This window comes from Colius striatus, chromosome 2, assembly GCF_028858725.1.
Source record: "Colius striatus isolate bColStr4 chromosome 2, bColStr4.1.hap1, whole genome shotgun sequence".
NCBI lineage: Eukaryota > Metazoa > Chordata > Aves > Coliiformes > Coliidae > Colius > Colius striatus.
Genome location: NC_084760.1, coordinates 41,226,310 through 41,328,954, shown reverse-complemented (window position 1 = coordinate 41,328,954; position 102,645 = coordinate 41,226,310). Strand labels below are relative to the sequence as shown.

General features: G+C 43.2%; 2 protein-coding genes across 3 annotated transcripts; one reads left to right on the top strand and one right to left on the bottom strand.

Annotated features, from left to right (window-relative positions):
* Nucleotides 1-254: 254 nt before the first annotated feature.
* On the top strand, nucleotides 255-14,561 carry MEP1A (meprin A subunit alpha). Its single transcript, XM_061989592.1, has 14 exons — nucleotides 255-323; nucleotides 409-433; nucleotides 534-584; nucleotides 1,406-1,446; nucleotides 1,556-1,634; nucleotides 1,928-2,045; nucleotides 3,429-3,604; nucleotides 6,968-7,189; nucleotides 8,162-8,311; nucleotides 9,664-9,879; nucleotides 11,338-11,796; nucleotides 12,932-13,105; nucleotides 13,683-13,890; nucleotides 14,252-14,561. Exons 1-14 carry the CDS (start codon nucleotides 255-257, stop codon nucleotides 14,397-14,399), a joined length of 2,136 nt encoding a protein of 711 aa, XP_061845576.1. The 3' UTR covers nucleotides 14,400-14,561.
* A 3,540-nt stretch (nucleotides 14,562-18,101) lies between these two features.
* Nucleotides 18,102-65,873, bottom strand: ADGRF5 (adhesion G protein-coupled receptor F5). 2 transcript variants are annotated; one of them, XM_061990083.1, is made up of 23 exons: nucleotides 65,509-65,873; nucleotides 52,491-52,571; nucleotides 51,116-51,252; nucleotides 49,843-49,973; nucleotides 47,632-47,692; nucleotides 45,320-45,490; nucleotides 43,828-44,007; nucleotides 41,490-41,617; nucleotides 40,999-41,057; nucleotides 39,708-39,850; nucleotides 38,724-38,936; nucleotides 37,242-37,475; nucleotides 35,709-35,873; nucleotides 35,363-35,581; nucleotides 34,409-34,627; nucleotides 33,073-33,225; nucleotides 31,671-31,867; nucleotides 31,051-31,230; nucleotides 29,211-30,581; nucleotides 28,349-28,390; nucleotides 28,205-28,264; nucleotides 21,740-21,824; nucleotides 18,102-20,634 (listed from the first exon to the last, which is right to left on the bottom strand). In XM_061990083.1, the coding sequence occupies exons 4-23, from the start codon at nucleotides 49,945-49,947 to the stop codon at nucleotides 20,558-20,560; spliced, it is 4,062 nt and encodes a 1,353-aa protein (XP_061846067.1). In that variant the 5' UTR covers nucleotides 49,948-49,973; nucleotides 51,116-51,252; nucleotides 52,491-52,571; nucleotides 65,509-65,873; the 3' UTR covers nucleotides 18,102-20,557. The 2 variants fall into 2 exon arrangements, with proteins under 2 accessions (XP_061846067.1, XP_061846068.1); XM_061990084.1 differs by lacking the exon at nucleotides 65,509-65,873 and adding an exon at nucleotides 63,299-63,360.
* Between the last annotated feature and the right edge of the window lie 36,772 nt (nucleotides 65,874-102,645).

The following is a 102,645-nucleotide window of genomic DNA, read 5'->3' as shown; positions in this document are numbered from 1 at the left end:
CCTGTGCAGTCAAGATCATAATGCTGATAACAAGCACAGTGGACGTTCCTCTCTGTAACATTCCTCCAGAGTGGACTTAGGTACTTGATAACAAGAATGCCATCACATGCCGTTTAGGAAGAAATCTTGATGTCATAATAATGTCATAAAGATGGAACTTCAAAGCTGGTTGGCTGATGTTCTGTGGGAAGCTCAGCAGCATGCCTTATATATTACAAGAGATGAAAGGAGCCAGCTTTTTTTTCATTGCAAAAATGGGCTCCAACATCTTCCCACTCTGCCTAGTCCTTCTGTTGCATTATGCGTATGGTACTCCAGTCTCTGTAAGTAGAAACCTGATTTCTATAGGCTCTCCTCAGTCCAGAGACATCTCATACCTTATATTGGTTTTATTTTGTTCTCTTTCAGGTCAGACAGCTCTCCAGTAAAGCTGGTAAGTGCTTTGGGAACTGTCCTGAGTTTTGAAGCGTTTTCTTCTGCTTGCTGTGTGCTGCTATATCTGAACACGTGATGTTTTGTCTGTCTTGCAGCAGCAAATGCCAATGCTGATGAGATAATCAAAGACATTCCAGACATAAACTTGGGTGAGTTCATGTCTAAATTCTTATAAGGCCTGAAAAATGTGAGCAAAACACTGAATTTTCAGTCTTGCGAAAAAGATGTGGATGACTGATGGTCTGGTAGTTCGTGGTAACCAGAGAAATATGAGTTACCTTTCTGAATTACCTTTCTCTGGCTATGACACATGAATCTGTGCTAGGACTGAAATACTATGCAAACAAGTGATGCATGTGTCTTTCCCATGGTGTTAAGGCAGTAACTCACTGTATCAATTGGAAAGGTTCTGGAGTCCCATTTTCCCTCCATCTGTATAATTTCTATAAAGTTTTACAAAGTGGAAACCAGCTTAGAGGTTTCTTGTGTTTCTACACTAGTAGTCAAGGATTCAAATGGAAAAGACAGAACACACTGTACTGCCTTCCTCTATTTTTTTCTTTTAATTTCCTTTTAATTTCCATAGATCCTTTGATGGTGCTCTTACAACATTCATTCTGATACATTACTCAATATTAGTGTATTTTCCAGAGCACAATCTCGCTGTGTGACTGTTGTCACTGCTTGATAGCAAGCAAGAAGTTATTAAACTAGGGATAGATAATGGTGGCCACCAGGTTTCTGCTACCAAAACCACAAATAATGCTGAGTAGCAAATACTGAGTAGAAACTACTGTTACTTTTAGGCTTGTCCCTATACTTCACTGTAAAGAGGCTGATCCTTCTTTATTTTCTGTAAATGCCTCAGGACATTAACCTTGCATAAGTAGGCTCAATATGCTTTATCAGGTGAAATACATTTGATATGTGATATTTCATTTACATTATCTTTCATTAAAATACTTTTCAGCTGCTGGATTGGACCTCTTTCAGGGTGATATCATGCTCCCTGTAAGTAATTAAAACTTTATATCTATTACTTGTCCTAACTGCATTTTTGGTACAAATCAGCCCATCTCCCTACAGCATCTTTATCACCAGTTGTTAATTCCCTTTTCAGAAAAATCAGCGAAATGCCCTAAGAAATGAGTTCTATAGATGGAAGTTCCCCGTTCCCTATATTCTGGGTGACGACCTAGGTAAGGCAGATATTTTATTTAGATTTTATCTTCGATCCTTAGTTGCACTGGATTCACTGTGATTAAAAAACTTGCTTTTTTCAGAACTGGTTCTCTCACATTGAAATTCATTTGTGACTAGATGGCTCCTTTGTATTTCTTTTTTTTTTTTTCCCTACAGCTATTGCAACAAAACACAATTTAATCAAATTAAAACTTTTTTCTCCTGGATCCATGTGTATATCTGTGTGCATACCTCACCTCTGAATGGTCTATAGTGTGTTAAAGATGTTTCCCTGGTGCGTGTTTTCCAGATCTGAATGCCAAAGCAGTAATTCTCCAGGCATTTGAAATGTTCCGTCTCAAGTCTTGCATTGATTTCAAGCCATATGAAGGAGAGAGTTCCTACATATTCTTTATAAAAGGAAGCGGGTAAGGGTTATCAATTTCTGTTTAGTTTTGCCATGTAGAATCAGCTGGGAATTTATCCCAGAAATCTAAAAGTTTATTCTGCATGTGTTGCTAGCAAAGAAAAAGAGGCCGCTGAGAAAGCAACCCATCTTACTGTCTTAGACACAAAGTTTGGAATCAGGTCCCTCCCTGTGTTCCCTGCAGAGGATATTTAAATCAACTTTGAATGGCCATCTGATGGTTACCCTTCGATGAGGTGAATTCCAGTTTGGAATCCCTGAGTTTTCACCAACTGCTTCTGCTTTCCTGCCTAAGGCTGTTTTCCGTGTCAGTGGTGGGGTTTTATACTCAGAGAGTCAGGTTCTGGGGAACTAGAAAGATTTATTTTATTTCCTACATCTAAATATATTTTGAAGCAACATCTAGAAAAGCACAAAAATCTTATCATCTGTGAATGTTTCTGGTTCTTTCAGAAATTCATAAAGGCCTATAGGCGCTGATATTTCTGACTTCTTGAGTGGTATGTCTTACAACATTCCTCTTACAAAACTGCAAGCACCATGATTTTTGACAAGAAGGTGCTGAAGAGCCTGGTACTGGAAACCCCCCGAGTAGCAGCTATCCAAGAGACCATAGGCTCAAGCTCTTTATCAGTATGCACATTAATCTGTTCAGAGCTCCTTCAAGCAAACTTGACCAAATGGTGCTTTGTCATGTACAAATGAAGCTATAGTCCAAGCAGATCCTATTTAGCAGTTGCCTCACATCGCTTTTGGACCACCCTGAAAATTTCCTAGTGAATTGTCCAAGGAGCTCCTTTTCTCCTCAGTCATGATTAGATTCTGCTGAGTCACAGATGAGAATCTGGCCCTTAGCAGAAAAGTGTAATTTCACACCTCTGTCCAATGCATTGCCTAGTTGCTGTTAAAGAGGACCAAATCATAGAATCATAGGATGGCAGGGGTTGGAAGGGACCTTTAGAGATCTAGTCCAACCCACCAAATGCTGCTAATCTAAATCCTCCTGGATCTTTTCTTTTGCCCAAGTGACTGAAAAAATGCTCAGTCTATCTTGGCAAGTTTACTGTTTCTTTGCTAGTGTTATGGTTCTGGTCAGCAAAATGACAGCTGATATAGGACTAAACTTCTGTCTGTCTCAAAAATCATGGGTGAGCTTGCCTAACAGAGAGGGTAAGTAAAATGTTGGCCTCATGCAGGTGATGGTGAGTATGGTTTTGGGGCTTAGTCTGCTTTCAGAGTAGTGTATCTGTAGAGTATAAAGGCATTCAGTCAGCTCTTAAATAATGATTTCTGTTACTTTTTAAATGTAAACTTTTTTTTTTTAATGGTACTTTAATTCAGTGTGCAGACTGGGAACTTAAATACAGACCTCTGTCTTTCACAGATGTTGGTCCATGGTGGGAGACCTGCAGACTGGACAGAACCTCTCTATTGGGACAGGGTGTGACTACAGAGCAATTGTGGAACATGAGGTCCTGCATGCTTTAGGATTTTACCATGAGCAGTCAAGGACAGACCGAGATGACTATGTGACAATATGGTGGGATGAAATCATTGCAGGTGGGTTTTGACCTTCAAGTCAGATTTTGTACAGTGTAGATTCATCAGTACCTTATTTTCCTTCATAGATTTTATGACCTTCATAAATATATGATTTTTGGAACACTGGGCCACACACAAAACCACTGTAGCAGGATTTTGATATAACTTCTCTGGTAAAAGACCAGAGACTGTCTAAGGGGAGGAAAGAGAGGCCCTGTCTGGAAGTCAGAGGACTTTATTCCCCCTTGGCTTCAGGACTGGCTTGCTCACTGATTTTGAACAATTCACTTCCTCTCTGAGTCTGTTTTCTCTTGATATATGATGCAAATTGTAAACTTACTTGTATGGTGAGCTTCTTAAATCAAAAGTCCTCTCAAAATCTGGAAGGTTTTTATATGCAGAGATTCAGGCTTTTCTGAAACTGGAAATATTTACTTTGTACATGAAGAAGCCTCAAAGATATTAGATCAGATAGGGCACATAAAATAGAACTCTATCCTGCTCTCTCCTGTCCAGTATGTCTCTGGAGGTTGTTGCCTTCAGGTTTAGTATCATCAAATTCGATGGCTTTACAAGGTTCCGCAAATTCTTTGTATTCCCTGTGGTCCCTAAGAATTTCTCATGTTGTCTGCTGAGAGGTCTGATTACTTTGAAAGAGAGTGAATGTGAGTCTGTAACAAGTTCTAAAAGGCATGCTGACAGAGACACTGTGGGCAAACTCTTGCTCCCAGTGGCAGTGCTCTGTCATTCCAGTGATGGTGCCAGTGCAGCAAAGTTCTGCTGCCATTGCTCAGGCTCTGTGTGGACAAACCGATCACTTCAGTCTCCAGGGTTATGCACTCACCGTCTTTGCAAATAAATGAAAAATGCATGAAAAATAGTAATCATAAAGGAACAAGATTCAGGGAATGCTGTGTTCTCTTTTGGATAGATAAGAACTGCTGGTACAAGCAATTTCTTCTGACTTCCAAGAGCATTATCTGATATTTTGAATTTCTCCAAGTTGAATGGCCTTATGCATTACCAGTTGCCTCTACTGTGTAATTTGCAGTATCTTTTGAGGTGGCTGAGCAGTAGATGGGTTGTGGATATTCATTTTGCAGACCATATTTTTTATTGTTAGGAACAGCACTAAAACCAATTAACCTTATTATTAACTTGGTCTTATCTTGAATGACGGTGATGATAATGATGATGTTAAGAATGTTTTGGGACTGTTTTTACCTATAACTGTTTGGGACTGTTTGTACTATAACTAACTACCTCCAAAGCAAGAGCTCTCACAATGTACTAAGAATGCACTATTGAGAGCTCCATGATGTACAGAGATATGGAAAAGCCTTCCAAAACAGTGGCAGATCTTTTTTTTTTTTCCCTTTCAAAAAATATGTCACTGAATCCTTTTGTCTGTGATGTGTATTCTGGAACATCAGAAAAGTGATACAGGTGATGGACTTTAGCATGACGCTGTTCTGAACGGAGTCCTGGGGTTGGCCTGATTTCATTGCAGTCAATTCCTATATTCTGTAGTTTTTTATCCATACTATAAAATCTCATTTGCCAGTTAAGCAAATTTTTTGAGTAGAAAACTTCTGCTTGAAGTAATTTGAAAAATGGCTGCACTGTACAGCAAAATAAGACCAATATGATTGTGCTCTGTGCATGTGTTTGTGTCTTCCCACAGTAGTGATCTGAAACCTCAAATTTAATATAATGGTAGTGGGTTTTCCCATAATGCATTTTCATAAACTGCAATGGAGATACCTGGCTGGTAAGAGAAGAGTTCCCCTATTCATATTGCTGTTAACAGAAAAGCTAAAAGGTCTAGTAGACTGCTGAGAAAATACACAAACAGCCTGATAAAATTGCGACCTTGCCATATGGTTTATTTCTTTTTAAAACATGTAGAAGTTACCCTTCACCTGATAACAGTCTTCAAAGAATGTGTCCTGTCCATATTTTCTTCCTAGCTATAAAAAGCAATAGCTCTTAATTAGCAAGATTGTCAACTTCTTTGATAACAGGTACAATTTGATTATCTGTAAGAAAGCAATCCCAAGCTCTTATACAATCTAAAGCCTTGTTCTGAAGACCTTTGTGCCCAGAATGATCGTGCAGAAGGGAAGGGCAGTCTTTACACAGAGAAGCTGTAATTATCCACCAGCACAGCCATGTGAGGTTTCTTCTTGGAGAAAGTGTCAAATATGCTGAAAATACTATTTGTGGTTGGAAATTCTGGCAATCTCTATTACCATATGAAAGCATGTGAAATGGCTCCCTCTCTCTGCTCTTGCAGAGAGACACCTTCATAATGAAAATCTTTCTCTAAGGACAAATTATTTCATCAGGAAACCATGAGAAACTTGTATCTGAAAGACATTTCAATAGACATATCATGGCAATATTGTCAATTTAGGGTAAAACCTTTTTTTTTGTTTTTAAGAGTTCTGATGTAATCTTCACTTCAAAGAAGAACATAACCTGGAGACATTCCAGGGGCTCTCATATCTGTCCTTCCAACACTGGAGGGCTCCAGGACCTCATCCACATATGATCTAATATCCTGTGAAACATTTGCATCGATATTCACAGGCTCTGGAATGCAATACATTAATCCTTAAGTTCAGTCCTTCACAGTGCTTGCTATTATATCACCTAATCTGACCTCCTATATATCCTGTTCTTTACAGCTCATTGCTATTTGACCTTGAACTTACCAAAGCCAGATATGAGTGCACAGAGAACTGCAGTCTAGAGACTCCGCTTTGTTGTCTGACTGACTTTATAAATAAATCTTTCTAAATTTCCAGCACAGGGCCACCAAGATGATCTAGGGTATAGAACATCTTTCATACGAGGAAAAACTGCGGGAACTGGGGCTGTTTAGTCTGGAGGAGAGGAGATTGAGGGGTGATCTTATTCACATTTATAGATATCTAAAGGGTGAGCATCAGGAGGTTGGAACATCCCTCTTTTCTATAGTAGATAGTAACAGGACAAGGGGTAATGGGATGAAGCTGGAACACAAAAAGTTCCACTTAAATGTAAGAAAAAACTATTTCACCGTGAGAGTGACAGAGCATTGGAACAGGCTGCCCAGAGGGGTTGTGGAGTCTCCTTCCTTGGAGGTCTTCAAGACCCTCCTGGACATGTTCCTATGCAACCTGATCTAGGTGACCCTGCTTCTGCAGGGGGGTTGGACTAGATGATCTCTAAAGGTCCCTTCCAACCCCTACAATTCTATGATTCTATGATTCAATGTAAAGTAATTGCTTTCAGGTATATCAATTCTGCCTCGAAAAATTCTATCCAGGGGGCCATGCTAAAGGCATTTCCTTTCCAATTTCTCTGAAAATGAAGAACTTTTCTTTCTTTTACCAGGTAGAGAGCATAATTTTGAGAAGTACGATGACACCTACATCACTGATCTGAACACCCCCTATGACTACGAATCAGTGATGCACTATCAGCCATTTTCATTTAACAAAAATGAAAGCATCCCCACAATCACAACGAAGATACCAGAATTTGATGACATAATTGGACAACGTCTAGATCTCAGCGCCATTGACCTGGAAAGACTGAATCGCATGTATAACTGCAGTAAGTCATAATTCAGCCACAGGAAACTGTTTCCTTGTTTATACTTGGGCCTAGATGGTTCACCTCCCTTACGGCTCTAAAACCACAAAAACTCTTCTTTATTGTTCTTGAGATGTGGAAGTGGACCTGTGATGCAAAGGCCCAAACTGTTAATTCCTTCCTGATCCCTCTCTTTGGCTTGACTAACTATAATTACCTTTGTAAAAGTTCAATTAGTCAATGAAAGTCAATCCATTCACAGCTTTTCTTGAATATTGCTGCTCAGGGTTTAGACAGGGAGTTGTGTTCTGCTGATGTGTGCGCAGCTTTGCTGTGCATTTGTGAGGTGAATACAGCTGTACTTTGTCCTCTTTTACTGTTGTTTGGTCTTAATTATGTTATTTTGCCCCTGAGATTGGCTAAGTCTGACATTTTCTAGTTCATTGCTAAGCTAGTTGAAGATATCACCACATGTGATGGTTATCAACAAGTTATAATCCCCATGGATCTGTCAGCAGAAGCATCAACTTGCAGGCAAACTCAGATGAACCAGCCCAAGGTAACTGGTTGGACTTTGCTTGAAGTCGACGAATAGTGCCCATGCTGATCAAGCAGGCATGTGAGCCATGAAGAACAACAATCTCCAGCCAAGGAATGATTAAATACACCACCACCACAAAGTGACTTGTCTCTCCAAGGCTTACAAGCAGGCACAAAGACAGCCACCATCAGTCACTGTGCTTCATCTGCTGCATGGGAGTTTGTTGAACTTCCGGAAAGCAATTAAATGTTACTTTTATGCAGGGAATCCTTCCTGAAACCAAATATTTCTTCTTTTGGGACATCAGTCTCACATCTACTCTGAGTTGTCTTTTCTACATGATATTTAGACTAGTGCAAATACCGTCCCACTCCCCATGCCCCCCTTCAAATTAGAGCAGGAATGTTAATGGGGTATTACTTTAGAAGTAATCATGTGTGCATTTTTTTCAGCTTCATCTCACACTCTTTTGGACCAGTGTTCTTTTGAGCTTGACAATATCTGTGGCATGATTCAGGGTGCTACAGATGATCTAGACTGGGTCCATCAACAGAGCAGTGCTGCAGGAGAGGAAGACCACACGCTTTCTGGGCGCTGTAGAGGTAAAACGAAGTAGCAGAACACTGTTCTGTAGAAAAGAGTAATGGTCCCTTGTGCATGTCTGTGTGCTTTAGCAGCTTCTCTGAACCTGTCATTGTAGTCAATCCTTGAGAAAACCCAGTATTGGCTACTCCAAAAACATAGAATTAAATGACTGTATTTGAGACGCTACCCAGCAAACAACTGAGTTGTAGTGTTTCTAGTTAAGCAAAAAGCTCTTTTTCTTTTCACATGTCTTGGTCCTGTGAATGTCAGATTAAGGTTGCACTTGTGCTCTCATTAAGCTTTTTCAACAGAGTGGAAAGTTCTCCACACCACTAAGATAAAAGGGGACAAAGAGCAATCTTAACTAGAGGCCTTTTAAGTATAATCTGGAAATAGATTTACTGCAAATTCCACAGTAAGAGTTGTGTTACCTCGACTGAAACAGCAATCATAGCCACTCATAAATGTTCTGTTTGCAAAGTGAATGATAAGTGAAACTTTCAAGAGTGTTGGTTCTGGAGGTAGAAGAAAGTTTCAAAGTATTTCACATTATACTTAGGCATAATGCTTTTTTTTTTTCCCCACATGGTAATTTGGCCATTTTTCAAAGGAAGAAATCTAAAACAGGGCAAAGTCACCCCCAGTCATAGTTTCAGGGTGACAGCTTGCAAGCAAGAATAAAGATTAAATCCCAATAGATATGTATGGAAATAATGAATCTCTTGTAAATATAAAGGTAAAAGTAGACACTTCAGATCTAAATTAAAGAGCACTTAAGGAAATGTTGGTGGGAAAATAAACTAGAGTGGCAGGAATTCTGAAACAGTTTCCCCAAAATGAGAAGCAGAGTTTTTAAATGCCTTTGGGCAAGCTTGTAAAAAAAAGAGCTGCTTCATGTTCAAGGTCAGGACAGTGCTAGTTTTCTGTCCAACCCTTTTTTATTATCTTTATCACTGATAATAAATTATTGTTAAGGAATTTATAAGAAATGACAAGGTAATACAGCACATGATCTCTAAGATCTCATCTTTAGGTTATGTTCACTATAAATCAAGTTTACAAGTATGCCTACATACTTGCAGTCAGCACTGAATCCTCTGTCTCATATCTCTGATGTTCCTGAGGCATCCAACTTCCAACTAGACCAAGTGGTGCAAAATTGACAGCAATGAGTTGCATGTACATGCTAAACTAATAGTCCTGTTCTTATCCTGATCTGTCTTGGATGGTTCCTCTAGTATTAATGTTAAGTATGAATTATGCCTACAGTTATGCCCACTGAAACTGTGTAGTTGAAATAATAAATTTACACCATGCAGCTGGCAGAAAATCTGTAAAGAGACAAAGACACTCTACACTTTCTTCACAGATGCTGGATATTTCATGTACTTCAGCACCAGTTCTGGTGAGGCAGATGAGGTGGCAGTCCTAGAGTCTCGCATCCTTTATCCAAAGAGAACTCAGCAGTGCCTCCAGTTCTTCTATAAGATCACAGGAAGTCCTTCAGACAAGCTGATCATCTGGCTTAAAGAGGATGATGGCACGGGAAACGTTCGCAAGATGAGGAAAATTCAAACTTTTGAAGGTAACTCTGGAAATAACAGGAATATATAGAACATTAGGGAAGGAAATATTTTCTTACTGAGTCTATGACTGCAGTGGATTGGCTGAGAAATCAAAACATTTTCCTGAAGCTACGAGAATATATTGCAATTTGGCTAATATCATGTGAGGGCATTTAGCAGTAAAACTGTGTGTTGTAATAATGTAATTTAGATGCTCCACAGCGGAAGTCATAATGTTCCTAATAATGCTATTGATGGTTTAGTCCAGTCATTGAGAGGGATCCCAAACTCTGCTGGAGATTGACTTCAGCAAGGCTATTGATACTGTCTCCCATAACATCCTCATCAGAAAGCTCAGGCAGTGTGGCTTGGATGAGTGGACAGTGAGGTGGATCGAGAGCTGGCTGAATGACAGAGCCCAGAGGGTGGTGATCAATGGCACAGAGTCGAGTTGGAGGCCTGTGGCCAGTGGAGTTCCTCAGGGATCGGTTCTGGGGCCAGTCTTGTTCAACATCTTCATCGGTGACCTGGATGAGGGGACAGAGTGTACCCTCAGCAAGTTCCCTGATGACACCAAACTGGGAGGACTGGCTGATTCCCCAGAAGGCTGTGCTGCCATTCAGTGGGATCTCGATCGGCTTGAGAGTTGGGCAGAGAGGAACCTCATGAGATTCAACAAGTGCAGAGTCCTGCATCTGGGAAGGAATAACTCCATGTACCAGAATAGGCTGGGGGTCGAACTGCTGGAGAGCAGCTCTGCCGAGAGAGACCTGGGAGTTCTTATTGATAATAAGCTAACCATGAGCCAGCAATGTGCCCTCGTGGCCAAGAAGGCCAGTGGCATCCTGAGATGCATCAAGAATAGTGTGGCCAGCAGGTCAAAGGAGGTTCTGCTTCTCCTCTACTCTGCCCTGGTGAGGCCTCATCTGGAGTCCTGTGTCCAGTTCTGAGCTCCTCAGCTCAAGAGGGACAGAGAACTTCTTGAGAGAGGCCAGTGCAGGGCCACCAAGATGATCAGGGGACTGAAACATCTTTCATATGAGAAAATGCTGCGGGAACTGGGGCTGTTTAGTCTAGAGAGGAGGAGACTGAGGGGAGATCTTATTAACATTTATAAATATCTAAAGGGTGGGTGTCAGGAGGTTGGGACATCGCTTTTTTCTGTAGTAGATAGTAACAGGACAAGGGGTAATGGGATGAAGCTGGAACACAAAAAGTTCCACTTAAATCTAAGAAAAAACTATTTCACTGTTCAGGTGAGGGAGCCCTGGCACAGGCTGCCCAGAGGGGTTGTGGAGTCTCCTTCCTTGGAGGACTTCAAGACCCGCCTGGACATGTTCCTATACAACCTGATCTAGGTGAACCTGCTTCTGCAGGGGAGTTAGACTAGATGATCTCTAAAGGTGCCTTCCAACCCCTACCATTCTATGATTCTATGATCACGTTGACAGCAATGTTTTCCTTCCCTTTTACTAAAGCGGATAATGACCATGACTGGAAAATTGCCCACGTAACCCTCAACGCTCAGAAGAAGTTCCGTTACTTCTTCCAAGGATTAAAGGGTGACCCCAGCTCTTCGTCTGGTGGGATTGCTATTGATGACATCGCACTGACAGAGACCCCCTGTCCCACAGCTGTGTGGGTTGTTCGGAATTTCAGTAAAATCCTGGAAAACTCATCGAGTAACGTTATTCAAAGTCCCCGATTTTATAGCCCTGAGGGTTATGGTTTTGGTATAAGTTTGTACCCCCATGCCAGCATCAGTGGCTACTCTCGCATTGCATTTCACTTGTGCAGTGGAGAGAATGATGGTGTTCTGGAGTGGCCAGCTTTGAATCGTCAAGCTACAATCACCGTGCTGGACCAGGACCCTGATGTCTTGCAAAGGATGTCCTCAAGCAAAAGCTTCACCACAAGTGAAGACCATATTTCCTCAGGTAAGTGGTGTCCGCTCAGAGAAAAAGGAAAGCGAAGGAATCTGAGTCAGAGAACTGAGTGTAGGACTCAGAGTTGGGCAACTTCGGCTGCATTTCACAATTTTGGACACTTTCGTGTATATGACTCAGTATCCCTGTCTGCAAAAGATCACTAGAGTGACAAGTGACACATAGAATGTTGGTGTCATTGTGCACAATCTCTGGGCTGAGTTACACTCTAAATGCAGAGCTCTCCTGAGAGTTGGCACTTCCAGTTCTTCCTGTGGTTTGCCCATTATGATAGGTAATATGTCACTACAGGATGTGGAATGCCATCAGGGTGCTGTATTCCATTAGTAAATCAGGAATTATTTAAAACTGAGTTTTGGAGGCTCGGTTAACTTGAATGTACATGGTTTGAATGGACAGGGTTCACATCGTAGCTGTATTAAGGAAAAAATACCTGAAAACGCCTACGAGATTAGTCTGCAGCATTTGAAGCCTATATTGCTTGGCTGGGTCTAGACTGCAGATCATGAACTCTTTGACACAGGGAGTACTTTTAACTCCAGATTTATATAGCATGTAGCATCATAGTTCCACATCCAGCCCTAGGATTTTCCATGGATGTGTTCATTAAAAGAAGTAAGAACAGGACAACATTGAGTTTGGTACAAAATAAAACACTAAAGATGAATCTCCATCCCTCTTCACTTTTTCCAGTGGAAGTTTAGTACACACTTTTTCAGTAGGAGGTTTTAAACCTTAGATATGAATATGTTTAACAGAACCATAGCAGTGAACAAAATCTGCTGGACTCTAAACCATGTGTACTTGAAAACTGATGAGGGAGCATCCTTTTATGCAGCACAGAGATTTTAGCTGGTGACAATGAGGAAGTAACTTGTGTTTGGCTAGTACACAAGAGTTGTGGAATTTCAATGCCCACACATGGACTACGAGTCTTCATGCAAACCATGTCTAAGGATCTGCTGGGACCTATAATTTGACAGTCCTGTATGGTTTGGGCACTTGAGCTCTGAGCTTGATTTACAGCATAAATGCTGTTTAACACCATAATACAGAAAGAAGTCATGTCATACTTCCCACTGTAGAATCTTGGGGTTCTTACTTGCCACTCATATTCTCTTTGCAGCTGCTAATGGAAGCTTAATATGGAATAAACCATCAATTGTTGGAGAATTTGATGCCTCATGCAATTGCTATAGAACTGTAGCACTTGGATGGACTAACTTCATATCCCACAGCCAAATGAGACGGAGAAGTTTCCTGAAAAATGATGACCTGATTATTTTTGCAGAATTTAATGGTAAAGACCATCTTCCTGATTCTTATTACAAAAACAAATGGGTTATCCTTTCTACCTCTTTTCATACATTCAAGTACCTATTGCCACCTGTCTCAGAGTCATCTTCTCTAATGAGGATCAGCTTTATAAAGCATTTCTGTGTCTTAGTTTCAGGTGGGTGATGTTGACCAAAGTGTTTGTGACTTCAGAGGAATCTAAATGGCAAAGATTTACTGAAAGTTAACTTCTTTGACACCTTTAAGCACCCTAACCAATAGCTATATCTATTTCTAAGCATTGAAGGATTTCCTCATAGTGTTTATTTTCAAACAGAACTGCCACACTTGGCATAATTTTTCACAGTACAGAATATTACTGATTTGCTTAATCAGTTACCATCATTTCACTATTATTCTGTATCTTGTGCTTTAAATATGCAGAACTTGCTGTGGTGCAGTAAGAGTTCTGTAAAGGGCAAATGGATAAAGAGTACTCTCTGGTCTCCAAAACACCCTGTGAGCCGCTGGTATGAAGAATGCTACATATAACATCACTCAGTGTTACCTGATGTCTTTCTTCTCTCTTTCATTTTTAAAAGATATAACTTACCTCACTAACACTGAAGTCCCTATTGAACCTGTGCAGTCTGCCTTCACGGAAAGCCTCATTCTTGAAAGGCAGAAGAGAGCAGCCCAGGATATGGAGCCCTTTCAAGATGATCTGCCATATCTGCAAGACCCGTGTGACCCAAACCCTTGCAAGAATGATGGAATCTGCATAAATGTGAAAGGAAGAGCAAGCTGCAGGTACCATGGACCTCTTCCCCGCTTGCCTTGACTTTCTCCTCAATCAAATGATGCAGCTAAGAATTATTCAGGGCTACAGACCTCAGAGGTCTAAGGCCCTAGCTTTTTAAGGGACAGTAGGAAAAAGCCACTTCACACAGTGACTGGTTTCTACTGGCAGCCATAAGGGAAGGTAAAGAAGCCCCCTTTTTTGATGCTTACTGTGAATATAAATAGCCTCCAAAGAAGGTGAAGGTGCTGTGACGTAAACCCCTCTAATAGGAGATGCTTATCCAGGATAATGAGTGTGAAGACCTTGAAGTGGGTCTATAGGGCAGGACGAACCTCTTTGTCTATATGAATCTGTACTTTGTTTTCCTAGGTGCCCGTCAGGACAAGCCTTCATCTTTACAGGTGAGAGGTGTCAGACAATGCAGATCCACGGGAACATTCTGGGAATGACAGTTGGTGGAATTGCCGGAACCATTGTCTTGACCATTGTCATAATTTCCATGATGGCTAGAAGATAAAGAGCTGCAGCGGGATAAATATCAGTTCAATGTTTTTCTATAGTTCATAAGACATGAGTTTTCAGTGAAAAATAATGAATACAACTTGCAGATGGGTCAGCATATGGATGAAATGCTCTATCAACAGCTTGGCAGCAATCTGTTTACTCTGTAGGACTCGGCAGTTCAAGAAAATTGTGTAGAACTGCTGTCTAATTAAAGTTTAAACAAAACACTGCCTTTCTTGTGTATTCTTCAAATGTTTCATTTCTTGATCCAGTAGCAAGTGGGAGTGCTGAGAGTCCATACATTTAGAATCATAGAATCATTTTGTTTGGAAAAAACCTTTAAGATCATCAAGTCCAACCACTCACACTGCCAAGCCCACCACTAACCCATGTCCCTCAGCACCTCAGCTACACAGCTTTTAATATCTCTAGGGACGGTGACTGTGTCACCTCCCTGGGAAGCCTGTGCCAGTGTCTCTCAGTGAAGAAGATCTTCTCAATGTCCAATCTAAACCTCCCATTGATGCCATTTCCCCTTGTCCTATCACTTGGGAAAAGAGACTGATTCTCACCTCACTATGACCTCTTGTCTATAGCTGTAGAGTGATCATATCTCCCCTCAGTCTCCTGCAGGCTGAATAACCCCAGTTCACTCAGCTGCTCCTCATCAAACTTGTGCTCCAGACCCTTCACCAGCTTTGTTGCCTGTCTCTGGATACAGTCCAGCACCTCAATGTCCTTCTTGCAGTGAGGGACTCAGATCTCAACACAGCACTCAAAGTGCAGCCTCACCAGTGCCGAGTGCCCGGGAAAATCTCTTCCATGGTTTTGGTGACCATACTATTTCTGATCCAGGCCAGGATGCCATTGGCCTTCTTGGCCACCTGGACACACTGCTGGCTCATGTTCAGATGCTGTTGATTAACACAGCCACTCTGCCCCAAGCCTTTAAATTTTGCATGGGGTTGTTGTGGCCCAAGTGCAGGGCCAGCACTTGGCCTTGTTAAGCCTCATATAATTGTCCTCATCCCATTGCTCCAGCCTCTCCAGGTCCCTCTGAAGAGCCTTCCTGCCCTCAAGCAGGTCTACACTCCCACCCAGCTTGGCGTCATCTGCAAATTTACTGGGGGTGCACTCAATCCCATTGTCAAGATCATTGATAAAGATGTTAAACAAAACAGGCCCCAGCACTGAGCCCTGGAGAACACCACCGATGACCAGCCACCAACTGGATTTAACCCCATTGACAGCATTCTCTGGGCCCCCTCTCAACCAGTTTTCCACCTATCAGAGAGTTGGTCCATCCAAGCCACGTGCAGCGAGTTTCTCCTGGAGGATTCTTTGGGAACTGGTGTTGAAGGATTTACTAAAGTCCAGGTAGATCACACTCGCAGTCTTCCTCTTATCCACAAAGCAGTCACCTTGTTGTAGAAGGAGATCAGATTGGTCAAGCAGGACCAGGCTTTCATGAAGCCATGCTGACTGGATCTGAACCCTTGGTTGCCCTGTATGTGCCTTAGGATGGTGCTCAGGATGATCTGCTCCACAATCTTCCCCAGCACTGAGATCAATCTAGTTCCCTGGATCCTCATTCAGGCCCTTCTTGTAGAAGGGTGTCACATTTGCCATTCTCCAGTCCATTGGGACCTCCCTGGTGAGCCAGGACTGCTGGTAGACGATGGAGAGTGACTCTGTGAGCACTTCCACCACTTCCCTCAGCACCCTCAGGTGGATCCAATCCAGCTCTATGGACTTGTGTGTGTCAGCAGTTTGCACGTCATTTCCCCTTGGAGATTTAATTCTGCTCTCTGTCCCTGTCTTCCAGATCAAGGGGCTGGGTACCCAGAGAACAACTGGTTTTAACATCGAAGACTAAAGTGAAGAAGCCACTACGTACCTCAGCCTTTTCCTCATCTTTAGTCACTATGCTTCTCCCTGCATCCGTTAAAGGGTGAAGATTCCCTTTAGCCCTCTTTTGATGCTAATAGTTTTACTTTTTAAAAAATATTTTTGCTGCAGTTTTGTTTCTTTTGTTTACTTTCAACTACAGGTCAAGCTAAGTAACAGTTAAATAACTGGTACAACCTGTTAAAACACTGGAAGAAGTCACACAGAACCCATATATTAGATTTTAGGAACATTTCTATAGAAGTTACTCAAGAAATCTAATGGGTATAAAACCATAGTTCTGTAAATCAGTATATTAATACTCATTTTCCATGGAGCTGTGCTGTTTTGCAAAAGTTGATCAGCTAGAATATAGAATATGTAGTAAACTACTAATACAGATTTTTGGCCAATTGTCTATCAAGGAGATAATTTCACATTAAAGCTAGTTATCTTTCTAGAAGGCCTCATCACATAACGTTTTTAAAGATTCAAGTGTAAATCTGATCTCTGGGTGTAATCCAAATGTTTTTAAACATCTATAAAACCCTCATGACTTCATCAGGCTCTGGATGAAATTGGAGCAGAGAATCAGTCATTATAAGATAGGGTTTGTAGTGGTTACCATTAAATTAATAAATCTTTGGAAATAATTGTTTCACAAGTCAAGGACAGGGATGGGAGTGTATGAAAACTGAGCTTGTGGCACTAGAGTGTGCTGGATAAGATGTTAACAACACAAAACTTGTTGTAGATGGCAGTAATCAACCTATCTAGTATGTCCCAAGATCTCTGTTTTCAATTGCTAGAACAGTTTCTGCACTTGAAACTTTGATACCCAAGTTTCCTCCAAGAGCAGTTGCTTCTTGTCTGCATATCAGAGCAGAGAATGCATTTTGCATTTCAGAATGCAAATCATAAATAATTGCAGAGGGTGAAGCTACCCTTGTATTTATCAGATACCTGTCACAAAGGATGACAGCCAAGGGAAAAAGCACTCCCATAGCTATGGGTTGTACACAGGGAGCTAATTTCCATGTTTTTAGACTTGGATTCCCCCTGGTGCTCACCCCAGTCCTGTAAGGAGGGACAAACCAACCGTTTAATTAAGGAATTATCAACACGCTAATAATTGTATTTGAAATAAAATCAGAACAAACACATCACCTTTTCCTGCAACATGCCTGACTATCTGCGTCCCTCAGTTCAAGAAGGTCAGGGAGCTGCTGGATAGAGTTCAGCACAGGGCCACAAAGATGATGAAAGGAGTGGAGCATCTCCCTTATGAAGAAAGGCTGAGGGAACTGAGGCTCTTCAGCTTGGAGGAGACTGAGGGGTGACCTCATTAATGTTTACAAATATGTAAAGGGTGAGTGTCAGGATTCTGGAGCCAGGCACTTCTCAGTGATGTCCAATTGATAGGACAAGGGGCAATGGGCACAAGCTAGAACATAAGAGATTCCAAAGAAACACAAGGGAAAACTTCTTCAGTGTGAGGTTGACAGAGTACTGGAACAGGCTGCCTAGATGGGCTGTGGAGTCTCCTTCTCTGGAGACATTAAAAACTGGATGAGTTCCTACTCTAGTACCTACTCTAGGAGGTTCTGCTCTGGCAGGGATGTTGGACTAGATGATCTTTCAAGGTCCTTTCTAACCCTGAAGATTCTGTGATCTGGCTGGATCTCACCACAGGCAAGAGACAGTTACAGATCCAATTACCTTCTGCCAGCTGGCTTAGAGTGCTTTCCCTTGGGTCAAGGGAGTCCTCCACCCAAGCTGAGAAGCTCATAAATCACACAGGGTTATGCAATGAAAGACAAGAGAGCCGTAAAGATGAATAAAATTACAGGATTTATCTTGTGAGTTGGTGTGTGAGAGACAGAATCCAGAGACAGAGAGGATACAGGCAAGTTCTAGCTAAGTCCTATCCTCCATATAATTTTGATGTCCCTAGAGTGAAGGGACACCAAGAATAGGACTGAAAATTGTCACCACTCACTCAAGAAACATGTTGGCTCTGACACTTTGGTTTACTCTTGTATGCAGAGGCCATGTCTTCACTTCCTGCCAAACCACACGTTGACTCCTCTCTACTAGGGGAACTCGTAATGGTGTGCAGTCACTGAAGATGTCAGCAGGTGATACTGGGTGCACTTAGGCCTTGCTTGATGCTCTGTCTCCCTACTGAAAGCTGGGAATAAAAGTCTGACCCAAGAGAAGGGGAAAGGAAAGAGGAACCCCCTGTCTAGTCCATGACCAGGACACATCCCACATTCTTGCAGGGCCTTCTTAGGCTCTGCTGGTTGCTGTTGCATGTCCTACTAGGCCTGGGGCCTTCTGGAATGAGGCTGTAGGTCTTGCCAGACGTGCTGCTGTTTCCCTAACTGTGACTGTCCAGGGGAAGGACTACAGTAAGTCTGACCTGCCATCTGGCCTTCCTCTAGAGAAATCTTTTTTTTAATCTTTAGATCATTTTTTTTTGTACTTCTGCTGTATGAAGGAAAAATTTGCTTTGTGTGTGAATATAAACAGTAGTTCAAGTGTTGGTGATTTTTGCTAGTGGCCAAAGCATGTGCAGGTCTTTGTTTCCTCTTCAAGCCAGAACTCCGTCCTCTTTCTTGTGAGTTTTCTAATCAGATGGAATGTCTGCAGAGATAAGGTATGGTAAGGTGTGGTGGGACTCTGCTGTCTGCACGAACTCCAACCTTACAGTTTACATAAGACCTGTTCTAACTAGTGGGAGTGGATGGTTCTGCAGCAGGTCAATATTGCACAAGCTACTTCCAGAGTGAGTTAGACCAAATGGCTGTCCAAAGGCAAATTTTAGTTGGAATGATGCATGAAGTCCTGGCTTTCAAGTTTGCACTGGCTGTGCAGTCAAAAGAGGTTATGGATTTTCAAATATTTCTTAATATGTGTGTTCTAGTATTATATCCACATCTTCAAGCCAGAAGAAATTGCTTTCAATACAAATAGTACAGTTGATTGATGCTTTTTTACGGTCTTCAGTCATTACTACCTGCCCATACCAAACTGTCACACATGCCTGTAACTATAGGCAACAGTTTCCCACTCTGGTTCCTCCCAAAGTCCTGGGAACAGGTTCACCACTGGCAAACATCGACCTGATTCCCCAGCAACCAAACAGGCCGGTACCACCTGACAGCACTACTTGATATTGGCTTGAAATCTAAATCTTCATGATTCCATCTATCATATCTTATGTTAAGTTACATAACATTTGTGTGTGCTATAAATACTGGGCAGGCTTTCTCATAGCCCTCTGCTTAGCACAGGAGTCTGGTCTTTAAAGGTATATAGGATTGGAAATAACTGGTTCCACAAATGTAGCATTAGAGCAATAGTTTATATAAAGCCCTTCATCCTGCCTGGCACATGGTGGTTTATATTCACTGCAGAGATGACTCTCTGAGCACTCCAAGTGTGATTCTCCTCTGAGAGGAGACCAAAACACATGGATTCAACACAAGACTCTCCTTGCATACTTAACACTGCTACGAATTAAATAAATGCAGTCCCTTCTGTGGTAGAGGGCAGCAACCATTTCTGTCTTACCACATTACATATCAAGGAAAGGACAACTCTAGTTAAGGATATAAAGCTTCCTTTTCTTCAAAAAAAGTGCCACTTGGAACTTTCAGTACATTCCATCTGAAAGAAGACTATGCAGGAATCATCATGGTCTTCATTTTATCTAAGTTGAAAGAGAAGATCTTAAATGGACCTTCTCAGTTGTGAATATTTTGTTCCAGAAAGTCTTAAATAAAAATTGGAGAGCATTATACTCTATGGTCTTTCCAGATTCTAATACAAGGGCAGGAGAGAAGCTATGAGGTACTTGTGTATCTACACAGGCCTTTGGAATCATTCAGAGAGTTGATAAGGGAAATACTAAAAACCACTGGACAACAGCTGTGTATAGTACTGCAATTCATGGCTCAGTACTGCATAGTGCTAAGCACCCTCTTAAAGGCTGAGAATTCTTCATCCCCAATGTCTTTCCAGCACTCGAAGGCCTTCAAATCCCTCCAAGAAACATCTTGTCATCTCTTCTGGGATTAGCAGCCTCTGTAAAATTCCACCTCTCAAAGCTTCCTTGCCTTACATGTTAACCAGAGATGATTATTCCAGAAGAATGCACCAAGGTACAGCATAGTCAAAATGAAGCAATCCACTTCTTGATGACTCACAGGTACTTCTTGTGTGTGTCTTGGAAAGGGCAGAGGTCCTTCCAGAGTTCTGTGGTTTAATATTTGCAGTGCCTCAGTTAAGTAAAGAATATGACTTGGAGGTGTTTTCAGAAGAAGTGGATGGCTCTGAAGTAGATACTCTGTATTTTCCTGCAAAACAAAGCATAGTGGTTAGACATAAGGACATGCAGTGTCTGGGACATGTTGGCACTGCAAAGTAAGGACAGTTAGACCTGCCCTGATGACCCAGGTGGTTTTGATGCAGCCTTGATCCTGGCTGGATTACAGCAATACCAGCAAACACAAAACCTGTCAGTGTGATGACACAGCCAGGATATGTCAGCTTGCATTGGTAGTCATGCCACAGGTTAGTAATTTACTCATACAAATGGAGAGACTCATGGTCCTTCCTGAGCATGAGAATGCATCTAGAACACATGCTTTTGAGACAAATCCCAGCTCCTTTCTCTTGTGATTGCTAGGCTCCAAACTAAGACACAGGCAGACAGATCACGAGAGGAGAGTGTGGAGGAGAGTGTTAATAACATGGGAGTTTCAGGTGTCAGCAGCATGGCAGGCAGTTATGGGCAAGTCTTCTTCTGTTGGGAGGCTTCTGTATCTGGCTAGTGTACTCATATACCTTACTGTAGCAGTCTTGGGCATCAACTTCTTATTCCATTATTTGACTAATAAACAGATTTGCACAAAGCAGTTGCTTGCCTACGTTGAACTCCTTCGTATCTTACTTTGACCAGATGTTACCATACTCTCCGAGTGACGATTGGATGTAAAGATGACATATTTAGGAATGAAATTATGCCTTTTTTTCAACAATGCTTCTTGCAAAATAAAGACTGGAATGGTGATATCCATAAAATGTCAGCCAGAGACCCTTTGAAGAGACACAGCTCCCAGGTGGTGAAAACTAGTAAACAAATAGTAAATTAATTGAGGAGCACTGTGTCCTGATATCATTAAGCTCCAGACGAGTTAGTGGGTTTTAGAAAGGCAAAACATGGCACCATCCAATACTTATTTTAGTGTTAGACAATTATGCTGTCAGCATTATGCTACAATCACAGCCATCATGCTAGTGGTACCAATGACTTACTACAGTTCTCGTGTATCAGAATTTTAAATACCATCGATGGATAGACAAATCGATTGATAGATATCAAGGTAGGTGTACCCAAAGAGTGAGAAAGCAGGCAAAACCTTGTTTGTTCTTCAGTAGGACATATCTATTGGCACATACCTGTTTTCCCACATAAGTTGTTAAAGGTTCTTGAAAATGGGTAGCTCATGGCAAGCATTGGTGTCACCAAGATCAGGGAGGTTGACTGTAAGAGAGAAAATTGCTTTTTGTCAAAGATCTTCTTGGTAACCACATTGAAGGGATAAAAAGTTACAGCAAAATGTTGTTGAGTAATACCAGCAGGCAATCCACAGAGGAGCAAGTCACATGTTTGCGAACCAAGTTCATCCATTTGCTTTTTTATGATGGTGATGAAGAAGATCAACTTTAAAAGAAACTGCAGGACACAAACAGCAAGTCTCTAACTCTTGGCAGGGGAAGATGGCTTAGGCTCCAGAGTCTGTCATATCAGAAGGTATAGAGTTGTGGTCCCTTATCTGAGGGGGTATATCCATTAAGGTAACCAGAAAAGCTACGATTTACATGCTTGGGGGTGGCCGCGAAAGGCCAGTAGTGATTGGAGATAATCAGAGGCAAATCTAACTTGGCACACTAGAGGGCAATAGAACACAACTCTCTACAGTCCAGATGGGAAGGAAGGCACACTTTGCTGCTAAAATAAGGTTTCTTTTCCGGTTCTGGACTGGTTTGAAAGTTTAACAGTATTAGTACAAAATATATGTTAAAAATAAGTACAGAAAACACATCTTTTTCTCTTCAGTCCCTCTCTGTTCATTAGCTTGTACCATGGTGAGGGAAATTATGCAGTTTGGAGCATTGACACCTTATATTATAAGGTAGTAGAGGAAGAAGGTAAATAAATCACATCTAAAAAGTTTGATCAAAGATTTTGTTCTCACTTATTCATTATCAGCAGAACTGCCAAGGAAATATGTCAATTCTCTTTGCCTGCAGCAGCTTCCAGCTTCCACTGTTGGAAGTGTCTGGTGCAGGAGATTTTGTTGGAAAAGGACATCGGAACTAGACTCCAAGACTGAACAACTTGCCTTCTCAGCTTTATTCTGATGGATGTTAGTGACTGTTATGAATGTTCAGAACTTAAGTATAGTGGTGATGTGGTTGAGAGTGTTTGGATTAGTTTAAAGGGCAAGGCCAATAAAGCCGATATTGCTGTGGGAGTCTGGTATAGACCTCCCAATCAGAGTAGTGAAGTAGATTAAACATTCTGTAAGCATTTGGAAGAAATCTCACAATCACTTACCATTGTTCTTATTGGATATTTCAACTCAGTACTGGGGCCACTCCTATTTAACATCTTTATTAATGATCTGGATGAGGAGATAGAGTGCTCCCTTAGTAAATTTGCAGATGATACCAAGCTGGGTGGAAGCGCCAATCTGCTCGAGGGTACAGAAACTTTACAGAGAGATCTAGATAGGCTGGATGACTGGACCAAGGTCAGTTCCATGAGTTTCAATAAGGTCAAGTGCCGGGTCCTGCCACAACAACTCCCAGCAGTAGTATAGGTTTGGGGAGGAGTGGCTGGAAAGCTGCCAGGCAGAGGGACCTGGGAGTGTTGGTTGACAGCAGCTGAACATGAGCCAGCAGTGTGCCCAGATGGCCAAGGCGGCCAACGGCATCCTGGCCTGTATCAGGAGCAGTGTTGTCAGCAGGAACAGGCAGGTGATCATTCCCTGTACTCGGCTTTGGTGAGGCTGCACCTTGAATCCTGTGTCCAGTTTTGGGCCTCTCTCTACAAGAAGGACAAAGAGGTGCTGGAGAGGATACAGCGGCAAGCTACCACACTAGTAAAGGGTTTGGAGCACGTCTCCTGTGAGGAATGCCTGAGGGATCTGGGGCTGTTTAGCCTGGAGAAAAGAAGGCTCAGGGGAGACCTCATCACTCTCTATAACTACCTGAAAGGAAGTTGTAGCGAAGTGGGGGTCAGTCTGTTCACCCTAGTAACAAGAAATAGAACAAGAGGAAACAGCCTCAAGTTGTGCCAGGGGAGGTTCAGGCTGGATGGGAGGAGGAATTTCTTTACTGAAAGGGTTGTCAGGCATTGGAACAGGCTGCCCAGGGAGGTGGTGGTATGAACATCCCTGGAGGTGTTTGAGACAGGTGGATGTTGCACTTAGGGAAATGGTCTACTGGTTGATAAGGCTGGGACAAAGGCTGGACTCGATGATCTTAAAGGTTTCTTCCAGCTGAAATGATTCTATGAGTCTAGATGTCTATACAGGAAGGAATGAAGACACTGACATGCTTAACGATGGTTGTTTCAGTTATTGCTGCCTTCTTTCCAGTTTCCTGGGAAAAAGGAATTTTTCCCACAGTCAGATTAACACCACATCCAGTAAACATCTTTTTCAAGCCAGAAACAGGGAACAGTGCATTAGGAGATGTTCTCAGACTTGAGTTCCCAAGAGTAATCCTCCTGTAAAAAACACTGGAATTCTTGGAGTACCAGTTAAAAAAACAAAATCCAGGTGGAAGATTCTGAGGATCCTAAATGAAGAAATGTGAGACAGAAACTGCATCTTTTCTATCTGATCCCGAGATCCCAGATGGGTTGTTGAGTGTCCATTTCTGGGGACATTCAAAACCCACCTGGATGAGTTCCTGTGTAACCTACTTTAGGGGTCCTGCTCGTGCAGGGGTGTTGGACTAAATGGTCTTTTGAGGTCCCTTCCAGCCCTTAAGATTCTGTGATTCTGTGAGATCTGAATGTGGCAGATCATTGGAGCGTTCAAAACTTACAGTGCTGCTCTGCCTGGATAATCACAGGCTGGCTCCTCCTGGGCTTTCAGCACACTCCTGAAGAGATCTATACTGGGCCCAATACTGTTTTAACATCTTCATTAATTGTATAGATGATGGGAAAAGTGCACCCTGATTAAGTCTGCAGATGACACAAAACTGGAAGAAGTATATGACAGATGAAACTTGTCATTGCTGTCATTCAGAGGGACCTTGAGAGGCTGGAGAAATGGAACAACAGGAATCTATGAAGCTCGGCAAAGAGGAAGGCAAAGTCCTGCTTTCCCTGTAGAGGAATAACCTCAGGCACCGGGACATGTTTGATGCTGTCAGGATGACTGGAAAGGAGTAAAGACAGACCCAGACTTTTCTCCTTAGTATCTAGTGAAAGGAAAGAGGCATTGAGAAATACAAGAAATCCAACTTAAGAACCTTTTTTACTGTGAGAGTGGTCAACACAGGAAAAGGCTGCATAGAGAGATTGTGAAGTCATTCCTGGAGCTACTCAAAATCCAACTGGACGTGGCTCTGAGAGATATCTGATCATGCTCTGAGTGGGAGAGTGATACTGGATGAGCTCTGGAGATACTTCCCAACTTCAGAAATTCTGTGATTCTTGTGAAAGCTGGAGTGATTCAAGCCAATGCTGTTCCTCTGAGCTGACAGTTTAGCCCTAATGGACTCCTTAATTCCTTTGAGGCTATGTACAGATGTATAGTATCTCTCTTAACTATACTGTTTTCTAAATTTGCTTCCTAGTTCTTTAGAAATACATCTACAGGCTCATCTGAATAAACCCTTTCAAATATCAATATGAACTTAAGCTATATTGTCATATAAGGGTGAAGCTACCTTTTATCACCATTTTATTTTTTCCACCCCAAGTGACAGTGCTTAGATTCTGATACTTTCAATCCCTTACCCATCCTGGAGTGGCCTCTTTCATAAGGGGTTATAAATGCAAAAATGTAAGTTGAAATAAGCATTTCTGTGTTAGAATACACAAAGTTATCCATCCTCATGCAGCCATGCCACACAGAAGTTGTTTTTTTTCCTATTTCCTATATTCAGTGTCTGGGAATGTGACTCCTCTTGGGCAGAAGTAAACACACCTTTGGCATCAGTGGGAAGAGAATAACAAACAACTTTGTAGCAATGGCATGTTTTCAGCCACCAGAGTTCTTTGTGAGGTGAATATTAGTCCATGGCCTCATCTCTTGGCCCTCTCCTAGGTCTCTAAGACACTCCTGGATCACTGAATCAATGACCCCCTGTGTGGTTATGTATTATGTTGCAAAGATTTGTCAAGACTGTTGTAAAAGTAGTTAATCCTGTGATTTTCCTCCTTTGTTCACACTGAGAGACCATCTCCCCAGTGTCTCTAACGTGTACTGGTTGCTTAATGATGTAAGCAGATTTGCACTTGGATGGATCCAAGGATGTTGTTTCTTACCCAGAGAGAATCATAGCACAGAATCATAGAATCAAAGAATGATAGAACTATAGGGGCTGGAAAGGATCTCTAAAGATCATTCAGTCCAACCTCCCTGCTCAAACAGGTCCATCTAGATCAGGTCACACAGCAATGTGTCCATGTGGGTTTTGAAAACCTCCAGAGAAGGATACTCCACAACCCTCCATGGGCAGCCTGTGCCAGGGCTCCCTCACCTGAACAGTAAAGGTTTTGCTTATGTTTAAATGGAACTTTTTTGCGTTCCAGCTTTTGTCCATTACCCCTTGTCCTGTCACTGGACACTACAGAAAAAAGTGCTGCCTCATCCTTAATATATACCTTTCAATAACTTGTAAGTATTAATGAGGCACCCCCCATTCAGTCTCTACAGGCTGAACAGTCCCAGATCCCACAGCCTTTCTTCATAAGAAAGGTGCTCCAGTCCCCATGTCATCTTGGTAAAGGTGAGGCCTCAGGGAAGAGTTTTACAAAAGCCAAGTAAGCCTTCAGCATGTTCTTTCCACTTCTGGCTATCAGAGGTACAGGGACTTGTGGAGGCAAAGGCAAGACCTTGGTGTGTAACAGCCTTTAATAGTCTATCAAGCTTTATACAAAATGAACTAGAAAAAAAGCTGAGGAGAGTGTCAAGCATCCACATTATCCAGGAGAAAGGAGGTTTAAATCTCCTTTGTTTGTTTTGAACTTTCGTTAGGGTCAAGTCAGGCCCTTAATTATCAGAGTGGCAGCATAAATTGCTTTTCCATTCCCTACCAGTTGTCTAGGCTCAAGAGTCCCGTGTCATTTTAGCCCACCTCTTCAGTGTTTGTCCTGCTCTGCATCCTTTCAGTTGGGCTATATCTCTTTTGAATTTGGCTATGTTCATTTGTCCCCATGCCAGAATTACAGTTATTTATAATATTTTTGTTCATTGAAATCTGAGTCTTTCCAACACATAGACATGATTTGACAAAAGATTAATACTTTCTTCCATTTTCTATTCCTAGCATAAAGTGGAGGCTAACTTGTCTCCCTGTCTCAGAAGTTAAAGTTACAATGTCTTTGTCCTTTCCTGCTCATAGCTGAAGGGCATCTTCCCCAAGAAATTCCCTTTGAATTTCTTCTTCTTCAAGACATATCCTTTGAATTTCTGAAATTTTATCTTTCTTAGAGTTTCAGTTGTATTTTGTAGTTCATTACTTGTGGAATTTAGAGCAAATATCCACCAACTTCCTTCTCATTTTTTACAAATTGTAGGTAAAATAATGAACTTTGAAAAAGTGGGTATAGTCATAGAATCATAGAATGGCTTATGTTGGAAAGGACCTCAAAGATTCCAAGCTCCTTGTTGTGACCAGAGACACCTTCCACTAGACTAGGTTGCTCAAAGCCCCATCCAACCTGTCCATGAACACTTCCAAGGATGGGACATCCGTAATTTCCCTGGGCAACCTGTTCCAATGTCTCACCACCCTCACAGGGAAGAACTGTTTACTAATAGCTAATCTAAATCTACCCTCTTTCAGTTTATATCCTTTACCACTTGTACTCTCACTACATGTCCTTGGGAAAAGTCCCTCTTCAGCTTTCTTGTAGGCCTCTTTAGGTACTGGAAGGTTACTCTAAGGTCTCCCTGGAGCCTTCTCCAGGCTGAACAACCCCAACTCTCTCAGACTGTCTTCATAGGACGGGTGCTCTAGTCCCTTGATCATCTTTGTGGCCTCCTCTGGACCTGCACCAACAGGGCCATCTTCTTATGTTGAACACAGTACTGCAGATTAGAGGGGCAGAATCTCCTCCCTCAACCTGCTGCCTACTCTGCTTTTGATGCAGCCCAGAATACGATTTGCTTTCTGGGCTACAAGTGTACATTGCTGACCCATATTCAGTTTTTCATCCACCAATACCAAGTCCTTTTCCTCAGGGCTGTTCTCAGTCACCTAGTCTGTATTTGTGTGGGGGATTGGCCCAACCAAAGTGTAGGACTTTGCACTTGGCCTTGTTGGACTTCACAAAATTCACACAGGCCCTCCTCTCAAGCCTGTCAAGGTCCTTTTGGATTGCATCTCTTCCCTCTACTGTGTTGAGTACACTGCTCAGCTTGGAGTTGTTGGCACAGTTGCTGGGGGTGCACTCAATCCCATTGTCCACGTTGCTGACAAAGATGTTAAGTTGCTCTGCTCCCAATACCAACCCCTGAGTAATGCCACTCATCATCGGTCAGTTATATTTATGTTGTGAGTGTCTTCTCTTTCTCTGAGTGGTTCTAACAAATAATTCAGAATACAGAATGCATTTGACTTAAAAGACACTTGCAGAATGCTAACCTATTCAGCAGTAACTGAAATACAAACCTTTGTTTGCTGTGAACTCCATTTGGACACTGAATTCCTCTTCAGCAAGGCTTCTTGTATCTATTAAAAAAAATAGTCAGTCGGTATTACGTTCAAATTCCAACAGTATTTTCCCACAATATAAGAAGTAGTTTTAATTCTTACCTTCTTGTCCCAGAGAGTCCCAAAAACCAAAATGAATAATCCCTAGAAGACAATTAAATGCAGTTTGATGACACCAACCTCTTAATTGCAGTAGCTAGAATTATCTCAAACATTGTCTATATTGACTATTTAAACTCTGAACTCTTTGACAGAGGGCACTTTTCTAAATGCATCTCACATTATGGACTGTTGATGTGGTAGGAGATTTCTAGGCCTTACCTACTTAAACTGTGGGTATACCTGACCTACAAAAGTGACACAGATCATATGCTACCACTAAACATATCTGGAAGAAGAGAACTTTGTGCCCTGCTTATGCTCCCCAGATAAGCTAACAAGCTCACGTAAATGACAAGTGAATTTGGTCTGAAGCATAAAATGTTGAAGCCATTCATAAAAGACAGAGTGTACATAACTACTGTGTCCTTAAGAAATCCCATTGTATTGGGATCCTACTGGTCCCATGTTTTAAAAATCATACTAACTGAAAACTCTCAATCACATGTATTTTGGTCAATCCCTCTCTTTATTATTAGTAATTTATTATTACTAATCAGTATTATCCCAAACATGCTGAAGCTTGCCCACTCAAATATAGTGTTTTTATTATGAATGTTTTTATTCCCCTCCAAGCACAGCACTGCAAGAGTATCACTACATGTTAGATGGTCATAGAGGGAACAAAACCAGGGAGGGTGTGGAGTGTCCTTCTCTGCAGGTTTTCAAAACCTTCCTGGACACGTTCCTGTGCGACCTGGTCTAGATGGACTGGGTTCTGCAATGGGGTTGGACTAGATGATCTCTAAAGGTCCCTTCCAACCTCTACCATTCTACGATTCTATGATACATAAGTGTAACTCACCTGCAAAGCATTGAGCAGAACAAAGAGGATGTGGAAAGCCCGGTGGCTGTTTTTAATGACTGTGGCAAAGCCAAATCCCCAGGTCAGGCCTAACAGTGGTGTCAAGATGGCCACGCTTTTGCCAATTTGAAACAAAGACTTCCTCTCCTGCCTATTTGACCTATCCCCAATAGTTGGCCTCAGAATTTTTATTATAACAACTGCGGTGATGAACAAATTCATGGCCACGATGATCAGAGCAGGTACAATGAAGGCCAAGAGAGCTTTGCTGTCCTTCCAGTTGAGCCAGCAGACATCTTTTCTGGTGTAACTGTTCTTTGGCAGTGTCACAGCGATGGTAGTGACTGCAATGACAAAGGGGCACCCATATCCCAGACAGAATGCCACTGCTTTCTGAGCAGTCTTGCTTGTGTTATGCAAGATGAAGACCAGTCTGTAGAAAAGAATGAGTCCAAGGCTGAGCATCCAGAAAAAGACGCACAGGTAGAATAAATGGATGAAGAAGGTGGCCACAAAACAGATATTTCTGCTCATTTGTTGGTTTCGGTCATTGATGGAGGCGGTGACAATGAACCAAACATCAGCAATCAGGAGTGACATAGCTATGTTGAGTATACAGACATGGCGCATATAGGAGGTCGTGTTGTTTGTCACATATTTCCAGACCAAGGATTCAATTATAATGCAGGTCACCAAACTCAGGATTGAAATGGTCAGGCTGACATAGGTAATATAATCTTCAAAGATGAGCTGGGAGGATCTATCAGGTGACATCAGAATGGAAAACGATGTCAAGTGATTGCAGGAGCAAATGACATGATCTTCTACTTCTGTGGGTGTGCAACCATGAGTATCCCATCCCCCTCCATGTTGGTTGAGGGTGAAGTTCCAAAAGACGCACTGGGGCATCTTTAGAGAGGAGTTTTCCTTTGCAAAAGTCATATTAATGTCAAACTTCTGGCTTCTGTTGCTGCTCACAGTTGTTGTTATCAGTAAGCCATTCACATACTCAGACTCGTTCTGGGGCAAAATATGTCCAAGTGTTGAGTACATTACACTGATAATGGTTGAGTTTTGAGTTAGAGACTGAATTTCAGTTTCACCAATGAGCACGTTAACTGTGAGATTTTCTGTACTGTGAAAGTTCTTGTTATAATTTGTGCTTCTATTCTCTGTGACAACGATACCTTGTAGCTGAAGGGTGTTTGCAGACACAGGAGGAATGGTATTATTAACTGGTTGGAGGCGCAGGGAGAAATTTTCTACTGAATGCAGTAACAAAGAACTTTTGAGTATTTCCTCTTTATTCAGATCTTCCCAGGCTTCAGTTGTGGAATCAGCAACAATAAAGTCTACTGTGGAGAGGAAATTCTGGAACAACAACAGAATACTGCTGTTACTGAAATCCCATACAAATCATTGCTGTTTCTGATGGTAACTTCTGCATGATCCAAAAATTCCCATTTGAAAAGAGCCAAGATTTTTTTGTTTTGTTTTGCTCAATCCATGTGAAAGCTTTAGTTGTTAACCCTCTGCATGCTGTTTCCTCTATCTTAGATTGCTAGAGACATTTATAGGTCCCTAGAACATTTCTAGCTGCTAAGCACACAGTAGTCTCTCTTTCATGCATAGGCTCCTTGTCTTCATCATTTTGACTTTTCATAAACTCTATATCTTTGCTGTAATTTCATTTTCACTGCCATTTCATCTTTTTCCCTTAATACTTTCCTGTTCCTGACCCTAACTAACTGGGAAACTTCTTCAGAGAGAATATCATCCCTTGTGACAAAGGGGCGAAAGAGCTTGATAAGTATAAGTAAACCTTAAAATTAAAACTTACTTGAATAGTGAGCTCCTCTGCATCTGCTGGGATAGAGGAGATCATATCCAGGATGGTAACAATTGCACCTAAGTTTGCAGGAGAACTGTTTATTGTGTTTTGCTCCTTTCCTGTCTTTTCCTTAAGCTCTGCAAGGTAGTTAGGTAGGTTTGCTTTTGCCTCAGGACTGTTGACCAAGGACTGGAACAGAAGATAACAGTACGTCACAAGCGTGCAGTTTGCCTGGAGCTTGATCCTCCTTCATGCTTTGAGCTTATGTCAACTGCCACTAGCCAAGGCAACACCTGACCATGGCTGAGGGAACACTCCAGATCACCTGGATGCTATGAATATAGTCACCTTGTCTGGGGGAGTGTTCATGTGTATGGATGTTAGCCATGCAGTTCCACATGCCGTCAGGGACAGAGACGGAGACCTGGTCTCTTTCACTGACTTGTGTAGATGTAACCAATTATTCTTTATGTCTTTTAAAACATAGTTTTAATTAAATATTTTCTCTTTTTTTAGTGTTCCATATACATTATAGATTATGCTAAGCACAAAAAAGCCTAACAAACTTTTTTGCTGTCTCCTACATGACCCACATCCACTGTCCACCCCCTCAACCTCTAGAACATTACCTCGGCACTAGTCAGTAGGTTGTTTATTGGTACAGACAGGCAGTCATTCCTTTTAACCTTCCATGATTTGTTGTAGCACTTGTAAATTGTATTGCCTCGGGTAAAATCATCTGTATTATTTAACTGACGGCATGGCTTTATTAACGTGCCCCCTTCTCTTCCAACGCCAAAGCTGTCTGAGCAGGAAACTTCTGTAGCTACAGGTTGAGAAAAAGACATAGAGGTTGAAAAATAAGAAGCAAAGAGATTAATAATTTACCCCCACCAAATCTGTGACCTCCTGAAGTGCAGAGGTCTTTAAATTAGTTAGGATTTCTTTTTTTTTTTTCTTTTAATCACAATATTGAAAAGGAAATGGAACAAACCAACTTGGTTTTGAGTAGTGAATCAAATCAACAAACTACTAACCAAAGTTTTAGTATTTAGTTTGTTAGACAGAGTTAGATGGGAGTGGAGTGAGCTTATATTGACCAATATGTGAACAGTAATCCACATAAAGTTTACTCTGCTAAGGGACTCAGTGTTGCTGTAGCACTTATAGTAAATGCATTGTGACCTTGATAGTGAGGCCTCAAGGTCTTTTTGATGAATAGTGAGTCTTGCTAACTAGCTTTGATTGGGTTAGTCATATCAGTATGTATCTACCGATTAAAGTAAATAAACAGTCTGCACATTTATCGCCTAAGAGAGTGAAATCTGGCCAGATATTGTGATTCAACAGTAGTCATCACTTCCATGGAAAAAACAAAATTTCTGCATTATGGGGATAGCCAACATTTCTTTGTTTTCAATTTAGAGTAAGAAGCTGAAATATCCCAACTGATCAGAACTAAATGTCAGAACTGGGTCTAGCAATGTTGAATTTGAATTACTCATGATTCCCTGCAGAGCTGACTGACACCTGGATCTGCCCGGGTCTCTGCAGCACCTCATAGCAGTTGCCGTTCTTATGTTTCAAGTGGATTTTCTCTCCCATAGGCTGACCTCCTGAGCTAGGTGACAATCTTTTATGCTAAATTGTTGGTACAATGCTAAACTGTTGGTGCAAACTGGGAGCTGCACGACCTTATTTCAACACAGGAGACAAAGCTTGGTGATGCAGGCTGCACCAGAGGGAGGCAGGAACAAAAGATGACTGAACCATAACTGCTTGGGAACATACTGGGGCCACTGTCAAATACAGTAAAGATAAAACATCCCATCTGTTTATTTTTTATATTACAGCAACATATATATTTTCCTCCGTGTTTCAAGTTTTGCCATCAAAAAAGGAGAAAAAATTCTTGGCTAAAAAAACCCCAGTTCCCATTAGGTGTCACCAGTGATAAATTTGTGTCTTCTGATCTAACAAAGATAATGAGATTTACAATTTAACAGCTTTAACTAGTAACTTCTTTCTTACCAGGTATTAGGTGCAGTCTTATACTGTCACTGTTGACTTTCTGTCCAATGTGGTTAATAAACTTGCAATATGCAGTCAGCTTTTTCTCTTTGCTACATTCTGTTTCTGTGTAATTGTACATGTAGCAAAACAAGTTTCCTTTTTTCCTTTTCCCTGTAAGGAAGGATTAAGACAGGTAAAGATGGATTTGTGGTTAATCAGGTAGCAGACATCACAGAGCTTCTGCAAAACTTTCTTTTCTCTGGGTTCTAGAGAAAAAAAACTTCCATTGTGGAAAAAATTCCTCTCTGTATGCTGATCTCTGCCTCTTGCCACTTAATAAATCTTCTGGCAGGTGTTGCATGGTCATTACTTTTTCAATTACTGGTGTATGAGCAAATTCTACTCAAACCCTCTTCTACTGTACAGGAATCAAAATTTGCTTTAGAAACCATTTTGGAAAATATTCTTCCTGCTTCTGCTTCTAGTACAGGCATTCATTTCAGCTAGGACACTTTTTTACTGTCCTTACATGGTTCTTTTTTTTAAACCCAGGATCTGTACCACACTCCCATTGCTTTTTACTGTGCCTGTGCCTGTGAGTGCCTGACTGCAATCCCTTCCAACAAGATCTTGGCATTTTTTTTAGCAGCTGAAGGTTTCCTCAGTCTCTGCCTGCTTTATACTTCAGCCAGTTGTTTTTGCTCTCCTGCATGTTTTCTGAGTTAGTTTAAATGGCTCTTCTTTACTTTCTTTGCAATTAATTGGTTTGTAAAACTTGAAAACCTTTAGTGTATAAAAACACACCAGGGAAGCCACTAAATTACACTAAACTTGAAGACATAGAAGCTTATGCTTCTGTGCTGTTAAAGATATGTTATCTGTGTACTTGAACAAAATAATAGTTACTTGAATTGCATTCTTAATGTGTTATTATACATCTGTCATTAGCTAGCAGATCATCTTCTTAAGTAACTTTTCCTTGATACTTAATGCAAAAAACTGGCAGAGTGGAAGATAAAAACAAATAAATGGAATTATGCAATTTCTAATCTGAAAAATGTTGAGGATGATCACCTCTAACTGCCTGGCAGGGTAAATCAAACATTGAGTTTAGCTCTTACATATTTACCACTAGAGCAGGGACTTCGATTGCTCTTCTGTTAGTCTCAGCCATGCTCCCCAAGCACAGCAGTCACCAAAAAAAAGTCCATTACCCTTTTTTTTCCCACTCTCAGGAGTACTTGTGGGTTGTACAAATTGGCTACAGAGACCTAATTAAAAATTAAACAAAAAGGAGGGACTGGGTTGTGAAACACAGTGCAATGAGTGATTCCGACAGTTTATTGTTTCTTACCAACTTGAAATTCATTCTGTTTAACCACAAATGTAACAGTGTAATCTTCAATGGCGTTAGCTCTTATGCAGCACTCAAGGGGTTGTTGCACTTTGCACTGTATAGATGTCTCAATGGGGTCTAACAGGATGTTCTGCTTCAGAGGCAAGGGAATAACCTTGATTGTCATGTTGGCAGAACTCTCTGAGTACTTCTGGGAGAATGTGCAGATGTAGGTGCCTGAAAGGAATGACACAAAAACCATGTCTCAGTCAACAGAAGTGCTTCTCAACTTCTGCTGGACACAAGCTCTATTTCTGATCAAGTACAGTGTTGTTGGCAGCATCATGTCTTGCTGCTCTCCAGCAGTCATGCTTTTAACTATTTTTAAAAAATTATTTATTTACTGTGGCAAGGCTTCACAGTGATTGGCACAGCTACGGATACTGTAAATGATCTGGCATGGAGATTTCATTATCTTTGTAACTAACAGAGACCTTCTGGAGAGAGTCCAAGGCAGGGCCACCAAAATGATCAGGGGATTGGAACATCTTTGATATGAGGAAAGACTGCGGGAACTGGGGCTGTTTAGTCTGGAGAAGAGGAGACTGAGGGGGGATCTCATTAATATTTACAAATATCTAAAGGGTGTGTGTCAGGAGGTTTGGGCATCCCTTTTTTGTATGGTATCTAGCAACAGGACAAGGGGTAATGGGATGAAGCTGGAACACAAAAAGTTCCATTGAAACATAAGAAAAAACTAATTCCTGTTCAGGTGAGTGAGCCCTGGCACAGGCTGCCCAGGGAGGGTATGGAGTCTCCTTCCTTGGAGATCTTCAAGACCCACTTGGACACATTCCTATGCAACCTGATCTAGGTGGACCTGCTTCTGCAAGGGGGTTGGACTAGATGACTTCTAAAGATCCCTTCAAACCTTATCATTCTATGATTCTAACACAAACCAGATTCACTCACCACTCCAATCCTCTGTGGCAGCCTTCACTGTGAGCACGGATTTGGCTGGAAATTTGCTGTTCCTGATGCACATATCACAGTTTACAGTTTTTGCATTATTTCCAGATTGGATTTTCCAAGTTATACTCTCGTAATTGTTCACATCACTTTCACATGTTAGATTGAATGCATATCCCATGGAAATTGATGAGTTTATGCTTGAAGATATTGTTACATGAGCTAAGGCAACACAAGATAAATGTCATATTATTGAGAGTTGCTTGTAATTATTTGCTTGCAAATGACATGTGCCACAAAGGCTACCTACACGTTAAAGAGCTGATGATCTGTTACATCTGATTCTTACCTGCCCGGAAGTAAGTCACTCTGATGTTTTGGCTCTGCCTAGCACCATGTCCAGTCTGCAGCTCACATGTGTACGTCGTCACTGTACCTGACTTCTCAGGTGGGCACAATGACTCATTGATGTTGAGCTTGTATTCAGTGCAGTTTTCACTGAAACTGGAGACTCCTAGAAAGAAATAAGCATACCTTGAAGGGCTATGGATGTCTAAAGATACCTGAGTTCTGGCAATCGCAAACCATCACTCTAGCTGAGGACAACTTTCTGTGTATGTATGTAACATTTGACAGCAAGACACTTTTAACTTGTTGCTGAATCTCAGTCACATCTGTTCTTATGGCAACACTCACAGTAGCTTTCCGAAAGCCTGATGACCAATCTCAACACAGTGCCAGGCACCTAAAAACTAGTCTGAGAGCAGCAACTTGGATAACTCAGGGTAAGACAAGTATTCTGGTTTGACCCAATTTCACCTGTGATTAAATAAAACAGGAATAAATGCTGCATATTTTAATGTAATCTCATTTTGAAATAAGCATCTGGAGGTAACTGTCAGCCATTCAACTCTAAATCTGAAAAGCGTTGCTTTATCTATAAGGGAAAAACCTCACTAAAGCTGTCCCATCTATGGGTGAGAGTGCAAGAGAGCAGAGCTCTGGTGGAAAGCCTGGCCACAATGAAACAATGGCAAATCATCTCAATACAGGATCACTTCTCTCCCTACAAGCACTGCTGCACACCAGCACCTGTTCTTTGCAGAAATGACTGTGCACATGAGCTTTGAAGGTTTTCACTCATTTTGCTGTCTTACTTCCTGATAAATTTATAACAAATGGTTAACAATAAACAGTTAATCCACACCCATAAAATACTAACAGGGCCACAGTCTGCTTATGACTATGGCGCATAGACATTTATGAGCTAGAGTGTAACTTTTTTGTAACACATTTGGTGCTTTATTAACTTTTTATATTCATAAGTAAAGCCTTATGGGATGCCACTGGCTCCACTGGCACATGATGTATTATAGTTACAGGTGGAGAGGGAAACTGTGCACTCAGTATTTAGCTATGCCGCTGCTCTTTCAAAATGCAGCACCTGCCTCTCCCGATGGCCAAATCTCACTATGTGAAACACAGAAGCTTTTCGTCCCCCAGGGGTCACTCTGGAGACAGCAGTTGGAGACCGATTCTTGCTCTCAAAACTAGACAATGCAGAAATAAGCTTTTTGGTAAAAGACAGTCAGTATGATGCTGGTCCAGGAAGTTTTTTCCATCAAGGATGACACAGTTTTAAACATCAGTGTCTGCACACTGCATGGAGATACCCAGAATCCCACTGGGACCTGAACAATACATACGTATCGGAGTTTGCATCATGCAGTCCATCCATCATTCTTCTCCATGCCACACATAGGCCTTTGGAGCATGCCCTGTATTTATTCTAGAACTTGGCCTTTTGGATAGTCAATAAGGAGGAGATCTTTGAAGAATGAACAAAACTAGCAGGTGAAAGACAATCTTTTCTTCAACTTACCTGTAATACTGATTGCTCCATTTACTTTCCAGTCACCAGTAAGTGATGGTAGATGTCTGTCAATACAACAGGACAGCAGAGGACCATTTGTCTGCATTTCAGGACTGTTGCATGCAACATCAATGTAATTTAAGTTTGGAGTGACATGTAGCAGAGAGACTGTTATTGTTTTTGAGGCCTTGTATATCAGTGTGTGAAACTGATTGCTGCTTTTGAAAGTGCACCCATAGGAACCTGTAAAGCACAGGAAACAGCATTACAAACACGTTTTGCTGGTTTTCCTCTACATTTGGAGTTGGGAGTTTGTTCCCCACCTACTTTTTACAACTCCTTGCTCTGCAGTGGCTTTGCTATTTGATAATCAAAACATACCCTCAGGTCACCTGCAGTACACTCTCTGCAGACTCCTGGTGCCCATGTGTCCAGGTTAGGCAGCTTCAATGATGATGGGTATTTAAAAAGAGACTAGCTCTCTGGGACTGAAATACTTAAAATCTGTCTGGGTTGGTGGGTTTGGGATCTGTATGTTGTCCATAGTCCATGTTGTAGCAGTATGTCATGGCAAGGATGTAGATAGACTGTGCAGAAGGTTCCTGCACAGAACGGGTGAGAGGTGAGTGCCAAGCGTGGATTCCACAAGAGCTGACACCCTGAGTATAGGCACATACACTGCTCAGAAGGTATTGCCAAAGAAAGTAGAGTATTTACCAGCCACTTTCTTGGGCACTTGTCCCCTGTATGCAGCCAGACTTCCTTTTGAAACTGGCAATCAGAGCTCCAAACTTTAGGTATGTAGGTTAACCTTCCCCACTGGGATAGCCAAGTATAGGCCACTTCCACAGCTGTGGAGACACTAAGGCTTAGTTTGAACTCATGACTCCTACCTCTCATATGTGTGCCCAAACTCCTTGTCACAGCTACTCTTTCTGAAGTTGAATGTAAAATTAACAATCCAAAGAGAAAGACCAAGTTGGAGCTTGAGTCAAAACTCTGATAATACATGATAATTTCCCTGATAACTTCTCCCAGAAAATGCCACACATTTACCTCTTTCTGGTTTTTAAAAAGCCCTAAACATGAATACCTGAAAAACTATAACTGAGCTCTGATTAGTTAGGTTATTTTTCCAAACAGTGCAAGGGCCATCAAGAAGAAATTCCACCACAGCCTCAAGTTACCACACCATAAGGGTGCGAAGGCCTCACAGCTGTGTAGTCACCTTTGTCTCCTGTGATATGGCAGTGAAGCCTGACACTGAGAATACCAAGGCCTGTATAACCACTCCAGTCAGTCCACATCTTTCTGGCAATGCCAGACAGTATGCAATTCAATAAAGAAAAAGAAATAAAAAACCCCAGAAAATTTTGAGGGACATTTCACATTTACTATGAGAAATTGCAGTTGCTCCGTTCCTTTTTGGTTTTTATAGAAGCAGACACACTAGAAATTGACAACTGCTGTTTTAACGATAGAAAATCATACCAGAATCCTTCGTTGTGATGTTGAAAATTCTAAGAATTGACCTTGAGGTTCTCTTTGAAATATGTGTTTCCATCATATATTGAATGTTGTTTGAGATAATCTGATCAAAGTGATACCAGGTCACATTCTCAGATGTTGAATTTATCTCACAAATCAGTCTTACTGTATCCCCTTCAAAAATGTCTGCAGGACTCACAATGAAGTTTGTCTGATCTGGGAAGACAAAGAGCAACATTTTGCATTATTGTTATTTCAATTCACATCTATATGGTGCCTTTAATTCCCTGGGAATCCTAGCTGCTTCACACCTAAGATGTACTCAGCATCAGTTGCAGAGCACTACCTCTGATACAAACTATGCAATTTGCCCACAACATACTTCTCTGTTGTCTTCATCAGCCAAGATTCCAGAAGGTTTTATGCAGACACACAGAAATTTTATCACCACCACTACTTTCTCAGTAGATAAACTTGGAGGAAAAGTAAAATTCTGAGACAGACAGTCCAGCACTCAGTGTCCTGAGAGTACAGCACTTCTGAGGCACTTGATGAGGCAACTGAACTGTTACACATTGTCTAGCAGCAGCATAGTAAAGGAAGTCAGGGGGGTCCCTATTCTCGTGCAAACTGCAAGAAGTTTTTATTTTGTTTGAAGAAATGGGAAATGTTGGCAGCCTTATATGCTAAAAAGTGTCTCAGTTCTGGAGGTGAACTCAAGAGTTTTTAACTCTCCTCCATGGAGTGACTGCATCATGGTTTCATGGAGTACCTGGAAAGATTTGGTTTTCCGTGGGAGGTACTGCATGCATGGTCATCTCGTGTAAGTCCTAAGCTTTGGTGGCACAGGACAAAATGAAACAGAGAAATAAATGTTTTCTGAAAGTCCACTAACAAGTAATAAACAGTATAAGGCAACTGCATGATTCAGGCTGGAAATACTAAAGTAAAGGTTGAAGGAAAATATTGAGACACATTTAAACTTACTGGTTATTTCTGTCGAGAAGGTAGCTTGGTTTAGGTGGTATGATGCATCTAGAAATTGTGGTGCAATTTTGTTAGCACTTGCTATCTGATCAAAGCTTGCTGCTCCTGCTTTCACTTCATACTTCACAAAAACACTTCCCGGCCTAAAAAGATACAAGAATAAGAGAAGCACCAGAATTAAAGATTTTTCCACAGTAGTGGCTCTCTGTGTTGTGGTGACCCATCTTTCATGGCTGGGAAGGCTTCACAGGCTTACCTGTCAAGGCTCATTTTACGATTTGATATTTGCTCTGGTGTACAAGAAGGTTGTGCTATAGCTCTTCCCAAAGTAAAAACACCTTTATGCGACATCTCCTTTATTAACTGTCTAATTCTAGTAAATTTCTCTTAGAAAACCTAAAACACATCTACACTTAAATATATGTGAACTTAAGTAATATCTCTTTTATCCAGATCCAATGTTATACCCATGGTAGGGGTTGGAAGGGACCTTTAGACATCATCTAGTCCAACTCCTCTGCAGAAGCAGGGTCACCTAGATCAGGTCACATAGGAACATCTTCAGGCAGTTCTTGAAGATCTCCAAGGAAGGAGACTCCACAACCCCTCTGGGCAGCCTGTGCCAGGGCTCCCTCACCCTCACAGTGAAATAGTTTTTCTTATGTTTCCATGGAACTTTTTGTGTTCCAGCTTCATCCCATTACCCCTTGTCCTGTTGCTAGATACCATAGAAAAAAGGGATGTCCCAGCCTCCTGACACCCACCATTTAGATATTTGTAAATGTTAATTAAGATTCCCCCTCAGTCTTCTCTTTTCTAGACTAAACATAGTTCCCACAGCCCTTCCTCGTATGAAAGATGTTCCAGTCCTCTGATCATTTTGGTGGCCCTTTGCTGGACTCTCTCCAGAAGTTGAGCCGAGGAGCCCAGATGTGGACACAGGACTTCAGATGAGGCCTCACCAGGGCAGTCTAATTAATCTTCTTGATAACTTTTGAGGTGATGTTAGGTTTATTTCCATTCTTTTGGATGGAATTCAGTCATTCCTACAAAAGGCTTTGATCCAGATGGAGAATGATTATGTTTCTAGGAGTTTTGCACAATGGTGAATTTTACCCACAATCCTATTTCCATGTTAATAGGTGGGCTTTCCTTTTGCAACTATTATTCACATGCATATACTGGGCATGGGTTCTAGCCAGAGTGAATGTAGTCTTTGCTGACTGGCGCTTCCTTGAAATTGGACAGAAATATTGGTGTCTTCCAGGAAAAAATGAAATTGTTTACTTACCTGAAACCAGTTACTGTTGCTGATACAAAGCCTGGTAAACATCTGTAGCTAGCATTAAACTGTAAAAGAAGACATACTATGTCAGTCCTCTGTATATTACTCTAGCATGCTTAAAATAAGAAACCCAATTCAGCACCAAAGTGAGTAAGGGCACATAGCATATCTGATAGCTTAGGCCTGGTGATCTCCCCATTGTCCTCAGGATAAATTTGTGTCGATGATTTCATTCTATGTACACTCATCTGGATTTCAGCTGGGACCAACAATGTGATTTTTTTCATGCTTTTGTTGCAAAAGATTCCTAAATGCTTCCCTGCTGCCCAGCATGTCAAGATGAATGGAAATACTGTCATTGTCTTTCAACGGAACTCAGCTTTGTCCCACTTTGTAGCAACCACTGCTCCCCACTTCACAGCTTCCCATAGACATGCACCCTGTTTCCCAGACACTTAGGGTAAACACCTTCAGAGATAGAAAACAAAACTCATTACCGCTTTTTCGAGGTCAGCTTTGTATTTTTTGTATAAGTCCGAGGAAGGATCCCTTAGATCGTCAGAAAAGTCTGTGTCAAGTCTGACTGACATATTCATTAGAATTGGCTCTCCCATATCACAGGAGTCTGTGAGGAAAAACAAAAATATATATTAAAAAAATCAAGAGCAATGCTTATAAAGTGTTTTTCTTCTAAATTTATATTTTTCTAAAAAAAGAAAAGTTTTTTCTTCTAAATTAATCTTAGAATTGTATAGTGATTTGAGTTGGAAGGGAGCTTTAAATATCATTGATTCCAACCTCCTTGCCACTGGCATCCAACCTGACCTTCAACATTTTCCAATGGTAAGGCATCCACAACTTCTCTGGGCAACTCATTAAGAAAAAGTTCTTCCCTATACCTAGATGATCTCTTAAGGTCCCTTCCAACCCTACCATTCTATGATTCTATACCTAGTCTGAATCCACCCTCTTTTAATTCAAAACCTTGTCCTTACCCCTTGCCCTATCCCTACAGGACCTACTAAATAGTCTGTCTCCATCTTTCTTGTCAGCACCCTTCAGGTACTGGAGGGCTGCTGTGGGGTCTCCCCAGAGCCTTCTCTTGTCCTGGCTAAACGACTTCAACTCTCTCAGCCTTTCCTCAGAGTGGGTGATCCAGCCCATTGATCATTTTTGTGGCCATCCTCTGGACCTGCTCCAACAAGCCCATGTCTGTCTTGTGCCAGGGACCCTACAGTTGGATGCAATACTTAGGTGGAGTATCATGAAAACTGAAAAGAGCAGGAGAATCCCCTTCCTTGACCTGCTGGCTATGTTGCTTTGGATGCAGCCCAGTATATAATTGACCTTTTGGCTGTGAGCAAACATTGTGGGCTTATGTCCAATTTTTCATCTATCAGTATCCCCCAACTTCTTTTCAGCAAAAATGCTCTCCATTCCCTCATCCTCCAGCCTGTGTTAATACTGGGAATTGATCAAATCCAGGTGCAGGACCTTGTGTTTGGCATTGAACTTCATGAGGTTCACACAGACTCTCTCCTCAAGCAGTCAAGATACCTCTGATGGCATCTCTTCACTCTAGCAAATCAATTGCAACACTCAGCTGCTTGTCTTACTCAAATTTGTTGTGGATACACTCAATCTGACAGCCAATGTAATTGAGAAAGATATTAAATTGTACTGTTCTTTGAGGGTATTACTCATTACTCAATTCCACTTGGATGTTGATCCATTCACTTCACTCTTCAGATGTGGCCATCCAACCAATTCTTTATCCATCCATCTGTCAAACCCACATCTCTCCAGTTTAGCAGCAAAAATGCTGTGGGCAACTGTTTCAAAGACTTTACAGAAGTCTAGGTAGATAACAAGTGACTGACTAGATACTTAATTTTCACATAGTGAAAGCTGTACAGGATGAATCTCCACATGTGTTTCCCTGAAACTAACAGAAAAAATCCTCAGTGACTTTGAGAGAGTAGTATCTGCTTTAAGATCCATCAATGGTCACGAAAGACTGTAAAATCCTTGGAGAGGTACTGGAATTTTCTACATCGAGTCCATTTAAAGACATACCCATACTATGCGATGGAGAAACATTGTACCCAGTGGACTTCCAAGAGATGTGGATTTCTACATAGAAGAGATACTAGCTGTAGTCCTGTAAATAATATATAACACTATTGTTGTGGGGCTGCTCTGTGATAAAAGCATTGCCTCTAATTAAAGTTGATTAGAACAGGCATGCTTTCAGCTCTAGGGCTGCCTCTGGGTATCTCTGCATGCTTCTCCATCACAAATCAGAAGCAGATCCTTGTGGGGGTTTGTTTTAGATTGCAGGGAAAACAGGTAGTGCTCCACCCCAGTGCTGCCAAGCCTCAGTGTCCAGACATCAGGCAGTTTCATTAACAAGCCATGGGCATCTTGTCACAAGAGTCATGAAACAAAACCAAGGACACATGGCTGGGAGTTTTTGTATCTTCTCTCAAGCACTATGACACACTTTGGTCACATTTGTAAATTGCTCTTTGAAAATCTGATCAGATGAATTGTTCTTTGCTTAGTGGAAACTGAAGGTCTCAAAGAAGCATGTGAGTGATTCCAGGAGCTGGTTCTCCAGCATGGCACTAAATATCTCCAAATATTTAGGTTAAGATGGATCCACATCACAAAGAGAAGAGCTTTAGAGCATCTCTACAGACTTTCCACATTCATACACAATGTGGTAGGCAGTTCAATCTTGATATGTTGCTTTATTACACTTTTAACACAGTTCAGTTTTCTAACCAGTATATGAGTTGTACAACAAAGAACTTGAGCACTCTTTCTCCTTACCTTCTGTCTGAGGCTCACAATAAGGCCCATGGAATGGCATTTTCTTCATGTAGCCACAGGGCAGGTTGGGTTCTAGGCTGACAGAAGGGCAGGTTATCAAGTCACTGCATGCTGCACTTGGCCAGGCATATCCATTTTCACAAGAACAACAGCTCTCGTTTTCACCACTGGGCAGACAGACTAGTGTCAGACAGAGAAATACTATGAGAATGGTAAACAGGTCATAACATATTGCATATTTAACCTGCTGTGTCTGTACCAATGTTCTCAACTAAATGTGGCCTTTCTTGTGAGTTCACTTTGATGATGCAAGCATGATGATCTGATACCTTGCAAATCTTACTGTACTAATAATAAATGACTCAGAAGAAATGGGAACCAGATTGGTGCAGGGGTAAGTCAGACCAATTACTTTTAAGTAATTGAATGGAGATGTAAAGTTTGATCCTAAAAATTTACTTGGCATATTGGTCAGCATTCTATGATAGTTTCCAGATTGGATATTTCTATGTTGCCTGGACTGGAAGAAAACATACAGGCTTTTAAAGACATTAAGAATAGATAGCAGTCATTCTAAGTCCTGATGGCTAGTGAGCTGCTGTGTAATTCTGACTGATCCTGACAGATGCTGCATGAGAGAAGGTGACATCATCACAAAGTGCTTTAAAGACATATAGGCTCTGTAATTAAAAAAAAATAAATAAAACCAAACACTTCACCGTAAGGTTTTCTGCTCATAATGTGCCATTGGCAAAGTAAGATATTAACAAAGTGATTTTCACACATTGCATGTGACCCTGAAAGCCTCTGGAAGATCCATTTGCATGTTATTTTGAGGACTGATGAACGCTTCCTTTCACTGCTTTATGGACCTGCAATTAGAAGGTATCAAATCTTCCCCTCTGCTGTTGTAAATGCTTGGTGTGTTTGCATATCCTCCACTATATTAGCTACTTGGATGGTGTTGCACAACCACAACTCATGTGATAAAGCCTGTCTGATATCTTGCCCTGAAAGAGTATGTTTAGTCAGTTACATCAGGAAAAGCATCTCACGCAGCCTGCCTCTGGCAGGGTCAGAGTACGGCCTCTTACAGCCATTTACGTTCCAAATGCAAGTGGAGGGAAGTAAACAGTCTGATAACTACTGTCGGCAGCTTCCTGAAACTTGAAAGTAACTCAGACTGCTTGTTAGTTGAACCTGAGCAAATTCCTTTGGCTCTGGCTTCCTCTGGCTTTGTCCCTTCCTTAGGAAAAGAAAAGCAGTCAGGGCTGTTCCTAATGCCAACGTTATATAAAGAGGAGTGGTGGGATGCAGATAACAAAACATGTCATATTGTGTCAGAGTTTCGGTCTTGTTGGGTCATTCAGTAGGCAGCAGAGACAGTTCAGTTTTGCTCATCTCTAAGCATGATGGATGGTAAAACTGGGACATATCAAATACTAGCAAAAAACCACATCACTCAGAATGTAAAAATAAATAACCAACCTACCTGTTGTAACATTGATGTCTGAAACCGTCATTTCAACATTTGAAATATTCATTGAAACTGGAAGATTAAGGTTTTTGAAGTACTCTTTGATTGGCTCCAGAAAAGATGAATCCATAAGGCTTACTTCAATGTCAACAGTGTATTCCAGAGGGGGAAGGTCAAAAAAAAGTACTGAAAGAGAAATAGCGTGAGATTGCAAAGCTGTGCGTGAGGGCAAATCACATGTTGATAACTTCCAGTTTGTCATTTGGGCTCTTTGTTGCTATTTAATGGTAGCTTAGCGTGGCATCTGCTTAGGAAATCTTGCTTTCTACTCAGCAGATATTCTGTATATGTTTTACCTGCTGCTTGTCTGACACAAGCCAGATTTCTTTGGTCTCGGGACAACAAGACACTGATATAAATGTCCTAATACATACAGAGAAAAGCTGTCTCATCCCTTCTTTCTTTTAACTCCCCAAATGGATGCGTTGTCAACCATAAACTGGAGTCATACAGGATTATCTTGTGACTCTTATCCTGCTAAGATGCTTGGTTTTTTTTTTTTCTACACTATATATTTCAGCTCACGTAGAAGTTATATATATCATAATACGGATGTCATCCAGAGATATCTGAACAAGCTCCAGAAGTGAGTCCATATGGACCTCACAAGGTTTACCAAGGCCAAGCACAAGGTCCTGCACTTGGGTCAGGGCAAGCCTCAGTACCAATACAGGCAGGAGGATGAAGGAATGGAGAGCAGCCCTGCTGAGAAGGACTTAGGGGTGCTGTTGGATGAAAAGCTGGTCATGAGACAGCAATGTATGCTTGCAGTCTAGAAAGCCAGCTGTATCCCAGGCTGCATCCAAACCAGTATGACAGCAGGTCAAGGGAAGGTATTCTGTCCCTCTGCTCCTCTCTGGTGAGCCTCCACCTCTGCAGTGCTGCCTGCAGCTCTGGGGCCCTCAGAAGAGGAAAGACATGGACCTGTTAGAGCAGATCCAAAAGAGGGCCACAGAAATGATCAATGGGCTGGGGTAGCTCTGCCATGAGGACAGGCTGAGAGAGTTGAGGTTGTTCAGCCAGGAAAAGAGAAGGGTCTGGGGAGATCCTATAGCAGCCCTGCAGTATCTAAATGGGACTAATAGGAAAGGTAAGGACAGACTATTCAGCAGGGCCTGCAGTGACAGGACAAGGGGAAATGGTTTTAAAGTAAAAGAGGGTGGATTTAGACTAGATATAAGGAAGAATTTTCATGGTGAGGGTGGTGAAACACTGGCACAGGTTGCCCAGAGACACCACCTTAGGAATTTTCAAGGTCAGTTTGAATGAGGCTGTGAGCAAACAGGTGTAGTTGAAGATGTCCCTCCTTATTGCAGGGAGGGATGGATTAGATATCCTTTAAAGATCTCTTCCAACCTAAAATATTCTATGATTCTATGCCAATCTCTGACCAGACTGAAGCTTACACCTCTTTTGTCTGTGCTTTTACTACTGTACTGGATTTGGCTTGAAGCAAAGTTAAAATTCCTCACTGTGGCTTGAATAGGGCTATGTTTTGGATTTGTAATGAAAAGAGTGTTGATAGCACAACATTTTAGTTATTGATGAACAGTGCTTACATAGCATCCAGCATTTCTCTTTTCCTGCTCTGTCTTCCCAGCAACTGGGCTGGGGGTGCGCAAGAAGCTGGAAGGGGACACAGCCAGGACCCAACTAACCAATATGATGTCATACACCATGACCTGGAGCATGATGTCTACACTATATAGAAACATAGAATTCTTTAGCTTGGAAAAGGCCTTTAAGACCATTGAGTCCAATATTAACCCAGCACTGCCACATCCACCACTAAACTCTGTCCCTGTGTGCCACACCTACACTTTTTTTAAATACCTCCAAGGATGGTGACTACATCACTTCCCTGGGCAGCCTGTTCCAGGGCTTCACAACCCTAGCAATAAAAGCTGGGGGAAGCAGGAAGGGGAGGACATTTGGAGTTATGGCATTTACCTTCTCAAGTAACTGTTACATCTGACAAAGCCCTGCTTTTCTGGAGATGGTTCAACATCTGTCTGCTGATGGAAAGTGGTGAATCAATTCCTTGGTTTGCTTTACCAATTAGACTGTCCTTATGTCAATCCTTAAGTTTTCTCACTTTTACCCTTCTGATTCTGTCCCCTATCCCACTGGGGAACAGTGAGTGAGCAGTTGTGTGTCATCCCCCTTGATCATGGCAGTTCAGTACCTCAAGAGATGTTGTCCCCAGTAGTGATTTCACTCTTGGCTTACCAGAAACCTGTTCTATTACCATACATTTGTGTACTTACTGTTTCGCTTCTGCCTTTGCATCTCAGACTGGAAGCTTTCCTCTCCTAGTCCATTGTCCATCTATGGGGAAAAAAAAAAAAGAGTGAAATTCTATGAAAAATCAAAGTGAAGCTTTAGCTGCTGTTGTTGAAAGAATTAGTGAAGAAAATACCAGCATAGATAATGTTTTTCCCTCTATCAATCTTTACCTCTATCCAACCTTCTTTTCCTATTTAAACAGAATATTTATACCTTCCAAGCAGGGAAATGTGAAACACTGAGGGTTTGTATTGAATTTGCAGATGTCTCTCTGAATATTTCTGCAAGGCAATTATCTCAGCTTGGCTGAGCTGCAAACCAGCTTTTGGACTGATGCAGTGCTCTCAGTCCCGGGATAGACTTGCAAACTCATATTACCTTTTGCTTTCCCCTTGTCTCTGAGCTTCCAGCTTTGCAGCAGCAAAGCCAATCTGAGTAGGAGTAGAAAGGGCACTGAATTGTTTTGGCATCAACTCAGGCGTCCTGTCAGCTATTTTATGGGCCATCAGTAGCATACAGTTGACCAGGGCAATTGTGGCACAATTTCAGTATGACTAGGTTCACACAGGGTGCAGCCAAGTGGGTTGCAGACCATCTTATGTTTTTAATCATGCCCTAAAAATACACTGGCACCACAGTTAGCAAGGTTAAAGAATAAGCAAAGACACAAGCAGGAAATTTGCAGCTTTGCCAGTTTCTTGAGCCCTACTGAAATCTTTATTTACAGAAAGGGTGAATAGCTTGGCAACTCTTAAGTCATCTCTTTACATAAAGGAACCATCTGGTGGATGATTAGAGCTGGGCCTTCTGTCGCAGCTGTGCTGGCAGTAAAAAGGTGTATTGGCATTTTTGCACTGTTAGAAGTACTACCCTTCACCTTAGAGGTTAGCTGCAAATGTTACAGAAAGCTCACTGATCCACTTCTTCCCCCAGGCTTGATCTCAGTGGTTTCCTTTCTTAATCGTTCTCCAAAACTACTACAGGGTATTGCTATGTCATTAAATACTTCACACCGTTAAGTGATGACTCATTTGCACGCACAGATCAACAATGCTAAAAAATAAAGTGTTACTGTTTTCGAAAATGCTTAAGTGCTGAGCTGGAGACAGTTTGAATGAAAACAGAGGAAACAAGATACTCGTAACAAGGAGACATTTGCTGAAGGGCAGACGAGGCTGCTGAAACCAGCTATATCTTGGTTTGCAGAGACAGAGGGTGGTGGCAGCAACAGCTTAAAGACTTCTCACCTTCCTCTTCACTTGTCCTTGTCTTTTCTCAATCTGCTCAAAAAGCACATTACATTCTTGTCAGCCCATCAGAACTAAGATCTCTGCAGTTCTAGGGGCTGAATATAGATGTTAGAATCTGTTTTGGCTTGATAGGGCTCATAATGTAGAATGTAAAAGAAGTATTTTCTGGTCTAATAATAATTGTGGTAGAAGGAGAGCTGGTAGATTTGTAGACTAGTCTTCTTTACCAGACTATTAACTTCCATTTGGTTAGTCGTTTTGTTTCCCAGTTCCTTTTTTGTCATTTCTAGCTAGGGATTATTTGTGCAGAAACTGACAATTATCCAACCAATAATTCAGGACAAATCACAGGACAGGTTTCCATAATTCACACTATTGATGAAGCAAAAGAGGTTTATTGAGAATTATTGAAAAAGTAGGAAACTAGAGTAAAGTCCGAGTTTAGACAACATCTAACACAACATCTAACACAAGTCACCCAGGAGCAGCATTTTGGTCATGTATACTGATGTCTTCCTGTAGAGAAAGTGGTGAGACTCCTGTCACCTACCTGTAAGCACCTCCATGACTGAGCTAGTTTTGTTGACTTATTTGGTTTCTTTCTCTCATAGGACAGGTGAATCCCATACAGGAACAATGTCCATGTAATTGTTACCCAGACTTTGGTCCAGGGACAGCAATTTGAGTCCCTTGCAGACTAATACAAGTGAGATTGTGCTCAGTTACTCCTGGAGAGGCTTTAAGAACAGCAAAACAAGAAGAGTCCAGTTCCTGGCTTCCTCCATCTGTTTCATACACTGGGGAGACTCTGGGTTCAGTTTCCCCACCTGATCTTATACTGACTTCCTCTAAGGTTTTGTGGACGTAAAGGAGAGCTGTAGCAGCTGGGTGCTACAAGCAGAGATCAAATAAAAGCCAATGGTCTGGGAAAAGGATACTCACTACATATTGGACGAATGGATCAAAGTTTGAGTCCTGTGATGTCTGGCAACATGCTGTGACCAGTAGAAACAGGCACTGGAGACTTGCAGTAATTGGGGATGGCATTTTGTACAGTCACTTTTCTGTACAGCCTGAGAGGAAAATGAAGCAAAAGGATCAGGGAATTTTCATCTGACTCACGCAGTAGGAAATACCAGCACACTCTACAAAAACATATGTTCAGACTTTTTCAGCACACACTGCCTTTTCACTCCACCCAAGACAGAGCATGGAAGCAGGTCTGTGATTATTCCTCTGCCACTGTCACCAGACAATTTTCCTCACATCTCTTTTTTTCACATCATCTGTACCTACTCAAAACATAGGGAGAAAGAAATTGCTCGGAGAAGGCAGAGCTCTTAACAAGGTTACCAATAGGCTCACATCAGGTGCTAGAAATTCATCTGCCATGAGAAAAGTTGACTTTGGATCTTCAACTATTCCTCACAGTGGTGCTTGGCAAACACACAGCCAGAACATGAGGGAATAGTTATAAATGCTGCTGCAAGTGAGGGCCTGTCCCCTGTCCTGCCATAGGAGATAGAACACTGCTTCCAGCCGTGTCCTGCTCTGGAGAGGGCTGTGATAACATCATGGGCTCAGCTAGAGATTTCTATATGTTTGTTACTCCTTGGTTAACAAGGGAAACAATGAAGAGTGATATCTCCTGGGAAAAAAATGCTTGTGACTTTGAGGTTTTGGTATACATCTCCATTATTTGCACTGATGTTAACAAGTAATAACCTAGAACACAACAATATGGACATCCTGGAATGCAATGAGGACCCTGGAGTGAAAACCCACAAACCTCAAGCTAATTTATTCATGCAGGGGATTGGATGATGAAATATACAGGGAAAGGCAAAACATGCATGGACTCTTATTGCAGGTGCTGACACATTATACGCAACCAGAGAGAATAGAGAAAGGCAGTTGAGAAAGTGTAAAAATATGTATTTGCTGTGAATATGTATTTCTTGATTATTCCTAACAAAGAACATTACTATCTCCAGAATGAATAACTAATAGAGACCTACAGGAAAAGGCAGAACCCAAGCAAACTGTGAAAATCATTTTAAGAAAAGAAAGCACTGATAACAGACTCAAGAATAATACTGAACAGTATCTGTCTGGGTAACATTAGTTTGATTAAAATCACAATCCTTTGTAAAATGACAATTGTTTTGTACTTAAAAAGCTGTAATTACAACATGAACATGACCTATGGTCTCACCTTATGAATGGCTAGAGAACAGCAATGAGCTTATAGCCAAGTAATATACTTGATGTCACCAATGAGGGTATCCAGTGGTGATTTGTCAGGGTTCTTGGAGAGATTCATCTGCAGTGAGACTTCACCTGGGTACTGACCTGGTGAAAAGATAGGAGGCAAAAGTAGGAAGAATTTATTTGCTTTTCCAATAGAGAAATGTCTTCACCAGAGCTCCCCAAGAACATGCATGTAAGCCTGTGTTCAATATAGCCTTTGCTGTTTCGGAGACTTCATCCAGTTGTTACAACCTCAAAACTTCCATGGATCTGGCTGATTCCAAGACCAAGATGGATCAAAATGCATCAAGACGGAAACATCTTCAAGTTATAAGCTGTGACACAAGTCCTTGAGATAGTGACATGATTTAATAATAGAGACACTAACAGAGCAAAGATTTCTGATAGGTTTGTATATGCAACATATGCTCATAGCTTGTGGTACAATAGCTTAACCTATACATAGAACTTACATTTAATTGCCAATAGGTTGATGAAAAGATAACAGAAACGAAAAAAGGTCATTAAACAGAATTTAGAATGGAGTTAAATAACATCTGCTACAGTTTTTCATGTATATTTTGCTCTGTTCATAAACTTTCAATCATAATCAAATGTCGTGAGTCAGTCTCTGTTTTCAAATACACCCTTGTGGCTGATACCAAAACCCCTGTTTAATTGTATATGTAAGAAATCATATAGAGGACAACTCATGTAAATGAGAACCATGCTGCTACTCAGGCTTCGGTAGCTCTTTAAAAGTCCCCAAAAGAAGCATGAAGAAAGCCAGAAAACTAGCACAGAAAGGCAAAATTGCAATTGGGGAAAAATATTAATGTTCTTCTCAAGTAATGCAGTGGTTCCTTTGTTCATTTAATTTCTCATTGAAAAAAATATTGCTGTCAATTTTTCAGCTAACAATTTCTCAAGTATCTATCTACTTTCAGTTGGTAAAACAGATGATAGCTGGATGCATTCATCATTTCCTATGCAAACTGCTTCCTGGGAAGCAATAAACATCTTTGATTTATAAAGCCCTAGAGATCCAAAGAAGCCCAGGTTTGCTACCAAATTTCTTCTCTATAGCGTTAAGCCTGAAATAAATGTTATTTAAAGTTATCTCTAAAGTGCAGAAGATTCTTACAGGTAAATAGCAAGGTCTTGCTTTAACCCAGGACATAGGTGATGTACATTACCTTTTTACTTTCTTCTGTAAGTTTCACTTTTCATAAATGTTGCAAAATAATCATACCTTCTTTTAAAAATCCACTCAGTAGAATAGTTACCATCACCATGGTTTTAGAAAATAACAAGACACCAAGAAATAGAAAATTATTTACCTTCTCAGGTGATTCAAAGAGGAGATCTAACTGGATCCTTCTTGAACATCCTTTGCTTTCCACTACTGCCCAGGTTACTCTCTGAAACAGGACACAGGTACTTGTATAATTATCCGAATGTGTTACTACTGCCAGGAAACAAGTCTCCTGTAGAGCCTGCACTTTTCAAGTGTGAGACCGACAAGAGATGTCACTGCAGAAAATCCACAAGGCATTTTAAGAAGTGATATTTCCTGATACCATTTACCAGGTAGTAGTCATTTCCCCCAGCACTGATCTTCTGTGTGTGTGATTCTTTGTACATCCTTCAATGTCCTATCTGCAAATTAGTTTATCAAGTGGACTAACTTGTTCCACTGCTGTTACTCATCTGCTCTGTTCTAACGAAAGAGGGTGTTGAGAATCGAAAGCCGTAAAATTATGCTTTGTAGCCATGGCAAAACGTTTGTGTGGGTTTTGATTTAAACAACAATCTCTTTCTGCCTGAGCTGTCAGCATGCTAACTGTGGGGTGGACCTGAAAGGCACTAGGGACATGTTCTGATGCCCTTGAAGAAGTTGCACCTAGTTGCAGACCTACAGCTCTGACAGCTACTGTGGAAGGTGGGGAAGAGCGGGAAATTGTCAGAAACCAGGGGAAATTCTGAGGTGTTATATGTGCTTGGATCTTGAATAAAATCTGGAGCCAGGAACCCACTGCACAAACAGAGGTCCAAATAACAATGAGGCCCTTGTTCCTGTAGTATTCAATAGCAGCTGGTGTATCAACAGAATTTGTTTGCACAACAGTGTGTGTGAGGCAGTGACTCCCTGAGCTTGTGAAATGTCTGTGGAAAAGCCTGGGATTAAACTCGTGTTCTGGGGGATTATATTTTAAACAGTGAATTATTCAGGAGATATGGTCTATGTTCCACACAGATTGGAATGGTCCCTGGGGAGATCTCGACGTCTCATAAGAAGTCCATGGGGAAGCGATAGACTCATGGGGTAGACAGATGAGCCCCAGAATCTTCAGATCCACAGGAGTCAAATGCTACATGGGATACACCAGAGCATCCCAAAAAGGGATGTCTCCAAGACAGACAACTGAGCCAAGCTGTTAATGCTACTCATTGTCACACTGCATAAGGAAAACGAGCAAAAAAACCTCATTAAGGTGCTTGATAAGGTGTCATGCCTTTCTCCCTTCTACAATAGGGTCATGTTGCCAGCTAACATTGACTGTTTCAGGGGAACAGGAGGGGTGGCTGCTCTTGGTTTTATCTGTCTACAGTAACAGTGGTCATTTTTGTGTCACAGTGAGCTTGGACCAGGCCTTCAATCCTCTTATCAACTGTCAGCAGTGAGTATTCTTGTTGCTGCCTTTGTAACATCCCTAAGACATGTCAACACATTCTGCATCTTTTGACAGCCTGTTTTTGTTCCTTTTTCTGCAAACCTGATCACCTGCTGCTCCCTACAATCTAGTGAGTCAGCCCTCAGCCTGCTGTTCTGCAATGGTTTTAAGGCGATTAAATTGACATGACTGATGTCCTCATACCCTTACAAATTGTCCTCCCTTGTTGCAGTGGCATCAGTCTGGTTTATTGCTCACTCAAGCTAGTTCAGGAATCTGAACAAGCAGAAAACTGAGACTATGTCTACAGCACTAAATGCAATCACCTCTCTCCCTCTCTGCAGATGGGTTTTACCCCTGGCCTTGTGCTGGAGCTCCCTCTGAGCCAATTTAACTCACTGTCTCTTCAGAAAATAAACCAGCAACAAGGCCTCTAGCTTGCCTTCAATTGAGTGAGTTTAATCAGTTCAGAGAAGCACTCTGTGAGTGCTAGGGCCAGAGCAAGCTGAGGAGAAGAAAGGTGGTCCCAAGTAGGGAAAAAAGTAAGGAACAGAGGTTAGCAGGAAGGGCAGGAGAGTAAAGAGAAGGAGGACCTCTTCCTTTCTGCCCTGGCAAGCAATTCAGCATGAATGCATGGTCTATCCCTGCATCATTTTCACCCAGTGTTTCTCCCTTGGCCATCTCCTTGCAAGTTTGGATAAGCAGCAATGCCAACGCAGAGGATGAGCTGAAGAGGAAGGCAGGCTTGGCTTAGTACCAGTTTCTTGTGGTGGATCCACACCTTTCACATTGCCAGCTCTTGGCTGGAAAATAAATCTGATTTATAATCTCTCCTTTCCCACCTCTTTTGTTGTTGTTGCTGCTGTGGCTTTCAACAATTTTAACCAACAGCATGTTAAGATGTTAGGGTAAGAAAGAATATCAGCAAGGGAAAAGGATTCCTTAAAAGGGGTTTTCTGCTCAAGACACTATCATTAAACTGCAGCAAACAGATCTGAGAAATCTTGGCTTGCTTTGCAGGAGAACATGAAAATTGCTTTATATCAGAGCATTAGGTATGTAATCAACTTGGTATGTGAGCACAGTGGGGTGTCCTGATCATCCTTCTGTTTTTTCCTGTATGTATTCATCATGTACTGTCACATCACCAGAAACTGTGAACTTCCTAGATTTTAAAGTTTTAAAGTTTCAACCTCAGAGCACTTTGAGTTTACACAGCTAAAGTCTGCACTTAGAGAGTCATCACAGGGTCAGGAAAATGAGCAAAAGGTGTGTTAGAGGATATCTGCTCTGAACAAGAAGCACTTATCTAAAACAAGGCAGAGCCACTCTGATTCTGTAATTCACTGGAAATGTGCCATTACAAAGCATGTGAACACATTTCATCAGTCATGAACAAAATAGACCAGGGTAATGTTCTCAGTTGTAGTTGCAACCTGAGAGATTTTGTTCAAAGCAGAAGCAAATGTGGAAATAACCTAGAAAGGAAATTAACAAGACACAGCTCTCTTGATTTAACCATTTGTTCCAGTCCTAGCTGTTAACACTTCAGTCTCAAATCTAACCTCAGCAACTTGTGCAATCAAATCCCATCCCTGCTTGTATCCCAAACTCAGAAACAAATGCCAAAACCTCTCTCTCAGAAGCTGGATGCAACACTGCAGGTTCTCACATAATTTGCTGTCCTTCAAGTCTGTTTTTGAGTCTTAATTTTGCATGGTGAGTCTCTCAGAGGGAAAGGTTATAAAAATGGAAAAACAGAGAATACCAAGAGTGTTGGAATTAACAGGCAGATTACTCTGAGATAAAAGGTTTGGGGGTGAATCTGTCAATGCCTGCAGCCTCATGTATTGTATCTCTCACATGACTCTATTATACAGTTTTGCTTACCTCAGTCTTGCAGAATATAATCTGCAGGTTTAGTCCTAGAAAATTGCTACCTAAATTCCCTCTGCATGATGTGGTTGAAAATAAGACTAATCCTATTCTGAAGTTTATCAACAAGTACTTTTAATTTAAGACCTGGAAGGTAACAAAAGTACTCTTTACTTGATGCTGTTGATGCCTTGGCTGCAGTGCTGTGTCCAGATTTTGCTGTATTGGAGAGCATCCAAAGGAGAGCCATGTGAATGCTAAGACATGAACAGAGTATGACCTACTGAACAGGTTGAAGTTTGTTTGGTTTAGATAGGAGAAGATTCAGGTAAGGACACAATAATAGTCTGTCACTTGGTAGAGGACTGACATAAAAAGTTCACAGCTATGTTCAATGAGATTCAGGGGAGACGTTCAAGTCCATCAGTCTGTGTACTCAGAGCTGTGTCTGGCCTTTGCTATATCCATCTTAGAAAAGTTCAGGAATTCCTTTCTGGACATTTCCAGCCTAGTCAAACTGGTTTAAGCAAAGAGTAGGTGAACTTTATCTACTGCCTTATCAAAGCTTTAACCAAACTGATATTTCTAGAGAAGGGTTCTATCTCCCACCCTCTTCTACATCAAGTCACCATTTCCACCCTTGTTTACAAAGTATACACTTTTCCTTCTTGACCTATGACTTTAAATTCCTCTGTTCCTCTGTAAACTTCCCTGTGCATTGGTGATGACTTTTTTTTTTTACACACTCCAATAGTCTACATAGAAAATTAAAATAATTTAGTCCCAGGTATCTGCAGATCAAGCTCAAATCATACCATGACCAAGCAGAACTTCCTGCAAGAAAATAACTCTCCAAGACACATGTTTGCAAGGCACAGTAGCTGGAATGGGAACCACTCAGATAACCGAGAGCATTGAAAACACTGCCCAGCTGAATGGCCAAATTATCATATCCTTTGAGTATTCCTAATGCTCTGAGAGCAGTTGACAGAACTTCCATGAGCATTTCAAGATAGTCTGGACAGTACTAACCAACCCTGGAACATCATCCTAACCCTCCTAGAACAGTTCACAGTTGTACTTACTGATTCAATGTTGGACTGACTTACTTGCTTATTGGTTGTGGGAAATCCCACTGAAGAACTTTTTGGGCAGAGACACCTGATTTGTACCAGAGTCAGAAGTAATATTTTGTTGGCATGCTGTGTAATTCCATGCAGGTTTGGTAGCTCAGGTCTCATAGCCAGACTGCTTCTCTTAACTCACACAGCCCTGTAGCTCATTATTTGGCCTCTCTAACTCAGGCTACCTCTGCTCACTCAGTGAGACCTGGATTATTCCGCTTTATCCTTCTGTTTGTCTCCAAGATATCCCTCCTGTCTCTTACAGGCAGACACATTTGTTAGCCCCTTGTAGACTGCCCAGCCATATCTTCTTTCTGGAGTCTTTGGGATCTTTCCCGTCTGATAACTAATTTAATAATGACAAGGTTTCCTGCTTCTGGATGCACCTGAAGCACAATGTCCAGCTCTCAGGCTCCCCAATATGGGAGAGACATAGACACACTGGAGCGAGTCCAGCAAAGGGACATGAAGATGTTCAAGGTGTTGGCATACAAGGTTGCTGTCATACAAGAGAAGGCTGAGAGTGCTGGGACTGTTTACCATGGAAAAGGAAAGGCACAGGGTGACCTAGACCAATGTCTATACACAACTGAGGAGGGGAATTAAACAAGTACCCACCCTGGTGTGGCTTCTTTGGTATGAATGCAGAAATGTAAGTTGAAATAAGCATTTCTCTGTCAGAATACACAAAGTTATCCATCCTCATGTAGCCATCCCACACAGAGGTATTTTTTTTCCTGTTTCTTATATTCTGTGTCTGGGAATGTGACTCCTCTTGTGCAGAAGAAGAGTTGAACACACCTTTGGCATCAGTGGGAGGAGGATAACAAACAACTTTGTAGCCACAGCATGTCTTCAGCCATCAGAGTTCTTTGTGAAGTGAATATTAGTCCATGGCCCCAGCTCTTGGCCCTCTCCTAGGGTTGTAAGACACTCTGGGATCAAAAAGCTATGACCCTCTATGTGGTCGGCCTGCTCTAAAGGTTTGTCAAGCCTGATTATAAAAACAGTTAATCCTGTGATTTTCCTCCTCTGTTCACACTGAGAGACCATTTCCTCAGTGTCTCTAATGGGTACTGGTTGCTTAGTGACATAAGCAGATTTTCACTTGGATGAATCCAAGGATCTTCTGTCCCAGTTGCTTCTCATCCAGAAAGGGCTACAGCAGAGGCCCTAGGGAAGAGTTTTACAAAAGCCAAGTAAGCCTGTATCAGCACTTCTTTAGCATTTTTTTCCATTTCTGGCTATCAGAGGTACAGGGACTTATGGAGGTCAAGGCAAGACCTTGGTGCATAACGGCCTTTAATGGCCTATCAAGCTTTATACAAAATGAAGTACGTTAGAAGAAAGCTGAGGAGAGTGTAAAGCATCCACATTATCCAGGAACAAGGAGGTCTAAATCTCTTTTGCTAGTTTTGAATCTGCCATTCATTAGAGTCAAGTCTGGTCCTTAATTATCAGAATGGATGGCACATTTGCTTCATGGTCTCATAGCAGCATACATTACTCTTCCATTCCCCATCAGTTATCTAGGCTTAAGAGTCCTGTGTCATTCTAGCCCAGCAGTCCTCCCACCTCTTCAATGTTTTTTCTGCTCTGCATCCTTCCAATTGGGCTATATCTCTTTTGAACTTAAGCTCATTTGTCCCCATGCCATCATTTTCCTGTGGCTTAAATAGCTCTTTCTCCCTTTAGTATTTTGGGTGAAAGGCCTATGGTGCCGTGAGATCTGTGGAGGAAGGAACCAGGAGCTGGCAAGGATTAGAGAATATGAAGAGAGCAGATACATTGCTGGTACAAGACAGTCTAACTCCATGGCTGCCCCATAGCTTATAGCAGCTGAACACTGTTTTACTCATTTCAAACAGCCACTGAGTAATTTTTTCAGAGATTTGATCTCTGGAGTTAAAGCCCTTGTTTTCAGCAACCATCTAACTTTTTCTTCCTCAGCCACAACAGAAGACCTTTCCTTTCTGTGCATAAAACATGACCTTTCGGTAGTGCGTAATAAGTTGGATGATCAGACAATGTTTGTTTCAGACATGAAATACACAATGACTTTAAGAAACACACACCCAGGCACAACAATATTCATGGGAGAGTTGGCTAAAAGGGAAAGGGGGGGGGGAGGGGAAGTTGCACTGACCTTAGATAACACATCTGAATGAGAACAAAAACAAAATAAACACAAATTAATCAAGGACTCCAAGTCAAAGTGATAAGGATTCAAACAGGCAATAGACTATGAGATACTTTCTCCGTGATGTTTGAGGAACTGTGTCACTCCAGCTTTCTGCCTGGCATGGTGAAGGGGACTGAGTTAGCTGGTACAACGAGGAATCTGTAGGACCTGGGCAGAGGTTCTTTTCTGGGGGGACTGAGGGAGCAGGTTTTGGTTTTTATGAGTCAATGGTGTGCCAAAAGGTGTCTTGGCACTTATAAGTGAAGGAGTGAATGCTTCTCATGACACAGGGCACATTAATATGCCAGGCTTAAAATAGTGGCAGCTGAATCAAAAGTGAAAAAGGCATTTAAATTAGCACTTTACTGGAAGAAGAAAACCCTGGCCAATTATTGCCTTCTTGGCACCTTCTTCACCTCAGCTCAGGAGGTTTTTCTGAACTCTGACTAAGGGCTCCTGCTTGACCTTTGTGATGGAGTTTTGTAGAAAGGACAAAGGAGAAAAAAAGAGGGGAAAAAAAAGCAAACCAATGATTTCCACTCTGTTACTCCAGCTCTATGCACGGAGCTGAGTGCTGTATGTTGTGCAAAATACATGTGAAAAAGCTCATGCCAGCATACATTTGCTCACCTCTGATGGCTGGGATGGGAGAAAGGATATAGCCATGAGCTTTCCTATCTCATCCTTTTTGATGCATCTGAAGTTATTAGTCATAGGCCTATCTCACAGCTAGCAGCAACGAAGAAAGAGATCATGGAGCTCAGCACTTTGTGAGTAGAGAGAAAGTGGAACCTCCATACACTCCAGTATCAATATAGTAAAGACACAACATCCGTTGATGTGGAATTTCCATGGGCTTCAATGAGTTTTGGATTAGGTCCCCAAGTCAGGCCAGCCACAGGTTACTTCTATAGACTGAAGTACTAGAAAGTCTGATGACTGCATGCTTCCTGCTTGTTTCATTTTATTAACCTCTTAATTTTTTTCCTGTTATTGCTGCAAGAGCAGCTGGCTGTATAGGAAGCTACTATGAGGTGCGTAGGTGTCAGCCATTTGGAGTTTGTATAACCCTGGTCTAGTCAGCAGGAGTTTCCTGACTGAGGGCCTGGCCTGTCACACCTAGCAACAAAAAAGTAGTAAGTAGAAGAGAGCATCCACATTTTGCACAAAGAAATTATATAAATGGAGAAAAATCCTCCAGATCAGTGGAAGTAGGTGTCTGTTGTCCATATCTTGTAATTCCCTTCTGTTATGATCAAGCCTGAGAGAAAAAATAATAGCTTATATTTTGTTCCACTGGTCTCACTTCCAGACTTAATACTTTTGTCTGTCTTCCAGAGAACAGGAAACCTCAGAAATGCTAAATAGTGGTAATGTTTTTCTTCTTTGAAGTCTACATTTGTGTATAACATTTTCAAAATCATTAGAGCTCCTTCATCTTAATCTTTGGCATTAGGTGTGAGGTCAAGACAGAATATCATCAACACAGATGGGAGTAGTTTTACTAGCATTCAGAAGACTTTAAGGAATATTAGGCTTCATATGGATGCTTGGCCTCATTCAAAATAACATCACGCTTCAGATTTTGACCAGGGATGGCCCAGCCTTGTGAACCCTTCTTATGCATGTTGGGCTCCCATGGCACAGCAATGCAAAGACAACTTGCACCCAATGGCAGGTCTGCTCATAAGATCCAATACTGAGCTGGGCAGAGGTGGGCATTTCTCAGGCCTCAGGGTGCCTTTGAATGCTTAAACAAATAACCTGCAATAAGACACAGGGCTGGAGTAGATGACCTGCTGAAGTCTCTTTCTGCCCAGTTTTTCTGGGAGAGCCCGTCAATAGTTAGCCTATTCCCTGCCCCAGACAATGCCAATGCCAATATTCACAGAAATTATTTGAAGAATAGTACAGGCCAGGGGCTGCATCCAGTCTAGCAGAGCCTAAGCTGCCTTCTTTTAGAAGGAAAAGGAGAGTTCAGCCATATGGAGGAGAGCTGTGCCTTGACAGACAGCCTTATGGCTAGTGACCAACTCCAGCATGTTACGCTGCCCTGTTGCCATTGCATGTGTTTCTCCTCATGTTAGCACGAACTAAGGTAAAATGCATATTTTGATATCAGAAATATTCTTCACCTCCTCTGCCCTCAGATAAGAGATTGACAGTTTTAAAGTGAAAGAGGATAGATTATTATGAGATGTTGTGAATAAATTTTTCACTGTGAGGGTGGTGAGGCACTGGTACAGGTTGCCCAGAAAGGCTGGGAATGCTCTGTCCCTGGAAATGTTTGAGGCCAGGTTGGATGAAGCTTTGAGCAATGTGGTCTGGTGGAAGGTGTCCCTCCCACAGCAGGGAGGTTGGAAGGAGATAATCATTAAGGTCCCTTCCTACCGAAACCATTCAATGATTCTATGGTTCTAACATCTTGTGTGTCCTTAATGAGATAAGGGCCAATGGTTACAAACAGCAACTGGACTTTTCAAGCTGTAGGCTTGAAACAGGATGGACAGGAGCGAGAGAAAGGAAGGAAGTGCCATCAGTCCTGTTTTAAAACCAGACACACTTGAAGTATACACAGGCTCATCCGGGATCTGGGTTGTTTGACTCAAATTTGAGAGGCCTCATGCAGGAATTTAAAAAAAAAAAGAATCTCTCCCTCAAGAAGGAGCAATGGGCATGCTGTGAACAGCCTGTCATAAGGCACGTAGAGACAGCTTTGGAATGAAGATGGTTTTTACACACTCAGCCTGATGGTTGTCGAGGGCCAAGCCTGTGGCCACAGGAGTGAGACAAAGCAGGAACTCTAGTAGAGCTTTTCCTCTGAGCACAAACAATTGGGGGAAGCTCTGCTGCTTTGAGGAATTTCCGAGGACAGTAAATTACATACTAGATCACAGCACTATTATGTTTTTGGGGAAGGCATTGGAAATTAAAATTTCATATTAAGATTTAAATGGGGAATACATACTGCTCACAGGCATCCTCAAACCTGGCCTGCCACAACATTTTCTCTCCTGCTAAGGTCGGTTGACAGCAGTCAACCACATAGACTCTTGTTATCTCTGTACTTCTTTTCCCTGTTGCCAAACAAGGATTATTTTAATTGTCCTTACCTCACAGGGTGTTTAGAGAGAAGCTGGGGCAAGAATAACCCATCAATGCTTGCAATAACAGCCTGATAAAACAAGAGGCGTGGAAATACCCAGAAGGAAAGTGAGATCTGGCTCCTCTTTCAGACAGAAGGAAAAATTTCAATTCCAGAAGTGGTCTATTTTAGGTGACCTTTGACTTCTTCCTAAAACAAATACTACCTTGTGTAAATCATCTGATTTAGATATAGATCCTGGCCTGCAGCTAAGCACCTACACAACCATTCACTTACTTCCCATCTGCTAGCAGGATGGGGGAGAGAACAGGAGGACAAAGCAAGAGAACTAGTGGATTGAGATAAATACAGGTTAATAAGGGGAAGAAAAAGAATCAGTGATGTGAAGGCACTGCCTCCCACAAGCAGATGGATATCCAGCAAGTCTCCAACCAATGGCCACCTTGAAAGACAACCCAGATTTTACTCCTGTACTTTATTGCTGAACAAGATGTCATATGGTTTGAAATATCCATTTTGTGCATTTGGTTCTGCTTTCCCAGCTGTAGCCCCTTCCAACCCACAGCTCACTTGCTACAGTGACAGAGTAGGAAAAAGAGAAAGCCTTGATGCTGTGCAAGCACTGCTCAGCAATAGCCAAAACATTGATGTGCTGTCAACAGTGTTGACAACACAAAGCCCAAATACAGCACCTGAAGAGCTGGTATGAAGAAAGTTAACTCCATCCCAGTCAGACTCAGTAAACCCACTTTGTTTGACTTGTTCAGATGTGAGATATGATGGAGAAAGAAGGGTGGAATTCATTACGGGCTTCCATAGTGACAAAGAGAGAAGACAGAGAGAAGATACAGGCTGGGTGCAGAAATGGTGGATTAAGTTTACAAGATCCATACCATATGATAGGATGATTGCCAGAGTGAAACCTCTTTTGCAGGCCACCATCATAAACAGATAAAACCCCAGAACAGGCTGTAAATAATCTAACATGCAAATCTAATCCTGTAATTACTAGAGAAGCTGCCGCAGTGAGTTAGCTGCTTTGCAAGAGCCAATCTTCCTTATGAAAAACGTGGAGTGGATCATTCTTCCATCAGAGAAAAATGAGCCATCGCAAATCATCCTTTATAAACTCTTTCCTATGCTCCCTGTTTCTGCACATCCACCTTGTCTCTTTCATTTCACCCACCTTCACAATACCAGCTTTCCACCACCCCAGCGCTGACTGGATCCTTACACAGGATGCTGTTGAGCACAGATAAGAGGGACAAGCTGCTGTTTCCTTACCACGCACAGCAGGTGCTTTATCAGATGAGCTGATGGGTGGTAACTGCCTACAGGGATGCTGAGCAACATGTGAGATCATTTGAGAAATGAAACCACATCGCCATGCAGCTGCAGTGAATCAACTGCCCAGCCACGAGTTGGACCTCTCTTTGAGAGGACGCTCATGAGAAAACATTTAATGGAAAACATTTTCTGAAGGGAGTTTGGTTTTACTCTAGATTCATCCCATTTAATCTTAAAAAGTCACAATTCTCACACCAGGCTGAGATTAGATCCAGCAGAAAACCATGTCTGGTTCAAGTGCATTTCAGTTGCAATGTGCAAATATAACCCCAAAACTAACAATGCGCTCATGAATGATGCGATTCACATCCATGTTTTCCTGCTGTAAGCCCTTGTTTCTTCTGGTAAACTGCAAATGAAGGGCAGCAGCAGGTAGGCTTTCTTGATCAAGATGAATGGGTTAAAAAAGGAACTCTAGTAAAGGCTCTGCTGGTCTTTTGTGTTTTAACAATGAGAGGAAGCTCTGCCTAGTTTGAGGAATTTCCCACGTCTCCAATTCAGACTTTGGAAAACTACTTTATTAAGACTCTTTAAGAGGTGTTAAAAAAATAAAAATAATCAAGGAGATTAGGACAAAGATATCTTCCCAGAGCCTACATACTTTCTGTTTGTTTGGTTTTTAAGCCTGGATCGCTGTAGGCAAACTCTGAGGAATCTAGGGAAGTTAAAATAATGACAAATGCCAAATACTCATGCTGGGTTCCTGCTGAGCTGTCCAAGCCATTACTGAATTCAGTCAAGTGTCACTGCTATGCAGACGATAAGGGTCTGCCCCTAAATTTCCTTATGTAGCACTTCATTCTGCAATGTGGCCAGACACCGCAAGGCAGTTTAAGGGACAGAAGTAGATGAGGAATTTTCTGGGTGAGAGAAAGGTCTATGGGTTGAAAATTGCCCTTTTCACCATACAACAGCAAGTGATGCAGCAAGGAGAAATGGAGCCTCAGGCTTTCAAGTTCCCAAAGTTCTTTCCTTTACAGTTCCCTTGCCTGTTGCAAGCTCATCGCTTCTCCATAAAACTGTCACCGAAAGCAAGAGTTACAGCAGTAATTTTGTCTTTCCCCCCCAAATCTGAAAACTCAAGTGAGAAACAAGGTTGTACAAGGTCACACCACAGCTGTGCCTTTTCTGAATCACAACATTTAAACTACCAGTGGATACTGCTGCACCAGAGATGTTTAGATGGAGCAGGACTTTTGGGGTTATAGACATTAATGGGAGTGAAAGCATCTGAAAGCATCCTTGCATCTCCTCTAACACTGAGCAGCAGCACTCCAACGTAACACCACAAAACTGGCTTTCATTTGAGCAGCTCTAAACACAGGTAGAAAAGGAGGGAAACAAGATAAATATAACCCTCAAAGACAGTATAGAGCAGTGTCTCAGCCTGTGGCCACAGGTGCCCCAAGTCCCTCTGCCCTAGCAGCAAGTGTCACCTAACGTGAAACTGAAGGGGAGTGAAGGAGATTGCTCTTAAAAGAAGCAAACCCATCACTTTATACAGCTGACAGAAGTACCATGCCTGTTATCTGCATTGCAAGTCCAAGCCAATGTGAGCATAAAATAAAGTAGAAAAAAAAAAGAAACAAATGCCATTGCAGTTGATCTGAGTTAGCTTTTTTTTCTGAAACTATGTAGCATGCCTTAGGAGGTAATGAATGCAGTCCAGATTAGCACAGCATTTCTGTGCACATCCCTCTTTACCTCTGCAGCCTCATGCTTAAACTAGGTTAATCACAGCCTCTGTTAAAATTCACTAGCCAAACTAAGAAACTATAGCACTTTGTCAGAAATTTGAAAGGCTTCATTCGTGTCCCGAAAAGCCAAAAGTAACTTGCAGAAAACTGTCAACTAATCACCACACAACAAAACACGTGCCGATCACAGTTTCTCCAGTAGAAACCTGCAACAGGTTTACTGGTCATGCAAAGCTTCAACAAGTGTGTCAGAATCTGACCCTGAAAATTCGTTTTGAGCTACCTTCACCTGCCCCAAACTGTTAAACCACACAAGAAGCCCAGTGCTACACTTCACACGCACCATCCATACCTGTGAGACAAGTGCTGGTCGTGTCCGAGTCTTTTTGAACGTTGTCCTCCTGTGCTGGGAAGGAAACTTCCCATCCAAGGGTCAGCTCCTGTCTCCCTCTCTGCCCTTTGTTTTCCCAAGCACTCCAGACACACCTGCTCTTCCTTGTGTGCTGTTGGTTGTTAGACTCAGGGTTTGGAGCAGTTTTTTTTTGTTTGCTTTTCTTTTTGGAACAAATCAAACAGGCTGTGAGCAATTCTCCATAAGCGACAAGAGAGAAAACCTTTGGCTTTGTGGTGATTTAATCCAGCAAACCCCGTGACCTCCCTTTCCTGCGATCAGTGGGAACTGATCCCTTCTCCACCAGCATGGGGTGGAGTTGCAGCTAAAAAACACAATCCTGAGAGAGCTGTGCTGGATGGGCAGGGCAGATCTTCCTTCTCCGTTTGTTGTGTCAGAGAACATGGTGATTCCTGCTGGTCCGAAACACAGAGTTGACCTCTGGCCAGGAAGGAACCTGGGAAATATTTTCTAAGTGATTTCCTGCTGTGGGGAGGGGGGAAGTGGATGGAAGGGACACTTGGGTGGAGGTGCTAACATTGCTGCTGGGGAGTGCAAGTTCAAGATGAAGAAAACACTTTTTTGGTCATCAGGGATGTGGAAGGAAAATAAATTACTTTTCTAGAGTACAATGTTCTAAGAGTCTCAGCTGCCACTGCAGTGATCTGGAGCCTAAGTTGTGTAGGTGCTTCTCAGACTCTCAGCTACGATGTGTTTCATGCTCAGAGGTGCTGAGACACTGCATATCAACGTAGGACAGCCTTCCACGTGGAACTTGTGTTCAGCAACACCCCAGCAGTGCAGCTGTGGCCCAAGGGATCCTTGTCATGATGTAGATGAAATTTGGGCAGGATCATGCTTCTGGAAGGACAGCTACCCCTGGAGTAACTCCCACACTGTGCTGTGCAGATCCTGCTGCCTCACACTGGGGCTCCCAGAGCAGGATTTTCATGCACTAGCCAAATGATTGCACCCCAGGAAGGTGGGGATATTTCCCCAGGGCTCAGTCCTGATTCTGCTGATAAAATGAAGCACACTGTAAAAGCCTTTTTGCTTTTGTTTCTCCTGGCTTTGCACTATCTCTGGCATTCTTGCAAGATGACACCTTACAGCACTGTGGCCCAGCATCAATCCATCAGATGCAAGGCTCGTGCCATCTGTGATGAGTAATGCTTTCTGGAGGTATCAGCTTCTCCTTGACTGTAGCAGTAGCTGACAAGAGTCAGTATCTTTATGTTCCATGGTCTGGGTGGAGTGTATCCAGACCATCTTTAGAGAATAAATCTGATGAAGAGTGGCTGAGGGAAGTAGGAGTGTTTAGTCTGTAGAAGAGGAGGCTGAGGGGAGACATGATCATTCTCTATGACTACCTAAAAGGAGGTTGTGGTGAGATGGGGATCAAAATGGGCTCAGGTTGTGCCAGGATAGGTTTAGATTGGGTATTTTGAACTTTTTCCCTGAGAGGGTTGTTAGACACTGACCCAGGCTGTCCAGGGAGGTGGTGGAGTCCCCATCCGTTGAGACATTGCAAGACTGTGTAGATGAGGTGCTGAGGGATGTAGTTTAGTGGTGGGCTTAGCAGTGTTAGATCAGTGACCTTAAAGGTCTTTTCCAACCAAAACAATTCTATGATTCTATGACTCTGAGGATGTTTGAAGATGGAAAATTGTATGCAAGATTCCAGACTCTATAGCTAATAGCATCCTTCTGACTGGACATAGCAATAATTTATTAACTTATCTCCACTCAGGATAACTTTTTAGTTACTCTGCCATAATCCAGTTCATACTACAAAAGCAAAAGGACGTTTGGACATTTCACTGCTGAATATACCTCACTGACATCCTCAGTGACATATAGTTGCTTTTGCACAGAGACAGAGGGGGTGTCTGGGCTGTATACACCAACTTTATGTGCTTCCAATTAGTGCCTGTGACCCATATTTCCTTATATTTAACAGCGGCCCCTATAACTAACAGCAGTCATTTATTTTCAGTGGGCTTTTCAGGTTTTTTTTCCTTTTATTGGGATAGAAATGGAAATTTTATGTCTATTTATCTCCTTCTGCTGGCTGGCATGAGTGAAATATGAAGACTGGAACATCTAGGAAAGAAAACGCTTTTGCGTATTACAGTGATAGAATAATTATTTCTTTAAAATAGAACACCTCAGTGATTATTTTTTTAAAGTATATAGAAAGTAGTAGCATGTTTGTTGTTCAGTCTTGTTTTCCTGACTTTTATTCCCATCTGTATTTCTTTTTTTCTGGTGGAAGATGGTTTTTACTCCTACAGTAGTTTCTAAGGTTTCAGAACTCTTCCTGTTTAAAAAATGAGATAAATTTAAAATCTTCAAGAAAACCTTTGGGCAGAATTTGCTGTCACATCTGGAAACTGGAGAGAAATGGATACTCTGGAGAATGCTTAGATAGGTATTTAAAACAGCTCAGATAAAAGTATCTCAGTCAGCTCAGACTAGAGGTGTTTATTTTGACTGTTGACTAATGGGAACCTAGTAGACAAGCTCAGGAGCAGGTATCTACACTACTGGGATTTCCAGTGAAGCGAAATGACCCCTGCATTTTAAGGAAAGACCCTGCTGCAGTGGATGTGTCATTACATTTTGTAAAATGGAATGGCTCTTTGAACTTCAAGATAAGAGCTGACAAGCATGGTTCAGCAACACCAACAATAATTCTGTTCACCAGAGTGCAGATAGGTGCTCAGACCAGACATAGAAATTTTGAAGTGAAAAGGAAAGTCTAAACTCTTGATACTTGAGCATGAGTAAATGCAAGCTATTCCTAGGTTTGGATTCATCTCATTTAGAGGTTAGGAGACGCTTGCAGGACCTCAGAAGAGCCCTGTAATTTTTTTTCCCCTTATATCCTGTGTTCTGTCTTTGCAAAAGCTTAGTAGCAAAGCTTAATCAGTTTGTACGGCACTGAGCGCTGTGGGGCTGTGAAGTTGGCTGGGGCATTTCAGTATAACTATATCCCATATTAAATTCCACAGGTTGCTGAAGGGTGCTATAGGACCTATCTCACAAACGGGTGCTGCCATCAAGAAGTATCATAACCATCAAGTGAGCTGTAATGCTCCAGTGTGTATGAGGACAGCAAAGGAATATTTCAGCTGTGGTCTTGGCAGAGAGAAAAGAATTAACCTCTGCTCATACCGGGGAGAGCAAATCCCGACTCACTTTTCTGTAGTGTGCTCAGAAGGAAGGAAGTAATGAAATGTCTCATTATACCTCTGACTTGAGAAATATATTTAGAACTGACAGTAGTGCTGAAGGCTGCAAGGTTTCCTACCCAAAGGAGCGACGTGCTCTGGATTGTCTCACTGCAGGCAGTGGTCAACTGAAACTGCATGAATAAGGTCCCTGAAGATTACTTTTTTTTCCCCCATGAAGCACCAGGAATTAATTGCAGTGATGGAACAATTAATTTGGGTATTCAGAGTCCATGCACACTGCCATTGCCTGGCTTTATGGGTTTCTTTTAGGTTTAAGTGACTTGGGTTTTAATGTGGAAGCTGGACAAATTTAACTTTAAAACAAATGATCATATTCATAATAACCCTATCAACCAATCATTCATGCAAACTTTTGTGCAATTCTCTAGTGCTTGACACATTCATATCACAACTGGTTGCTTTCTTACATGAGGTGCTTCCTTTTTCTTTAGTATTGAGTTTAGTTACATAAAGCTATTTGACATCCTTAGTACAAAACCTGCTCTTTCAGGCTTTAGGCTTGCTGGAGCACTTTTATCCTTAGATTAGGGTGCTTTAGTGGACTGTGATTGTAACCACATGTTTTGTCTGGGGTTATACAAAGCTCCTTGTGCTAAAAGCAGTGTTGACAATAGGTAACATGGTGGCTGATTGGAAATCCCAGTCGAGAGACCCAGACCAAAGTAGGGACTTCTGTAGAAGGATGAAGAACTCATTGACCTCTTGTGAAAACCAATAGAGGAAGTGGAAAATACCTGCTACTGGTAGTCTTTGTGTTCATGCCATTGTTGGATTTCCCCTAGCAGAAAAAACATGGTAATTCCTCCAGGGATTTTTGACCCACAAAACACAAACCACCCATCCCTTTCTGAAACTTCAGGCAGCTTCCCTTGGGTTAGCCGGGCTCTGTTTAAAATGAATGGCTCCAGGCAATTACTTGTTTTCCCATCCATTCTTCCGACAATGGACAATTAAGGAAATGGTTTTTAATGGTGCATTGCCAAACAGAAGTGATCACCTGAAGGGTTAGGATGTGGAGAGCTCTGCAAAGCTGTATCCTACTTTACATGGGGCTTTAGGACTCTGTACAATGCAGTGTGCTGTGGAATTCCCACTTAATGTAATTATATGCACATACGAATTATAAATAGAAGAGTCATTATTAAGAGAAGGTGTTTTCCTTGCTTATGAAGGTGAAGAAGAAGGAATCTGCTGCCTGTGAGAGTCTCCAAGATGAAAGAATATGGGCTATGCAACCACTGCTGATTCACATTTAATGTGTGCTGGCTGGATTCAGTGGGTTGTATGTATATTTAGTTCATGGATTTTCACATCCTTTCCAGTTAAAATAGACCTTTCAACCCAGTTGGAACACATTTTTCTGTCATGCTGGTTATTGGTAAAGAGCATTTTGGTCATACAGCTGCTTCTCGATCACCCTTCTGCCCTAAATGTCCATCAGCTCACTGCAAATCCCAAGCAGTCAGGGGACAGCAAAGTTCAGTACCCTCCATGAGACCTGTGGAGTCACCACTTGGATGACTAGAGATAATTGAGTCCAAATAAAGGCAAATACAAAAAGGATTTATTAATTCCAGCTTGCAGAGGGTCTGTATATGTGTATAGTCCATTCATTTAGCAAGCCATTTCCTCTTTTGCATAGAAAATGACTAGGCAAAACAGAAACTTTTGACTATACAGAAACCTTTGTATTTGGTGTAATTTCCTGTGAAAGGCGCTTTTCCTCTGCAAATCCGATCTTTTTTCTCCTTTGCAGACATGAATGAGATGACTTCACCATCTTATGCTCCCTCTGATCCACAGGTCCAGCTCCCAGACTCATTTTTTTAATTAAATAAACTTCTTCTTTGCTATCCTTCATTGCTCTGGGATGAGAAGCACTCTTTCTGCTTTTGAAAAGAAGATAATGTTGCCACAAAGGTCACCTGGCCATTGCACTTTGTAAGAGACAACTCCTTGTATATTGAGAGAAGGGTTTTTTCCAGCCTTGAGTACACTTTGTGCATTGAAATGTTTGAGTCCTTCCCTAATACTTACTAAGCTTATCACACCTGAAGGACAGAGAGCTTGTCATTTTTAGTAATCTCAATTATAATAAATACTTACATGTTTCCTGTCAGGGGCTGTACTAAAGAACAAATACCTCAAGGACAAGTAGGTTTTGTTTGGCTGGAAAATATGTTCACTAGTCAAACACTGGTTAAGTGGTTGCCAACAATATGGTGAAGATTTTTGTCAGCCAGGTAGGAGGCAGGTGAGTTGACTGATGATATTAGGAAGAGATGGAGAGTATAGAAACAAATTGAGGAGGTAAGGGATAGGTCTGATAGAAATACAGGAGAGAGTTGGGAACAAAGGCACAGAGGGGACACAGAAGATCTAGGGCAGGTCTGATGGCTTCAGCATTGTTATGATGAGTACTATAGGCCATATGGTGGGGCTCCACAATATTACATTGAGTATAAAACTGAGGGAAAAAATGCATTACTCTGTGGCTCATAAGACCACTTTATCTTTCAGATGGGAGGTTGCTGAAGAGTCTCAAATGTTCCTGCACTCTAAGGACTCTGGAGAGAGAAGCCCAGGCCAGTGTCATGAGTGCGATGAGCCTGGAGCCAGAGCAGTAGGGAAAAGCACCCTGGCTCCAATACAAGAACATTAAAGCAGGATTACTTGAAGGGGAGAGGTGGTTTGTCTCAATTCCCATCTTCTAACAGAGACTTCCTTGTTTGCTTATAGCCTTGTGAAATGGGGAAATTCTGCCCTGTAACAGCATTAAGGAAGGGCACAGTTTGTATTCTGGGTAGAGTGGAATAAATCTGGCACAATTTAGTTGCTTATCAGAGGAATGCTGACAAATACCACCATTACCCCACCCATCCACCACTTGATAGAAATTTTGTACTATCATGATCCTGTGGTGGCTGGAAAGAGCTTGCAAGACCTGTCAGTGCTCTCAGGGCCATGACACTTGTCCTTAGATGCCTGAATCCATAGGGAATGACTACTAGGAGCATTTTACTGTGTAGAGATGCAGCTATATTGCAAAACTCAAAGACATCTGGACCCAATGTAAAGAAAGAGGCAACACCTAACTTCTGAACATCTGCTCCTACCATAATACCTTGCCCTCAGTTCAGTGTCTAGGCTTGCCACAACACAGATGGAGGACTGGTTGCCTTGGAGCTCAGATCCAGCCGAAACAAAAGCAAAATGATATGAAATAGGATGGTATTTGAGTACCAGATCTCTTATGCCTTGCTAGATAATGGAGATATTGAAAAGCCAAGTAGATGAGGTGCTCAAGGACATGTGTTAGCAGTGGGCTTGGCAATGTGAGGTGAGAAGCTGGACTCAATGATCTTAAAGATCTTTTCCAATCAAGATAATTCTATGATATAGGAGCCTTCTCTCAGCACTTAGAGGCTTTTCCCCTGGTTAGGGGCTTTGGTTGTGCTAATGGCTTCAATTTGCTGTACTCTCTGTGTCAAAAAAGAAAGAAAGAAAGAAAATAAGGAGAAACTAATAGAGAAAGCCAGATTTAAGCAGTCAAAAAAAAAGGATTTCTTAACAAGGAAAACACTCATCTCAGCATCAGAGGCCAAAGAAGTGGATGCAAAACGGGTCAAATACGAGACAAAGACCTTGACTTGCAACTCAGTTTTCCAGACCTGAGACTAAAGTTTGGCTTTTGTTTGATCCCTGAGCTCTCAAATTTGTCAACATCAAAAATGCGTCTATGGTATGCAGTCATACTGGTATGATCCCTTAGGTTAATCCTGAGGTCTTTGTCACCCATGCAGAGCTGAAGCAGGTGTTGCTGAGCAACTGCAAACTGAACCTGAAAGGTTTTGCATGAGATGTGTAGTGGCCCCACCTCATTCAGGTCTCTTGGATGTGCTGAGACTGCATAGTATGGGTACTTTCAAGTCAAACAGGTATGGCTGTGAGGTGCTGTGTTTAACAACAGTTTTTGCTGGAAAGGCCTTATACTTTTCAAAGTAGACAACTTCCTAGCCAAAACTAAGCACCACTGGGGATGTCCCAACAGCCTTTCAGATCTCACCTCTAGAAATGACTGGAAAGCCTGTGGGATTGTGGCCCAGTACAGACATATCATCAGTAGAACAGATCTGGACACAAAACTCTTATTGCACATCCCAAAATCCCTCCGAGATAGAGGAGAATGCAGGACAGGGCAATAGCAAACTATCAGATTAATACATCCTGAAAATGCCATTTATGAATGTTGTTGGTCACAATGGATTAAAAAGTTTGTTTATTAACCAAGTACACCTGACCCTTTTATTAGTGTGACACAAAGGTGGTTCTTTCTTAACAGGTGCATAAAAAATGGAGAAGAAATATCAACAGTGGACTGTGTACATGAAAATAAACCCCGATATTAAGTTAGGGTGTGTATTCATCAAGCTCAGATGATGTTGGGCATCGGTTTGCCCTTCTCGGTGATCCCAGGTGAACAGAAAGGACAGCTTGAACTTCCTCTCACACCAGTTCTGCACCAACATAATTTTGTCAGCAGCAGTGTTAATCCTGTTTGCAAGGGTAGATGGAGATGGAGACCTGACCTGGAGACTTGCAGATGCAGCCTCTCCTCTTGGACTCTTCCTTCTCCAGATCCACATCACTGAACATGCTGATCCTTACAGAGGAGCAGATACATTCCAGGCTTTCCCTCAATCCAATTTTTTGAACATCTAATCTGTCTGAGGGCCTGGGGAATGGAGGCTAAGGACAGCTGAGATTAGAAGTGTCTGAAAGCTGGACTTTCCCTCCAGCTGAAATTCATCATATACTGTAAAACGTAAATCCTGCTCTGGGGCCTTAAACGAAAAGCTGTAATAGAATCCCTAAGAGAAGGGAAGTATAGGAAAAAATGTCTTGAAATATACAAAATACTTCATTTTATTTATCTGACAAATTATACTGGGATTGAAACAGAGGCTTATCCATGGATGTTGGTGGCTTCTCTCATCTTTGCTAGCTCTCAGACAAATGAATGAGTACTCAAGTTTTACAGAATACGAGCACTGAGGGAAAATTGCCTTGGGCAATTTTGTTGAGAACCTTCCACCAAGACCAGGAGTAGTTCTTGTTGCTTGTTGAGAATCCTGAGTGTCCAAGATGTGGATCCCAGGTGTCTAAGAGGCCTTGGCTCCCTAGCAGGAGTCTGAGGACCCTCAGCATGTGAGCTTTCTGCTGGGCAGTTTCTCTGGAGGCCTAACTGATAGTGGCCAGGGCAGGGCTCACAGGCAGTGGGAATGCAGGCTAGCTTCTAGCACACATAACTCTGTCAGTGTTTCATCCATAGTGTGGAGTCAGACACATTTCCGCAAGGCATCATTTGTGACAAAACAGCATTTCTCTGTTGCAAAAATACATAGTTTTAAAAAAAGCCATGAAGAGGACCCACAAGCTTTTGGCACTGGCTCTTGTCCTTGTTCCCATCTGCACACAAGGTTGATTCAGAGCAAACCTTCTACCTTTGCCTGGGTCATTTGTACATTTCCTGCAATTATTGTTTGCCCACTATCCTTCCTGTTACGAAAAGGAAGCTGGCAAGATAAATTTCTTAGGACAAGACTACACTTTAAAGGACTGTCCCTATCTTAACCCCAGCAAAGAATGCAGAGGGACATGTGCTGTCACCTGACACACCTCAGAGGGATCTCCAGGGGCTGAGACAGTGCTGCTGGCAGCAGGTGAAAGAGATGCAGTGTAGGGGTAGTCTTGGATGGATAAGGTATATTCCCTGTGTTTTTGCCTTTCCTCGGATCCCTTGGACAGTAACTGGCTCAGCACACTGATGGCTCATCCAAATCCACCATCCTCATGGTCCCAGCATGATGAGGCAGGGGACAATATGAGGTGGTGCTGCTGATACACATGATGGTGGCTGCTGGTGTGTAGGCACAACGTTGGGAGCTATGAGGGCAAGTCCCTCGAGCACAGACTTCGTTAAACACATCCCTCTGTCCCTGCTGACTGGGTAGGGCTTGTGCTCTTGGGGTAGATGGGTGTGGGACCTCTCTCCACTGATGCTATCTGCTGCAGGATGTATCCCAAAAGAAAAGCATTGTTCCCTCTCCCACTAGCTAACACAGACCAGAGCCACTTTCTGCTGACAAGTTTTAGTCCTGCCAAGGACTGCATGCTGCTACCACCCCATGCTTACACATTTATTCACATCCAAATGCAAGGGGCCATGTGACAACACAAATCTGTGTACGTATGGACACAATGTCCATACCGATGACCAAAATTCAAAGTCAGATGTAGCAGGTGTCAGTCCCCACTGCTTTCTGGAACTGGAAAGAGCAGCTTTTACTTTCTCCCGTTTCAAAGCTTTAAAGTTGGCCGGATGCTCCCCATGGAGCACAGTCCAACTTTCACATTGGTTCTGCTAAAAAAAACATGTTGATCTAGCTCAATGCACTAGCAAATCTGACCAATCTGAGCTATGTGCTCATGGGGTTGTCAGCTACAGGTTGTCCAGTTGAGACTACAAAGGATGGTGTCTGTAAAAGGCCTCAGATGTCAAACTCTCTTTTTCTTATCTTGAATAAACAGGTGATACTTTCTGATAAACAGACATGATAGAAGCAGGAAGGAAAACCGAGGTATGGTTATCCACAAGCATTGCTCAGGCGAGTAAGAAAATATATCTTTTTATGCAATTGGGAGAGCCAGGGAAACCTTTCATGCAGCCTGCTCATTTTAAAGGGGAAATGATTCCAAGCGTGCAATATTTACTTAGTATTAAATGCAGTCTTTGACAAGTATCGAAAAAGACAGGTTTAGATTTTGCTATAGCTGGTTAGTGACAGCCTGTCTGCCCACTTTTGCCTTAGAATTACTACAGATAGTCTGACCAGGCTACCAGACTCAAAATTTGCCCAAGCAACTCCAGCCAGCCTTTGGCATCCTTTCTAACTGGGGAAACTAAGGCACAGAGCACTAAGCTATTATCAATATTCAAAGTCATTGGGGGACACAGATCTTCCGAAGAGCACAATCACCACCTGATGCTTCCTGAACTCCCTTCACAATTTCAAGAATATCTTTTAGGTCCCAAAAAGCCCCCCCCTCGGACTATTTGACATGCTGCTCTTGCTGCCTGTCTCCTTGCCTTCCCTGATTCCCAGTGGATGCCCTGCTTTGGTGACTGATACCTGGTAGGATACCTCATGGATGTTGGCCAGGCTGGTCTGCAGCCAGCATAGCAGGATGAAGCAAAGGAGCAGATGGAGGAACTGGCTGAGCACTTGAGATGCCACAAGGCAAGGGACAAAGAGGGGATATGGGTAAGAGCATGAGGGGAAGACATGATCAGCTCTGTTCTAGCTCTCATGTGTCATACAGAGGAGAGAAAAAAAAAGTCGTGACTTACCCATAAGCCTTTTCCTCTTTGAGTAGTTTCAACAGAAAATTTGTTGTCCCCCTGCAGTTAAATGTTTTATTTAGAGAGGAATTTTGCCCAGTCCTATCAAGAAGTCTTTGTCTTATACAGGCAAGCAAGAGCTTTGCATAGATACTACTTGTGTGACCTCAGGCACAGCATCAAAGACTTTCTTCCTATGTAAAGGGCAAATCCTTTAAAATCAGTTCCTGTGCTACCTGAGCAAATGAAAAGATATTCCATGTTTTCAACTCGAGGGATTGTTTTGTACAGCAAATGAATTTTCCTTCAAGTATGCCCTCTAGCTCCTCTAGAGGTATTAAGGGAATCAATGAACATCTTGTTCATGCTAGTTTTGGAGCAGTGCTCACTCCTTGCTACCCAGGGCTGCCCTATTTGTCCCCTGTTCTTCAAAGCAATCAAGCAGCAGCTCCAGCTGTGCCTGCAGGCATCTTAGCACAGCTTTTCTGCTCCCAACATGAGCAGGAACTGGTGCTTGCAGGTCTGTGAGTACCTTTGGGCACAGAGGGGCCTCCAGAGACAGAAAAAGTCCCTATGGGAATTGCATGAGCTGGCCTGTGTTTATGCAGCAGCACAGCTGTGCGAAGGCCGGTGTGTTTAGGAAGCAAGGTTGTCATTAATTTTATTAGTGCAGCAGCTCGTTGCATGCAAGAGTCAAAATTCCCTGTGCACTTCCAGGGAAGGTTAGTTCCTCCAGGCTATAGGGTAGCCAGCAGTTAACAGGATTTAAGAGGTACACAGCAGAGGTGGGCTTAGATGTGGGGATCACTAAGAAACCACCCATCTTGAGTACTCCCAGGCAGACACACGAGAGAAGGAAACTAAACTGGACACTGCTTCTCTGGTGAGTTGGCAAAAGATGAATCGGTTGATATAACAAACAGTGGGTTTTCAAAGGAAAAAAAAAAAAAAGAATGATAACAGGAAGATAATGGGCAACAGGATACCTAATAATTTCTGTAAAGCTCAATCATAACTAGCTACATTCCTTATCTCAGTGTCTCCAGGGAGGCAACTGTGAGATCAAAAGCTCTTGAAGTAAGAAGGTACATTTAAGGACATGGTTTAGTGATGGACTTGGCAGTGTGAGGTGAGTGGGTTGGACTCAATGATCTTAAAGGTCTTTTCCAACCAAAAAGTTCTATGATTCCATGATTTCTTGTGCAATGAATAGTGCAGTTGTCTTAGGACTCAAAATATAATGATGTGCATTGGCTGGAGAGTGAGAGCAAGCTGCACAGGAGGGAAGGATAGATCCAACAGTTAAAATCTACTGGGTCTCCTCCTAGAGAGGGGAGTGTGGGGAAGGCAACCCCTGCAAGCAGTTACACATCAGCTCTGCACCAGCGAAGGGCAATTCTGTCTCCTCTGCTGCCCACCCTGACCCCAGATGGCAGCCTGAGGTGGGCTTGGTCCAGCATGCTTTTCCTCTGCTTAAAACAATCCTTGGTATTTATGGCTGATTTGTAGCCAAAAATATGTCCAACACCCAAACAGCTGGCTTTACTCTGAACTACACAAATCAAATTAGCCCTTAATTGAATTCCCCTCTGTTGAGGCAAACTGGAGCTTGAGCACTGGGATTTCCTTGGATTGTTCCCACCGCGAAGCTTTCATCCAGTTTTGCTTTTGTGTCTGGCACTTCTTAATGACTTCGAATAGAGCTATATGCAAATCAGTTTAATGAACTGGGGAGATTCTCAGCTGGGTAAGGAGAGGGCAGATAAACCAGTCATTAGTGCAGCATATTCAGGCTCTGACAGCAGTGCCACAGGCAGCACAGCAGTCACCTAGTGCCTGCAGCTACTGGAAATGTGAGAAATGTGGATTAAACTGTTCTTTCCATAGTCCCACAGTACTTAGTCACTCTTTGCAATATAATGTAAATTGCCCCATGAGTAAACTTCAGGGCAAAGAGTACTGCAAGCCACAGGAGGCTTCTACTCTGCAGGGAGCTCTGTGCTCCTCAGTGGATGCCTCCAGTAGCTCCCTGACCCATAGGGATGTAAAACCCCAGGGTAATTTTGGGCAGCTGGGCCAGATATGTCTGCACTGACCAGAGTCCTTCAAAGGCACCTCCCTAGCTCTCATTTCTCCCCTACAGAAATGGCTAGTGCAAGTCTGATGCAAGTCTGGAGATAGTGGCCAGGTTCAGTCAAGAGTCCAGGTCCTCAGGACAGCTGAGGTGATGAGGCAGATCCAAAGTCAAGCTGCAAAGACATCCTGCATGTCAGGATCAGGGTCAAGGTCAGGATCATGCCCAGTGAGGTAGTGAGGGTTGAATGCAGTCTGTGGTCACCAGACAAGTGAAGCAGCTCCAAACAATGGGAAACAGCCCTCAGCTGTGCCATCCTCCAGTCTGTCTCCAAACCCTGGTCACCAAATTGATACAGGGAATGAGCAGAGGGTTCTACCAGTACCTAATTTCCAAGCAGATGAAACACTTCCACAGCAGCATCCCACCATAACCACAACCAGCCTGTGAGCATCCCTCAGTCACTTACTTTCAAGCTGAGAGTTTGTTTTGGAGGAGACCTCATGCTCAGGGGAAGCCTTTCACAGCAATGAGCCTTCACTCACCACATACGGCTCTCCCTAAGTCACTACAAGTCCCACAGAAACCTTGTGCCCTTCCTCCCTCTTCCAAGAGGTGACAAGAAGCAGCAGCATTTTCCTTTCTGTGGTGGCAAAGGACCATTTCTGGGCACTCGGACTCCCCGGGCTGCTTCTCATCCCGGGAGCCGTCTGCCACCTTGTGTTGAGAACTGAGGATGCTCAGGGTGCTTTTGCCCAGGCGTAAGTTACACATTTGCATTTAGGGCTCCTAAAGCCCAGAAGAAAAGAAGATGACCTCGAGAAGCTCAGGTCTGTGGGGGAATCAGGGGTGCAATAGAAATTACCTCAGTCCTGGCTTTGGTGGCACCGTTGCTTTCGGGTAAGTCACTTACTAGTGTTCCTCTCCCCAAGGAAGGGTGAGCAACAGCCACTTTGGACTACCCCTCGTATAGTGAAGGATTTTACCTTGTTCAGGTTGGGGTATCCCCCACAACTGGATGTGATCTTTCTTGCCCTTGAGCCTACCCCATAGTTTGCAGGTTCTCTACCAAAAAGAAAGCTTCATTGCTTTGCTTCACCAAAGGCTCCAAGCATCACTGAGGTGCTCGTGGGTATCAGATACCATATAGATATAGATATAGATATAGATATAGATGATATAGATATAGATAGGCCCCATGTACAACATGTGGGACATTAACAGCCACTGAGTGGTGGCAGAAAGCCAAGCCAGATGTTCAGGGCATCTCACACAGCCCTAAATACTTGTGTGAGCCAAGGTCTCTGGGTCCTTACACACCTCAGAGGCTTCATCTCAAACTGGATACTGCTCAGCTTCCACTTGGCTCCTTTTGCTTCCTCCACTCTTAGCAAGCATAAAGTGTTCATAAGAAAGGATAGATGTTTATAGAGTGTAAGATTATTTCCAGATTATTTTCTCATTTTTCTAAATACTCCTAATAGTGTGACAAATTCTTCTCATAAATCCTGTTAGTGGTTAATGAACCCAGAGGGAGATGTGCCATCATTTTGCTAAGCTCTGCTGTAGCTTCTTACAGAGGTTCTCTTTTACTTCTTCTATCTTTCATAGTTTCTTTCATTTTTCTTTTCTTTACCATCAGCCTTTTTTATCCTTCTTGTGCTGTTTTCCTCCTGTGCCTGTTCTTACTACAAGTGGCATTCTGTACCATACATGCCCCATTTATGGGACTGACAAACAGCACACATGTGATGTGCAGATGCTATGCAGGTCAGCAGGTATGGGTAAAACGTTCACCAAAAAACCCTCACATTTGGCCAACTTTGACCACATCTGGAATATTGTGTCCAGTTCTGGGCCCTTCAGTTCAAGAGGGACAGGGAGCTGCTGGAGAGAATTCAGCACAGGGACACAAAGATGATGGAGTGAAGCATCTCCCTTATGATGAAAGGCTGAGGGAGCTGGGACTCTTCAGCTTGGAGGAGTCTAAGGGGTGATCTCACTAATATTTACAAATATGTAAAGGGTGAGTGTCAGCAGGATGGAGCCAGGCTCTGCTCAGTGATGTCCAGTGATAGGACAAGGGATAACAGGTACAAGCTGAAACATAAGAGGTTCCAAAGAAATACAAGGAAGAATTTCTTCATTGTGAAGGTGACAGAGCACTGGAATGGGCTGCCCAGAGGTGTTCTGGAGGCTTCTTCTCTGGAGACATTCAAAACTTGCCTGGATGAGTTTCTGTGTGCTCTACTCTAGATGGTCCTGCTCTGGAAGTGGGTCTGGACTAGATGATCTTTTGAGGTCCCTTCCAGCTCACAACTGTAGGTTGATGGCTGCTTTCCCAATGGACGTGTGAGGACTGAGTTGGAAAATAGAAATGGATTAGAACCAGCTTAGAAATGGGGAGAAGCATAATTTCATCCTCCTGGTTTCTCATGTCACTTCTTACACAAAACTGATTTCTCTTAACCTGGCACAAACCAACGGCTGCTCAGCTTAGAAAGGCCACGTTTTGAGTTCCCAACTCACAAGCAGTGTCTGACTTCAGACACAGTGGATGATGACTCGACTGCACACAATACAATGCTCAGCACAAGCACAGCAAAACTTGAGTTTTGGAACTAAGTGGAAGTACCAGGTGCTTCCTGAAATGTGCTGCATGTCGCGTGGCATGTCTGTGTGGCTGGTGTAACCCACTGGGGTCACGGTGAGATGGTGCAATTCTGCCTCGTGAGCAACCACAGGCTGAGCAAGGCACAGTTGTGGTGCATTTCCCAAAATGACCTTCCCTTTCTTTCTCCTGTGACTGGGGCAGCTGAGAATTAGTCTTCAGGATAGGCTCTCTGTATATGCTGACATGAACCAAAGCAGAGCTCAACTGTGATGATTTTTCCTCATTAGTGGCAGGCTGTAGACACAGTCTGGCAGTGTGGCACCCATTGAATTCTGCCTGAGTATTGAAGAGCCTCTTGGCAGCTCAGCTGCAGAATGATTTATGGGTTTGTTTACTTGCTAGGCCTCCAATTCATGTTTAGCATGGGCCAAGATGACTCAAGTGTTCACATTTCGCTAATATGGCATGTGCACATCAGGCATGAGGAAACATGCTAAAGTTGAAAAGACTCAGTCATGTATGTGCATTCCATGGTTTCCTGGTTCCTGCATACCAGTGCTGGCTGAGATAGAAAGCAAGGCATCGGCAGACTCTTTTTCCAGTTCATGACTTGGCTGCTGACCGGCTTATCCAAGTGCAAAATGATGTGTAAGAAGAGTAAATCATCTTCTGAAGGAAGTCTGAAATCCTGGCTTTTACAGTAAACAAGTAGGTAGCTGTTTACTGGCACACTGTGAAACCCAGCCAAGAAATTGTAAGGAGTGCTAGCAACATCAAAAAACGACCCCACGTGTTCTCATAGCAGCAGGCCTTTTAATATAAGATGAGGAAAAGTGCAAGGTAGCTTTCCAATTGCTTTAACATGCATTACAAAATATGAGTTGTGCCTGGTCATGGCTTTGTGATCTTTCAGTGGGATTGCCATTTGGTACTGGCTTGCTCTTGCATGTTTGTTTCTTATTTAAAACGTGCCTCTGCTTGGACTGGAGTCATGTAACAGTGGCACTTTGGGATTCCACATCTATCACCTTGGAAAACATCACATTAACAGTTGTTCAGCTGTTCAAATCCCAGCTCTGCAGATAGAATTCAAAACATCCCTGGTGCCTTCCTGGGTTCCCTGTAAAGCACTGACAAAGCCAACCCCAAATTCACAATAATGATAACATCCCTACGACTGTATCCCTCTCACCACATGCTGTGGAAGAGCCCTTCTGGCTTCTGGTTTGATTTGATAACTTCAGTACACATCAGATGTACTCCAGCACTGAAATGCATTTACCTCCACTCCTCCACCAAAATGTATTTGCTTCTGTTGTAAAAACAGTATTAAATTATTAAGTGATTTACTGCCTATAGGAGTTGTGAATTGTTTTTCTCACATTAGGAGGTGATGGGCTGCACAGATATTGCAATAGTTAAGTTTAACTGATGCTGCCTTCTACTCTAGTAGTACCCAGAACTGCTGGGAGGTTTCTGACAAGTGTCTCCTGTCCCAGCTTTGTCCTTCCACTGTGTGGAGACAGGTCCTTCTCTTTTGTTAATGTGCAACTTGGTTCATTGGTACTATATAATATCCCTGAAAACAGGGGGAAATCTATTTTCTCACCTCTCATCCACAACCAATGCTATGTCCAGGGAGCCATCCAGTCAGAATTGCCCCCAAAACCCCTAAAATGGGAATGAGGACAGAGCAACCCACTTCTATCTCCAGGTTCCCATCCCCATGCATCTTCTCACAGTTCTTCTAGAGGGAATTGCTGAGAGCAAACCCAACTAAGTAGCACACTTCCTCACACCAAACAGTTGCTTGCACAACAAAAGAAAGAGATCTCATGGAGGAGGTCTCTGCCACTGCCTGCTAGCTACAGTGTCTGTGAGCTCCCCTGAGGCCTCATAAATGCACATGGTTTGCCAACAGCACACTGTAAGAAATGATCTTACATTTTTATTGAGCTAGAGTGAGCTGCAAGTGAATTGGCTTTGCATCTTTTGGTTGGTTTGGGGTTTTTTTCCCCCCTTTTTGATTAGCCTTGTAGAAGGCTCTTCCCCAAATTCAAGTCTATCCAAGCATAGGAAGAGTCACCCTCAGAAGTAAACAGACATCTCCTCAAGTACTGTATGAATACTCAGGTGCTGAACTAATAGCCGTGAGTTCAGGTGATGGAGGACGAGGAAACACCACAGCTTGTTGAGCTGAGCCCTCCACAGGCTGGTGCTGGCACTGAGGAACTATAGTGGCCCTTCACAGCTGATGAGCTATTGGCCCAGTGCAGCCTATGGATGGCTGAATGACCTATGTATTCTGTACCAGCAGCAAAAGAGGACTTCAGCAAGCTCAGGGATGGGAAGTTGTATTAGCCCTGCAGAGCAGCTGAAGACCAGCCCAGTCTTAGCCTGTAGGAATGGACAGGTAGCACTGAGTAAACTTTTGTCACTTCTCTGGGTTAAGGACCAAGATTGTAGCTAATCTCATCTAGGTTTTCCTTAACATCTCTCTCCTATCTGGAGTCTGCTTTCCTACAATCTCTACTTTTCCTCTTGGAAAAGGCTCGTGCCTTTCCCTTCAGCAGCCCAGGTGGGCCCCCATGCAGAAGTGCTGAATATAAAGGAGGAGGAGGTAGGCACCTTGTTGAGATTAGGTGTGAAGCTGGATGGGGTAAGAGAGGGGAACTTGGCTGCTTCATAGTATTGCTCATCTCTTTCAACCTTGAGTGGGGATGTAGATCTGTGATAGAGTGGTGGAATAGAGGAATTTTTAGCTCTTGAGGCATATAGATTGCAGGTGGGCAACTCCTTCTTACAGATGAAAGGACAGCAGATGTAAGAAGCAGTAGACAAAGGCTACAGAAATCTACTCCTCTTTGGTGACTCTCATATCTGTTATCAGCTTTGTGTTCTGGAAACAAAAGTCAGGCCCACAAAGTTGTTAGAAGCATAATTCCTTCATAGGCTCCTAACCTGTATCAGCAGCCACGGATGTTTACGCCACTGGTAGGAGCTGGGTGCTATCTGTCCTTCACATGCCTGGCTCAAGCTGTTGTTTTGGCAGACATGCAAAGACCTGGCCTGGCTGGAAGAGAGCAAACACAAAATACAGGGTGTTCTATGTGGGAGGATTGCTGGGGAAGGGACATTCTGCATCTCTGCCTCCAGCTCACTGAATCACATCACCCACGCCTGGAGAATGGCCTTCATAGGGCATGTTCTTGGCATTGTGCCTCCATGCACAGCACTTTTTGTGTTCCTCCTGAGACTCATGAGGCTGAGCTGTGTGTTAGCTTGGCAGAGGACATACTAGAGGCCAGCCAGAAAAATTCAGAGGACATTTTTCAGTGCTCTTGCAGCAGGAATGGGAAGGCTGAGGCTGACCTCAACACCTCTGGGTCCCACCGAGGCTTTCAATATCATGCAAGAACTGTCCTTGTCCATGATCAGCTTCACAGGACCAGCACTTTGAAGCCCATCAGCTCTTTGGCAGGTTTATTGCAAGTACCTAAAGGGTGCATGTCAGGAGGATCCAGTAACAGAACAAGGGGTAATGGACACAAGATGGAACACAAAAAAAAATCCACCTAAACACAAGGAAAAACTCTGGCACAGGCTGCCCAGAGAGGGTGTGGAGTCTCCTTCTCGGGAGGTTTCCAAACCTGTCTAGATGTATTCTTGTGCCCCCTGATGTAGGTGGACCTGCTTTAGGAGGGGGCTGGATTGGATGAGCTCTAGAGGTCCCTTCCAAACCCCATCATTCTGTAAATCTGTAATTCTCATGGAGGCTGCATTTCCTCAAATGTAAGATTTGACCCTTTTGCTTGGTTGGTTGGTTGGTTGGTTGGTTTCTGTTTTTTTTTTTGTTTTGGTTTGGTTTGGGGTTTTTTTTTGTTCCACTCTTGCACTTGCTCTCCCATCATTAGCCTCCAGAGGGCGAAAACCCTTCAGAAAGGCGCTGGGGAGAGCCCCAGAGAAGTTGGACGGGATCTGCTTGCAAAAGAGCGGCACAAAAACCCGTGGTAAGGATTTCCCCCAAAATTGTGCGTTTTCTGGCCCATTTCTGTGATTGCGTCTCCAGCCCTCAAGCCTGACAACTGCTGTGGACTTCAGGGCGATAGGCTGGGTGAGAGAAGGGGAAGGATGAACTTCTCATTCCCAGCTTCCTGGAAAGCTTTTTGGGATGATGAAATCTACTGGTGCCTTACATCAGGGGGGAAGTTTTTAGTGGCTTGTCCCAAGAGCTGGTTCACAAGTCAGAAATCCTGGGCTATGCAGGAAAGTCCTAAGGCCACAGACGTTACACTCCTTCTCAATATGATATCTTGCAAAGTGCCATCTTCAGAAGGGGTAGAAAATCCTGCCGGATGAAATCCTGCCTAGTGCTCTAGTCCTAATACAGAGCCCAAAGCGATAGAGAAATGGGTCCCAAAACAGCCAGTATTAAGGCAAGGGCTGGAAGCTTTTGAGGACAAAACATACATTATCATTCAAAGAGACACAATTCCTGGGAAATGCTGAGTATCTGCTCTGAAAAACAGGTGTTTTACATACATCTCAAAAGGAACTGGGAAAGTAAGAACTAGTGGGAATATCATACCCATAGGCATTGCTTGCTCACAGATGAAAAAAAGGGTTTTAAAGGGGTATGGAGTCAAGATGGAATGAGATAGGAGCAGTTTGAGGGTGGGGACATCAGAAATGGGGCTGAGGAAGATGACTGAAGGGGAAATAGGACTGCTGGGGACCAGTGTATGGAATACTTCTGTGTATATATACATACATACTAGCTATATCACTAGTATATCTATATACTTATAAATATATATTTACACACACACTAATATGTATATATAGCATAAGTCAATTCTGTAGGATATCTATGGTGGGATGGGAGGCTTCCCTCAGGCTTGCTGCCAGATTTTGGGAGAATGCTGCTGTTATCTATAGGGTCCCAGCACCTCTACATCCATCCTGGCACCATCACTGAAATAAGATGAGTAATTGAATCATTTACTGGCACGTTTCTGTCAGATCTCATTCCATGGCACCTGGGTTATTTTGCCAGTTGAGTGATTTCCCGGATTCTATTGTGGTGAGGTAAAATATCTCATTCCTGAGGAAGTCCCCTCAGAGCAGAGATTTGTTCAGGGCTAGCACTTTCTTCTGCAGCAATAATGGTGTTGGGGTATATGGTGTCGGGGTATAATCCTCGTGGGGATGCAGTCTTATCTCATCCAGCATCTCAGCTCACCATGGACAGAAAGTGAAAAGTTCAAGGAAGATTGAACAGCTTCTGCAATGAATAGGTTAGGGTTCTTTGTCTTTGAAAAGAGATGGCTGGAGGCACATATGGTGAGGCTTGTGAAACTGTGAGGGCACAGGCTGTCTGCTGCTTCATCCAAACAAAAATAGCATTTAAAATAATTAAATACATAGATGAGGGTATCAGCTGAGTTTGGCAGGCTCAAAACATGCAAATCAGCCAGTGTCTGGCACAAAGTCTGTCAAGGAGCTTCTGTGTAGCAAAGGCTGGTCCCTTTGTCTCTGGAGGAGGTGGGGTGGACATGGGAGAGAAGCCCATGGAGGGTCACCCCACACAGAGACCCTCCAGTGCTGCAGGCACACCCCAGGCAACAAACTGTCAGAGACAGGTGGGTTTGCAAGGGAAATGCTGTTACCCATTATTATGCTTTCCCTAGACATCTGTTTCTGGTGAGAGTCAGGGAGAGGAAGGAGGGTGATTGAGAAATGTGGGTGACATAGTGCAGCAGTCTTGTCCCCTTCTTGCGACTCCTTTGACTGACACAAAGCAGTTGCAGCAGGGACAGCCCTGGACAGAGCCTTTGCAGCCTTACCTCAGTTGCATTATTTCTCACCTGTGCTTTGGCAGCACAGGCACAGGTGGCTTGTGCCAGCACAGATGCTGTCCTTATGGCAGTTCAGTTGAGAAACACTTGGAAACAGATCCCCCACATTCATCTGTCTGCGTAAAGTCGGGCTAAGGAGCCTTCTCTCTGTCTCAACTGCCTCTCATACTCCACAAAACATGAATTGTTTTTTGCAGAGTCTAGCATTAACAGCACAGATGGAGCAACTCTGCAGGAATATTCATGGCTTTTTGTCCAGAATAATAAATTATAATGGTACTCAGAGACTTTTTTTTCTATGGGTAGGATAAGCATAAATATCTCCTACCAAAGAAAACCACCCCAAACCAAGCCCTCCTTCTCCCCATTTCTTCTTTCCTGTCTGAAATAATCATCCTGGACAAATGCTTGTGCAGAGATAGCTTGGGCTCACAAAAGAGTTTTTAAAAGCATCATGTTTCAATTTTTATTGTGCGTGTATCTGACATTGAAGGGGATAAGCACAAGCACCTCAAAGCTCACGTGGCTTTTTCGCTGCCATTTTTCAGAGTGCTACTGTGTTTTGAAGCGCTTTGTACTGAAGAACGAGTGTCAAACAGAGGGAGCATCAACAAGCCTGTTGTCAGGGCAAACCCATCTTCATAGGGTTTCCCAAAGATCTTGGCTTTATTCTGCATTTTGTCTGAATGTTCAATCTGCCCGTTTTCTTTCCTTTATTTTTTTTTTCCTTAGAAGAAATAAAGCAGACAATTTTTGAAAGCAGAGAACATGCCAAATGCTTCACAGAGCTTTTCTAGTGATGCCTGTTGGTTCCTTCATCTAGAGCTGTTTAGCTTGACAGCATGTGAACTCATGTTTCTTTAACCAAAGCCCTGAAAAAACGATATTCTGCTTAAACTACCCTAACTCTCTATAGCTGTTTAAGCTGCTTAAGATTCAGCGACACTTCAGATGAGTTCAAGACGCCAAAACATTGCTGGGCAGCCGAACGTTGTGAACTCTTGGGGCTTTGAAATGATCTCAAAATTGAAAATGTTTCAACTGGTAGCATTTAAATATTCAGTGCTCTAAATCTAAGAAATTTGCTCCTAAATAGGATTGAATTATGAGTCTCAAAGAGATTTGCAGCACAAAGCCCCATTTGCAGGGAGCCTGAGTAGTGGTTTTAAAGTTATTAACTTCTACAGTTAGGAAATTCCTCCTTAAGTGGCATCTTTAACAAATGCTCCATGAAATTGCCTTCACTGATCCAAAAAAACACACAGATGCAATTAATTTGTCTCAAATTTCAGACTTCATTGACATCAACAAAATGAGCTGTATTTTATCTCATTGCCTCCCACTACCAAAGCTGAGAGCAAAATCTGGCAGTGACATGTAAAATCGGTATGACTCGATGTTTTTGTGCTTATTTGCTCAGATTCATCGAACCAGTTGTGATGGGGATGTGCAACCACACAGGCAGGCATGGAACAAACCCAAAAGCGTTGCTGGGATGAGATGGAGCAACTCAATCCCAGGCACAAGGCAGGTCATTTGTAACTTGTGAACATCATGGAGGCCATCCTTTAAAATTGCCAGACTCCGGGCAGTTGAGTGCATCCATACAATGCTGTCCTGGTGGGTTTCTGCCAGTCTTTTAGCCCATCATTGTAGGAGTCAGAGAAGGTGGCATCAGCCTGAGTGAGGAGCAGATGCCTCCAACAAGACGCAATGTACTTGCAGCTAAGGGTTTATTTTCTGCTGAAAGAACAGAATGTGATTTTCCTGTCTAAAACAGGGCAAGAACTTGTTGGGTCACCTCTCCCAAGTCTGTCTGGCTGCATAAACAAGTTAAATATCAAGCTCTTCAGTTGAACCCATTATCCAGCTTCACCGCTGCCAAGAGCCACTGGAGTGGAAGCAGAGGAAAAATGTGCAGGTGTGGGATGCAGTGGCAATGTGCTGGGCATTGACTTCTTTCAAAATGCCCAGCAAAATCTCATGGGGACCCAGGTCTGCAAGCTAGAGGACAGTGGGGAGCCTACTCACTGCATCAATGCGGATGGATGGTCTTCCGACCACCACATGTCCCAGGAGAGCTGCATGGGGCCTGATGGTACTTCCCCTGTGCCACCACGGCAGCTGATAGCAGGTCCTTGGGATGGGGCTTGAGCACCCACATCCTGCAAGGAGATCCTGCAAGTCCCAGTCAAAACTTTGATTGGAAATCAAAGTCCGAATCGGAAGGGCCTTTTAGAGGTCATCAAGTCTAACTTCCCTTCAATAAGGAGGGACATTGTCAGCTAGATCTGGTTGGTCAGAGGCTCATCCAACCTGACCTCAAATGTTTCCAGGGATGACCCACCTACCACCTCTCCAGACAACCTGTGCCAGTGCCTCACCACTCCCATCATAAAAAATGTCTGCCTTACATCTTGTCTACCCTTTTTTATTTTAAAACATTACCTTTGGTCTCATCACAACAGGTCCTGCTGAAAAGGGCCACTCAGTCTCCTCAAGCTCCAGTCTGGAATTGGTGCCCAGGCTGGCACCAGTCACAGTAGTTTTGGGCATTGTGTGTTGGGAAACAAGGACCGTTCCTGGCCTTTGATGAGGAATTCCAGGTGCTTTAATGGCACTGGCCACAGAGGTTTCTCAGAGTTTGAGAATGAGGGATCTATGGGGTGCTGCAGTAAGGATTACATTGAATGGGATCTTAATGTGGTAACATCGCCTTGCTCAAAAAACTGAGCAAGAGCAGGAAAATCACTGCTTACTCTGGTTAAAATATGCAATTGTTTTCATATTCAGAAAAAATATCTCCTCCAGAAGGAAATGGCTGCACATTTAGAGATATGTGGTAGTCAGACAGCAGCATTTTAACCCTCAAAATGACACCTTGTGCTTTTTGACAGAGCCTCAGGGAGCAACACAAATGAACGATGCAGAAGACAGATGCTGCAAAGCCTTAATGTCAGGCTCTCACAGCTTCCCTCCCTCCCTCTGGAGCTACCAGTGGGGAGCATCTGTCCCTCTTCCAAAAACCATGTGCAATTTATTGCTCTGCTATTAAAGGCTGGACTGTGAGCTCAAACATCACCTTTGGAGCAGCAGGATGTAAATCCTTACTACTCTCCATGGGACAACCACCGTGACAGTGCAGTCCTTGGTGAGTACTGTGCTGTCACCTTCAGCCTGAAGGAGATGTGGGCTCAGCCGAGCAGCAGCCTTGTCTTAGAAATGGTAATTGTGCTGTGCTTGCTTGTGTGCTCTATAATTAGTAGTGCTGCGTCAGCAGGCGCTGATGCCGCAGCGTTCGTCGCACAGCTTGTTTTCCAGGAGCTGCTGGGACTCCAGTCAAACGAGGGGTCATTTCAGGTGACTTGGACCCTTGTGCAGTTTCCCCGGGTCCATCCATCCCTTCTGGTTTGCTGTGTAAAGGCAGCCCTGGATTGAAACAGCGACTAAACAATTAGTCTGATTGGGAAACACTCAAGAGGGTTTGAAACATGGTCCCATGGGCTACATGAGGAGACCCCAGTGGGTGGCACTTGACAAGAGAGGTGGGACCTGGTCTGGGCAGCACTAAGGGCTGGGGAGGTGTTAGAGGGGATAATCCTGAAGGAAGAGTTTTCTGTCACTGGGAGAAAATTTTTCACCCCTGCAGACATGCAACCCCCAAACTGGAGGGTCTTGTCTTCCTTGGCGGCTGTACACTGGGGCAAGTATGCCAAAATCTGTGAAGCTTAATGTTGATTTAGGGATAACAGTCCAATTTTGGATTTCCCATTTCAAGAGTGATTGAAAACTTCTGGAGAGAGTCCAGTGGAGGGCTATCAAGATAAATGAGGGGACTGGAACATACCTCTTATGAGGAAAGGCTACAGGACCTGGGGCTGTTTGGCCTGCAGAAGAGAAGACTAAGGGAGGACCTCATCAACACTTATAAATACTTAAAAGATGGGTGTCAAGATGATGGGGTCAGTCTTTTTTTCTGCAGCACCCAGTGACAGGACAAGGGGTAACAGCCACAAGCTGGAACACAGGAAGTTCTGCTGGAATACGAGGAAAAACATGAGGGCAGCCCAGGCTGCCCAGGGAGGATGTGGAGTCTCGTTCTCGGGAGGTTTCCAACCCCACTTGGACACATTCCTATGCCCTCTGACTGAGGTGAATCTGCTTTAGTAGGGTGTCCCTTCCAAACCCTACCATTAGGGAATTCTATGATGCCGTCCAAATTTGATTCCTCCATAAGGGTCTCAAGGAGCCCCAGAGCACTCGTGGCTTGAGATGTCAGGCTCAGGCTGAAAGCAACACAGTCATCCACGGCAGCTAAGCACCATTGGCATTGCTCACTCACAGGGACTATGTACAGGGCCGCACCACCTCCAGCCCTTCCCACCCCACGTCCTTCACCACTGAGGTCCTCCACAGATGCAACTGTAGGGCATAGAAAACAGAGTAAACCAGAGTGAGAAAGGACAGAAAACAGGGGAACATTCAGTATGAGGTGTGTAAAACCCAGCCATTAAAATGGCTTCCCACTCCCCCCCACTCAGCATGGGATTGCTCAGGGATCCTAGGGGCACGTGGAGCTGCTTCCATAGCACATGCCCATGCTCGTGAGTTCAAAGATTACATCTTCTGGCCACCTGCCAGGATTTGGTCCCTGCTGGACCAGCTTTTATCTCCCTGCCAGATCCAGAAATCCTTGTAAGTTTGACTCTTTGGCACTTCATCCCACACGCTCATGGCACAACCGAGTAGCTGCAGTTGCCAAGCGAGTGTCACCCCCAATTTATGTCACTGTAGGAGGGAGAAGAGCCAGGACTGCGTGTTTATTATATTAGTGTCCCTATTTCTAGGCTGACGGCAAGTCCAAGGCGAGTTTTGCAGAAGCCTGTGCTCTTTATCCCAGGCAACAAATCCTGACTCAGCCTGTTACATAAATTATTTATCACAATCACTGAAAGTTAGAGAATTAGTCCAGACAAGGTGGCTGATGGAAGCAAAGTGAAAGCCAGCAAACGCGGGGCCATGATGAAGGCTCTTGATTTCATAAGGGCAAAGCTCACAAACGGACCATCACCAGAGCCTGTCTGCAAATGCCACCAGTATGAGGACCATCTCTGGCACAGCTTTGGCCCAGGAGAGCTCACATTCTCCCGAAGACCTCCTGTGCACTGCTTGGGGTGAGAGTCGGGGATGTGACCTTGTCCGTGGGGAGAACTGGATGGGGTCACCCAATGCAAGAGGATGAGAGTTAATGTTTTGTCTGGGCTTGATTCTATGATTTTATGGTTGCACCATTGTAGCTTGTCCTGGTGCTGTTGAGTTGACTCAGTGTCTCAAGGATATTAGGAATAAACAAAACTGCAAAGAATTAAAGTAACCAGAGTCTCTCAGCAATGAGGGTCCTCCCTCAGACATTCACAATGGGAGGAGAGAGGGAAGCAGCCAAGAACTCATTGAATAGCAAAGACCTGCAAGGAGAAAGACCCACCACACCTCGCAGAAACATGGAGCTCAAGATGAACAGAAATGCAGTCTTAAAACATAGGCAGGCACTCAATAAATATTTAACTTCTTCAGTTGCCATCCATTGCCCCAGCTCAGGCAAAAGCTGGGAGGATATCCAGAGGGAAGCTACAAGATCCCCAACATTAGTGCAGAGATGGATGTTATTTCACCTTTCATTAGTGACATGTGCTGATGGCACATGGCTATCTCCATGCATTGGACATATTGAGAACAGCCCTGAGGTCCAGAGCAGCAGTAGCACCTGCAGTCCTGATCTCTCACACTGAAGCTGGGCTGAACTGGAGTGGGGCTGATGGGGAAGGATGGACTCACCCAAGGGAAAAAGAGCCGTGGCTTGTGGTTTCTGCTGGGTTTAGCTGTGGCAGGGTGGGAGACACCATCCTCCTTCTCCCCATCTCTGCCACAGAGGTGAAAACATTCAGAGAGCGAGAGCAGATGCTTGAGGATGGAAACCCTTTAAACATCCAGGAGGAAGTAAAAAAACCTGAGAAAATCTGACTTCCTCAGCCTAGAAGAAAAAAAGAAAAGTGATCACAGTTTCAAATACCTCCAAGAGGGAGCCAAGGGGCAGACAAGAAAGGATAAACATCAGGCAGGGGAAATATTTAATTTAGCTGAAGGATCATATTGACACTAGAGCAAAACAGGATTATCTGTCCACGGACGCATTTAATTAGAGAAAACTTCCCAGCTCTTAGAGCAGAAAAAAGCAGAGGTGAGAGAAAAAAGTCCAAAAGTTGTTTTCAAGATTAAATGTCATTTTAAAAAAGGAAGTTTTATAAGATGACAACAGCAGGGGTAGAGAAAAAGGTTGATACCTTCTCCTCACACCTCCTTGAGGTGGTCTGACTGCATGTGGGCTGGCTAATTCATCTACCCTGTTCAGAATTGAATGTGGTCTTCACGTTTGATTTGGGCCCAGGCCAACTTGCAGGCTGCCAAGGTCCATCTGCGGGTTGGAAGGTAGGGGGGTGTTCCCTCCCTGCAGCAGGATTTGGAGATGCTTCTGTCCTGGAGGCTTGCAGAGTACCAGTCCATCCTCTTCCCATCACTGTCAGGCCCTGCTCCTCCATCCTCCTGCTGCAAAAATGATGGCTAAATGCAGGGGGGAAGACCCTGGGAAAGTAAGAAAGGAGAAAATAAACACAAAGGGAAGAAAAACTTGCTGACACTCAGCTGAAATATTTTTTTGTTGTGTTGCATTTCAGCAGCTTTAACTCCCTTCTCTCCCTTGAGGGAAGGTGATGAGAAGATTTTCACTGCTCATGGCCAGCTGGGAGTTCCAGGTGTGAAGCCCCACACCACATTGCTTTGCTTGCAAAAGCTCTGCTCACTGATTTGGTGCCTTTCTTCCATTGATAGCCATATAGGCATCACCATCATGCTATACCCTGATAGGGCAGAGAGAAGGAATGTCCCTGCTCTGGACAGACAGGACAGGCTGTGGCAAAACACAGGAGTATTTTTCTCTGGGAGAAGCAGGGACAGAAGATGGAGGACAACCTTGGCTCAACCTTGGAGCTGGACCTTCCTCCCAGCTGCACATGGTGAGATGGGGCAAGAGGAAGGCAGATGGTTTGATCCAGCACAGACAGATTTATTTCCAGCTTCAAAAACTAGTTTAATCGGCAAATTAATTAATGGAAAGCATGATTTGGGAACACTGCCTCCAACCCTTCCCATTTGCTGGTGCTCAGCACTTGAAACCCCAAATCTTACCCATACTCTCCTCTGGGAAGGCTGGTGCAGGGTCCCATGAGGCAAGACTTTTCTGTGAATTTCACTCTGATTTTTGTTCTGATCAGCTTGCCAACGGGGAGTTTAATCTCTGACCTTCAAGTTTCCCCGGCTGTAAAAGGATGAAAATGCTGCCAGCCTCAACTGTAAGGTAACTGTACTGTAAGGTACCCAGAGCTCCACTCACGGGGAGAGCTGTAAGACAACTAGTTGTCCTTATAATAGGTTAATACTGTCAGTAAAACAAAAGAAGCAGTTACCATGAAAAGCATTCATCAGCCTATTGAATCACCCTGGAAGATCAATGATTTAATCAATCTAATCCTTGCCAAGTATTAGCCTAGAAAGATCTGAGCTGCCAGAAACTGAGTTGGGCAGATTAACATCCTGCCCACAGTCTTGGCTTCCCACTGAGACTGACAGGTCCTGGCAAAAGCTCCTGTGCCCAGAAATGTATTTTGAGTCTAGCATGCTTGATGAGTAACTCATTCCCTTCAAATTAAATTAAGGCCAAGTTAATCTCATCTGTAGTGAAAAGGGGGCAGACAGGTGAAGCTGGTGTTGCAGACATGGGGTCCCTGTGGGACTTGGCGCAGAGATGGGGCACAGATAGAAGGGTGTGTTGGCCTGGCTCTATGGCAGACTGCAAAGCTCAAGGGTTTGGGTACGGTACAACAGCCATGAGCTGCCAGAAATACCCACAGCTGCCAAAACAGGCAGGTCCTATGCCATCCCCCCAGGCCCCTCTGCTCCCAACTACCCTAACAAGGATGCAGGCAGTGATCTACAGTCTTTGAGAGTTAGATTGGCTCAGGCCTGATGTCAGAGGGAAGGCTGGTCCCTTCAGCTGGGAGAGGGGTGGAGGACGAGGCAAAGTAAATATTCACCTCACACACAGAGTATCTCCACAGATCTGCATACAATGGCCTGTGGCAGATGGCAGAAAGGTACTTCATGGGTCTAAAAGAAGGCCAGCTGGCACAGTTTGGCCATATCCACACCATTTGACCCTCTTAGTCACCCTAGATGGGGTGGACACATTCAGGTGGCTGCCTGGAGTGGTCTGTGGCCAGCGCAAGCTCCAGCTCCATGCCTGGGAATTGCTGAGAAGCATCTGAAGTTAATTTTATGGTTCTAAATTACCCTACCTAAAGTATGAGTAAACCTCTGGAATGTTTTGAGATCCTATAGAGTTATTCTCCTGGCTATCTCTGCCGGTTCTCTATATCTTAACCTCAGAGATGGAGCTGATTTATGGATTGCCACCAGCTTTACATTACTCCTCATTGCTCCTGTGGCTCCATGTTCCAGCCCAGGCTGTCCCAGGGGATCCACACAGCTTGTCCTGGCACCATGGAGGTGAATCATACCATGGAAGTGGAATTCACTCAGGAACAGGAGGTTCTTCAGCTGTTTTTGCCGTCCGAGTCACTGTGTTGTGAAATTACTGCTTAGGAAAACGCCTCCCATAAACACACCTCTCAAACAAAGCTGCTCATCTCTTCCTCAGTCCTGTTACTGCTTATCTGGAGATTGCTTTTATTTTGCAGGTCACAAATTTCACATGGTAGTGCTCTACCCAAGGTGCACAGCCCTTTTGGTGCTCAGGTGATCTAGACAGTGTTGGTGAAAGTCCAAGACAGCTCCAGGGTTTGGGTTGTACCTTTTCCACTATGGAGCACCCATAAAAATGTGTTCCTGGTACTTAGCAGAGAGTTCTCGATAAAAATCCATCATGCAGTGAGGCCCTTTGAAAGAAGCACAAGCTCTCTGCTGATGTCCAAAGCTGGTAGGTAGGTAGGAATCCAGAGAAAGTTGTCTTTGAGGAAGGTGCAAACATTTTCTGCTGCTTCATAGGAATATTCAAGAGCCAAACAATTCCAAATAATAATTTGTTATTTAAAAAAAAAAGCTTCACTACTTTGAACTGTAACTCACAGGACCCAACATAACTGGGATTGGAAAGGACCTCATGAGTCTCCAAGCCCAATCTCCTGCTCAAGCAGGGCCAGCTCTGGGGTCAGACAAGGTTGCTCATGGCTTTATCTAGTTGTGACTTCTCTGATTTGCTCCTCTGTTCTCAGGGTAGAAAAGTTTCTCATATACCCACCTGCGGCCTCTCATGTTTCAACTTAGGGGCTCCATACAGTTTCATGAAGGTCCCAAGCTCCTGATGGAAAACCTCAGTCCCCTCCAAACCCACTACTGAAGTGGAAAGGAAGAAAACAAGACAACGTACCTGATTTTTACAGCAAAATGGAAGTCTTCCATCTTGGGCACAAGGTGTTTTGAGGTTAGGGATGAAGTGAGGCAAGGAATGATGATGTTTCTGACAATGAAAAGGTCATTTTCCTCTCCTGGAAAAAAAGCTGGATCCATGGACCTTCAAGGGTAGAATACTGCCAAAACAAAACAAGAGGACAGCTGGCGTGGCCATTATTGAGTCACTTGCCTTGGGACTCGATGTAACTCTCTTCCATCCTCTCCTATGTTCTAATCACCTGGGGTTTTTTTATGAAAACTTGGGCAGGAGCCCTGCCTGGCTGAGCTCTCCAGCTGGACCTGCTGCCACTGACCAAGGAGCTGCTGCCTGTGCAGGGCAGATTATCCCCAAAGTTAGGACTAAAGAGGGTCAATCATGGAACTCTCCTCCACCTCCAACCATTTCCCAGCCGTTCTCAGGGTGAGGTCTCCCGGTTAAGGCTCACATGCATCCGGTGAAGAGAAGTCCAATGGAAAAGTGCCGTAATTTGTGCATTCTTGTCTGTAAATCACCAACTGCGAGTTTCATGGGAGATTAGGAAGGCTTCAGTCATGCCTGAAATAAGAGATTTCCTTCTTTATCATCAGCAAGAGAAAAAGAAAATAAAGAAAGAAAAATGTAAAAAAAATTTAAGAATGAAAATGAAAAAAAACACCAAAACTTGCAGCACTGCAACATTTTATAAATGATCAAACTTTTTTCCTCCCAGAAAGAACCAGAGGAAAGACTACTGATTTTGAATTAGACTACTATTATGGGTTGGTCATGTAGCCAAAGGTAGTCTGAGAAGCAGAGATAGGAACACCTCGAACGTTGCCTGAGCAACTTTGAAGCCAAATACTCCAAGAGCAATGTAGGCACCTAAAGAACTGCATTAGAAGCTGGACCAGCTGTTACAGCACCTAAACCTCCAGAAAGGTTGGTGCAAGTTTAGGAAACCCCACCACCTGAGCTGCTGGACAGCATCTTCATCGACAAGTGATCCAATGTTATTTCGATGCTCCTGGTCTGGATGACATTGGTTAAGAAAATGCTTGAAAAAGGAAGGGATGCTGGAAGGGAAAATTAAATGAGAGTGGTTCAAAGGGAATTGTAGACCTCATAAATGCTCACATGGTGAAGACAAAGCCATGTCCTAAAGGCTGGTTTGATAAGCACCTTACAGGTTGCCACCACTAGTCATGTACTCAAATAAATAAATTATGGCTCCTTTTATTTCTCCTCCATCTTCTCATTTGCTACCAGTTTCCCTGGAAAATCTACCATCTGCAAAGACTTAAAGCTCACAGCCAAGAAAGGCCAGAAGAGGATTTGGATGTGAGCTGTCCCTGTGCCAACCTGCCTCCTTGTATGTGCTGAACAGCTCAGCCCCACAGCCCCAGAAACAGGCACAGACAGCCCGGATAACCCCATATCAAGCCCTCAGGGCAGGCAGCAGCATCACCACCCATCTATCTGCAGATTATTCCTACAAAGGCTGCACAGACAAATCCTCCTACACGGAGACTGTGTTGCAATTCACCCGCAATTAGCTGACCTGAAAGGAGCCAGAGGGCTGGATAACCTCCCACAAGATCCCGGGTTTTCCGAACAGGGATACAAGCAGACATGCCCAGAGGCTTGCAATTAATTCCCTGTTAGGATAAACTCTAATTAGGCTGGGGTAGGAGGAAAGTGCACTAGAGGCCTTGTTCTTCTGGCAGGAGTGCCTGCAATTCATGAAAAAAAAAAAATCCCAAACCACATTTGCATCGGAGGAATTAAAATCTCTTGGAACAGCAGAGCCGTTCAGTCCTGAGGATGCCAAGGCCATACTGCAGGCAACTCCAGAGGGTTTTGTCTCAGCAGGCACAGTGACCTTGAAGGGAGACGAAATTTTCCCAACACATGTCCAAGCCTGCAGCAAACAGACTGCAGCAGCTGATGTTTCATGAGACTTACACAAGAAATCCTGGTCTCTACTCCAATGTAAGATGCCCACAGCAGGCATAGACACAAATAGGAACACAGGAGGTTTCACTTGAGCACGAGGAGAAACTTGTTTGGTGTTGAGACGAGGGAGCCCTGGCACAGGGTGCCCAGGGAGGGCGTGGAGTCTCCTTCTCCAGAGGTTCCAAACCCGCCTGGACACATTCCTGCGGCTCCTGATTGAGGGGAATCTGCTTTAGCAGGGAGTTGGACTGCATGAGCTCTGGAGGCCCCTTCCAATCCCCACCATTCTATGATTCAGTGAAAGACAGGGTATATGGCCACATTCTCATCTTCCTTCTGTCCCCTCTGTTTCCCAGGCTCTACCAGCTGTGACTGTCACCCCAGCACTCAAATCCTCTCCTCCTGACAGTACTCTGGGAACAGATACGGCACTGGGTGAGTAGGGCCAGGTCAGGGGCAAAGCAAACCGTGCATTTCAAACTCCACTTCTCACCTGCAAGGCACGCTCGTGTACTTTTGTAATGCATATTTTGCTTAAAATGTGTATTCTATCTATTTTAAAAGGTCTTCATAGTCACAGCCAAAAACACTCATTCCAGTTGCACACCACAACCAGTGGTGAGTTGCACAAATTTTGTGCATCATCCTTGACACCTCCAATAAGCCAGGTAAGAGAAGGACAATCTCTTCGCTGGAGTTGTGCCTCCAGGTCATGAGCCCATGGATCCTACCTGTCTGGTTTATTTTCTTAAGGCATAAGAGAGCTGGATCAGATAAGGGTGGGGGCATGGGGCTTGTGGCTCCTCACACCTCCCACGCTGCCAGGAAATGCCCTGCCTGTACATGTGGCTCAGCTGCTCTCAGACATTTCCCCTGCACACCCCCAGATAGAGAAAATATTTTTATCTGTACTATACACCCATATATATATATTATAATAAAACATTTTAACAATATGAACATATATAATATAGAAAACTATTGATGCAGTATCAATATATGGTGTTAGATATTAAATGCATACAACAAATAAATATATTGTGTACACATACATGTGTATACAGCAAGGGGCTGCTTAGAGGGCACAGCTCGAAATAGGAAATGATGGAGCCAGGGACAAGACCAACATCCAGGTGCAAGCAAAGGTGGGAACAATGCTGGAAGCATACACAGCACAGCTGGAGCCAAGGGTTGCCCAAATCTTGGCCTGCCCCCCAGCCTGCCACCAAGATTGGTTAAAAGCACCCTAGCAGCCCAGGGTCTCACCTGTTCCTGCTCTTACAGCTTCCATGGCATCTCCTGGCCAAGGCACTCCCACCATCTACCTGCTCCGTGGCATTTCTTCAGCTGGATTTAGCTGATTTCTTTGGCATTTAGCAAATCCTCTTCCCAGGATGGTTTGGATTGATTTTTTCTCCGCTTTCAAAGCCCGTCAGAAAACACGAGTGACTGCCAGGATGGGATGTTGGACCTGCAGTGTCCTGGGAGAGCAGTGTGATGGCTCTATTGCTTACAACTCATGGGGTTACCTGGAAGAATCCGAACCATCAGAAAAGGACACATCACCAGTTTCCCACCCGGACTCACTGCGAGAAGCTGCTGAGTAACCCAAAGCCAGTGGTTTGTGCTTGCCTTAAGCTGTTGATCAAGCGCATGTGCTCTTACCCAGGTGGATTGACAGCACCTACCACCACTTCCAACATGGAGATTAAAAACTTACTGTGGGTTTCACCTCAAAATGCAGCTTTTAGCAACTCAGCTTCTGCCAGGCACACGAGCCTTGCTCCCTTATTTCTTCTGATGTCTGAAGACATATTGCAGCCACTGAGAGAGTCCAGAGGAGGGCTAGAAAGAGGACAAGGGGACTGGAACATCTCTCTTATGAGGGAAGGCTGAGACATCGGGGGCTGTTTAGCCTGGAGATGACTGAGGGAGGACTTCATCGACACTTATAACTATTTAAATGGTAGGTGTTGAGAGGATGAGGCCAGTCTTTAGCACCCAGTGACAGGACAAGGGGTAACGGGCACAAGCTGGAACACAGGAAGTTCCACTGGAACATGAGGAGAAACTTCCTTGGTGTGACAGTGAGGGAGCCCTGGCCCAGGCTGCCCAGGGAGGGGGTGGAGTCTCTTTCTCGGGAGGTTTCCAAACCCGCCTGGACACGTTCCTGTGCCCCCTGATCAAGGGAAACCTGCTTTAGCAATGAGTTGGGCTGGATGAGCTCTGAAGGTTCCTTCCAACCCCTACCATTCTGGGATTCTGTGAGAGCTCAATGCTTCATTGCCAGTGAGGGCAAACTCTACCCCACTGCTCCCAGTAAAGGCTCTTGCTGTTTTACGCTGCATTTCATCTGTCTATGTGTTGAAAAGTTTTAATCCTGTATCTGTATACAGTCCTGTAACACCAATTTTCAGTGCAAGCCAGAAGGAAAACACAGTACCCTAGTTGAACTGAAAACACTCTGGAGCTAAGTAAACAAAATGACAGTAGTATAAACCAGAGGCACTTGTCCTATTAAGGTTTCCATTCATGGACAAAATAACAATGGATGAGTTATTTGGAAGCAGAGATTTTAAGGGCCTTGTAAATGTTACAGGGCAAGAGATTTGCTGGTGACATAAAAAAGTAGGGCTCTACTTTGCAACCTTCCCTACAGTGTTCCAATCAAAACAAATTTGGAGCATTAACAATGGAGCAGAAGGATGGTCCAGGTGAGGAAACCCCAACTACAATCTACCACCAACTGCTCCACTCTCAACAGGGAGCAGGCACTTTAAAAAGAAGAGATGAGTGCTTGTTGTGGGTGTCTCATTGTTAGAAGGCTCCAAGAGACTCATCTGTTGATTGGATAAGGAGTCACAAGAGGTGTGCTGCCTACCAGGAGCCAAGAGCCCAGATGTGGCTGAGTGAGTGCCATGTCTCATCAGGGATGTGGGCTGCTATCCCCTAGTCCTCTTCCACATGAGAATGATGTAATGAGACATGACATTACTAGAATCAAGGATTACAACACCTCAGGGCAGCAAGTGAAGGGCAGGGAGCTTTCTGATGAGGATGTTATGGGATATGGTGTCAGAGGCCTTGCTGAAGTCAGCATAGACAACATCCACTGCTCTTCCTTTGTCTAGGTAGCCAGTCATGCCATCATAGAAGGCTATAACGTTGGTCAAACAGGATTTCTCCTTGGTGAATCCATGTTGACTCCCCCTGATAACCATCTTTTCCTTCATATGTTCAGTGATGACATTCAAGAAGAGTTGTTCCATCACCTTTCCAGGAATGGAGGTGAGGCTGACTTGCCTGTAGTTTCCCGGGTCGTCCTTCCTGGCCTCTTTGAAGACGAGTGACATTGGCCTTCTTCCAGTCCTCAGGCACCTCACCTGTCCTCCACAATTGATGAAAAACCGTGGAGAGTGGCTAAGCGTCAGGCAGCTCCCTCAGCACTCATGGGTGAATCTCATCAGGTCCCACAGATTTATTGGCGTTAAAACTTGCCCAACAGATTTCAAACCCCATCCTCATCCACCAAGGGAAAGTCTTCCATTCTCCAGACTATTCTTGCTGGACTGGGCTTCCTGAGGGCTGGCCTTGGCAGTAAACACTGAGGCAAAGAAGGTATTCACTAGTTCTGCTTTCTCTGCATCCTCTGTCACCAAGACATTCTCCTTGTTCATCAGCAGGTTCACATTCTCCCTTTATCTTCCTTTTGCTGTTGATGGATTGAAAAAGCCCTTCTTGTTTTCCTTTACTTCCCTTGCCAGGTTTAATCCCAGAAGGGCTTTGGCCTTCCTGGTTTCATCCCTGCATACTCTGGTGCTGTTCCTATACTCTTCCCAAGCAACTAGGCCCTTTTTTTCTCCTTAACTTCTTTCTTCTCCTTGAGTAGTTTCAGTAGTTAATTTTTTCATTCGTGCAGGCCCCTTGCCTTTTTTTCCTGATTTTCTACTTGTGAGGACACATCTCTTCATCATGACCTGAATGAGGAGCCAGAGTGTCATCAGGAAGTTCCCCTATGACACCAAAATGGGAGGACTGGGTGATTCCACAGAAGGCTGTGCTGCCACTCAGCAGCATCTCGACCGGCTTGAGAGTTGGGCACAGAGGAACCTCATGAGGTTCAACAAGGACAAGTGCAGAGTCCTGCATCTGGGGAGAAACAACCCCATGCACTAGTACAGGCTGGAGATTGACCTGCTGGAGAGCAGCTCTGCAGAGAGGGACCCGGGAGTCCTGGTTGATAATAAACTAACCATGAACCGGCAATGTGTCCTCATGGCCAAGAAGGCCAATGGCATCCTGGGATGCATCAAGAAGAGTGTGGCCAGCAGGTCGAAGGAAGTTCTACTCCCCCTCTACTCTGCCCTGGTGAGGCCTCATCTGGAGTCCTGTGTCCAGTTCTGGGCTCCCCAGCTCAAGAGGGACAGAGAACTTCTGG

Coding starts and splice junctions, on each gene's coding strand:
- MEP1A (XM_061989592.1), top strand. CDS start 255: ATGGGCTCCAACATCTTCCCACTCTGCCTAGTCCTTCTGTTGCATTAT. Junction 324..408: donor CGTATGGTACTCCAGTCTCT/GTAAGTAGAAAC, acceptor GTTCTCTTTCAG/GTCAGACAGCTCTCCAGTAA. Junction 3,605..6,967: donor GTGGGATGAAATCATTGCAG/GTGGGTTTTGAC, acceptor TTCTTTTACCAG/GTAGAGAGCATAATTTTGAG.
- ADGRF5 (XM_061990083.1), bottom strand. CDS start 49,947: ATGCCATCCCCAATTACTGCAAGTCTCCAGTGCCTGTTTCTACTGGTC. Junction 38,937..39,707: donor CTTCTCGACAGAAATAACCA/GTAAGTTTAAAT, acceptor TTGTCTTCCCAG/ATCAGACAAACTTCATTGTG. Junction 30,582..31,050: donor CAGAGGAGCTCACTATTCAA/GTAAGTTTTAAT, acceptor TTGTTGTTCCAG/AATTTCCTCTCCACAGTAGA.